The sequence below is a fragment of the Rhinopithecus roxellana genome, chromosome 19 (genome assembly GCF_007565055.1).
Source record: "Rhinopithecus roxellana isolate Shanxi Qingling chromosome 19, ASM756505v1, whole genome shotgun sequence".
Classification (NCBI taxonomy): domain Eukaryota; kingdom Metazoa; phylum Chordata; class Mammalia; order Primates; family Cercopithecidae; genus Rhinopithecus; species Rhinopithecus roxellana.
The window spans coordinates 52184187-52328365 of NC_044567.1; the positions used below are offsets into that span (position 1 = coordinate 52184187).

The following is a 144179-nucleotide window of genomic DNA, read 5'->3' on the forward strand; positions in this document are numbered from 1 at the left end:
CCATGCTGGGCCGAAGAGCATATTTCTTAACTATTTCTTACTGCAAACTTTGATACAAATCAAAAAGAGTCTATTTGATATGGCATTTTCCTGCATGTCATTACAAAATTCAAGATAATTTATGTGGGAAGAGACAGTAAAACAATAAGGATTATATCATGTCTAAGCAATGTGTGCTTTAGTAGAAATGAGGTCTGGGGGCCACCTCTCTCCTGTGTTTGAATGGCATGTGGCTTAGGGTTTGCCTCTCGGTACCCTGGACCACCAGGTTCTTGGCAACTGCAGAGAACATGCATCTCCTCACTTTTTTCTCCCTCCCTGGGGGCCTGGAGAGCCCCATCCTGACAGCATGACTCACAGCTCCTTCGGCTTCTGTCTGCAGCTCCCCTTGTGGGAGAACGAGAGCCAGAGGTATACAATTTTGAAACAAGACCTTGTTGCTGCATTGCAAGAAGGAAGAAAGAGAATGCCACAGGGCAGTCTGGGACTCTTTGACCCCCCAAGTTCTTTAACACATCAAAATGACAAACTGTCTTTTACATCTGAATATACCCAAGATATCTACCCGAAATCACTTTGGGATTTGCAGCGAGGAGAGGGCCCTGTGCACCCAAAGTAAAGACATTTCAGGCCAGGCACAATGGCTCATGCCTGTAATCCCAGCACTTTGGGAAGCCAAGGCAGGACGATCACTTGAGTTCTGGCGTTTGAATAGCATGGGCAACACAGCAAGATCTCATCTCTCGAAAAAAAAAAAAAAAAAGCCAGGTGTGGTGGCCGTGGTTTGTGGTTCAAGCTACTCAAGTGGCTGAGGTAAGAGGATCACTTGAGCCTGGGAGGTCAAGGCTGCAGTGAGCCATGATTGCACCACTGCACTCCAGCTTTGTTGAAAGAGTGAGATCTTGTCTTAAAAATAAATAAATAGATAATAAAGAAATTACACAAGGCTTATGAAATGCATTGTATATAAGGCAATGTGTATAGTGGAATGTATTGTACTAAAGTTAAGTTTCCAGTATATGATAATTGTACCGTGGTTTTGCAGAAGAAGCTAGTTCTTCTAGTTTGTCTGCAAGTAACTCAAAGTGTGTCTGTAAGTAACTCAAACACAAAATTTAAATTAAAAATGTGTGGAGAGATAAGGCAAAGTGGTAACAAAACTGGATTAAAAACGTATCGCTAGAGAATCTAGATGAAGTATCTTTGGGTGCTCACTGCATAATTCTTATGACTTTTCTTTAGGTTAGAAAATAGTCAAAAATAAGGTAGAATTGGGGAGTTTGGGTAGAAGCTTATATGTGTAGGGTCTCCCAGTTTCTCCCACTTTCTTTCTGAGAAACAGAGAGCACCTTGGCCACTCTGTGATCTGACTGGCTCCATGCTTCCCCTGTGGGCGGGAACCTGGGCTGGGGCCCTGAACATTCCCAGGCACTGATAAACTTGCTTACGTTTTTGTCCAAAACACTTCAAGGTCAAACATCTTGCTAAACATGTAGCAATTGACACCTTCCCCCCACCCCTCTCCATGGGCTCCTCTCCGGTGGGCACCTGTTTCCCTGAAGGCCACCTGAGGACTCTGGCAGCCCTATGTATGTAAACGCCCTAATGCATGCTTTGCACTGGTCACCCTGGCATTCAGTGTTTCTTCCTTTGGAATCCCATTCAGGGATGGTCTGGTCTGGGGCAGTCCCTTGAGGGGACATCCTTGCCGCAACCCTAGCTGTGGGTTTGGCTGAGAGGATGCAATTTCTGACAAGACTGACATCCTTTCAGTTTTTGGTCATCCTTTCAGTTGGGTTGCTGGCGCTTATCTGAGGCTTCAGTGTAATATTCATTCTAACATTCCATAGAAAAGTTTTTTAAAGGCTGCACATCTGAAAACAGATCTAAATGCGCATTTTGATAATAAGGGAGCTCTCCTGCATCAGTTCAAAAGTTCAAAGGGGAGGGTGTTACTGAAGGTCTGTACAGGAGTCACAAGTTATTCACGGGAATAACATTAGGGAACATTTTTGAGGTGTTTTTTTTTGTTTTTTTTTTTTGGAGACAGTGTCTCACTCTGTCACCCAGGCTGGAGTGCAGTGGCGCGATCTCGGCTCACTATAGCCTCCGCCTTCCGGGTTCAAGCAATTCTCCAGCCTCAGTCTCCCGAGTAGCTGGGATTACAAGCACATGCCTCCATGCCTGGCTAATTTTTTTGTATTTTTTCGTAGAGGTGGGGTTTCACCATGTTGCCCAGGCTGGTCTCGAACTAATGAGCTTAGGCAATCCGCCTGCCTTGGTCTCCCAAAGTGCTAGGATTACAGGCGTGAGCCACCACGCCTGGCCACATTTTTTAGTTTTAAACTTTTAGAATATATGATGTAAAGTTCTGTGACGACAGAGGGGCAGTTTCCCTCTTTGTTCTCTACTCTGTGGATGTAAAAATCCATTCCTGTATATTTGTTAGGCTATACATGTACCATTTCCAGGATGGTAATACAACCTAACAGGGACAAACCTGTAGTCCCCAAAAAATGGATTTCTTAGCCTCCTTGCAGCAAGAGAGATCACTTACCTGAGGAAACTGGTGTCCTCTTCAAACAAAGAAAGAGGCAGGGGCAGGATTCTTACAGGATCTGGAGGAGGGTGGAGGTTAGGTACAATATAAATGAAGCAGTGTTGTGGATAGGTGCGAAGCAAACAGGATTACTTGTGTAAAGCTGTGAAGGGGTTAACATTAGAAGCCGACCCAGGGTCCTGTTCCCTTAGAAACTAATGTAGTTTCTAAGGAACTACATTAAAACAAATGTAGGATGTTGTGCTAAAAAATCTCCTTTCTTTTTTTTTTTTTTTTTTTTTTTGAGACGGAGTCTCTGTCACCCAGGCTGGAGTACAGTGGCGCGATCTCAGCTCACTGCAAGCTCCACCTCCCAGGTTCACGCCATTCTCCTGCCTCAGACTCCTGAGTAGCTGGGACTACAGGCTCAAGCCACCACTCCCAGCTAATTTTTTGTATTTTTAGTAGAGACGGGGTTTCACTGTGTTAGCCAGTATGGTCTTGATCTCCTGACCTTGTGATCCGCCCACTTCAGCCTCCCAAAGTTAAAAAGCTCCTTTCTAAAAAAAGAAAAGAAAAGAGAAAAATTCTGTTTCTGATGCTCTGCATTTGGGCTGGAAACTGAGGCTGCTTCTTTGTGTCAAAGAATGTTCCCGTCTCACTAACATGGTTTCAAACAGCAAAGTTTCTGGCAGTCCGTGATTTTACAGAACAAGGTTCTCTAAAATCCATAGTTGACAGTTTCCATAGGTTGACAATCACAGAGGAGGACTGTGGCTAAGAGACACTCCTGCAGGTGGTCACGGTAAGATGGGGAAGGAGGACTCCCAGGTGGACAGGACAAGATAAAGATGGTTCTGAAGCTGTAAGTGGCACTGTGCCCAGGGCATTTTAGGATCCAGTTCAAGCTGTGGTCCTAGGGTCATCCTCACACCTTCCTTCACAGTGTGGCCCTCACTCCTTCAGTCTGGATGCCACCGGGTACCCTGTTTACCCTTCAAAGTTCTCAATCTTAAGTTGTGTCTGTGTTGGTAGACAAGCCAGGCTCTCCTGTGGCAGTGGCAGTCTTGGTGAGGTTGTGCAGGGTGTCCATGCGTGGGTGATTCTCATAATGAGCTGCATGAACCCACATACGTACGGTGAGGTTGCACTGCATGGTGAAGGGGGTCCAGGGAGTTTTGCAGCTGGCCTATGTAGTGGAAGGCAGTCAGTGTCTAGATTTTCAAGTGGAAAGGATCTGTTGCTACGGGACCCAGGGTTGGCCTGGCAGGCCCTCAGTAACGTGAAAAGAAATTGGACTAGAAGAGATATTTTGTTTCATTTTGAGCTAGAGTCTTGCTCTGTCGCCCAGGCTGGAGTGCAGTGGTGAGATCTTGGCTCACTGCAGCCTCTGCCTCCTGAGTTCAAGGGATTCTCCCACCTCAGCCTCCCTAGTAGTTGGGACTACAGGCGCCTGCCACCACACCCTGCTAATTTTTTGTGGAGACAGGGTTTCACCAGGTTGGCCAGGTTGGTCTCGAACTCTTGACCTCAAGTGATCCACCCTCCTCAGCTTCCCAAAGTGCTGGGATTACAGGCATGAGCCACCACACCCAGCCAGAAGAGAGGTTTTGAAGGAACACCCAGAACCTGCATGGAAAGCCCCACAGCCTCCCTGCCAAGAACTGCCTGGGATCCAAAGCCAAAATCGGTGACTTTGCTTTACATCTTCATCTGACAACTGGAAGGACCCAGGCCGTTTGCAGCCTGTGTGGCTATGGTTGATCCCAATTATGAACTGAGCCCTGCCTGGGTTCTGGTTTGAGAACCAGAGGGACTAAGCTGACCACTAGCTACGGTTATTATGTCAGTGATCCCATAACTTGAAGCAGGGAGTGGCCACATGGCCTGGGGCTCTGGATTAGTCATGCATATGACCTATCCCTTCTGTCCACCCACAGAGCCCTGTAGCTCCCAGCCAAGCTGACACGACATGCTCTTAAGATATGCAAATGTTTGGGGCAGTGACTCGCATGCCTGTAATCCCAGCACTTCGGGAGGCCAAGGCGGGTGGATCACCTGAGGTTGGGAGTTTGAGACCAGCCTGACCAACATGGATAAACCCCGTCTCTACTAAAAATACAAAATTAGCCGGGCGTGGTGACACATGCCTGTAATCCCAGCTACTCGGGAGGCTGAGGCAGGAGAATCGCTTGAACCTGGGAAGCGGAGGTTGCCGTGAACCGAGATCACACCACTGCACTCCAACCTGGGCAACAAGAGCGAAACTCCATCTCAAAAAAAAAAAAGATATGCACATCTGCCATGTGCAATACACTAGTTGCTAGCCATATGTGGCTACTGAGCACTTCAAATCTGACTAGCATGACTGAGGAACTGAATGTTTAATTTTATTTAATGTTAATTAATTGAAATTGAAATTGAGAAACTGATTCTTGATTAGGTTTTGGAAAACCTGTATCTTTGGAATGCCTTGGCTACTTGGCTCTACTGACTCTCCTACAGAGACCGTAATTCCATGTAATCAGGTTGCTTGAAGTTGTCCTTCAGCTCTGTTCATTTTTGTTTGCTTTTTTATATCTACCATGTTTCTACTGAACATGTTCAATCTCTCCTCTAGCTTTTTGAACAGACTGAATATATTTGCAGTAGCCATTTTAGTGCCCTTGCCTGCTAAATCTGTGTCCTGCATTTCATTTTGAGGTCTCTTTCTGTGGCCTGAATTTTCTCTTCTTTATAGGTTGCAGATTTCTGCTTCTTTGCATGCTTGGTAAGTTTTGATTGGATGCTAGACACTGACATTTTTACCTTGTTTGATGCTTCTCCTTCCCACCCCCTTCTTTCTCTTTAAAAAATATTTTGGTTTTGTATTCCTTGATCGTTTGAGAGGCCTTGTTCTGGATCACAGGTAAGTTACTGGAAGCAGTTTGTTCCTGTTAAGCTTTTATGCTTTATAAAGAATGACCAGGTAGATCAGCCTTATTCTAGGGCTACTTTGCCCCCACTACTAAGGCAGTACCCTCCTGAGCTCCCTTCCTGATGACCTATGTATTACCAGGTGTCTCCACTCTGGCTGTTGGGAATGTGAACTGTTTCCAGCCCTGTGAGCTCCAGGAATTGTTCCATCTGCTTTTTTTTCTGGCAGTTATTTCCCCTGCCTCATGTAATTTCAGTAAAATCTTAACTTGTAGCCTCCACGACAGGTTAACCTACAACGGCCTGTAAGCAAAAAGCCTTGAGGGGATCAGTGGCAGATTTCTGAAATGCTGTCTCTGTCCAGCTCTCTTTGGTCATCTGTCCCGTGAATCCCAGCCACTGTTAGCTCCCTACATTCTCAACTCATGGAACGTGTCGGTCTCTGTCTGGGAAAGTGGCCAACCTTCCCAGTTTAACCAGGACCGAGGAGTTCCCAGAACCAGGACTCTTGGCGTCAAAGCTGGGGAATCTCAGGTGTCCTGCACTGGGCTGCCTGGCCTCGTACTGTAGCCTGCAAGCTCTGTCCAGGCAGCAGCTGGAGAGCTGCAGGGCTGGAATCACCGTTCTGCACTTCCTGTTTTCCAGTGTTTGGAAACCAATGTTTCTTATAGTTTGTCTGGGTTTTCATTGTTGTTCTTTAAAGCAGGAAGCAAAATCTGTCCTGACACTCCATGGCAGCTGGAAGTGCAAGACATTTAGTCTAGTACATCTAGTGGAATTATTGATAATGTTTGTAGTTACATCTGCTATTTTATTATTTGATTTTTGCTTGTTCTCTGTGATTTTGTTCCTCTTTTTCTTCCTTTCCTGCCTTATTTTGGGTTATTTGAATATTGTTGTAATTCTATTTTCTGGTCGGGCATGGTGGCTCACGCCTTTAATCCCAGCACTTTGGGAGGCCAAAGTGGGTGGATCATCTAAGTTCAGGAGTTTGAGACCAGCCTGGGCAACATGGAGAGACTCTGTCTCTACAAAAAATACAAAAAAATTAGCTGGGGTGGTGACACGTGCCTGTAGTTCCAGCTACTCAGGAGGCTGAGGTGGGAGGATCACTTGAGCCTGGGAGGCAGAGGTTGTAGTGAGCCAAGATCCTGCCACTGCACTCCAGCCTAGGTGACAGAGTGAGACCCTGTCTCAAAACAAAACAAAACAAAACAATTTCAGTTATACCTCTTTGCATCATTTTTCAGTGGCTGTTCTAGGCATTATAATATCAACCTTTGTCTTTTCATAACCTATTTAAATTTAATATTGTGGCTCCTCACATAAAATATGGAAATCTTAGAACCTTATAAGTCCATTCATACTCCTTCCTGTCCCTTGTGTAATAGTTATCATATGCATTGTATCTTTGCATATATTATAAGTCCTTGGAAACAATATTATGATTTTTGCTTTAAATAATCATATGTATTCTGATGCTCTTCATTTCATGCCTTGACTATCCAAGTCTCCATCTGGTACTTTTTCCCTTTGGCCCATAGAACTTCCTTCTCTCTCTCTCTTTTTTTTTTTTTTTTTTTTTTTTTTGAGACAGAGTCTCACTCTGTCACCCAGGCTGGAATGCAGTGGCGCAATCTCGGCTCATTGCAACCTCCATCTCCCAGGTTCAAGTGATCCTTCCACCTCAGCCTCTTGAGTAGTTGGGACGACAGGTACAAGCCACCATGCCCAGCTAATTTTTGTATTTTTTGTTGGGTAGGGTTTTTGCTATGTTGCTTAGGCTGGTATCAAACTCCGGAGTTCAAGTGATCTGCCCACTTCGGCCTCCCAAGATGCTGGGATTACAGGCATGAGTCACTGCACCCAGCCCTCATTTCTTGTAGTACGGATTTGCTGGAGAAAAATTCTCTTAAATTTATTTTATATGAAATTTATTTATCTTTGTCACTGATGGATATTTTCATTACATGTAGAAATAGGTGTTGACAATTTTTGTCTTTCAACACTTTCAAAATACTGTTCCACTGCCATGTGGCACCCACTGTTCTTTTATTTCAATAGGTTTTTGGGGAGCAGGTGGTGTTTGGTTACATGAATAAGTTGAATAAGTTCTTTAGTGGTGATTTCTGAGATCTTGGTGCAACTCTTCCTCTTTTTGTTTTGAGATGGAGTCTTGCTCTGTCACCCAGGCTGGATGGAATGCAGTGGCGCAATGTCAGCTCACTACAACCTCCGCCTCCTGGGTTCAAGCTATCTCCTGCCTCAGCCTCCCAAGTAGCTGGGATTACAGGCACATGCCACCATGCCTGGCTAATTTTTTTTTTGTATTTTTTAGTAGAGACAGGGTTTCACCATGTTGACCAGGCTGGCCTTGAACTCCTGACCTCAGGCAATCCACCCACCTCAGCCTCCTAAAGTGCTGGGATTACAGGCTTGAATCACTGTGCCTGGCCCTCTTATTTTCTTGATAAGAAAAAAGCCATTGTTCCCTTTAAATAATGCCTTATTTTCCTGTGGCTTCTGTCAAAATTTGCTCTTTACTATTTGTTTTTAGCAGTTAAACTATAATGGGCTTATATGCATTTTCTTCTCATTGATTCTACTTGGAATTCAATGGCATTTTTGAATCTGTAAATTTGCATCTTTCAGCAAACTAGGGAAAATTTCTGCCAGTATCCCTTCAGATATTTTTTTCTCTCTCATTCTTCCACCTTTCCCTCCAGGACTTGAATTACACATATGCTCGGCCTTTGATATTGCCCTACAGTTTCTGAGACTTTGGTCTTTTTTTCTTACCAACTATTTTTAATTTGTTCTTATGTCATTTCCATTCTGCCTTTAAACGCATTTGGTGACCTTTTTATTGCAGATGTTGATATTTCAGTTCCAGGATTTCTATTTGGTTCTTTTGTATAGTTTTCAGTTTTCATTTCACTGCTATTTTCTTTCTTTCTTTTTTTTTTTTTTTTTTTTGAGACAGGGTCTGGCTCTGTTGCCCAGGCTGGAACGCAGTGGTTTAATCACGGCTCACTGCAGCCTCCAACTCCTGGGCTCAAGTGATCCTCCCACCTCAGCCACCCAAGTAGCTGGGATTACAGGTGTGTGCCACCACACGCAGCTCAATTTTTTTTTTTTTTTTTTTTTTTTTTTTGGGTAGAGACAGAGTTTCATCATGTTATCCAGGCTGGAATTTGTTTATTGTAGAGACAGGGTCTCATTATGTTGCCTAGGCTGGTCTTGAACTCCTGGCCTCAAGCTATCCTGCTGTCTCAGCCTCCCCAAGTGCTGGGATTACAGGTGTGAACCACTGCACCTGGCCTTCATTGCTATTTTCCATCTTTTCATTCATTTCAGACATACTTTCCTTTACCTCGTTGTGCAGTTACCATAGCTGCTTTGAATTCCTCATACACTAATTTCAATATCTGACATACCTTATGGTTGGTCATTTTTGCTGTTTTATTTCTTAGAAAAGGGCACATTTTCCTGTTTCTTCATATGTCAAATAATTTTGGGCTGGGCGCAGTGGCTCATGCCTGTAACCAGCACTTTGGGAGGCTGAGGTGGGTGGATCACCTGAGGTTGGGAGTTCGAGACCCAGCCTGACCAACATGGATAAACCCCATCTCTACTAAAAAATACAAAATTAGCCACATGTGGTGGAGCATGCCTGTAGTCCCAGCTACTCGGGAGTCTGGGGCAGGAGAATTGCTTGAACCTGGGAGGTGGTGGAGGTTGCAGTGAGCCAAGATTGTGCCACTATGCTTCAGCCTAGGCAACAAGAGTGAAACACCATCTCAAAATAATAATAATAATAATAATAATTTTGGATTATATCCTGGACATTACAACTGTTATGTTGTTGAAAATATGAATTTTGTTATATACCTCCAAAGACAGTTAATATTTTTGTTTTAGCAGGCAATTACTGGTATTTTAGTGATTTCTTGACTAGTAGCTTACATCTCTGCTCACTTCTTTTTGTTCTAGTTTGGCTGCTTGGAATTTACCCCATAGGAGTGGTTTGGTGGTCAAGCGGACCCCTGGATGTAGTTTATGCATAGATTCTGGGGCTTCCTGTCTCTGAATCTATTCTCACTTTTCAGTGGCTTTGGTTGCTCTGTACTCTGTCTTCTGCTTCTTCAGTCCAGAAATACTGTGGATTTTCTATCAGAGTTTCAGGCTTCCTGTTTAGATTCCAAGTATGGCCTGTCCTAACAAATTACTCCCATTGGGCAGGTCCCTCCCTCCATGTGTCTGCACCCTCCTAGGTCTGCCTGCTTTGGTTCACCCTCCAAAGCCTTTAGTTATTTGTGCTTGCATTATGTTCACAGTTCATAGTTGTTATATGAGGGAGGATTGGTCTAGGATTATTACTTGACCATCTAGGAACCATAATTCCATGGGTGTTTCAAATTCTTTTAAATTTGAAAACAAAAATTTAGAAAATAACATTTCAGGCTGTGTTGGTCCCATGGATGGTGGGAAATGCCTTTTCAGGCAAAAACCTGACCAGGTCACTGTTTTTAAAAAACTGGCTTCCATATCTAGGTAAGGCATTAAAAAACATTTCCAGATCCCCTCCACCATACCTGTCTGGGGAGGATTACGGTAAAGAGGTGTCTTGGAGTATTATGATATTACCTAGACTTTTCTTTATTGCTGCAGTTTTATATTCCTATAACATCCTGCTAATGTTGCTGGCAATATTGCTACTAAGCACACTACATTGTGGGATTCCTTTTTTTTTTTTTTTTTTTTTTGAGACACAGTCTCACTCTGTCACCAAGGCTGGAGTGCAGTGGCGTGATCTTGGCCCACTGCAACCTCCACCTCCCAGATTCAAGCGATCCTCCTGCCTCAGCCTCCCAAGTAGCTAGGATTACAGGCATGCACCATCACGCCTGGCTAATTTTTGTATTTTTAGTAGAGATGGGGTATCACCATGTTGGCCAGGCTGATCTTGAACTCCTGGCCTCAAGTGATCCACCCGCCTTGGCCTCCCAAAGTGCTGGGATTACAGGTGTGGGTCACTGTGCCTGGCTTTTGTTTGTTTGTTTGTTTAGTTTATTGTTTTGTTTATTTTTTTTGAGATGGAGTCTTGATCTGTCGCCCAGGCTGGAGTGCAGTGGCACAATCTCGGCTCACTGCAGCCTCCACCTCCCGGGTTCAAGCGATCTTCCTGTTTCAGCCTCCCAAGTAGCTGGGACTACAGGCGCGTGCCACCACATCCGGCTAATTTTGTGTATTTTTAGTAGAGATGGGGTTTCACGTGTTAGCCAGGATGGTCTTGGTCTCCTGACCTCGTGATCCTCCCGCCTTGGCCTCCCAAAGTGCTGGGATTACAGGCGTGAGCCATCACGTCTGGCCTTTAAAAATTTTTTTTTTTTAATGTTTTTTTTTGAGAGGGAGTCTTGCTCTGCCGCCCAGGCTGGAGTGCAGTGGCCGGATCTCAGCTCACTGCAAGCTCCGCCTCCCGGGTTTATGCCATTCTCCTGCCTCAGCCTCCCGAGTAGCTGGGACTACAGGCGCCCGCCACCTCTCCCGGCTAGTTTTTTGTATTTTTTAGTAGAGACGGGGTTTCACCGTATTAGCCAGGATGCTCTCGATCTCCTGACCTCGTGATCCGCCCGTCTCGGCCTCCCAAAGTGCTGGGATTACAGGCTTGAGCCACCGCGCCCGGCTTTTTTTTTTTTTTTTTTTTTTAATAAAAAAAAATAAAATTCTTCCCTCCCATCCACCTGGGATTCTTGAAGCAAGAAATTGTTATGATCATCTCAATTCCCAGCAACCATCAGATCAATAACTGCTAATGTTTCTTGAGCCCTTAATAAACAACAGGCACTTGCCAAGAGTTTTGCATGGATTATCTCATTTATTCCTTGCCATACACTTCAATGTAAGCACAGAGCTGATAGTCTCCCAATTTTAACAGATAAGTAAACAGGCTGAGAAATTTAGGCAATCTGCCCAAGGTTACACAGATAGTAGGTGGTAGAGCCAGACTGTAATTTAGCAATCTGACTTGATTTTTGGATACATGAATAAATGAATATATTGAACATGTGGACCACTGTTTTCTACATGTTGTAGAACACTGTGTTCCCTCGTACCATGACAGTTTGTCATTTCTTTTTAAGTTTCAGCAATTTTTAAATACAAAGGAATATATTAATTTTCATTGTAAGACAACATTCAAACATTATAGATTAAGTCACATCTACTTTTCCCTTTCCAGAAGCTACTGTTATTGATGGGTGTGTTTCTTTCTTCCAGGCCTTCCATTATTTTCCTTCAAATGTCAGCGTATTTTCTGTAATTTTCTGCAATTTGTTTTATTTATTTATGTTTTATGACTTTTCAAACTAGTACCTACAGATCTAGTTCAATTTTTTTTTTTAATTTTTTAAGATAATGTCTTACTCTGTTGCCCAGGCTGGAATCAGTGGCATGATCATTGCAGCTCATTGCAGCCTTGACCTCCTATGCTCAAGCAATCCTCCCGCCTAAGCCTTCTGGGCAGCTGGGACTATAGGCGTGCGCCACTACAACTGGCTTTTTTTTAAAAATTTCATTGTAGAGATAGGGTTTCATCACATCGCCCAAGCTGGACTTCATTCTTTTTAATAGCTGTGTAATATTCCCTAGAATGGCTAGTCCATCATTTATTCAATGATTCTCCTATTAATCGTCCTTAATGTTTCAATTTTTTTCCCATTAGAAAAAAAGCACTTAATCCATACATCTTTGGCGGGGGGCTGCTTCTCAAGCTTATATTCGGTAGTTTAAATTTTTTAAAATCAATAAGGTTGCTCTGATTATGGAGCATTTAAATCATTATAATTGATTCAAGTGGACAGCATAGATATTCTTCCGTGGTTAGATGACCATATTTTAAAAAAGATAAATATTAGGGCCTGAATGCTAAGTGCACATTTGTGAAGCCAATATTTGTATAAACCCAACAACATGAGAAAACTCTTTACATCAATATTTACAGAGATGGATCACATATTTTTGTAATTGCTGACTTACTAGTTATGATTTTACTTTTTAGTAAGCTGACATTCTTTCCTCTAACATAAATATAGTTTTCCTTAACAAGTGTTTTATTCTAGAAATGGTCTTGTTAGATTTTTCTGTAAACGTGTTTCGGGTTAATTAATTCGGCAGGGCTTTGTTTCGTTTAGAGATGGGGTCTTTCTTTGTTGCCCAGGCTGGAGTGTAGTGGCACAATCACAGCTCACTGCAGCCTTGACCTCCTGGGCTCTGCGATCCTCTTGCCGTAGTCTCTGGAGTAGCTGGGACTACTACAGGGCTTCACCAGGTAATTTTGAGTACCTGCACGTAGCCAATACAGTTCTGGGAACCTGCGGCTGTAGTGGTAAATAAAACATAAAAATATCATTACCCTCTTGGAGGCCGGGCGCCGTGGCTCACGCCTGTAATCTCAGCACTTTGGGAAGCCGAGGCAGGTGGACCACTTGCGGTCAGAAGTTCAAGACCAGCCTGGAAAAATCCCATCTCTAGTGAAAGTTCCAGACCAACATGGTGAAAGCCCCTCTCTACTAAAAATTCAAAAATTAGCCGGGTGTGGTGGCAGGCACCTGTAATGCCAGCTACTGGGGAGGCTGAGGCAGGAGAATCGTTTGAATATGGGAGGCAGAGGTTTCAGTGAGCTGAGATTGCACCACTGTACTCCAGCCTTGGGCAACAGAGCGAGACTCTGTCTCAAAAAAAAAAAAAAAAAAAAAAAAAAAAAAATTACCTTCTTGGAATTTTTCATGCTATTGAGGGAAGAAACAATTTTAAAAAAGTAAATATTCTTTACGCCAGATAGTGATAAATTCTTTGGAGAAAAACAAAGCAGGGTAAGGGAATGGATAATTTTGGGGGGCTTGCAATTTTCATTAGGGTGGCAGTGGAAGTCCTCACGGAAAAGGAGGTGTGTGATAAGGCTGGAACGAGGTGAGCGATCAGCCATGGAATATAAGGATGCCGGGGCGGGGGGATGAGGGGGTGGGGAAAATATTTTAGGCAGAGGGTACTGCAAGCACAAAGCCCATGAGGCAAAAAACCTGTGCTAGGCAATTTATCTTGGCCACAAAAACTTTATTCCAGTCGTCAGCCCATTAAACCCTGTAGATTGTGAGATCACGATCTTTATTTTTTAGCTTGTGATGGCTCTGGACGGCAATTGCTGTTTCTTGCAATCTGTGGATGAATGAGTAAAGCAGTTAGCAGTGGGAGGAATCCAGGGAGCAGCACCACGCCTCACACCTCATCCAAGTTCCCCCAGATCCTTGGGGCCCTGGCTCTCCCAGAACATTGTTTGCATTCGTCTTTAAAGGTCTTTTCAGTTTGCCTTGGGTCAGTTATTTGTATACCGATTAGACCTGTGCAGCCCACTGCGGTAGCAGCTAGTAGGAATTGGATGTGCTGTTGTGTAAATACCAGATTTCGAAGACTTGCAAAAACTGTAAAATATTCCACTAACGATTTTTGCAATACTGCGTACATGTTGAAATATTTTGACCCTATTGGGTTAAGATATATTACTATATTTAACTTTCTTTTCATTAGAAAAACGTAGCCACCAGCAAATGCGAAGTGTCAGGCGTGTAGCGCGCATCTTCTTTCAACTGGATGGCGCGGGGTTGGCCCTCGCTATCCCCGGGCTGCCGACATGAGGCGCCGCAGCTTGAGGCAGGGAGCGGCACCTAGCAGGCAGTTGGCAGTTCCAGCCCCGAGCCACAGCACTGCAGGGCCCGACCCAGGTTACGGCAACCGGGGGCCCTGCAGACAGAGCCTGAACAGGGGATGCTCTTGGGTGGGAAAGCGCAGACCCTGGATGGACGCCCGACCTGCAGTGCTCCAGCTCGCGCCCCGCCTCTTTGCGGCAGAGCTCAAGCCGGCGCAAACCGGTTCAGTGCTAGGACAGACGCCTCAAGCCGCCCAACCGCAGCACGCCCCCGCCTCCCCAGTCCGCTAGAAGAGACAGGGAACGTCTAGTCGCCAGACGGACTGTACTGAGAGCCTATGAAAATGGCCGAAGATGCTGGGGGGTGGCGGGCGACCAATAGAGGAAGGGAAGAGGCGGGCCCTCGTTGGCTTCCCCTCGCCCCACCAGGCTTCCTTGGGCTCCGGTCTACCCAGAGCCTACGGGCGCCCGAGAGGGGGGAAGGGCCTGGCGCGGGCCGGAGACTGCGCAGTGCGGTGCCGGCGGGGGAGGGAGGGGGGGTGACGTAATCTCCGTCCGCGGCCGCGGCGCCCCGCCCCGCGACGCCCTCCACCAACGGGGAGAGCGCAGCGCGGGCGGCCGGCAGCAGCCGCAGCTCGGGGGCGGTGCCTGCCCCGCAGCCTCCCCTCGGCGATCGCGCAGCCCCATCTTTGTCTGGCCTCAGCGCTTTGTTCTCGGCGCCCGTGCCTTGGCCGGCCAAGCCCGCCGCCGACCAGCCCCCACGCCGCGCTGGCGTCGTCCTCGCCCCCCTCGCCGCCGCCCCCCGCGCGCGGCCGGGCTTTGCCCTCCATGGTGTCCCGGCCAGAGCCCGAGGGCGAGGCCATGGATGCAGAGCTGGCGATAGCGCCGCCGGGCTGCTCGCACCTGGGCAGCTTCAAGGTGGACAACTGGAAGCAGAACCTGCGGGCCATCTACCAGTGCTTCGTGTGGAGCGGCACGGCTGAGGCCCGCAAGCGCAAGGTGCGCCCGGCAGCCCACCCCGGGGCGGGCTCGCGGCCTCCTGCCTCTCCTGAGGCCGGCCGGGGGAGGGACCCTTTTCCTTCCCCCTTCCCTTTCCCCCTTGCCTTTCCCTGTCCTTCCTCCTCTTCCCCTCTCTTTCTGCTCTCTCTTCTCTTTACCCCTTCCCCCTCTTTCCGTCCCCACCTTCTTCCCTCTTTCAACTCCCTCCCTTCCCCCACTTCATCTTCCTCCCATCCTTCGCCTCTCTCCCCTTCCTCCGTCCTTCCTTACCCTACCCCTCCTCCCCCTCCCCTCCCCCTCCCCTCCCCCTCCCCTCCCCCCTCCCCTCCCCCCCCCCTCCCCTCCCCCCCCCCTCTCTCTCCCCTCCCCCCTCTCCCCTCCCCTCCCCCCTCTCTCTCCCCTCCCCCCCTCTCTCCTCTCCCCACCTCCGCCCTCCCCCTCCCTTATCCTTCTTGGCCCGGGAGGGGCGAGTGCTTCCGGGCGGGGGGCGGTGTTCTCCGGCCCGGCTGCCTGGGGAGCCTGGGACATCAGTGGGCGGCCCCGGTCGTTCTTCCGAGAGGTCCCTGCGAGGAACTCTCCTGGTTCCGGAGGGTTCGGGGCTGGATGGGGGTGCAGAGAAAGAAATATTTCAAAAAAATGAGTAAAGGGTGGGGGGTGCCGTCGGGGTCTGGGCGTTGGTCTGCAGCGATCACCCGCCGCCGGGAGCGACCTTGGACGGGAGCTGGGGCAGGGGGCGGGTTGGGGGACGCGGGACGGCAGCTTCGCGGCTACATTGGGGCCCGCGGGGAACTGGAGGTGGAGGGCGGCAGGTGCTGGGGCTGGAGCGAGCCTGTGGGTTCGGAGCCGCTGCCCGGGTTTGCGTTGCGGCCGAGGCGTGGACTTGGAAGCGCGCCGTGTGTTGTGGGAAGCCTTAGCCAGGAACGAGTCCCCTTCGGGAGCACGGTCTTGGCGTCCAGCGGTTAGGCCTGCTAAGGATTTGGAAATCAGAACGTAACATGATTATTCTATGTGAATAAACTTTATTTTTACAGTTTGACGCGCTTTTGTAGATTACAGTCCGAGATTGGGAGTTGTGAGGGCAGTTTCTATCTTGAGTGGCATTTTTTTTGGGGGGGAATACCAACAGGCCTGCTGAGATTGTAGGGTATGTTAAGCAGCAACTCAAAAAAAATGTTTTTTTTTTATTTGAGACGAAGTCTCGCGCTTGTCCCCCAGACTGGAGTGCAGTGGTGCAATCTCGGCTCACTGCAACCTCCGCCTCCGGGGTTGAAGCGATTCTCCTGCCTCAGCCTCCAGAGTAGCTGGGATTACAGGCTGCTTGCCACCACGCCCGGCTAATTTTTGTATTTTTAGTAGAGACGGAGTTTCACCATGTTGGCCGGGCTGGTCTCGAACTCCTGACCTCAGGTGATCCACCCGCCTCAGCCTCCCAAAGTGTTGGGATAACAGGCGTGAGCCACCGCGCCCGGCCTCAAAATTTTTTTTATCTGTAATGATATCGGGAAGCACTCTGTTTAGATGAACTAAAATCAGACATAAAACGTTTCTGTTAGGATCGGAGTTAGAGTCTTCCTAGTAGAATTGTGTGTCTTGAAGAAAAGATGGCCTGACGTGGCGCGGTGGCTCACACCTGTAATCCCAGCACTTGGGGAGGCTGAGGCAGGCAGATCATGAGGTCAGGAGTTCGAAACCAGCATGGCCAACATGGTGAAACCTTGTCTCTACTAGAAATACAAAAATTAGCCGGGTGTGGTGGCGGGCGCCTGTAATCCCAGCTACTCGAGAGGCTGAGGCAGGAGAATCACTTGAACACGGGAGGGGGAGGTTAGAGTGAGTGGTGATCCGGCCGCTGCACTCCAGCTTGGGTGACAGAGCAAGACCCCGTCTGGAAAAAAAAAAGAAAGATGGCCTGGTTGAAGCCAGCCTTCTACAGGTGCATGTCCTGTTGCCACTCTGGGGTCGGTAGTGTCTGGATTGGGACGTGACGCGCCCAGGATTCGTTTGTACTTTGGATGAAGTGGGGAATGCCCCATTCTTCGTCTCCCTCCTCCTTTTCTTTTTCCCTTCCATCCCTCCCTCTCCCTTTCTTCCCCTCTTTGGTATTTTTTTAACAAAGTTGAAGGAGTCAAGTTTAAACCATCATTAACTAACTTTGCCTAATTTCCTAAAGGAAAGAATTATTATTTTTTTTTTTTTTGCGTTACGGCTCTGATTAATTTTTACTTACGGTTCTGATTAATTTTTTAATTTCAGATGTCAGTTGCTTAGTTTCAAAACTGTTGAGCCACATGTATGTTATTTACCAGTTAGAAGTTGAGCTGTAGATGGATAGTGAAAAAAGTTTTCAAAATTCTGGTGGGGGCTGCTGCAGTGCCAATTGGCAGTGTGCCCGCAAGGAGCCGTTAAGTCCTCCATGCTTTTACCTCTGACTTACCTGTATCACTTCATGTGCGGTGTACTGCATTTCTAGCACTTTCTAGTGGCCCAGTTAAGCAAGAATTGGTTTGAGAAATAGTTTAACAATTTGAGAAATAGTTTAACAAACCTGGTGGATAACAGTTGGACAACCTGCATAGGATTCCCATCAGATCTGTAAGCTTAGGACATTTTTGTTTTTTAAATTTTATTTTATTAAAAATTATTTTTTTGTAGAGGCAGAGCCTTGTTCTGTGACCCAGGCTGGAGTGCAATGGTCTGATCAGTGATCACTGCAGCCTCAGGCTCCTGGACTCCAGCCTCTCCTGAGTAGCTGGGACTACAGGCGTGTGTCACCATGCCCGGCTAATGTTTTTTTACTTTTTGTAGAGACAGTGTCTCACTATATTGCACAGGCTGGTCTTGAACTCCTGGACTCAAGCCATCCTCCTGTCTCCCAAAGTGTTGGGATTACAGGCCAGAGCCACTAAACCCAGCCATATTTTTGGTTTTAATGATGTGAATTTGACTGTAAAAGTACTTTAAGCTGATGATTGTGCCACTGTACTCCAGCCTAGGCAACAAAACCTATCTCAAAACAAACTTCAGGGCCGGGCGCGGTGGCTCAAGCCTGTAATCCCAGCACTTTGGGAGGCCGAGACGGGCGGATCACGAGGTCAGGAGATGGAGACCATCCTGGCTAACACGGTGAAACCCCGTCTCTACTAAAAATACAAAAACTAGCTGGGCGAGGTGGCGGGCGCCTGTAGTCCCAGCTACTCGGGAGGCTGAGGCAGGAGAATGGCGTAAATCCGGGAGGCGGAGCTTGCAGTGAGCTGAGATCTGGCCACTGCACTCCAGTCCAGGCGACAGAGCGAGACTCCGCCTCAAAAAAAAAAAAAAAAACAAACTTCAACTTGAATTAAAATCTTTGTAAACAAACAAAGGTACTTTTTGAGATTCACATCTTAGGTGCAGTTTAACTACAGGAATGAATCCCTGAATGAATAGGAATTACGAGTTTTGTTATCTAAGGACAGGTGGGTTATGGATTTTGTACCCAAACTTTGATTTTTCTTTTAATAGGCAGAACATGACAAACACATGACCAGGCTTGATAAGTTTCTGTCCAAAAGAAGCTTGAATTGGAGTAAAACTCTTTTTTTTTGAGACGGAATTTTGCTGTTTTTTCCCAGGCTGTAGTGCAATGGTGCGATCTTGGCTCCCCGCAGCCTCTGCCTCCTGGGTTCAAGTGATTCTCCTGCCTCAGCCTCCCAAGTAGCTGGGATTACAGGCATACGCCACCACGCCGAGCTAATTTTGTATTTTTAGTAGAGATGGGGTTTCTCCATGTTGGTCAGGCTGGTCTTAAACTCCCGACCTCAGGTGATCTGTCCATCTTGGCCTCCCAAAGTGCTGGGATTACAGGCATGAGCCACTGTGCCTGGCCAGAATTGCAGTAAAACTCTTGTATTGATGACTATAAAAATATTTCTGCTGGGCGTGGTGGCTCATGCCTGTAATCCCAGCACTTTGGGAGGCCGAGGCAGGCGGATCATGAGGTCAGGAGATCGAGACCATCCTGGCTAACAAGGTGAAAGCCTGTTTCTACTAAAAATACAAAAAATTAGCTGGGCGTGGTGGCACGTGCCTGTAATCTTAGCTACTCGCGAGGCTGAGGCAGGAGAATCGCTTGAACCCAGGAGGCAGAGGTTGCAGTGAGCTGATATCATGCCACTACACTCCAACCTGGGTGACAGAGCAAGACTCTGTCTCCAAAAAAAAAGAAGATATATATATATTTCCATGATTTAGGACTGGCACAACCACAGTGGCCTCTCCTTTGTGTTTTTGGTGTGTGTTAAATATAACAAAATTCTTACCATTTCAGGGTTTGTCTGTAAAGATAGGAACTGGCAGGAAGTGATTGTGATTTAACATTCTACATTATATTTTGAATGTAGACACTTTGGAGAACAGGTAAGTTTGTTGTTGTTGTTGTTGTTGTTGTTTGAGACGGTGTCTCGCTCTGTCGCCCAGGCTGGAGTGCAGTGGCGTTATCTCGGCTCACTGCAAGCTCCGCCTCCTGGGTTCACGCAATTCTCCTGCCTCAGCCTCCTGAATAGCTGGGACTACAGGCACCCGCCAATACGCCTGGCTAATTTTTTGTATTTTTAATAGAGACGGGGTTTCAACGTGTTAGCCAGGATGATCTCTATCTCCTGACCTCGTGATCCGCCTGTCTCGGCCTCCCAAAGTGCTGGGATTACAGGCATGAGCCACCATGCCTGGCGAGAGAACAGGTAATGTATTTGAAATCATTTCTCTCTTTGAATCTAAAATTTTATAGCACTGTTCTCAAAACACATTTTTTTATTTTTTATGTATTTATTTTTTTTTGAGATATGGTCTGTCTTTCAGGCTAGAGTGCAGTGGTATGATCATGGCTCAATGCAGCCTCGACTTCCTGGGCTCCAGTGATCCTCCTGCCTCAGCCTCCCAAGTAGCTGGGACTACAGGCATGCACCACCGCACCTAGCTAATTTTTGTATTTTTGGTAGCAATGAGTTTTGCCATGTTGCCCAGGCTGGTCTTGAGCTAAGCGATCCTCTCGCTTTGGCCTCCCAAAGTGCTGGGATTACAGGCATGAGCCATCCCTCCCAGCCATCCAACAATGCCTCAGTTAGTCTTTACTGGCTCAGCCAGGTGCTGGGATGGTGGTGAGCACATTGTAGACAGCTCTCATTACTTCTTTTTAATAGTTTAGCTCATTTTCCTGATATGTGCTATTGTATTTTATTATTTATTTATTAAAAAAAATAAAGACTGGGTCTCCCTATGTTGCCCAGGCTGGTCTTGAACTCCTGGTCTTAGGAGGTTCACCTTGGCCTTCCACAGTGCTGGGATGATATGTGCTATTTTAAAAGTAGACTTTTAAACTTCGTTTATTTGAGGTGTGTACTTTTTACTTTATAGTGAACTGGCTCTTTCAAATCATCACAACAAAGCATTACACCGTTCATACTAAGTGGGGTCTAAGTAAAAGATCTAAAATGTCAACATTTTTCTGTTTAAGGTTTTAATTTTGAGGTCATTATAGATTGACATACTGGTGTAAGAAAATAGAGTAATCGTGTGTATCTTTCCCCATTCTCCTAAGGGTGACTTCTTGCAGAAATGGAGTACAATTACCACCAGGATATTGACATTGGTACAGTCTGTCTTTGATAAAATCCACTGTCTTGTTCAGATTTCCCCGCTTTTACTTCTACTCATTTGTGTTTGTGTATTTAGTTCATTCACTACACTGCGTACTTTATTCGGAACTCATTGGTTTTTATTTGATGGCCTTATTCTGTCTCAGAATCGCACATTACTTTGAGTCTTAATGTCCCCTTGGGCTCTTTTAGGCAGTGACAGTTTCTCAGGCTGTCCTTTTTGGTGACCTTGAGAGTTTTGAGGAGTCCTGGTCATGTAGTTTGTAGAATGTCCCTCAGTTTTGGTTTTCTGATGTTTTTCTCAAGATTCAGCTGTGGTTATGGGTTTTGGGAAGGAAGACCACGGAGGTGAAGTGCTCTTCTCATTCCTGTACATTAAGGATGATGCTGTCAAGATGTGTTGGGTTGCTGGGCTTGACTGAATGTCCGAGGTCATGTTTGCCAGGTGCCAGGTTTCTCCACTGCGGAGTGACTCTTTCCCTTCTCTATGTACTGTTTACTTTGGAAGGGAGTTAACTCTGCATAGGTACTCTACTGGGATGGGGAGTTCTGTTCCTCCTCCTTGAGGGTGGAGTAGCTATTTAAATTATTTGTAACATTTCTGTATGGAAGATTTGCTCATCCTCACTCGTGTGTTTACTCACTTGTGTATATCAACATGGACTTGTGGATATTGAATGTATGCTTTGGGTTATCATCCAGTGCTGTGTGGTTTGTTTTGTTGCTCCCATCATCTGGCTGTATCCACTGAGAGCTCTTTCAGCTGGCTCTGGTGTCCCTTTCACGTAGCCACATTATTTTTTGTTTGTTGTTTTTGAGCACTTCTTTACTTTCTGGAAGGACACCATGTTCTGGGATCATCTTACGTGTTTTCTGCCCCAGCCTTAGACTCTAGCATTTTCCAAGGATCCCTAGTTCCTTTTTTGGGAGAATGGAATTAGAAACCAAGATCTGAGCACTGGTGTGCTCATTATTACTGGGATATCCTGGCTTCTTGGTCCCCTCAAGGGACAGAGCTGGGAAACAGGTGTGTATATACAAATGTGTGTATGTACAGGTCTGTAATTATTTTGATATATATCCATCAGCATCCACATGAGGCTCTACATGAGTTCATGTTGGTATCTCCAGCTCTAATCCATTATCTATAGGGATTATTCTAGCCTTCCCCTCCAGCTTATCTGTAACTTTTCTGTCCAACAGAGAAAATCCTGGCTCCCACTGTCCACAATCTGTTTACTTACCTCTTCTGCTTTGGTATACATGAACAGAGGTTTCAGAATTGTTGTCCTGTACTCCCTTGGGATACGACCCCTTGGAGTACTGTGCTCAGTTACAGTTCCTTTTGCTTTTAGTTGTACACTCTCACCTCATCTCCACGTTATGTAGGTGCTTCCCTCCCCACCCCTCTTGGCGGAGTTGTGTTCTATGTGTGTAATATAATCTGTTTCTTCTGCCTCAGCCTGCATTCTGTAGGGCCTCATCAATGATTTTAAAAATCATTTACATTAAGATTTGCTATTTGTGCTTTAAAGCTCAGTGGATTTTGACAGAGGCATCCACAACTACAGTACTGTACAGAATAGTTGCACTACCCCAAGAAATCCCTGTGCTTCACTTACTAACTCTCCACAACCACTGATCTCTTCTCCGTCTCAGAGGTGTTTTCCTTTCCAGAATGTTATATCATTGGGTTCGTACAGTCTGCAACCTTTTCATACTGGCATCTTTTGTCTAGCAGTATCCATTGAGTGGCTGAAAGTTCATTCCTTTTTTTTTTTTTTTGAGATGGAGTCTTGCTCTGTCACCCAGACTGGGGTGCAGTGGCGTGATCTTGGCTCACTGCAAGTTCCGCCTCCTGGGTTCACGCCATTCTCCTGCCTAGTAGAGACAGGGTTTCACTGTGTTAACCAGGATGGTCTCAATCTCCTGACCTCATGATCCACCCATCTCGGCCTCCCAAAGTGCTGGGATTACAGGCGTGAGCCACTGCGCCCCGGCTGAGGTGATCTCAATTTAAAGGAAGGCTAGCCTAAGCTGGTCAGTACCAGGAGGATTTTGCCCTGGCTTACTTCTGCCCATGTGTGCCCCTAGGCAGCTTCCAGCATCTCTTGGGCTTCCTCATTTCCCATTTATGACAATCGAGTACTCACCCCCATCCTTGAGGGATACATTCCAAGACCCCCGATAGATGCCTGAAACCACAGATAATGCTGAACCCCTTATGTATTATGTGCAAACTTTTTTGCTTCATAATTTCATGGATAGATTTGTTCTTACTGTAGATCTTGGCAAACTCATCCTTTAATATTGTTTTCTTTCCTTATTAAGAATTTTCACCTTTTCACGTAAAAGAAGCCCTTTATGACTTTTCTTGGCATATCCAAATTGCAGCATCAGTACTCTTGAGCTTTGGGGCCATATTAAGCTAAGTAAAAGTGGCTTGAACGCAAACGACTGCAACAGTTGATGTGATCAGCAAGACAGCTACCAAGTGACTAACGGGCAGGTGGCTTAGATGGCATAGAGAAGCTGGACAAAGGGATGGTCATGGGAGAGAGCGAGATGTCACTCAGTTTCATCCTGCTTCTCAGAACGGCGGGTTGTTTAAAGCTTCTGAATTGTTTATTTCTGGCATTTCCATGTTACTATTTTCAGACTGAGGTTGACTGTGGGTAACTGAAACCACAGCAAGTGAAACTGTAGGTAAGGGAGGACTGCTGCAATATTTTATATTTCATACATAATTTCATTCTGGTTTTGGTACTTGGGATACACTTTTTAGGTAGGCCTGGCAAGTAAGTCTCCTGACCTGTCCAAGGACATCACCAGTAACTGCTGGGTCCCAGCCTTGAAATGAGGTCAGTCAGAGGTCTTGCCCTTGCTGAATGAAATTACCCCTTTTATAGATTGAAAGGTCTGTAGTCACTGTACCCTTAGATTGATTTTGGCTCTGAGATTGAGGGGCCTGAGTCTGTATGCTGAGGTTTCTGAGGTTGGGGAACTTAATTTGAGAAGATTATCTAATTTTGGTGAAGTCTTTAGCTTTTTAGTGCCATATTTTTTTCATATAAAGGATAGAATATTTAGGCCAGGCGTGGTGGCTCACACCTGTAATCCCAACACTTTGGGAGGCCGAGGCGGGCAGATCACCTGAGGTCAGTAGTTCAAGATCATCCTGGCCAACATGGTGAAACCCTGTCTCTACTAAAATACAACAAAATTAGCCGGGTATGGTGGCACACGCCTGTAGTCCCAGATACTCGGGAGGCTGAGGACAGGGAAATCACTTGAACCCAGGAGGTGGAGCTTGCAGTGAGCCGAGATTGCGCCACTGCACTCCAGCCTGGTAACAGAGCAAGACCCCGTCTCAAAAAAAAAAAAATTTTTTTTTTTATACCTGTTCCTTCACTTATGTCAGTGTTTGAGTCCTTGAAAAAGTCGCTGAAGAGAAAGCACAAGAATAAACTTACCTTCCCAAGATGCTCAGGTTTTAGACCAGTAGGAAGTCATGGGTAATGTATGAAAAGTGTACTACTTCTTAAGGTGGTGTGTCATGTTTGCACACTTCTGAAAACTGGACTCAAAATTCAATGTACTGTTGAGTCATCCCATAGGGTAAGCCCACATCTGGTTAACTACAAGGGCTCTGACCCCTCTTGCTCCTCCCCATCCTTCTTGGTCGGGGTGGGAGGTAGTGTGAGTAGGAGATAAGAGAATAGGATATTCAGAGGAATATTCTTAATATTGGGACCAAATTAATGAATTTGGCAGGGTGTTTCTGCACTGCGTAAGATGAGCAACAATTAAATTGCTGATTCCTCTCCTAATTCCTGTCATATACAAATCCTAGTGATGTTTCGGGATTTACTTACAGTCTACTGAATCTAGTTGAATTAATTTATAGGAGAAAGGGATTTAATTCAGAAATCATTGCAAGGGCTATGGGAGTAGCAGATTCTAGGTTGAGTTTCTGGGAGAACCCGCCAGCCTGGGGAATCCTGCCTCTGCAGGAGCCACCACACCAGGAAGTGGTGTGCTGGGCTGCTTAAACAGTGCCACCCTCCAGGGTCCATTTTAGCATGTGGATGCCCCCACTGGGCCTCTCTCCTTGGCTTACTCACCAGCCCCACCATCTGCAAATGTGTCCCAAGATATGTTTGGAACATGAGCCGCAAGGTTGCCTGGGGAATGAATTTTTTTTTTTTTTTTTGAGATGGAGTCTGGGTCAGTCACCCAGGCTGGAGTGCAGTGGCGCGATCTAGGCTCACAGCAAGCTCCACCTCACTGGTTCATGCCATTCTCCTGCCTCAGCCTCCCGAGTAGCTGGGACCACAGGCACCTGCTACCATGCCCGGCTAATTTTTTTGTATATTTTTAGTAGATTACAGGGTTTCACCGTGTTAGCCAGGATGGTCTCGATCTCCTGACCTGGTGATCCGCCTGCCTTGGCCTCCCAAAGTGCTGGGATTACAGGCATGAACCACCATGCCTGGCTGGGGAATGCATTTTCAACGTTTTTTTTTTTTTGTTTTTTTTTTTTTTTTGAGACAGGATCTGGTTCTGTTGCTCAGGCTAAAGGGCAGTGGTGTGCTCTTAGCTTGCTGCAGCCTTGACCTCCCGGGCTCAAAGCATTCTGAGTAGGTGGGACTACAGGTATGCGCCACCACGCCCAGCTAATTTTTGCATTTTTTGTAGAGATGAGGTTTCACCATTTGGCCCAGGCTGGTTTTGAACTCCTGGCCTCAAGCTGTCCATCCACCTCAGCCTCCCAAAATGCTGTATTCCTGGCATGAGCCAACGCGCCTGACTGTGTTTTATAGTTTACCGTGCTGTGAAGGGAGGTAGAATAAAAATGAATGTGAATCCCATGTGAGTGACCCGGGCCTGCTGTAACAAACCACCACAAACCAAGTAACTAAGAACCACAGAAATTTCATCTCAAATTCTGAGACTGGAAGTCCAAAATAAAGTGTTTGCAGGGTAGCCGCTCCAGAGGCTATTCCTGGCCTCCTCCAGACACTGGAAGACGTGTGCTACCTCACTCATGCGTCTGCCTCTGTTACATTTAAATCTGATACAGTATTATCAATGGAAGTGCTGTTCCACAGTGTAGATTGGGGAAAAATAATAATACAGTTTTGGCATTGTTTAAATACATTCTGAGAAACGCATTGTTAGGCAATTTTGTCTTTGTATGAACGTCATAGAGTGACTTAACACAAAGCTAGATGGTACAGCCTGCTGCACACCCAGGCTGTGTGATGGAGCCTGTTGCTCCTAGGCTGCAAACCTGTACAGCATGTACTGTACTGAATATTGTAGGCAATTGAAACACAATTGTAAGCATTTGTGTATCTATAGCTAAACATAGATAAGGTTACAGTAAAAATATGATACTATAATCTTCCGGGACCACAACTGTACATGCAACCGGTCATTCACTGAAACATTGCTATGTGGTGCATGACTATACCAGACATTAAGGTTTTATCAGTATGTCAGAGACAGCTGTTTATTGTATTTAGCACCAATTGTCTTGTTGGTTGGCTGCTTGAATAATGTTAGAGAAGCTGTCTCTTAGCTGTGTTGGCTCCATAAGGCCTGTAAACTGTGTCTTCCCTGGTTATTGGTAAACCCGTGCAGAAGAGCATCCTAGGTTGTGTAGTAGAGATAGAATATAATGAAGTGTGTAGCACAGCAGGGGCTTATTGTATTTAGCTGTTTTGTTGAGTGTTATATTTCTGAGATTCATCCACGCTGTTGAGTATATCATAGGTTCCTTTTCATTGCTGTCTACTGAATTAACTGTACTGTAATTTATTCTTTTTACTAGTAATGAACATTTTTGTTTATTTTCAGTATTGGGGTGTTGCAAGTAATAATGCTACAGAAGTCCTTGTACGTGTCTTTGGTTGTATGTAAACCCATGAGTTGAATGGTTAGTCTGTAGGGTACATATGTTCAGTTAAATAGTTGTCTTCTGTCCATTTATTTTGAAAATAAGAAAGCTACAACCAATAGCAAGAATGCTAAAATGAATATTGTATACATTTATATGGATTCGTTGTTAGCTTCTTGCTAACTGGTTTTATTTCTGTATCTTTTTCTGAATCACCTCAGGGCTGATTGTAGACATCATGATAGTTTACCTCCTAAGAATTGGGATAGTCTCCTACATAAGCACAATACAGTTATCACACTCAGAGTTTAACTTTTCAAATAGTGTTATCTAACATATATTGTCCAACTTTAAATCCCTGAATTGTTCCAGTATCCTTTATGCCTTTAAAAGTTTGCATATCGGATTCAATCCAGGATCATGGATTGCATTTGTTTTCATGTGTCTTTAGATTTGGGTCATCTAGAAATTCCTAGCCTATTTTTCTTTCATTACATGAATATTTTTGAAGAGCTCAGGTCAGTCATTTTGCAGAAGTCTTTCAATTTGGAAACACCTCCCTACTTCTCAGGAGCAGATTCCAGATGGGTGATGTTGGTCTGAGCACCCCACAGGCGCTGCCACGTTGTCCTCTGCACCTGCCTGCTCTGCGGCAGGGATAAGTTTGGTTAGGGTGGCGTTGGCCAGAGTTCTCTGTTGTAGAGGTAATCTTTTCCTGTTTAATTGACTGAAGTAGTCTCTGGAGTGATACTCTGAAACTGTAGGTATCTATTGCCTCAATACACAAGTACACATGTGTACATGCATGCATGCATACATACATACATACATACATACACAAGCGGCCTGAGTTCCATCTCTGTGGGTTCAACCACAAATCAAAGATATTTGGGGGAAGAAAGGGATAGGTGCATCAGTAATGAACATGTACAGACTTTTTCTCATCTCATTATTCCTGAAACAATACACTGTAACCACTGCTAGCATAGCACCTACTTTGTATTAGGTATTATAAGTAATCTAGAGATGATTGAAAGTTTATGGGAGGATGTGCATAGGTTATTTGCAAGTACATTTTATATCAGGGACTTGAGTATCCATGGATTTTGGTACCTGAGGGGATCCTGGAATGAGTTCCTAGATACTGAGGGACAGTTGTATATGTACCTTAATGTATTTTTTTATCCAGGTGACAGTCACATAATACAATTAACCATTTTAAAGGAATTGTTCAGCAACATTTTGTGGTGCACACTACTGTGCAGTCACTGCCCTACCTCTTATCAAAATTGAAAACGTTTTAATTTGTTCCTTGTTCTACCTGTCCCCAGCCCCTGGCAACGTCCCATCTGAGTTGTATTGGTGGATTTACCTATCCTGAGTATTTCATATAAACAGACTCATAGGATATGTGATCCTTTGTTTCTGGCTTCCTTCACTTAGCATGATGTTTTCAAGGCTAGTCTGCACTGTAGTGTGTGTCAGTACTTTACTCCTTTCTGTGATGGAGTAATTAATATTCCATTGTATATATGCTACAGTTTGTTCATCCACTCATCTGTTGATGAATATATGGGCCATTTCTACTATTTTGACAGTGTGAATGACACAATTTTTTGTTTGTTTGTTTGTTTTTTTGAGATGGAGTCTCGCTCTGTCGCCCAGGCTGGAGTGCAGTGGCCAGATCTCAGCTCACTGCAAGCTCTGCCTCCCAGGTTTACGCCATTCTCCTGCCTCAGCCTCCCGAGTAGCTGGGACTACAGGCGCCCGCCACCATGCCTGGCTAGTTTTTTTTTTTTTTTTTTTTTTTTTTTGGTAGAGACGGGATTTCACCGTGTTAGCCAGGATGGTCTTGATCTGACCTCGTGATCTGCCCGTCTTGGCCCCGCAAAGTACTGGGATTACAGGCTTGAGCCACCGCGCCCGGCTGACACAATGTTTTTTACCCAATGGTTCTAGCATCCACTGATGATTCTTGCCTGAATCAGTTATTACTATGATAAATATAAAATGAAGATCTTGTATTTTTGTCTTTCTACGATATTTATTAGGTGGAATTCTGTGAAGAAGACTTTGTGTTTGTATAGTATTAATTTCTTTTTTAAAAAATCTGAGGGGTACGTAGTAGGTGTATATGTTTTATCAATCTGGACTTAGGGATTCTTTTAAAACTCAGTATAAATAAGTCCTTACTCATTTCTGTGCTCGAATCATGCAAGTATTGCCAGTGGTGGCTGTCCCCGTTCACACATCCCGTTAGTATTGTGAGTCAGTGGCGCTCCTGGGTGGTTGGGGGTGTAAGGGTTCACTGTGCTCATCATTGCCGTGATTAACATTTCAGGTTTCTGAGGTCTGTTTCTTGGTAGTGCCCTGTTCCTTTTTCTTTCTTCTGTACTTTGCTTTGATTCATGTCTCCCTCCCTTTTTCTTACTGCTTCTAAATTTGCTGTGGTCCTGGAACCTGGATTCGCAAACCTGAAATGCCGCCTGGGTTAAGGGTGACTAGGTGTGAGTTGCTGGCCTGCAGTGGGGATGGGAGCTGGGCTTGAGGAGCCCGTCAGGATCAGGAGGAGGAGGTGTGTGAACATCCCTGTAGCTTACAGGGTTTTGGCAGTTGTGGTTGTGGGCTGACTTTCCTTATGGGGAGCTAGTTTTCAACTCCCTGTTTTGGAGAATTGAAAGGATTAAACTGATCCTCTAGAGTGATAAGCCTTGGAGATGGAATTCCCTGTCCTTTCCTCCAGTAGCTGTCTTGGGGGAGTGCTTTGCTTGACTGTTTCCTCAGAGCACCCCGTCCTATCACACAGTGCTCACCCTTCCTCTTCTCTGAATTTCAGGCCAAGTCCTGCATCTGCCATGTCTGTGGCGTCCACCTCAACAGGCTGCATTCCTGCCTCTACTGCGTCTTCTTCGGCTGTTTCACAAAGAAGCATATTCACGAGCATGCGAAGTCAAAGCGGCACAACCTGGGTGAGGCGAGCTTCTGGGATGGGGAGATAGTTGTGGCCCCTAAATTGCTACTGTTCGATTTTTAATTTGCAGTTCCACTCTTCCAAAAGTCCACTTTGTCATTTATCTCAAATAACGCGTGCCCCTCACTGGTGACACTTGGCAAGAGAAGTGAAAGGGACAAGCCCAGCTCAGCTGAATTGCGCCCCCAGTTTGCCTTAGCATCAGAGGGTTCTGAGTGAATGGCCTGCTGTCTGTGTCCAGCTGACTTCCTGTGAAAAGTTACACTGCCCCTGCCAATGAAACATCAGACCCTTTGAAACACATAGTTAGGAATCACCTTAGGCAAACATTTATAAAGAAAGAGCTCCATGCAGTGTGAGGTCACTGAGGTCAGCGAGGGATTGGATGTGCATAGGTGATTTTATGGCCTTCAGCAATGGGTTTCATTGTTTCCAGTTACACAGTTCTTGAAAAGGCTCCCTTAGCACTGTGTGTGGCCTCAAGATTAATTTACCTTTCACAGCCTTACAAAATCAAACTCATTCTACATTCTAGAAGTTGCATAAACTCGGTTTTGCTCTTGATTTTTTCTTCCTTTTTTTTTTTTTGAGATGGAGTCTTGCTCTGTCACCCAGGGTGGAGTGCAGTGGTGTGATCTTGGCTCACTGCAGCTTCTGCCTCCTGGGCTCAAGCAGTTCTCCTGCCTCAGCCTCCCAAGTAATGGATTACAGGTGCCTGCTACCACGCCTGGCTAATTTTTGTAATTTTAGTAGAGACGGGGTTTCACTATGTTGGCCAGGTTGGTCTCAAAACTCCTGACCTCACATGATCCTCCTGCCTCGGTCTCCCAAAGTGCAAGGATTACAGGAATGAGTCACTGTACCTGGCTGGCTTTTTTTTCTGACTTTGTGCATTAAATGCTTTTTCTTCTACACAGTAGTGTTTTCCTTGGAGTGCTGATGGAGTTGCCAGGATATCCTTCAGCATAGCATTTTCAAGGGGTCCAAGCCAGAGACCTGTTTTAGCTAATACTTCATGTGAGCTTAGCAATTCCAGGTAAAGATGTTTTTAGGCCTTTCCACCCCGAAATTCTGTAATTTGATGCTCTCTTAAAAGCGTTAGCCTAGAAAGACCTATTGGAAACAACGTGGGAGTCCATAAAGTTACTGCACCCACGTCCTGTACAGCTCTCTACAAGGAGTACTTATAGTAAAGGATAAGACCCATGGATTTAACTGAGGCTGACACGGAAAGTGTGTCTGATTTCTTTTTTTCTTTTTCTTTTTCTTTTTTTTGAGACGGAGTCTCGCTCTGTCGCCCAGGCTGGAGTGCAGTGGCCGGATCTCAGCTCACTGCAAGCTCCGCCTCCCAGGTTCACGCCATTCTCTTGCCTCAGCCTCCCGAGTAGCTGGGACTATAGGCGCCCACCACCTCGCCCAGCTAATTTTTTGTATTTTTTAGTAGAGACGGGGGTTTCACCATGTTAGCCAGGATGGTCTCGATCTCCTGACCTTGTGATCCGCCCGTCTCGGCCTCCCAAAGTGCTGGGATTACAGGCTTGAGCCACCGCGCCCGGCCTCTTTTTCGTTTTTGAAGACAGAGTCTCGCTTTGGAGTCCAGGCTGGAGTGCAGTGGTGCAGTCCTGGCTCCCTGCAGCCTTGACCTCCTGGGCTCAAGAGATCCTTCTACCTCAGCCTCTCATTGGGACCACAGGCACACACCGCCACACCTGGAATCCCAGCACTTTGGGAGGCCGAGTGAATTCCTGTGTGTAAAAATTTTTTGTTGGTTGGGTGCAGTGGCTCACGCCTGTAATCCCAGCACTTTGGGAGGCCAAGGCAGGCAGATTATGAGGTCAGGAGATTGAGACCATCCCAGCCAACATGGTGAAACCCCGTCTCTACTAAAAATAACAAAAAAAAATTAGGTGGGTGCAGTGGCACGTGCGTATAGTGCCAGCTACTTGGGAGGCTGAGGCAGGAGACTTGCTTGAACCCAGGAGGCGGAGGTTGCAGTGAGCTGAGATCGCACCATTGTACTCCATCCTGGGCGACAGAGCAAGAATGTGTCTCAAAAAAAAAAATTGTAGAGGCAGGGTCTCACTGTGTTGCCTAGGCTAGTCTTGAACTCCTGGGCCCAAGCAATCCTTTGGCTGTAGCCTCCCAAAGTGCTGGGATTACAGGGCTGAGCCACCATGCCTGGCCACAGTGTGTCTGATTTTGTTCCTAGTAATTTTTTTTCTATTGTGTTTTAAAGAAGTGAAACGAGGGAGGAGCGGTGTGGCTTGCACCTGTAATCCCAGCACTTTGGGAGGCTGAGGTGGGCAAATTACCTGAACTCAGGAGCTCAAGACTAGTCTGAGCAACATGGTAAAATGCTGTCTGTACAAAAAAATTTAAAAATTAGCATGGCATGGTGGTATGTGCCTGTGGTCCCAGCTACTCACTCAGGAGGCTGAGGTGGGAGGATCACTTGAGCCTAGGAGGTCAAGGCTGTGGTGAGCTGTGATCAAGCCACTGCACTCGAACCTGGATGAGAGAGCAAGACTCAAAAAAAATAAAAAAGAAGTGAGATGATTTTAAGGCAAAATATACATACCTCTGTCTTCTGTGATGTGTTTATGATCCAGTTGTTTTCTTAGGGACATCTGGAAGCTGTCACCTCAGTATCACACTGTGCAATGGCGTGGTCTCAGCTCACTACAATCTCTGCCTCCCAGGTTCAGACAGTTCCCCTGCCTCAGCCACCCAAGTAGCTGGGATTACAGATGCACACCAACATGCCCAGCTAATTTTTGTATTTTTGTAGAGATGGGGTTTCACCATGTTGGCCAGGCTGGTCTTGAACTCCTGACCTCAGGTGATCCATCTGCCTCAGCCTCCCAAAGTGCTGGGATTACAGGCTTGAGCCACCACGCCTGGCCCAATTAACCATTTTTAAGTCTACAACTTGGTGACATTTAGCACATCTACAATGTTGTGTGTCCTCCACTTCTCTAGTTCAAAACTTTTTTGCGCCATTAACAGATCACCGCCTGTCGCTCTCTCCTGTCCCTTGGTGACTCGACTGCTTTCCGTCTCTGTGGATTTGCCTGTCCTGGATATTTCATATGTGTGGAATCATATAACATGTGGCCCTTTGTGTCTGGCTTCTTTCTGCTAGCATGCATTTGTGATTCATCTGAGTTGCGTTATGGATTAGTATTTCATTCCTTCCTATGGCTCAGTCACGCTCCATTGTGTATGGTAGACCACATTTTTCATCTGTTCATCCGCTGATGGACGTTTGGGTTGTTCCCACCTTCTTGGCCCTTAGGAATAGTGCCACTGTGGATAGCGTGTGTAATTCTAGGGGGACATGTTTTCATTTCTCTTGGATGTACACCTAGAAGTGAGCTGGCAGGGTCATCAAATCTCTCTGCTTAACTTACGTGAAACACCATCTTTTTTTTGTGGCTGCACCATTTTCATTCCCACCAGTGATGGACAAGCTTTCCAGTTTGTTCACATCCTTGCCAACATTTATTTTTTAATACCCATCATAGTGAGTGTGAAATGGTATCTCATTGTGGCTTTGGTTTTCATTTTCTTAATGACCAATAATGTTTAATATTTTTTTATGTGCCTTTTGGGCCGTTTGTATGTTTAGAGAAATACCAGTTCACATCCACTGCCTTTTTTTAATCGGATTGTTTGGTTGTTGTTGTTCTTTATATGTACACATGCACATTATACAGTGTATGCGTGTGTTGCGGTGTGTGGGTATATTCTGGATGTGGACTCCGCACAGATGTATGATTTGCAAATGTTTTCTCCTATTCTGTAGGTTCTTTTTAGTTTCTTGATAGTGTCCTTTGAAGCACAGGATCAGATATTTTTAATTCTGATGAAGTCCAGTTTCTTTTTTCTTTTCTTTCTTTTTTTGAGACAGTATCTCACTCTGTCACCCAGGCTGGACTGTAGTGGCACAGTCACAGCTCACTACAGCCTCAACCTCCCAAGCTGAAGTTGTCCTCCCACCTCATCCTCCTGAGTGGCTGGGACCACAGGTATGCACCACCATGCCTGGCTAATTTTTTGTATTTTGTGTAGAGACGGGGTCTCACCGTGTTTCCAAGGTGATCTTGAACTCTGGGCTCAAGTGATCCTCCCGCCTCCGCCTCCCAAAGTGCTGGGATTCCAGGTGTGAGCTGCCGCCGCCCAGCCCAGTTTATTTTTTTCGTTGCTGGTGGTTTTGGTGTCAGATCTAAGAATCGCTCACCAAATCCGAGGTCGTGAAGACTTGCCCCTATGTTTTATACTTTTGGTTCTCCTATTTAGGTCTGTGGTCCATTCGAGTTAATTTTTATATACGGTATGAGGTAAGGATTTGTATGTGAATATACAGTTGTCCCAGCAGCATTTGTTAAAGAGATATCCTCTCCCCTCAAATGGTCCTGACGCCTTGTGGATGTCGGTTGGTTTTAGGCAGTGGGAGTGTTGCAGTGTGAAGGCCTTAAAGAAGGCCTAAATCTAGAAGGATTTACATAGTAGGCACTGGAATGGTGATCTGTCTTCCCACGGTAGAGTTTTTGTTGTCAGCTATATGTGTGGGCTGTTTTTCACGGAATGTCTCGGCCTTACTGTAAGTTCTCATCACCCTTATTGTAAACTTGTCTCTGTCAGGATTTCTCTGTGACGTCCATGTGCTGGGGCTGTACTTCTGATGAACAGAAAGTGGCAAAGGGTTGATGGCCGAGCTCTGCGACAGCTCCCACCAGGACTTTAACATCGTTGTTGGCATTTTGTGAATTTTTTGAGTAGAGCAGAAGGTAGCCTTGGGAATCTTAAACTGCTATTTTGAGTTTCAACAGATCTGCTTTGGAAGACTTCAAAGAGCTACCACAGTCTAAGTCATAGTAGCTTAAGACATGAAATAGAATAAAACTGTGATGTTCCAAGACTTCCATGTTTATCTGGGGATACACTTAAATTATATACTAACCTAATCATCACACAGCCCTGGGAAGCACTAGTGCGGTTGCTATCAGCATCTTACCGCAGAGGAAGCTGAGGCTCAGAGGCATGGAGTAATTGATGAAAGGTACACAGTTGGCAGGTGGCAGAGTGAGGGTTTGGTTGGTGCCAGTTACTCTCAATCCATGCTCTTTCCTCTGTGCTTTGCTGCCTCCCAGGTGTCTGACATTGCGTGGATTTAAGTCCCACTCTTCCCTCTTTTTTTTGGGGGGGGGAGATAGAGTCTGCCACTCTCGCCCAGGCTGGAGTGCAGTGGTGCAATCTTGGCTCACTTCGGTCAAGTCATACTTCCACCTAAGCCTCCTGAGTAGCTGGGACCATAGACATGCACCACTACACCCGGCTAATTTTTGTAGAGATGGGGGTTCACCATGTTGCCTAGTCTGGTCTTGAACTCCTGAGCTCAAGTGATCCACTCACCTCAGCTTCCCAAAGCGCTGGGATTACAGGTGTGAGCCACCACGCCAGGTTTCTCTCCCAGAAGGAGAACTTCTCAGCCTCCCGAGTAGATGAGAGTACGGGCACGTGCCACCACGCCCGGCTAATTTTTTGTACTTTTAGTAGAGACAGGGTTTCACCGTGTTAGCCAGGATGGTCTCCATCTCCTGACCTCGTGATCCACCCGCCTTGGCCTCCCAAAGTGCTGGAATTACAGGCGTGAGCCACCGCACCCGGCCAACCCCGGTTGTTTTTAAATTGTTAAATGGAGAGAGTGCCTTTTTTCAGGCACTCAGAGGACTTTATCTTACTTACTTTTATAATAAAATATTTAAGAGCCCAAGCTATTAGTCCTATTTTATTTTATTTTTTGACTTTTTACAAATTATTGCTTTTAACAAAGAAAGCAAAAGTGGATATTTCCATAAAATAAAGGTTTATGTTGACAATTAAAAACTGGACATGCACACGATTAGAAAGTTCAAACGACACGAAAAGGTATACTTCTTGAAGGAAACGACTGTGAACAGTTTCTTGTGAGTGTTTTAGAAAATTGAAATTTATACATACATATTGTATCTCTTCTTGTTTGTAAAAAGAATATACTAGTATTACTATAATTTTTTTATTTTTATTTTTTGAGACAGAGTCTCACTCTGTTGCCCAGGCTGGAGTGCAGTGGCAAGATCTTGGCTCAATGCAACCTCCCCTTTCTGGCTTTCAGCTATTCTCATGCCTCAGCCTCCCGAGTAGCTGGGGTTACAGGTGTGTGCCACCATGCCTGGCTAATTTTTGTACTTTAGTAGAGATTGTGCTTCACCGTGTTGACCAGGCTGGTCTTGAACTCCTGGCCTCAAATGATCTGCCCCCATCGGCTTCCCAAAGTGCTGGGATAACAGGCATGAGCCACAGCTCCCAGCCTATTAGTCCCATTTTATAGAAGATGCAGTTGAGAAGCTGTGGTGGAAGACCCACCTTCAGGTAACTCTGGGTCAAGATGTCAGTGAAGGTCATCTGATAAGAAACTATTTCCCCCGTGTCCTTAAGGTAAGAGTAGCAAATGCCGCCAATCACAAAAGTCACAGCAAGTTGCTGTCACATTCTTTATGGTGATGGTGTCAGGAATTCTAGATGGAGGGAAGCATAGTCACTCCGTGTCAGGTGGCCAGGACTGAAAATATCCAATGCAGTTGTACCAGTTTTAATACCACGCAGAGAAGGTGGCAGAGGTCCTGATCCTGGAGTATTGGCTGCTTTGAAAAGTATGTGTGGGTCGCCTCTGTTTTTTAGACACCTCAGCCCTGGGCGTGAGCTGCCAAACACAGTGCATGCCCCTCACCTGCTCAGGATAGGAGACCGCACTGGACTCGCTTCCCCACTTGTGCATAGGAAGGTGCTATGAACAGTCATTGTCTACAGTACCTCACTGTGTTTAACTCTGCCTTGCAGCCTTACCCTGTGGTTTTTAATTTAATCGGTTTCTCCTCCCTCCTTTCTCTCCTCAGCCATTGATCTGATGTACGGAGGCATCTACTGCTTTCTGTGCCAGGACTACATCTACGACAAAGACATGGAAATAATCGCCAAGGAGGAGCAGAGGAAGGCTTGGAAAATGCAAGGTTTGGTTCCACCTCAATTTACCTGCTTGATCCTGCAGTTCCCTCATGTCCATCAAGGGCAGACCCAGTAGGAGAAAGAGAAGTAGCTAGGTGGGAAGTGGTGGGCTGGTGGGACGAGGCCCCCCACCTTCCCCTAAGGCCCACAGTGGAGTCAGCTGAAGCTGTGCACGGCAGGGGAGGGGGCTAGCGTCAAGGCATGCATAGCTGCCTGTTTGCCTGGGACCGCTTCCAAGGTGTTTCCTTGCAGGTCCCCCAGGGCCTGCAGCTGCGTCAGGGGGACAACCCCAGCAGTACTTAAGCTCTCCCAGGGCGCACCTGCAGATGTGGGGCTGAACCAGTGTGGCGAGGTCACACCTCTCGGGGACAGGCGACTCCATATCTGGACGTCCCTGAGTGGTTTGCCCTCAGCTCTGTTGAATTCTAGCAAGCGATCTCTTTGCAGTAATGTTATGTGTAAACATACCTCCTTCCTTCCAGGAGAGCAGACTATTTTCTGATCAAGTTGCGGTAGAATCTGGTTTGAAATTCTGGACTGTTTGGGTGATGTTAAATCCATGTTAACAGCGTAAACCCACCAGATGGAAACAGAGTCTCCCAGCAGCCCCACTGCACAGTCAGATCCTTGCAATCCTGTGAGCTGCCCTCGTGGCTCTTGCACCAGTGTGGGTTTCGCACGTGCTGTTGCCTCTCTGTGGCCACATGCTCTGGTTATTGGCTGCACAGAGGGAGAGGTGCAAACATGCAGTCATTTGCTTTATCATTTATTTCGTCTTGGCTTTCCTGAGTTTGTTTGTTTGTTTTTTTGGTTTTTAATTCTGGCAGATGCTCATAGTGGTTGACAGTGATAGCGACATAGTGGCAGGTGTGGTTTGCCCCAGTTGACAGGTGAGCATCTGATCTCTCTGGTAGCAAAGCCATCGCTGTTGGCAAAGGAAACATATGAACCTGACACCTGTTATACATTCTTGCCTTGATTACTCTCCATTGAACACACCCCAGTGTTTTGAGAAGGGAAGAATAGCAGCAGGGGCTCTTTCAGTGAGCAGAGTTATTTGTGTTTAACAAGTCTTTTCTGGAGAGCAGTCTTTGACTTGTGCTCCCTCTTCTCAGGGAACACTCTCAGAAATTTAACAACATTGTGACTAAGTGTGGGTGTATTGTTTTGTGCAGAGCATTTAAAGCACAGGCCTAAGAAATGTATGTCCAGGATTAAAATGGAATTCTTCGGCCGGGCGCGGTGGCTCAAGCCTGTAATCCCAGCACTTTGGGAGGCCGAGACGGGCGAATCACAAGGTCAGGAGATGGAGACCATCCTGGCTAACACGGTGAAACCCCGTCTCTACTAAAAATACAAAAACTAGCCGGGCGAGGTGGCGGGCGCCTGTAGTCCCAGCTACTCGGGAGGCTGAGGCAGGAGAAAGGCGTAAACCCGGGAGGCGGAGCTTGCAGTGAGCTGAGATCTGGCCACTGCACTCCAGTCCGGGCGACAGAGCAAGACTCCGCCTCAAAAAAAAAAAAAAAGAAAATGGAATTCTTCTAGAATCATTTTATAATTCCATCTATCCAACATGACGTGTCTTTTAAAGTATTTTGAAGTATTCATAAATGTTGGTTGGCATGGAACAAGTACCTCTGAGTGCATAGGGTGTGCGTTGAATGGAATACGATGCCAGTTAGCATTTACACCACTCTCTTTGAATATTTTGTGGCGCACACATTTTTAACTGTTGCATCTATTTTAGTTTGGTAACTCTACGCTGTGTTTATGCTATTTCAGTTTGCTGAACAGTGCATGCTCTCGCCTTCAATTTCACTTGTTTGCAGGAGAATCCTTCATGTAAGTTCCCGTTGGTGCTGATGCTGCCATCTGTGTGCTGAAGGATGGAAGACATTTGAAAAACAACTGTTTCGGCATTGGCTTTGGGGTAGTTTTGACTGGAGGTGCTGCTTTTCTTCTTGCAGGAAACGTAGCTCACATGCTTATGCCCTCTGTGAGAAGCTCCTTTAAGTGTTGTGTGTAGCCCCTGTCAGCACAGTGGAGTTTGAGAAAGCCATGGTGCTGTGGATGTCGCCCACTGAAATGCACCCTGACAGACAGCACAGCGCCACAGCTTTTATATGTAAGCACACTTGATGTGAAAACGTAGCTAATAGCACTTGGAACTGTCCTTTATCTGCTTGCTTTAGGCGCTGGAGAGAAGTTTTCAACTTGGGAACCAACCAAACGGGAGCTTGAACTGCTGAAGCACAACCCAAAAAGGAGAAAGATCACCTCGAACTGCACCATAGGTGGGTGGAGGGCATTGTCACTCTCAGCTAGATTTCTTTCCGGGCTTTAAAAGTAAATACAGAATTGTGAGTTTCGTAAATCCACATGATTCTGTTGAAGCCCTGCATAACTGTCAGTCATCGATGTGCTCAGCGACCAGCTCTTGAGCACCTGTTCTCTGCAGAGACCTGCAGTGGGCTTGGGGCACAGAGTGATGTGTGGCAATGGCCCTGCCCTCATAGCCTTCGGTGTCTGTGTGGGTAAAGGGACTCAAGTTGATTCTGGCCAGGGTGAGGCTGGGCACAGTAATCTTCAGGGAGAGAAATGTGTGTGAGTGTAAGTATTTGCTGAATTTTTTACAAATTGAGGGAATACCCTTTAGAACTTTTTTTTTTTTTTTTTTTTTTTTTTTTTTTTTTTGGAGACAGAGTCTTGCTCTGTCGCCCAGGCTGGAGCACAGTTCACTGCAACTTCCGAGCAGTGATCCTGGGCCCAAGCGATCCTTCCACCTCAGCCTCCTAAATAGCTGGGATTGCAGGTGCACACCACCATGCTTGGTTAATTTTTGTGTTTTGCGTAGAGACGTTTCACCATGTTTCCCAGACTGGTGTTGAACTCCTGGGCTCCAGTGATCCTCATGCTTTGGCTTCCCAGAGTGCTGGGATTACAAGTATGAGCCCCTGCACCTGGCCCTAGAACATTTTTTTAAAAAGTTATTATTATACTTTAAGTTCTAGGGTACATGTGCACAACGTGCAGGTTTGTTCCATATGTATACGTGTGCCATGTTGGTGTGTTGCACCCATTAACTTGTCATTTACATTAGGTATATCTCCTAATGCTATCCCTCCCCCCACCCCACGACAGGCCCCGGTGTGTGATGTTCCCCTTCCTGTGTCCAAGTGTCCTAGAACATTTTTAAAAAGCTGTTTTGTTTGTTAGGCTCCACTGTGACCTGGCCTGTTGCCATAGAAACTATATTTGTGTCATTCTGTCAAAGCATACAATGGCTGAAGTGGGAGGGGGCGATGGTGGTGGACATTCTTCAATACCGTTCATGTAAAAGTGGCGTAAAAATTAGCAAAATGCGATACCTCATCGTTTTCCGGCTTCTTGAATGAATGAATAAAAGAAAATACTCGTAGAGGTAGAGGAAGCTGCTGGGATCCAGCGGCACCTGTGGCTCAGCACACAGGTAACCCCGGCTCTCCGGCGACTTGTGTCCAGGTCTGCGCGGGCTCATCAACCTTGGGAACACGTGCTTCATGAACTGCATCGTGCAGGCGCTGACCCACACGCCACTTCTGCGGGACTTCTTCCTGTCTGACAGGCACCGCTGTGAGATGCAGAGCCCCAGTTCCTGTCTGGTCTGTGAGATGTCCTCACTGTTTCAGGAGGTGAGCACCATTGACTAATGCAGGGGAGCATTTCTGTTACTTTGTTTCCACTTAAAAAAAAAAAAAAATTCAAGGCCGGGCGCAGTGGCTCAAGCCTGTAATCCCAGCACTTTGGGAGGCCGAGACGGGCGGATCATGAGGTCAGGAGATGGAGACCATCCTGGCTAACACTGTGAAACCCCATCTCTACTAAAAAATACAAAAAAAACTAGCCGGGCGAGGTGGCGGGCGCCTGTAGTCCCAGCTACTCGGGAGGCTGAGGCAGGAGAATGGCGTAAACCCGGGAGGCGGAGCTTGCAGTGAGCTGAGATCCGGCCAGTGCACTCCAGCCCGGGCGACAGAGTGAGACTCCGTCTCAAAAAAAAAAAAAAAAAAAAAAAAATTCAATAGGGTGGACCGCGATAAAGGAAGATACATTTGGAACCTTTTGTAGTAAGTTACTGTTTAATATACATGTCTATTATGGAAAACACAGTTTTCCAAAAAGGGAAGACCTGGCATGATTTGGGGGGATGCACTGCTGACTCAGAACAAGGAGGAGCTCTCTCAGAGGCGTGTGGCAGAGAGATCCCTGGCGGGTGACATTTGTCTCTAAAGGCGGGTGATTCTCCCCATTCCTCTTCCTCCATGGTGTACCTTCCTGGCTCAGAAAGGCATGCATGTGCCACCCTCCTGCGTCCTGGTATGTGGGTCTCCTCCACTGCCAGGCCTCTCTAAGCATGCCCAGTCAGAGCCTCTGTCCTCATGAGCTACGTGCTACATGTTGGCAGTTCTTGTGGGCTACATGTGTAGCATTCCTTTCCATGTCTGTCCCTGGCGTCAGAGGATGGCAGTGCTCAGGGCAAGGCGTATCACGGCTGCTGCCTCAGCTGCCACCAGTTCCGTGACTCAGACATGCCTCTTAGAGCTGAAGCAGCTCAGTTACCTCAACTAATAACCAGGCTGGTGCCTGTTCCTCAGGTGCCTTGCACAGCAGCCAGCCAATAGCCCTGGCCTGTTTCTGTTGGTAACCTCTGAGAGACCCAGCCACGCCGGCTCACTCATGTATGTCTGGTCATTGGTCACTTTTGTGGAACAGCTGCAGAGTTGAGCGTTTGGACAGAGGCTATCCAACCTGAAAAGCTGAAATTATTTACTGCCTGGGCCTTTCAAAAACAGATTGCCAGCCTCTGGTCGCACCTAAGCCATTTCCTCAAAGTACCTGCAATGTGCCATAACTGCTGGGGGCACGGCCCAAATAGGAGAAAGGAGGGTGCAGCTGGGAAGTTGGTGGGCGGTTGTGTCACTGACTTTAGTGATAAGCTCACTTGTGTTAGATTGTTTTTAGACTCAGGTTTGTTAAGGTGTAAATTACAGTCACATCCACCTTTTAGTGTATAGATAGATGGGTTTTGATGAATGCATAGTTTTGTAACTGCTGCTACTCAAGATGAAGAACTGTCACCTCCCCAAACTCCCTCATGCCCCTCTGAAGTCAACCTCTAGTCCCCAGACCCTGGCAGCCGCCGATCTGTCTTCGGTCCCTTGAGTGTCCTTTACCAGCACGTCATACAGATGGATGCATGCAGGAAGTAGCCTTTCAGAATCTGGCTGTCCCTTCTTAACATAATACTGGGTGGATTCACCTGTGTCTTGTGCGCATCCATGACGTGTGCTTTCGATGGCTGCGTTGGGTTCCATTATGTATATGGGCTCTGGTTGTCTGTTTCCCAGTTCGGACACATTTGGGTGGTCTATGGTTTTGGGTTTTTTTGATGAGGAATAAAACTGCCATGAATTCTGTATTTGCACAGGCAAGACTCTTCTGTGGGTCTGACCTGGTGAGGAAGCCGTGGGGTAGAAGGTGTGCTGCTGGGTCTGGGTCCTGAATGGAGCTGGTGGAGAGGATCGATTGGTTGGCAAGCCCTGAGCTCATTGCCATTAGCCTCAGAGCCAGAGAGTCCTGTGGCTGATGCTGGTGAATTCTGCATCATCACAGTGATGTGCTTCCCTTTGTGGCGGTGCTGGTGTCCATGGGCCGGAGTGGTTTGGCTGGTGTTTTGAGGAAACTAGTATTGGGCAAATCAAGTCACTTTTATTTGCATGTGATCTCATAGTAGCAAGTCATAATTTATCTTCTAGGCTTATATGTGGAAAACTAGATGGTGGAAAGGTAAAAATTCATATGAGGACTCAAAAAGTCCAATGAGCCCAGATAAAAATAGACTGCAAAAAGTAGAAAAGTAAAATTGAACCATTTGTGTCAAATGAGCCACAGCCAGTGGTAGGCATCTGATTAAGGTTTTGATTGTGTGTACTCTGTGTTCAGAGTCTACATTTATTCCTGACAAGGTTTCCTTTCCCTGCCCTCTGGCAGTTTTACTCCGGACACCGGTCCCCTCACATCCCGTATAAGTTGCTGCACCTGGTGTGGACCCACGCGAGGCACCTGGCAGGCTACGAGCAGCAGGATGCCCACGAGTTCCTCATCGCGGCCCTGGACGTGCTCCACCGACACTGCAAAGGTGGGCGCTGGGCTCTGCACCCTCCACCAACGCAGGATGTTTTCCTCGAAGGGGAAGGAAGCAAAGCAAGTGTGTGCGCTCGTGCAAAAAGGGGCACAGGTGACACGTTCCATTGTTTTGTAGCGTTTGTTGTCATTTGTTTCTGAGGTCACCATAACTAATGACCTCAGAGGGGCTCCTCCTGGTTTATTTTTAAGAGGCGAGGAAGTAGTTCCAGCAGTATGGCAGGTCCTCAGTGACCCATCACAGTGAACAGCAAGTTCTCAGGGCCCTCTTGGGCCTGTGCTTTGAGGACCCTGCCTGCCTTGGCATTTCTGGGATCCTGTGGGTTAACAGGCCTGAGGCTTCTGGACATCCCCCAAACACAATCAGCCAACCATCTCCTTCCCCATGGGGACTCTCCAGAAGGACTGGTGGTTGCTCTGAAATAGCCAGAGAGCTGGGACACAGGACGAGCAAAGCTTCTCTTGGGGTCTCATTGGACCTGGGCCATCTCCCACAACATCGTTCCATAGCCTGGCCCCAGGGTGGTGCCCTCACTAGGTTCTCAGAGGTGTGTGCTGTTGATAGTTGGCGGAGGCAGCTCTTAGGGCTGGAGGTGGGAGGCTAGGACTGAATGACTTCAGCCAAGATCGGCTCCTCTGCATTCCTCACGGTGGAGATCCCAGTGTGAGAAACCTGCAGCTGAAGTCTGTCTCTACAGGCAGAGAGACTGAGGGGTGATTCTCACACAGTGGGCTGGTCACTTGCAGGTCTTCCTAAAGCCTGTGCTGGCGGTTCTGATTCAGTAGGTCTCTGGGAGGCAAGGGCTACTTCACTCCTACTCGGTTGCCAGCCGATGCTGATGCCGCTGGTTCAGATGCCATGCTCTGAGAAGCCGTGCGCTCAGCTAACAGGGTACCTGGCTGCTTGTGAGTTACCTGTGGCCTCTGGGCTGGCACAGCTAGTTGTAGGCAATATCCTACCAGTTAATTTTAACTTGGAGTCTTTTAGAGAACAGAGTCCTGTTCTGACAGTTCACTGAGTTGAACAGCCTGGTGGGCTGGCCTTCCCATCACTTCTCATCAGTCTCAGGGCTGTGCAGCCGGGGCTAGGCGCTTACGCACACCCTGTGGGTTCTGAGATCATAGCCCAGAAACAACCCACAGTTGAGCTAAAATGGCTGGTTTTGGTCAAATGTGACTGTTATGTTCTCTTTTGGTGCTTTTTTTTTGCCTCTGAAAAACTGCGTGATCCTTTTAATCCTTACCCTAGAAATCAAATGAAAGTTACTCAGTATGTAGTAGCTTAGGTAGAGTTTTGTTTCCTAGTATGATTCATGAGAGGAAAGAGCACTGTGGAAGTCGACTACGCTATTCTCTCAAGCACCTAGTCAGAATAACAAAGAGCCTTCTGCAAGCAGCAGAAAGATGTTCTAAAAATCACTTGTTCAAAAATGCATCACTGTTAAAATATTCATATGACCAAAAATGTGACAAAACCACTGACGTGCTTCTGACAGAATTCCCTTGGAAATGTCTGATGTCAGGTTCTTCTGTTTAGAAACGTGGTTGCCAGAGCCATTTAGCAAGGTGGCCTGGCCACGTGCCCTTGGTTACGTGCAGTTGTTTATCCTTGTGACCTCCACGGCATCTTTCTGTTTATTGACTTGTTTTATTTTGTTTTTGAGTCAGAGTCTCGCTGTCTTGCCGTCTTGCCAGGTTGGTCAGCTCACTGCAACCTCTGCCTCCTGGGTTCAAGTGATTCTTCTGCCTCAGCTTCCTGAGTAGCTGGGACTACAGGCATGTGCCACCACACCCAGCTAGTTTTTTGTATTTTTAGTAAAGATGGGGTTTCACTGTGTTAGCCAGGATGGTCTTGATCTCCTGACCTCCTGATCCGCCCGCCTTGGCCTCCCAAAGTGCTGGAATTACAGGCGTGAGCCACTGCACCTGGCCATTCTGTTCATTATTCTTTGTGTCTTCCTGTATGGATATTCTTGTCCCCTAACATTTTGTCCCATGAATTTGAGATCCCTCTCAGAAGACTCAATGGCCACTTTCTATTCCTCTGTCATGATTCAATGTCTTTGAACTGTGACATATATACAGGTGGCCTCGTGCCCTGTCCCCACTGTCTAGTGAAGTTATTTAGAAAATGTATTCCACATATGAATTAAGTTCTGCTACTTAAGTTTCTTCTTTGCAGATCCGCACACATGAATATGAATGAAGCGTGTATTGAATAGAGAGGATGGGAGTGGCACTTCCAGATGCAACTGACTGGAAGACACGCTGTCCCCCGGGGGCTCCAGCTGATGAGGACAGCCTGAGAGTGTCCTGCGGTGTCACTTTCTGAACTCGGGGCACCATGATACCTAGTCAGGGAGGGGGGTTGTATGGGGCTTCCCCAGGTGTACCTGGCCTGCCGTATGTTCAGCTGTCTCACCGGAACAATATTGATTCAATCATTCTTCATATGAAAATGGGAATGAATTACCGTGCTCAGTCATTGGGCATTAGGTGGATTTTCTTGGCGAGATTGAAGCTGTGGGGCTCTTAGGGAGTGAGAAAAAGGAGCATTGAAAATCCAAGTGCTGTAATTTCTCATCACATTAAAATAACGAGGAGACCCTCTGCTAAAATGAGGCGTGTCCTCACGTGGCCTTTTAAAGCACCGGCCCTGGCTTCCCCAGGCCTCTGCAGGGTGAACTGCTCTTTCCTTAGAGACTCCCCATCTTTGGGGCGCGCAGACGCTAATCCCTGAGCCGTGGTCTGTCCCCAGGTGATGACAACGGGAAGAAGGCCAACAACCCCAACCACTGCAACTGCATCATAGACCAGATCTTCACGGGTGGGCTGCAGTCAGACGTCACCTGCCAAGTTTGCCAGTAAGTGAGAGCCTGTGTGCTCGGCAGTGTCAAACCCTCTGGGGCCGTGCTGACATCCTCCCAGTCTCCAGAGTTGTGTGTGCTCTGAGAGGTCTTTAAGGAGGCTGCAAGAAAAATGATTAACAGCTGCCCCGAGAGTGAAGGCTGTGGGGTCGGGGTGCTTCCTCTTGCGGAGGTGTCCCCTTGGGATGCGAGCCCTTCCTGTTGAGGTCTTGGCTGTTGTCCACAGCCAGCAGTGTGTTCTTGGAAGCTTCCCCCATTTCTCATCTTACAGTCCTTGACCAGGGACCAAGTAAAATAGCCCTCTTCAAGAAGGCGTGGCTCATGCATGATGGATTGTTTGCATACATGCTTCAAAGTATGTTGGTTTTCATTATTTTATGGTTTCTGGTTCCATTTTCTCTGATCTAGTGGCCCTGATTCTTCTCAGGTGTGGTCTCTGCTTAGAGCCCCAAGTGTTGAGTGCAGGGAGAATCCACTGCTTTGTTAGCTCAGAGGGACCCTCTCACCCAACCTCAGTGCATGCTGCTGTTTTTTTTTTTTTTTTTAAGGCATGGGGTCTTTTTAATTTTGCCCAGGCTGGCCTTGAACCCATGGGCTCAAGCAATCCTTCCTCCTCAGCCTCCCAAGTAACTGGGACTACAGGCGTGGGCCTCTGTGCCTGGCTCTGTTCTTTACTCCAGTTGAAGTTTTAAAAACCGTGGACATGATGCACCGAAATTATTTCAGAACTCGGAATGGATCGTCACTTCTAAACTGTATAAGACCAGCAAATATCAGGAAAGGCCAGTGCTGCCTGTGTCACGGGGGCTGTTTTCTGTAAGGAGCGTAGACTGTTAGGGGCCTTGGCTCTGAGCATTAGAAACCGAGTTTGCTCTGAGCAATTTGGACCTTCTCGCTGTCCCTTAACTACTGAATTCCATTAGCAGGAGATTGTCTCAAGATTTAAATCCCGTGTAAATATCGAGAGTAAATTTCCCAGTCTGCGAGTTTTCATTTTTTGTATTGTTAAATAAATTTCTAGCAAGGAACTGGCCTTGTGAAATGCAGCATTGAATAGCCACACTCTGTGAAGTGTGCGGAGGTCTCCAGTGTCACCTAGGGTCACAGGCCCCAAGTTCTAGATGCAGTTGAGATAGACCTGTGGATTCAATCCAGAGCCTCTGATGGGGCCCATGAGTTTATCCTCCTCCCAAGTCCCTCAGTGACTGTGATGGTCTCCAGACTGGGAAGCGCTTGCTTGAGGAGCGCCGCTCGCCTTCCGAGTTCACACACGCCCCTCCCCAGGGCCACCTTGGGAACTAGGACACGTTGGGTGTGAGCACGGCTGCTCTCGCTCCTGCCCCATCCCACCTGAGTGTCACTGCGACAAAGGGCACAGCGAGGAAGAGATGTGGGAATGGCCCCCACCCCAGGCTGCCTCGAGCTGGGTTGGTGTCAGTCCTCACAGCCATTGTTTTCCCTCTGCTTCCAGTGGAGTCTCCACCACCATCGACCCCTTCTGGGACATCAGCTTGGATCTCCCCGGCTCTTCCACCCCGTTCTGGCCCCTGAGCCCAGGGAGTGAGGGCAACGTGGTAAATGGGGAAAGCCACGTGTCGGGAACCACCACGCTCACGGACTGCCTGCGACGGTGAGAGGCCTGCATCCACACGGCCAGGGCGAGTCTTCTGGCGGGAAGGCTGTGCTCCATCAGGACCAAAGTAGGGCTCTTTCACATGCCCAGGACAGAGTCTGGGCAGAGATGCAGCATTGCCTGGATTGGCTGCAGTCTCTGGTGCTAGTTTGTCCTTTGTTTTGACCAGATGACTCGATATTTCTGTCCCCCAGCTTTGCATAGCACCAGGTGTCGGTGTCAGCATCTGCTATTTCAACCTCTGCGTGTAAATGAACCCAGAGCCAAACTGGATGCTCCCTTAGCCCTTGTTCTAATCACCTACTCGGGAATGTGAGCTGAGACGTGCCTGGCCCTCTCCCCATGGTCCACAGCCTTCTCTGCACATGATTGAAACTTAGTTGTGATGTTCTGTACTCTTAGGGCCGTTTTTGAAATTGTGCATGTACTGCTTCATTTGGGATAAGTAGTAGTATTTACAAAGTGATTTTTTTTTTTTTTTTTTTTTTGGAGACAGAGTCATGCTCTGTCGCCCAGGCTGGAATGCAGGGGTGTGATTTCTGCTCACTGCAGCCTCTGCCTTCCAGGTTCAGGTGATTCTCCTGAGTAGCTGGGACTACAGGTGTGCACCACCATGCCTGGCTAATTTTTGTATTTTTAGTAGAGCCGGGGGTTTTACCCTGTTGGCCAGGCTAGTCTCGAACTCGTGATCTCAGGTGATCCACCCGTCTTGGCCTCCCAAAGTGCTCACAGACGTGAGCCACTACAACTGTGAGTGATTTTTTTAAAAAAGTGTATTTAAGTAGCTGTAGCATACAATTGTAAAGACAGCAGAAAACCTTCCTACCCTGTTTATTGTTTTATAGTCTTTATTTGCGTCAATTAAACGTAATGCAGAAGAGTCCTTGTTGAGTGGAAGTGTCCCTTAGAAGAGGTACTAGCCTTTGGTTTCTGTCTGGCTGCATAGTCAGCAGGACCAAAGTTGCATGTTTTATTTTTTGAGATAGGGTCTTGCTCTGTCATGCAGGCTGGAGTGCATTGGTGTCATCATAGCTCACTGCAACCTCGATCTCCTGGGCTCAGCCTTGGTCTCCTGCCTCGGCCTCCTGAGTAGTTGGGACTACAGATGTGTGCCACCATGCCTAGCTGATTTTGTGATTTATTTATTTATTTATTTATTTATTTATTTTTATTTATTTTGAGATGGAGTCTCGCTGTGTCTAGAGTGCAGGCTAGAGTGCAGTTTCAGCTCACTGCAAGCTCCACCTCCCAGGTTCAAGCAATTCTCCTGCCTCAGCCTCCCAAGTAGCTGAGACTACAGGTGCCCGCTACCATGTCTGGCTAACTTTTATATTTTTAGTAGAGACGGGGTTTCGCCACGTTGGCCAGGGTGGTCCCAAACTCCTGACCTTAGGTGATTCGCCTGCCTTGGCCTCCCGAAGTTCTGGGATTAGAGGTGTGAGCCACACCATGCCGGGCCTTTTTTCTTTTTTTGTAGAGACAGAGTCTTGCCACATTTCTCAGGCTGGCATGTCAGCCGAATCATGTAACAGGGAACCCTTTGAGATTGGCTTTTCTTGTGCATCCTAATTCTCTGGGAATGCATCCAGGGTGCAGCTTGGGATCAGTAGTTCTTTCCTTTTTTGCTGCTGACTCATATTTCATGGTACAGTGTTCCACAGTTTCTTTAATTATTTACCCATGGGAAGAAGCGAGGTGTTTCCAGTTTTGTGACTCTTACGAGTAACACTCTGGTAACACGTTTGTGGACAGTTTTTGTGTGAACATTAGTTTTCATTTTTCTGGCTTAAATTCAACTGCTGGGCCATGTGGTAGTTAGAAAATTATTACCATTTCCCCAGGCCTATCCTGGAAATAAAATATTTAAGATAAATGTTCTTTAAAGAGACAGGCAGCGAAGGTGGACAACATTTTCTCTTTTTTTCATTGTTTCATTTTTAGTTGTATGTGTATGTTTTTGGTAGGGAAATGAACCCATTGAAAAGAGATAAAATTCCTCTTTTCTCCCATTTTTCTGTCTCTCACATCTCCCTTACCGTTTCTGTCTTCTTTAAACGCCTGTAGATTCACCAGACCAGAGCACTTGGGCAGCAGCGCCAAGATCAAATGCAGCGGTTGCCATAGCTACCAGGAATCCACGAAGCAGCTCACTATGAAGAAACTGCCCATCGTAGCCTGTTTTCATCTCAAAGTAAGTTTTCCAGAAAGCCAACTCTAACGGCAGGCTTAGTTTTTAGTCCACAGTACAGCCCTCAGCCTTTTGGTTTGCTGTGCGGTTGCATTTTTCATAACTGCAGCAAGCAGGAAGAACACCGAGGAAGGGAGGATGTGAGTGAATGGTCCTCCTGTCTGTGCTGCGGTAAACAAAATCAGTGGCTTCACAGTGAAAGTAGGATGTGAGTTACTTTTCTTGGGAAGCAGAGTGGTTGTGAAGTTTTTTTTACTTCTGCCATTCCTCCAGCTGCCCCCTCCTCTGGTTTTCTGTTTTCTTTTAAGACAAAGGCCCTCAGCATTCAGATCTGGTCCAGGAGTTGTCAAGCGCTTTCTCTGAAGGCCCGGATAGTGAAGATGTCGGGCTCCACAGGCTGCGTGCGATCCTACGGTTCTCTGTTGCATGTTCTTTGTTTCGTTTTACCACCCTTTAAACATGGAAAGCACCCATTCCTAGCTTGCTGGCTGGAATGGGTGACTCCTGATCTAGGCAAAGGAATGCCTTCTGTCTGGTGAAAGGAACAATTCGCTCGTTTTTGCTGCCACGAGCCATGGATCTTTGTTTTGTTTTCTGTGCTTTGCTGGGTTTGCTGTGAGATTACTTCTTGTACCCTTGGTGTTACCACTGAACAGTCGCATCATTTGAAGACTTGAACTTGAACCCTGTACATGAGGACTTGGGTGGATTACCATTGTGTTTTTGAATCTGTAATTCTAGATGTAGCTACAAGGCAATTCAATAAAATACAATGAGATACACAGACACCTGTCATTGGAAGAAGCCCCTGAAGCTTCCAGTGACATTTCTGGTCTTCTTTCCTCTTCCCTCTGCCCCCTTCCTATTTCTGCAGCGATTTGAACACTCAGCCAAGCTGCGGCGGAAGATCACCACGTATGTGTCCTTCCCCCTGGAGCTGGATATGACCCCTTTCATGGCCTCCAGGTAGGTGGGGGTGTAGCACGTTCTGTGTCCGGAGGGGCTGTGATCTTATCAGGACAGAAATGCAGCTCGGATCTCCTATGATAAGATGACTGTTGGCCGGTGCGGTGGCTCCCGCCAGTAATCCCAGCACTTCAGGAGGCCGAGGAGGACAGATCACGAGGTCAAGAGATTGAGACCATCATGGCCAACATGGTGAAACCCCGTCTCCACTAAAAATACAAAAATTAGCTGGATGTGGTGGCAGGCGCCTGTAGTCCCAGCTACTTGGGAGGCCGAGGCAGAAGAAATGCTTAAACCCGGGAGGTGGAGGTTGCAGTGAGCCAAGATCGTGCCACTGCACTCCAGCCTGGTGACAGAATGAGACTCTTACCTCAAAAAAAAAAAAAATGACTTGATATTAATATAAACCCTACCTTCCCCAAATCTATTTATCCGGATCTTAAGATATGGCGCATGTTAATGAGTGGTTTTTCATCAGATATCCTGTTTTTGTTTTGAATGTTTCTCTTAACAATTCTCAATCCACTTTCGAACCGGCAAAGTCCTCGAGGTAGGATCACAGCGAGAAGGCAGCACTTCAATTCATGGAACAGATGTTGAAGTACAGACAGACATAGCCGGTTTTGCAGTTGTAGCTTTCATTTTCCTTTCCACATCTGCTTATTATGGGGCACTTGGCATTGAGCTGTTACCAATGCATGAGACAAATAGGATTTTCCTGTGGCTCTGTGACAAATGACCAAAAACTTGATGGCTTAAAATTAAATGTCCTCACAGTTCTAGAGGTCGGAAATCTGAAATCAAGGTGTTGTCTGGGCCCCCTGGTCCTACAAGGGTCTGGGGGATTCCATTCCTCAGCGCCTCCAGCTGCCAGTGGTTCCACATGTTCCTTCTGTGGCTGCACCACTCCCTTCATTTCTGGGTCACATGGCCGGCTCCCCTGAGTCTGTGTCCAGTTCCCTCTGCTTCTCTGTCATGACAGTGGTCACTGGCTTTAAGGCCCAGGCAGATCATCCAGGAGGATCTTAACATCTTTATTTCGAGTCTCTGCAAAGACTGGTTTTACAAATGAGGTCCCAGTCTCAGGTTCTGAGGGTTGAGACCTGGGTATTGTTATTTGCAGGGTGTTATTTTTTGGCGGCCACAGCCCCAGCCCCAGCACCGTGGAAAGCATGTTGCCTTTTGGTAGTTACTAGCCTGTCCCGCCGCTCTGGCACACAGCTGACCTCCTGAATAAAACAAGACCAGCAGAGTCAGAGCTCCATGCCATCAGCCTGACCACGATGGTCACGTACTGAGGGAGGTGACAGTACTGTTCTAAGGTCAGGGTCTCAAAGATCTTGGTGTTTCCTGCCAAACACAGTCATGGGAAAATGCAGTAAACAATGCGCATGGCTTCCTATTCCCAGCACCGCCTCTCCCCCATCTCACCAGGAGAGGTGCTGGTCATGAAACACTGAGCAGCAATCTTTGTCCCTTTTGAGGAGGCACCTGCCTAGGTTGTGCAATGGATTCAGCTTACCCGTTCAAGCTAACCCTTTACATGTGGAGGAAGAGCGCCTTCACCATCTACTTTATCACAAACCAAACTCGGATTCCTCCAGATCCAGCTCCCATCACCAGCCCTATTCAGGACCTACCTTGGAAGAACCAGGGGCCACACCAGGTGGCCCCAGGGCCCAGGTGTGCTCTGAGGCAGGGGCCTCCACAGCTCGAGCGTCAGTGTCCTCACGAAACCTGGGGAGATTTCTTCCTGAAGCATAAAGCGCACCCCGGTGCAGCGTCTGCATGGTCAAGCCTGGATAAGTGTCAGTTTCATGAGAGGCTTGTATCTCTGGGCCTGATGATTTTAACCATGCTGAATACTGCCGTTGTCTGTTACAGCAAAGAGAGCAGGATGAATGGACAGTACCAGCAGCCCACGGACAGTCTCAACAATGACAACAAGTAAGTGGTGCTCAGCGGTGTGGGTGTCCGAGGCCTTGAGCCAAGAGCTGGGGTGGGTTCCTGTCTGCCCTGTAGGGCATCCCGCAGGTCCCCCACCACTGACCTGCTTCCCGCTTGGCTGCCCGCAGCTTCACTAGGAAAGGCCGCTCCACGCGGTGCCACGAATGTTCCCTCCTGTTGGAGGAGCCCAGTCCCACTCCTGGTCTCTGGCAGGAGGGAGGTTCCATCTGAAAAGCTCGGTGTGCATTCTTCTTGCCTTGGGGTGGTAGAAAAAATGAAAGGCTGGGGTGTTCCAGGATCCCCACTGCTGACTGCAGTCACCACTCCCACCAGATGCGGTTTCAGGAAGCGCCTGGACCCGGGCTAGAGCCAGGGAATGTGACCAGGCTCCCTTAGTTCCTGCAGCCTCCTGTGCATCAGCCGGAGGCCCTGGGGGTTGACAGCCAGGCCCACAGGCCTCCCACTCCTTCTCTGGGCTGCCTGGTTTCTGATGGTGATGACCTTGAATGGCAGCGTTGAGCCACCTGCGCCCTCCCTCTCCTTTCCTCCCGCACTAGGTATTCCCTGTTTGCTGTTGTTAACCATCAAGGGACCTTGGAGAGCGGCCACTACACCAGCTTCATCCGGCAGCACAAAGACCAGTGGTTCAAGTGTGACGATGCCATCATCACCAAGGCCAGCATCAAGGATGTGCTGGACAGTGAAGGGTGCGTCCTGTCGGGTGGGAGGAAGGCCCTGCGGTGGCCACAGTGCTCTTCCCTTTGGTATAGCTGAGACCAGCCCACGTCTGAGCCTAGGACCACTCGAAGGTGTTGACCTTCATTTACCGAAGTAATGAAGCCTGTTCTGGATAGGATGCCAGCCTTGATGGTGGCAGAAGAGGTGCCTGAGCAAAGACCCTCTCTGGAGGCATTTCCTTAGCACAGAGAACATCAAAGCAGTTGTTTTTTAACCGCGTGAACTGAACACATCGGTTCTTCTCTTTTTTTTTTTTTGAGACGGAGTTTCGCTTTTGTGCCCCAGGCTGGAATGCAATGGTGCGATCTCAGCTCACTGCAATCTCTGCCTCCTGGGTTCAAGTCAGTCTCCTGCCTCAGCCTCCCAAGTAGCTGGGATTATAGGCGCCCGCCACCATGCCTGCCTAATTTTGTATTTTAGTAGAGACAGGGTTTCTCCATGTTGACCGAACTGGTTTCAAACCCCTGACCTCAGGCAATCCTCCTGCCTCGGCCTCCCAAAGTGTGGGGATTACAGGCATGAGCCACCGGGCCCACATCAATTCTTTATCAGCTCCTCTCTTCTTTCCAGTTCCGTTCCTTCATGGCATAGAAACCTGTTGACCCTCCAGGGGTCAGGGGGACCCCAGCTGCCATGAACTCCCTGAGGGCTTTGCACTTCACATTCTGAGCAACATGGAAGCCCTCTTGAGAGGTTTTATTTGGAAGAATCTGGGATTAAGGACAGCCTTCAGGGCGATGAGGTGGATCTGGACTGGACCCACCTGAAAACAGTGGGCTCTGCACAAGGGTGGGGCTGTCGCAAGTCGGGGAGAGGCTGTGGGAGGTCAGGTGAGGCAGTGGGTGACCTCATGGCGGGTGGGGGTGGTGGTCAGGCTGCGGAGATGGGCAGGGCCAGTGCCACTAGCCAGCAAAGTGCTCTTTCCTCTTTGTGAACTGAAAAGCCAAAACCATGACCTTGGGCCTGGCACACCTGTGCGGAGCGCCGAGCGTGCGGACCCTCGTGAAGGGTGGGTGGTTCCGGCTCCCTGTCTTAGGAGTTAGATGTGAGCTCCTCCCTGTCTCTGCCTCCACAGGTACTTGCTGTTCTATCACAAACAGTTCCTGGAATACGAGTAGCCTTATCTGTAGCTGGTCAGAAAAACAAAGGCAACGCAAGCCTCACAAAGTGATCCTCCCTGCCTCTCCCGCCTCCTGCCGCCTCCCCGGCCTGGTGACGCCACCTCCCATGCAGATGTGGCCCCTCTGCACCTGGGACCCATCGGGTCGGGATGGACCACACGGACGGGGAGGCTCCTGGAGCTGCATTGAAGATGGATGAGATGAGGGGTGTGCTCTGGGTGGGAGGAGCAGCGTACACCCGTCACTAGAACATCTCCTGTATCCTCATGATATGGGGGTGCAACCGGGGCCTCACAGCACGGAGTGGCCGCCGCCTGGCATTCCCCAGCACTCGGTGTGGAAAGGCCCCTGCCTGCCGTAAGATTATGGGTCCGTTAAAGCAGTAAGCTGAAGACACAGCGGTGTAGTATGTGGGACAGAGGGCCTTGCAGATGCCTTTCTGTTCGTGTTTTAGTGTTAAAATACGGAGAGTACGGAATTCTTCACCTCCATTTTCTCAGCGGCTGTGAGGCAGCCTCCAGAGCTTCGGAAGTAAGGACACTACGTCGCGTTTTCAAGCGTGTCTGTTTCGCAGGTAACTTAGCATCAAGCTGCACGTGGAAGCATCTTGCAGTTTTCTAGAGACAGGCATTTTCTTATCCCTCTCCCTCTCCTTTTTCCACAAAGGTGAATTTCATAAATGTAATACTAGTAACGTGAATGAATTACTGAGTTTATACTGAAATTTAGATAACTTCTCCTTTAGTCTTGAGAGCGAGTCTTGCTTTTTAATCGGTGCTGTTTATGTTGCTGCCCGCCCTGTGTGCCTGGCTCCTTTGGGTGCCTTGGTGTCTGCTGGTGGCTGGCAGTGGGCGCAGTGGAGGAGAGTTGTGCTGCAGCTCATACTGTGTCTCTGTCATCTCAGTCTGGAGTAAATGCAGCCTCTGCCGGTGTCTGATAGGTTCCCTCCCTCATATTTTCTTTGCCTTCTGTCCCATTGCCTGGCTACCACTGCCTGGCAGCCAAGTGTGTTGGTCGCAAAGCTGGAGTGGCCTCTGGTGGAGCCTGCATCTTGTCTCGTCTGCCTCTGCTTCACGTTTGGTGTACTTTCGGGCGTGGTGGCGGTACAATGACATCGTGATTGAGCTTGTCAGCAGAGCTGAAAGAGAAAGAAGGATGTGCATTGTTCCTTGTAAGATATTTTGCATGTATCTGTGTATTCAAATTCAAACAGAGATGGTTTGTCCATTTGTCCACTGAGAAATGATAAACTAGGGGCAAGGGGGAGGAAAAGTACTTAAAAATAGTTTATGAAGCAACTGTGTCTCAGGCTGGCTTGTCCCAGGAGCCCCAGCTGCATCTGAACTGAGGCTTCTTCAGTCCTGCAGGAACAGGATCATCTGTCTCAGGGGTGGGCGGGTGTTCTTATAGACAGCCAGGGAGTAAACACTGTCGGCTCTGTGGGCTAGATGGTCTCTGCTATAAATAGTACAGAAGTGTGGCTATGTCCACTACAACTTTTAGACACAGAAATCTGAATTGCATATAATGTTCCGTGTCAAGAAACTTAGATTTTTTTTTTTTTTTTTTAACTATGTAAGAACTGAAACGTATTCTTAGCTCACAGGCCATGGAGAAGCTGGTGGGGATCAGACCCAGCTCCTTAGCTGGCTGGGCTGGGGACGGGGCGGTGACAGTAACAGCTGAGTAGTTACTCACTGCTCAATGTAGAAAACACGAGAACACAGGACTTGAGATCACAGCCCGCAGAACCGTCATGGGCGGCAGAAGCCTTAGGGATGCGGTTTCTTGCCCACGTGCTCAGTTCATTTTCTGTTGTCTTTCTGCATTTAAGTAATTCATGTGGAAGCATGCTTTATAAAATGAATTAGAGAAACAGAGATGGGCTGAGATTTTCAGAAATGGCCCCTTGTGACCAAGTTTTGCTGTTTTGATGACAGTGCTTTGAAGATCTCTTGAGGATGAGCAGTCTTTTTTTTTTTGAGATGGAATTTTGCTCTTGTTGCTCAGGCTGGAGTGCAGTGGTGCAGTCTCGGCTCACTGCAACCTCCGCCTCCTGGGTTCAAGCAATTCTCTTGCTTCAGCCTCCCAAGTAGCTGGGACTACAGGCATACGCCGCCACGCCGGGCTAATTTTTGTATTTTTAGTAGAGATGGGGTTTCACCATGTTGGCCAGGCTAGTCCTGACCTCAGGCAGTCCACCCACCTCAGCCTCCCAAAGTGCTGGGATTACAAGCATGAGCCACTGCGCCTGGCCTGTGAGCAGTCTTTTAATCAGGAACAAATCTAACAGGAGAGTTGACTGAAGTTGGCCCACAGGATTCTGAGCTGGGCAGTGCCTCCCTGAAGGCTTGCCACCTTGGGACGCCCTAGTTTACTGGGGTGTCTTGCGGAAATGCAGAAGGCAGTGTGTGGGCCTTGGGCCTTTCTGACAGCTGCCCGGGTTTGGCCAGGCCCTGCCTCCCCTCCCCACTGCCAACCCCTGGTCCCCCTCCTCTTTCCACTTGCATTCAGGGGTGTCTGCTGTTTTGAGAACATTAGAACTGGGAAGAGAGGTGGAGTCACATGCATTCTTGGTGGACATTATTCTAAACTTTTGTATCCAAGTTAATCCCCCTTATTCCACTGTGGCATTGCCGTTCTAAGCAATTACCCCATGCCTGCTGCTGAAGAGCTGCTCACTGGAGGCAGGCAGCGGCCCCGGCACTGCCCCTTGCATTAGGTCTTGTGTTTGATGTGCTCTTGTGAATTTACTTTGTCGGAACAAAATATTTACATGTTGGGTTCAGGAATCTCTCTCCTTTTAGCTCCCCATCTGGCCATGAAATTCAGGAAACCTGTTCTCCCGTTGCCTGGTAATCGCCCCATGTAGGTGTAAATTCTGACAAAGTGCATCTGACCACTAAGGGGCCCCCTCGGTGACCCCAACACATTCATAGCAGTGTTAAAAATGGCCTGCGTTTCGGAGATGCTGGCTGGCCTTTCAGTGCTTCTCAGGAAGCCACATGGCCTTTCCCTGTTCAGATGCCTGAAGGGAGTGCTTTGAGACAGGGGATGTGCTGGGAATGTGGGCGGCCTCCCTCCGGCCCCGGGGCCCTCCGTGGACCTGGGCTCCCTGGTGAGCACTGCAACCTCCCTGGGCGTTCCCTCCGGCGCCAGCGCCACTGCAACATATAGACCCGAGTGCTATTGTATTTTGGCTTGGTGTGTATGCTTTTCATTGTGTAAAATTGCTGTTCTTTTGACCATTTAAGTGATTGTTTTGTTTACTGTAAGTTTGAAAATAAAAATTAAAAAAAATCCAATTGACTGTGCTGTGGTTGGAGACTTTATTTACCAAGATGTTTACTCTTTCCTTTCCCCTCCCATTTTGAGGAGCTGTGTGACTCCTCCTCCTCCCCTAATGCTTTGTAGTCTCTTTTCTGTCATAATAAAGCTACATTTTCTCTGAAAACTGGCCGGTTTTCCTTTTATTGACACAAGCAGCCGAGGAGAGGGTGGCAGGAGGGAGAAGAGCAGCCAGGGCAGACCGGCCTGCGTGGGGGCGTCCCTGGTCTGAGTCAGTGGCCAGAGCTGCAGCCTGGCTTTGTGCCTCAAGACTTGTCTGGGTGTCAGGGAGGCCGCGCACTCAACGTTTCGTCCCTTTCTGTGAGTGGCCTGCTGCTGCTTGAGCCTCATCCCTCCTTTTTTGGGCGGGAATGTGACATCCAGGATTTCGGACAGCCATGGACCTTCAGACCTGAAGCCCTTGACAGGCGGAATCCTTGCCAGGTGTGGATTGCAAGACCCAGGCTGTGGTTATGTGCATTTTGTAGCAAGCTCCCTGCATGGAGAGTAGCAAATGGATAGAAATACTGTCATCAGTGGAGAGAAGATGTGCACAGCTGTTCAGGTGCATGGTTCTGTGACAGGTCACGAGGCCATGGTGGACCTCTATGACGTCCTCTTCTAGCAGCCCCCACATACTTCCCCTGCCCTCAGCGGGTCAGGAGTCTCCTGCTCAGCCTCATCTTCAATTCTGAAGCCTCTTGAGTTCTGAATAGTTCTGCCCCCTCTTTTTTCAGATGCTTCTGTGGCCAACCTTTATGGCAAGTTAATTTGACTTCCTTTACATGGAAACACCAAGAACACCAGTGAACACTCCGGGTTTCAGACTTAGTTCTGTCTCCTCATGTTAAATAGAGCCATTGTTAGGTCCCCTGGGGGAAGCTTCACTCTGCCTGGGTCCTCAGACCTTCCAACCAGCAAAGCTCCATTTCTTCCAGACAGGCCTAGGAAAACTTGGAGACATTTGGGTGCAATACTCAACATCGTCCACTTTGACACCTTCACTCTCACAACTACACCTGGTTATGGGAGAGTCAGCACCATACACTGGTTTCCAGTAGAAAGCATAAAATTCATCTCGTAAGACAACCTCACTACTACAGCATAACCCGCGATCGTAAGCCCAGTTGCTTCCAGGTGGTGGCTGACATAGTGAGAAGTTAGTTCCCTGGTCAGGGGCCACGGCTGCGTGTCCCTCACTGAATGGGGTACCCTGGTCGCAAGCAATGCCCTGTGGGCTGCTGTGATGGCAACAGGCAGGGCCGGCGAGTCTGTGTCCAATTAGGGGCTCCCTGCAGTGAAGGCTGATCTCAGCCCTCTCCACAGTGTGGGCAGCCTGCCCACAGGTGGCCAACCGGTCCTCCTGGGAAACAGTGCCAGCCCAGGGCTCGACACCAAGTCTCTTATCAGCAGATGGGGCACTCGGCAGTGGTGTCGGCCTGGTCAGGGCACGAGCAGGATGCTGAACCTCTTCCCTCCCATGCCTGTCTGATGGCTACTTTGTCCGTGGGCCCATCCAGCAATCGTGGTGGCTGGGGAAAGGAGCTGACTCCATCCACCTGGCGTGCTGTTTGTTTTCCCCACCTCAGGATCAAAAGCATCCTCTACAGGGATTCTCTTTGGTGGGAACGTGGGAATGTGGATGAAACTATCTTCACAGTCTGAGCTGCTGAGGCGATGATTGCAGGGCGCCCCTGCCCTCTGGGAAGCCCGGCTGGAAGGCGCTTGGCAGTGGTGCCTGCTGTGGCTGCGGCAGGGGCTAGACTGCAGGACAAGGCTTCCAGGAGGGAGATGGTGTGGCAGGCAGGGCCTTGAAGCCTCCAGGTGCCATGTTGGCATAGCAGGCTGGGACACTCGGGGCGCTGGTGGGCCAGTCTCCGAGGTGCAGCCTGCCTGCACTGCAGCGATGAGGCCAGGAAGCGGCTGCAGTGTTCACAACTGTTGACCCCCTTGAGCCAGCCCCCCACATCCTCATCACTGCACAGACTCAGCGTCTCTGGCCTGGCTTGCCTAGGTTCCCTGATGTGAATCCTTACAGCATCAGGGCTTACAGTGCCCTGGTCCCCTACGTGGTCACCTGGGGGCCCGTGGTGCCGCTGTCTTCCTAGGACTCGAGTTGAAGCCAGGCCCCTTGGCCTGGGACTCAGGACCTGGGGGAATGGGCTCTGACTCACAGGTGGAGTCAGAGGCCCCAAGGCCTCTCCAGGGCTGAGCTCCACAGGCCTGGGCCTCTGGAGTCCTAGGGTTCCCGTGTGGCCCCCTGGCCTGAGGCTGGCTGGCTGGAGCTGCAGGACCCCCATGCTCAGCCTTCCCTCCAGAGGCCTTGATGGGACCAAGTTCCCCACTACATTGGATTTCCCAAGGCCCAAAGGCCAAACAATAAAATAGCAATAAAAACCAAGGTCCAGGAGCCATCTGGGGCTGTAAGGCAGCTGGGCGGGTACCGTCTGGGCTCCTTCCATTCCAAGTTCTTCTTCTACCGAGGGGGGTTGCAGGCAGGTGCCACCTTGCTGCTGGGAGGGGTCTCTCGACCTGCGTCCTCTCTGTCATAAGCCCAGGCAGGGCCTGGTGTCAGGGCCCAGTGGGCTTGCTGGACCAGGCCTGGCTTGTGGTTCCAGAGCTGCCCAGGTTAAGATGTTGGAAGTGACGGGCACAGTAGCCCTGTTCAAAATTGTAGTTGGGGAACCATGGGCTCCCAACATCCAGGTCTGTCGGGCACTGTGGCATAGACTTCCAGCACAGGCATTTTCATATACAAGGCCTGACCTCACTGGGTGACAGGCTGGCCTCATCTTGAGCCTCTGGGCCCCTCACAGAGTGGCTTGCTGCCCTGGGTTCTGGTGAAGCCTCCTTGTGCTGCTGGGCCTCGGCCTCAGCCTTGAGGACAGCCTAATCAGGCCAAGCTGGGGGAGGACAAGGCTTTTTGTTTTTGTTTTTTTTTTTTTTTTTTTGAGACGGAGTCTCGCTCTGTCGCCCAGGCTGGAGTGCAGTGGCCGGATCTCAGCTCACTGCAAGCTCCGCCTCCCGGGTTTACGCCATTCTCCTGCCTCAGCCTCCCGAGTAGCTGGGACTACAGGCGCCCGCCACGTCGCCCGGCTAGTTTTTTGTATTTTTTTAGTAGAGACGGGGTTTCACCGTGTTCGCCAGGATGGTCTCCATCTCCTGACCTCGTGATCCGCCCGTCTCGGCTTCCCAAGGACAAGGCTTTTGTCCGGAGGGACTGATGGCATGAGTCCCTGGAGCTGAGCTGGTGGGGTGGGGAGAGCCAGTCTGTCCCCCTCAGATAGGGGCCCAATGCCAGGGGACGCCCTCGAGGACGCTCACTTCAGTTCTGCTGGAAAAAACAAGACATGGTCGGCATCTTCACCGAGCCCATCGGGCCTCTCCAGGGCTGGGCCCCACAGGCCTGGGCCTCTGGAGTCCTCCGGGTCCCCGTGTGACCCCCTGGCCGGACACTGAGGACGCCCCTGCAGGCTGCTGATCCCAGGGTGAGGGCTGTGTGCAGCCTGGGGTGGGGGAGCTTTCAGGGAACTTCAGGTCGCTCCTGAAATGGTCCCCAGGGTACAGGCTGGCTCGGGGCTTCCTGCCTCACGCCCTCATCTCAGGGCTGTTCAGCAGCCCCGAGTCAGAACTCAGGTGAAAGGGACCTTCACTATCACCCACCCCCTTGCCACCTCGCATGGGGTCTGTCTCCACAGTGGGTGAGAAGTGAATGGGTACGGGTTTCCCTCTCTCCTCCAGGCCATCCACCCCATGCCAGGGCTGGACCGATCCCACACCCAGCTGAACTCTTGGTTGTGTCTCTGGGTCAGGGCTTCCCCCCGTGCCCTCTTCCCAAATCCTCTCTGGGTCAGGACACTGATTCTCTTGTCCACCTGGTTTGTTGTCTTGACACCCTTGTTGTCTTGACACCCTTGGAGGGGCACTCAAGAATGAGGGGTTCCTGCTGCTTGGAGGTGGGGGCAGGGACTCCCACACCTGGATCTGACTGCCCCAGTGCCCTTCAGGGCCCTTTGAGAGGGCGATGGGGACAATGTGGAAAGTTGGGGAGGGAAGTTGGGGAGTCCTGCCCACAGCCCCTGCCTATCTGCACCTCATGGCCAGGACACATGCACTCAGTGCCTGCCCTGTGGGCTGGCAGACCCATTTTACTTCCTTAGAGTACAGGAAGAAGGCTGGTGCGGTGCCTCACGCCTGTAATCCCAGCACTTTGGGAGGCCGAGGCGGGCGGATCACAAAGTCAAGTGATCGAGACCAGCCTGGCCAACATGGTGAAACCCCATCTCCACTAAAAATACAAAAATTAGCTGGGTGTGGTGGCGTGTACCTGATGTCTCAGCTACTCGGGAGGCTGAGGCAGGAGAATTGCTTGAACCTAGGAGGCAGAGGTTCCAGTGAGCCAAGATCGACTCACTGCACTCCAGCCTGGTGACAGAGCAAGACTCTGTCTCAGAAAAACAAAGAGTAGAGGAGGAAGAGATGCAGGAGGAAGACCAGGTAGGAGGGCTGGTGGGGCCAGAGCACTCCCCACCACTGACTGTCCCAGAGGGTGACTCGGGAGGGGACCTGGTACTGGAGCCCACCTGGGGGTGGCAGGTCTCAGTGTTTCCTTGTGAGTTCCTTCATGGAGGTTTGAAGGTTCCTGAGGACCACGTTGTCCTCCAGGGCCCAGCTCTGAGAGAGTCGCTCCTGAAACTCCCAGACGGTGCACCAGGAAAGCTTCATGAGGCGCTCTAGGGACAGGGCGGGCATCAGGCTGGGAGGGTTCCCTGCAGGGGATCGGTGTTCGCTCCCTGTTTCCACCAGGCCCACCTTCCACTGGGTGGTGCCAGGTCCTTTTTGGCCACCCCAGGGTCCGGCTGTGCCCAGGAGGCCACAGCTAGGGGAGGCCGGGCAGGGAAGTGCTCACCACACTCCTGACTTTCATCTGGGTCATGTGCAGGGTGGACTCAGTGTCATCATGCCTTGCCCAGCCCACCAGGCCAGACCCCTCCTTGAGACAGAGCAGAGAGTCACAGGAATAGTGTAAGGACACGTCCCTCAGGCCAGCCGGGGTCTGTGCCTCATGGTCCCCAAGGCACCCTCAGGCACACGGGACTTACCCCTGTGTATTTTGAATGATGCATGCGCCATGGCCCTCAGTACCCGCTTGCCCTTCAAGACAAGCACATCCCACAGTTGCAGGGTGAGCCTGAAGGATTTTGTAAGGACAGCAAGTGTGGGGGGACCTGTCTTTCTGGGCTGGGATCAGAGGCCTGAGCAGGGCCCCCTGGGGTTTCAGTCCCCTGGAGTGCTGAGGACCCCTCTCCATGGGATGAGACCCCCTCATAAAACTGGGTCAGACCAGGTCCTGCAGCTCCTCATGGGGGACACACCTCAGCAGTGATGTGGCTTCTGGAAGGAGGGGCTTCCTGAGGACTTTGGGCTTCCGTGGGTCCTCCCAAGTCGGGTCCTGGTCCAGTCTGCCCATAAGGCTGGGCCTAAGCCCTGGCCTCTGCCATGGGATGCACCCTCTCAAGCAGGGCCTGGTTTGTGTGTCATCAGGGACCTGCCTGTGCCTCCTACGGGCTGGGGGTGAGCCGAGTCCTCCTGGTGGAGCTGGACCCCTGGGCGGCGGCAGCTGGGCACCGTGTTCATGGGCTGGGGTCTCCCTGTGCCTCCTTACCCCATCAGTGAAACACCAGAGGAGCCACTGCAGCATGAAACCATCACCGCACAGCCCTTCCTCGCCCTGAAGGGAGGGGCAGAGGTGCTCAGGGCCCCTTGAGTTGCCCTGCAATCCTCCCTTCCAGGCCCCTCTGCAGACCCTTCCTCAAGGGGCAAAACCCAAGGGTCTCCCAACACATCCATGCACGATGCCCGGTGGACGCATTTCCTTCAGCCCTGCTTAGCCAGAGCTCAGCCCTGCCTGCTCCCAGCGCCTCTGGATCCTCTGGGGGCAGGAAAAGGACACCCAACTTCAAATTCATGGAGAATCCCCATCCCAGGTCAGGCCGTGGCTGGGACTCGGCCTCTTGCCAGCCCCATGAGGGGCTCGAGTCTCCCCTGGCCCATGGGACCCAGGGTGTGATTCACTCACCAGGCGTCTCATGATCTCCGGGAAGGACTTTGCAGCACCTGCTCCTGGTGCGATAGGCGCCTCCGGAGCCAGGCAATATTTGGGCTGTAGAATACTGAGAAGCCCTCGACCCCTCACCCCATCAGAGCCCACGCCCAAGATGTGGAGGCGTCAGCTGGAATTGCTGGGTAGTGGCAGGGGACCCCGGGTCCCAAGGCCTCCCTTTCTACCATCCAGTGACCCCACCACACAGCCTCAGCCCTGAGGAGGAGGGCCCTGGCTGGAAGCGCAGCCCAGTGGCTTCCTGGGTCAAGGTGCCAGGAGGACAGGCCTGCCTCTGACACCGTGAGGCAGGGCTGAGGCAGGTGGGTGCCAGCAGGGAGAAGGGGGTGGGTGCTGGGGTGCTGGATGCGGGGTCAGGCTAGGGGACATGGGATGGGCAGACATTGCCATCTGGGCTTCGTCGGCCCATTCATGTGCAGGGAGGGTGGCTGGGAGCGCAGCCAGCTGGGAGGCAGGAGGACCCTCAGGGAGGTGAATGGTGCCTGCACAAAGTCGGGGCTGGCTTTGGGCGACAGAGGGTGGCCAGGGGGAGGTATCGGTCCCTCTGCTGTTGGGGATGAAAGGCGTCTGACTTGTGGTGAGAGGGTCCCTGTCCAGACCCAGGCTCCTGTGGGACCCTCAGTAGGGATGTCCTGGAGGCTCCAAACAAGCTGGGATGCAAGGAAAGCACCTTGCCTGGAAGTTGGGATCACCGGCCAGGGTGACCGTCCCCTGGCCTTGCTGTGAGAGGCCTGGGGGCAGCTGTCCACCTACCCTGCAGGGAGTGCCTCTGACTGTCCAGCAGCTGTCCAACACCCAGACACCATCTTCCTCCAGCAGATACAGGAGGAGGATGGCAGTGACGTGGCTCAGGTGCCTGTGGTAGCCCACCTCCTGCAAAAGCCAGAGTCACCATGGAAGGATGTCACCTGGGAGGGCTGAGGCCACCTGGGAGGACTCACGTCACCAGAGATGGCTGAGGTCCTCGGGGACACCTGCCACAGGCCCCCGGGATTTGGGGTGCAGAGACTGCACCTCTCCCCTGGCACTCAGAATGAGGACTGAACAGGTCACACATGACTCAGTTGACAAGGAGCCTGGAGGGATTCCTGCAGCGAGCGCCCAAGCTCACATGGCCCGAAAGGGCACAGACAAGGATTGCTCATGCCCCCTATCCTGGGCCAGGCCGAGGAGGTCACTGTCGTAGGCCTGGAGTAGCACCTGTGGACTGCACCCACCATGAGGGCAGGTGGCAGGGTGCTGACCACCACACAAAGGGTCCTGTGATGGCCCAGGGGCTGCCTGTTGGTGCACAACAAATGTGGGCAGCCCATGGAGTCGGCTTAGTGGCTCTTCCTGCCTGGAATGGTCTGGAAAGTGGGAGCTGAGCAGGAGCAACCACCTGGGTGATCCCCTCTCTGTCTGCTGGGCTCCTATGGGGTTCAGGCAAAGGGGAAATTGGATCCTTTCCAGGTTTCTGGTGAAGAAGAGGCTTCCTCAGTATGCAGACTCATTTCATGACAAGAGCCTGGCCCATCAGGCACCTCAGCCACTTGTCAAACCTGTCTCCTGTGAGGACCATCTGCATGCGACCCTGCCAAGCTCTTGGCTTTGGGCAACACCAGGAGGGGAAGGTCATTTCTTCGTCTGAGATGTGGTGGTCGGGTGCAGGTGACACCAGGATTCTGGGCCTCAACCCCTTTCCATCTCAGTTTGACCCCTTGCGCCGCCCCCTTGCTTGGGTGTCCACGCCAGCAGTGAGCTTGAGTCCTGCCTACTACGTGCTGGTGGGTCATGAACACTGAATTTTCAAGAAGTGCCGACACCCCCGAGAGACACCCATGCCTGTGAATATGGGCACAGGGCCCAGGAATATCGCTGCCCGGGAATACTCACAGGGTTGTATGCAGAATAGGCCACAAGGATGTCACATAATTCCTGCTGCCTAGAAAAGAGGGAAAAGGGGGTTTTGTTTTGTGTGGATGCTGTCAGTTTCAGTTTGTCTACAAACCCTGACAACGAACACAATTCTGGGTTCAGATGATCTGTGAGTTCCTCAGGACACCTGAGTTTTTAGGAGTTTTTTCAGTAAAACCCACATTCCTTGCAATGCAAATATCACAGGGGTGCAGTGGGATCAGTGATCATTTTCACTCTGGTTGATTTTTTTCTTCCCCTTTTTCTCACTTTGCACACATTGAAGTCCAGTCTTCAGGACATGCAGTTCCACGGTTCTTAACTAATGTGCAGATCCTCCCATCCACCACTGCAGCCCCTCCTGGAGCGGCTCCTTCATCCTCATCCCCAGCATGTCCCCTTTGCAGTCTCCCGGCTCTGTCAGCCCCTGGCCATCCTGACCTGTTTTGTCTCTATGGTTTGCCCTTTTCCAGAATGGCTGATGAATTGGAATCCTGTGGTGGTAGCCTGTTGGGTCTGGCTTCGTTCCCTCAGCAATACACATCTAAGATCCACCCATGTTCCTGCGGGCATCAGGGGTTCGCTCCTTTTCCTCACTGAGTTGTCTCTGTCTGAAGAGTGGAACCCCCTTCGTCCCCAGTTCCCATGTTGAAGATCATCTGGGCAGCCTCCGGGGGTGAGCGACAATCAATCAAGCAGTGAATGTGGCATGCGGGTTTTATTTGCACGTCAATTTTCAAATCAGTGTGGTCAATATCTGTGACACTTTGGGGACATGTGGTACAAGGCCACTGAGCTTTGTGAGCCACAGCCCATCTGACTTACAAAGTGGCTGTGCCCTGTCACATTCCCACCAGCCATGGATGAGAGTTTCCGGGGCCCCGCATCCTGCCTGGTATTTTGGGCTGTCAGTGCTGCTCAGGAAGGCTCCTGAGCCCCGCCATCCTGCCACCTTCCCGTGGGTCCCTACCCTGGGTTGTGGCTCTCATTTCTGTAAAGCACCAAGCCTGCCACACCCCCGAAAGGGACACCTCCTTCTGGGCTTAGCCCTGAAGGCCCCGCATCCTGAGAACCCTGGGCCCAGGCAAACCTGAGGGCTGGCACTCCACACCCACCCTTCCCGGGTGCCACTCTCCTGGGTATCTGACTGCCAGGATGTCTTAAACTGATTTTATCAAGCTACAGCGAATAACAGGGATGAGCCCCGGGCCTCTACGTTTAGAAGCAGCGGCAGTGACAGGACTGAGGGATGGCCTGAAGCTTGTCACTCAAGCATCGAGAAGGGTGAGGACCCCAGTTTCACGCACTCACCCTGGGACAACTTGGCTGTACTTTGACAGGGCCTTGTGGGGGGCTGGCAGGAGCAGGGATCCCCCCTTTTCTTGAGGAAGCAGGCTACTGCCGCCAGGAAGCAGCAGAGGACGGCACACAGGCAGAGCCCCAGCGTGCTGTAGACCAGGGCCAGCTGATCCGCACTCAGCTTCAGCACGGGAGAGCTGCAAGACAGCGTGAGACCCCTCTCTGCAGTGCCTTCTCCTCTTCCCCTCATTAGGCTCAAGCAATCCACATGGCCCCAACCCACCCTGCTGCAGGCTTCTCCGGCTCCTTTCCTGACCCTGAGGCTGCTGGGATGCTCTCTGGGTCCTGGAGGAGGTTGATCCCTCCCCCGATCCTGGCGGCAACTTCCCAAGGCCTTGGAGCTGGAAACAGGAGCTGGAAACAGGAGCTGGAAATGTGAGCTGGGCCTTCTTCTTGTCTCCACTTGCTAGGGCTGTAATTGGGAGAGCGCTGGAGATGGGCTGATGGGTGAATGGACAGATAAACAGACAGCGCCCCAGGGAGCATGTCCCTGGGCATACTGAACTGGGCCCTTTCTCCATGGAGAAGCCTTTCTGGGTGAGCGTTTACAGTCGTCCCTTGGTATCCGTGGGGGACTGGTTCCAGGATCCCCCACAGATACCAAAATCCACGGATGTCCGAGTGTCTGACATAAGATGGCCCCGCATTTGCATATAACCTATGCACATCCTCCTGTACAATTAGAGTCATCTCTAGATTACTTATAATACCAAATACAATATAGATGCCATGTAGATGGGTGTTATACTGTATTGTTTAGGGAATAATGACAAGATAAAGTGGCTGCTGAGGTTCAGTATAGATGCAACTATCCACTTTCTTTTCTGAGTATTTTACAGCCGCTGTTGGTTGAATCCACAGGTATAGGGCACATGACACAGAGGGCCCACTGTGGTTTGAGAGTAGGACAGGCGACGTCACACTGGGACCCAGGACTGCAGGTGCCACCAGGTGGGCCCTGGGCATCAGGGCACCTGGCCGCCCTGTGACTCAGGACTTGTGCCTCCAGGTTTGGATGCCAGAGACAGGCCTAGCCCAGGAAAAAGCCCTCCCCTTGGAAGTTCTCCTTATCCCAAAAGCTCTTCCCTGTCCCTGGAGCTGGGCATCCTCTAGGCACTGCGTGGAAGGACAGATGAGCCAGATTTAAGATGACATGTTGAGAAGAGTGAGTCCCACTTTGTGCCGGGCACTTTCCCTACAGCACCCTCCTCATCCTCCCGCTCTGATGGTGGACAACTACCCCTATTAAAAAAATTGAGGCTGGACGCGGTGGCTCATACCTGTAATCCCAGCACTTTGGGAGGCTGAGGCGGGTGGATCACGAGGTCAAGAGATCGAGACCATTCCGGCCAACATGGTGAAACCCCGTCGCTACTAAAAATACAAAAATTAGTTGGGCATGGTGGCAGGCACCTGTAGTCCCAGCTACTCAGGAGGCTGAGGCAGGAGAATCTCTTGAACCCGGGAGGCAAAGGTTGCAGTGAGCCGAGATCGCGCCACTACACTCCAGCCTGGTGACAGAGTGAGACTCCGTCTCAAAAAAAAAAAAAAAAAAAGGCTGGGCGCGGTGGCTCAAGCCTGTAATCCCAGCACTTTGGGATGCTGAGATGAGCGGATCATGAGGTCAGGAGATCGAGACCATCCTGGCTAACACGGTGAAATCCCGTCTCTACTAAAAAAATACAAAAACCTAGCCAGGTGAGGTGACGGGCACCTGTAGTCCCAGCTACTCGGGAGGCTGAGGCAGGAGAATGATGTAAACCCGGGAGGCGGAGCTTGCAGTGAGCTGAGATCCGGCCACTGCACTCCAGCCTGGGCGACAGAGCAAGACTCCATCTCAAAAAAAAAGAAAAGAAAAAAGAAAAAAAGAATTGAGACAGAATTTGTATAGCATCAAATTTGCCATTTTAAAGTATACAACACATCACAGGGTTGTGCAGCCATGGCCACTAATCTGAGACCATTTTTATCCCAAACAGAAACCCTGTCTCATCAGCAGTAGCTCCCCATCCCCTCTCCTCAGCCCTTGGCAACCGCTCATCTCCTTTCTGTCTCGATGGATTTGCCTATTGTGGACATTTCATATTATTGAAATGGTCTTTTGTGCCTGGCTCCTTGCACTTGGCTTCGTGTTTTCAGGGTTCACCACGTCCTGCCATGCAGTGTATTAGACCTTCGTTCCTCTTTAGGCGGAATGGACAGACCACATCTGTTACGCATTCATCAGGGAAAGGGAATTTGGGTTGCTTCCACTTCCTGGCTATTGTGAATGAAGCTGCTGTGAACATTCACATCCACATGTTTGTGTGGACGGATGTTTTCTGTTTTCTCGGGTGTATACCTAGGAGAAGAATGGCTGGGTCACATGATAACTCTGTTTCATTTTTGGAGGACCTGCTGGACTGTGTTGTACAGCATCCGTCGTTCACACTCCATTTTACAGATGACAAAACTGAGTCTTTAAGATATTGTTCCCAGTCTCAGAGTTGCACCTGGGGGCCGGTCTGACCAACTCTGAGGTGGGTGTTTCAAGCCACACAGCGGCCCCAAGGCTGGTGCTGCCTCTCTTCCTCACACACGCTCTTAGATTCAGGAATCTCATAGTGACAGAGCTGCCAGGACTCTTAGGGGTCATCAGTGTCACTCTGACATTTACGGGGGGGGGGAGATGGGAACTTGGGGTGAGTTAGTGTCACTCCACCAGCCGGTGGCTTCCTTCATGTCCGGTGCGAGAGCTCAGAGAGGCCTAAAGGAGGAAAGCAAAGCTCCCAGGACCAGCAAACTTGGTGCCACACATCCAAGGCTTACTTGCTCCTACTTACCTCTGGAATCAAACACAAACTATGCCCTGGAAGCATGAGCAGGGGAGATGCTGCCAGCCCTCAGAGCACAGACAGAACACCAGGCTACAAGATGTTACTAAGTGAAAATGAACTGGATTGATTTAGGAAGACTAAACATGTGCACACATTTCAAATGTTTCAATGTGAGATTCTGAAACCCAGACCACACTAGAGGCTGCGGTAGCGAGTGTTGAGAGACCACGCCCAGAGCACGGTCACACAACGTCACGCCCTTGTGGACTACCTGGGACTCATTCCAGGAGAGTGCCGTGGGAGTGAGGCTGTGCCACCCTGGGCCTCCACCTCAAGAAGGCCTGACACCCTTGGTTTTTGCTCCCTTAGGAGCTTTGAGCACCACTCAGGTCGTCCAGGTGGAGAGGCCCCATGAAGAGGGACAGGTTCTGAGATCACCTGGAGGACAAGCGAGTCCTGACCATAGCAGCATCAGAGCCAAGCCTCCAATGGCTCCATCCCCAGGACCATCTGCTCAAGAGACCCCAAGCAAGAGCAGCAGAAGATGCACCCAGCTGAGCCCCGCTGCCCCACAGAGCCATGCAAGGCCACATGATGGTCATTTTTAGGGCACTGAGTTTGAATGACCAGAACAGAAGCTCACTGCTCTTGAGGACATGAAGAAGGTGCCCCAGCTTCTCATTCCTCTCTGCCCAGGCCAATGATCCGAGGCTTTCTGTGGAAAATGAAACATAGCTTCTGCCTGGACCCTAGGATACACATGTGATTCAAAATCCCTAGCCTAAGAAAATCAATGCAAATTAGAACTAAGAAAAATACCACTTTCTACCTGTCACGCCAGGAGCACAGGCACCTTGCATATTGGTGGTGGGGTGGACTCTCGAGGGCCATTTGGAACCACCCCCCACCATTTACAACATGCCTCCCTGGCTCCCCTTGCTGCATCAGCTTCACTTCTAGGGCTGCATCTCCCCTAGCACACAAATCGTATTCCTCCAACATTGTTCAGGTTGCAAAAGACTGGATCCAGCCTAGCCTTCCATCTACAGGAGATGAAGGGTTAAATGCAGCATGGCACACTCCCGAGAGGGAATACCACACAGTCACTCCAGCCAATGAGACAGGGCCATGTGTCCTAAGAGGGAACATCCCCAAGAGATGTGGGGTGAGAATAGCCAGGCAGGCACTCTGATGCCACCCCAGTGGAAGGCAGACAAGGAGCTGTAAATAAGCCTCATTTGAGATTATGTAAGAAAGGACAGGCGGGAACCCACGGCATGGAGAGGCCCTGCCCTGTGGCTCACTGTCTACTGTTCCCCAGGCCCAAAGTGTCCTAGTCGCAAGCTTTTGCCAAAAAATAAAAATTAAAAAAAATTGCTCATTCTCTAGACTTGTCTGAAAATCAAGTCCAGGGGAAAGCGTCCCAGAGGCGCAGCTTGCAGGTCTTACCACCAGGAGGCAGCACACACAGTTTCCGAGGCCTTGGGACCAGGCGGGCTGGCACAAAGTTTATTTCTACGCTTTTTCTTTTGTTTTTCAAACTGGTTTCAAAGCCGTTTCTCACCCATAAATACTTTCCCTAGCCTGCTGCGGCTCCCAGTGCAGGCTCGGGTCAGCCCGCTAGGCAGCACTGGGACTTGTCATTTAGGGGTGGGCCTGGTGGGGGACAGGGAGTGGGCAGGAGGGCAGGGGGCTATAGTTCTGGATGTTTGATTCAGCCGCCTTCGCCTTCAGTGTCTGCATCTGCAGAGTGGGGCCCGATACCCCTCTCTCTCCACAGAGGGGCTTGGCTTTAGCAAAGGTCCCTGCAAACATGCAGGAGGCGGGGGACCTGGGTAGAAAGTTGTAGCCCGTGGCCATGCACTCACACCTTGGGGGCCCAGCCAGCAAGGGGAGCCTGGAGGCAAGGTGGGCAGGGGCTGCTGGCCCTCTTGCCCGGCCAAGGTTTCTGCCACCGTCCTCGGGGGTCCTGGGCTGCAGGTCCCCATGATGGTCCCCATTTCCTGGTCCCTCTGCTCTGCAAGCCTCTCTCCTTCCCTCCCTGTGGTCTTGGTGCCCTGAACGTTCCAGGTGTGTCCCTGACACATGGTGGGCTGCCAGTGCTTAAGAGGGGTTTTTCTATGTGAGGTACAGCCTCCCTGTGAGGTCATCACAACCTCCAAATGTGCACACCTTCAGGCCTTCCCTGCAGAGGACCCTACGTCCTCCGGGTGTCTGTGTATGTGCATACACGTGTGTGTGTGTGTACACGTGCGTGTGCGTGCATATCCGCATGTGTGTGCATGCATGCGCAGGTGTATAAGTTCAGGAAAATGCAGGCGGACAGGCTGGGTTTAAGTCTCCCGTTTGGTGTGTGACCTTTGACTGAAGTGGTTTCCAGAGTGTCACCTCCTTCTCTCCTTTGGGCCTGGGGTCCCTGGGTCTTTCTGGGGCCACCTCTCTTTAAGGCGAACCTCCATCCTGCTGGTGGTAGGGACACAGACTTCAGCCCCTGTTCCCAGCACCCAGATCATGCCCATCAAAACAAAGCCTCCCTGGCCCCCACATCTGACTCCAGCTCCTACCTTTCCCCAGCTTCTTGTGCAGCATCTCCTTAGGGGTGTTCCTTCGCCCCTGCGACACTGGCCCACCCTCTCCCCTGTGGTTCTGTCCCTGCCTTTGCAGGTCCCTGGACCTTGGCTTCAACCCCAGGAAGCAAAACCGGAGCGTCTGCTGCCCCCTTGTGAGGGCACATGGTACAGTCAGGACAAAAGCAAAAGCACCCTTCCAACCCAAGATACACAAATGCAATGCAAACCAGGAGACCTGCAGCCAGGGCCACCCCATCTAGTTCTAGCACCTGAAATAAGTGACATCTTGAGCAGTTCCTGGAGCAAAAGCAGTGTGACTCCAACACCCGACTCCCACCCTGGCAGAGCTGAGCTAAGGTCTCAGTGGAGCATTGACTTGAAGCTGCCATCCAGGCAGACTCCTGGGGCCCCTGCTCCTACCAGCCACGGCGCTGCCTCTGCTTTCAAGGCTACCATGATTCTGTCATGTTGGGGCTCCCTGGCACGTCCTTCCTCCCCGTGAGCGTGGGGCTCTCACTCACCCCATGTCTGGCCTGACCGTAGTGTGCACTGGCTTCCAACCCCCTGGCATCAATTCTACCACTTCTGATTTCTTCCAGATGGGGCCAGGCCCCCTAGACACCAAGGAGGCCCTCAAAGGAGGTTCTGTGCTGCTCTTGTCCACCCACACCCCACCCCTGCCACATTTGTATCTGATTAGGTTCTCATGAGCCAGAGTGAAGGGACGGAAAAATGATGCATCTAAGCAGGAAAAAAGCAGGGCAGAGGAAGGGTCCAGTTTGTTAGCCTTTGTCAGCCTCCCAGGCAGTGAAACAGGGCTCCAAGGCCACAGCCCCACCATGCCCCTGGCTGGAGCCACCAAGGGCAACCTCAACTTGGGGGCACCTGAAAATGGCCCTTTATAGCATCCCCTGACCTCCTTGTGGCAGAGCTGGGGACATATGTAGGCATCTTATGATGTCCCTTCTATGTGTGGTTAAGTGCGACCTTCTAGAACTTTCTTTGTGGACAGCCCTGCTGGAGCTGCTCTGACCTCCCCATCTGCTCTTTATCCATGTCTCTGTGGGACCCTCTTCCTCTTCTGACCCCTCAAATGCAGATTATCCCACCTAGGACCTTCCTTTTCTGTCCCTTTCTCTCCTTACACCTCCCAGTCCCTACACAACCTTTTCCATTTTTGTGACTTCAACTGCCACCTTCTAGGCCAACACAATCTAAACTCTCCAGGTAAAAGGCTCCCCAGAACTCTGAACCCACATGACTGACCCCAAGGCTGGCATCACCCTCACATGGGGGGAGGGGGCGCGGTTCCTAGCTCAGAGCTCCTGGTCTGTACAGAGTCCCTGCCCTGGTAGGTGACCCTGTCCCTCACCCTATGCAGTGAGCTGAATGGTGCCCCCTTGCTCAATGATATGCCCCCTACAAATGTGACCTTATTTGGATAAAAGATTCTTTGCAGACATATGAATACAAGGATCTGGAAATGAGAACATCCTGGATTAGGGTGGGCCCCAGATCCAGTGACAAGTGTCCTATACGAGAAGAGAAGGCAGAAGACACAGGCACGGGAGAGAAGCCATGTGAAGACAGAGGCAGAGATGGGAGTGAAGGGGCCACCAGCCCAGGAAGCCTGGGGCAGCCACCGGAAGCTGGAGGAGGAAGGGAAGGATCTGCCCCTGGGCTTTCAGAGGGAGTGGGGTGCTGCTGACCGTGGAATCTGCCTGGAATGGGGCGCTGCTGACCATGGAATCTGACTGGAGTGAGCCCTGCTGATGTGGAATCTGACTGGAGTGGGGTCTTGCTGATGTGGAATCTGACGTCTGGCCTCCAGTCTGGAGAGAATCGGTCAGTGTTATTTTAAGCACCCAGCATGTGAACACTGTCACAGCCGCAGGAAGCGAATACAGCCTGTTCCAGGGCGGCACCCACCCAACCAGGGTAGTGGACCCTTGAGTCCCGGGTGTGGTTCTGTACTTCGCAAACCCCAAGTCACTGAGGCTCCACAAGAGCCCTGTGAGAGCCATTATGATCACTACAGGGCCTCTCCCTCCAGTTCTAATCTCATGCCAATGCACTGTTCCTCCATCCCCCTTCCAGGTCCTTGTCATCTCTGGTTCCCATTATTGCCAGAAACAGCCTTTCACCAGGCCCCTGCTGCCATCACCACCATCCAGGAGCAACAGGGTGCTCTCCCAACAGCCCTGCTCTGACCTCTCTTCCCGTGGCCGCCCCTACCGCCAGCAGGACATCGGCCTCCCAGCCTGGCACGTGGAGTCGTCACCTGGTCCCTCCTGATGCCATCTCTAGCCGCCCCTGAATGCTTACTCTTCCCAACTCAGTCCTCTGCAGCCCCCACATGGAGAGACAAGGTTGTGCCCTTGGTGCTCCTCCTACCCCTCTGCCGGGCAAATGAGTAGCCCCACTCACTGGGGCAGGCTCCGTCCCCTCAGGGAGAGGCAGACGCTCCCTGCACCTGCCTGCAAGCCTGGACAGGGAGCTCCTGTGTCAGCCTGGAGTCGTCGTCGCAACAGAACCCCAGGCCAGTCAACTCTCCTGATCAACATCTCAAGCCATTTTCAGTCCAGCTTGGGAGCCTGCCCTTGCTCTCCCCACGAAGCCCCATGTGTGAGCAACAGGTGGATTTTATTAAATGTTCATAATACATGTGAATCCCTAGTAAATATTTGGAAATTACTGAAAAAACATATTGATTCTACCCATCCATGAACATGGGATGTCTCCCTTTGTTGGTGTCATCTGTGATTTCTTTCAGCAGTGTTTGTAGTTTTCCTTGTAGAGGTCTTTCACAGCCCTCTTGCCGTGTGTGTGGAAGGTCTTTCTGTGCCCTCTTGGTGAGCGTGTGGAAGTGTCTCCACCTTCAAAGCAGATCTGGGGTGGGGTCCGTCCTGCTTCTGGATGTAGAGTGACCCCCACACTCCCACAGGCTGGGAGTCCCAGAGGAAGGGATTTAGCTCAGCCTCCAGCACAGAGAGCCACTCACAGCCTTCCCTGCCCCTAGCAGCACCTGTGAATGCTGTTGCCTCTGCCTGGAACCCCCTGTCCCCACCATGTAGTTTCAACATGGTTGCTTTTCTTTATTTTTTGACACAGAGTTTTGTTCGTCAGCCAGGCTGGAATATAATGGCCTGATCTCGGCTCACTGCAACCTCCGCCTCCTGGGTTCAAGTGATTCTCTTGCCTCAGCCTCCCGAGTAGCTGGGATTACAAGTACCTACCACCACTCCTGGCTAATTTTTGTATTTTTAGTAGAGATGGGGTTTCGCCATGTTGGCTAGGCTGGTCTCGAACTCCTGACCTCAGGTGATCCACCTGGCTCGACCTCCCAAAGTGCTGGGATTACAGGTGTGAGCCACCACGCCCTGCCCATGGTTGCTTTTTGAATGAGCAGTTCCAGCGCACAGAGCTCATGATCCCCTCAAAATGCATTCTCCCAAATCATCCTCACAGCAACTCCATGAGATGAACAACCTCAGACTCACAGAACCGACAGGCAGTAGCTTGCTCCAGGCCACACACCTAGTAAGGGACATAACTTGGGGTCTGGCTCCACACTCCACACCCCTGCCACAGCCTGCCCTGTCCTCCTTGGGGAAGCCTTCCCCTTCCCCATCTCACCTGCAGCTGGGTTACATGGCCTCCGTGCACTGAGAGGAATGTGTCACTTGCATGGCTTGTCCACTGTCTGGCCTTCCACAAGATGGTGAACTCCACCGGTCTGGGACAGGACCTGCCTTGCTCTCTTCCCTCCCCACACACAACAAGCCCACCACAGTTCCAGGTCTCACTAACGAGTGGCAGTCTCAGTGGGATGTGAGAGAAACCTGGAGTCGGGGTGAGGTGGGGCCTGGCAGGGTTGGAGAGAAAGGACAGCAGAATTCAGGGAGCCCGCGAAGCAGGCAGAGAACAGGTCAGCCCTTCCACCGTGTACAGCTACACAACTTGGTTACATGGTGTTCTCTGCTCCCTGTCCTCAAATAGGTCTACCTCTGGGTCCCTCCCCTGGCCATGTGGCTCTGTACTTCCTGTTTTGCAATCCACAGCAAGCTCCCCTCCTGCCCCACCAGCCCATGCAGGCATCAGAGGTCAGAACAGAACAGACCTTAGCCCTGGGCCCCTGGAGAAACACTGGGCAGGGCAGTGCACAGCAACAGTCACACAGCCACCAAAAGCTGAGCCATGGCACAAGTGTGGCAGCTGATGCGGGGTGTGGCGTGGTAATGCCGACCCCACTGGCACCAACATGTCCTCACACAGCCCCCTCGCTCACAGCCTGGGGCTCCATTACCCGGAGCCAAGATGAAGATCTGAGGTTCTGCCCAGTGACCTCGGGGAAGGGGGCTTAGCTGATGGTCACGCACGGGAAGTGGCTAACCTTGTCCCAGGGGTGATAGCTCACATTCAAGGAACAATAGCTCTGTGGATGCCACTGGGTCATTTTGCGGTTGCAGAGGGGACAGACTTTGGAATCCATAGACTGTGCTCAAATCTCAACTCAGCTGTGCATTCTCTGTGTGACTGTCAGCGAGTCACTCCAAATTTGAGACTCAAGTCTCTTGATCTGTGAGGTGGGTAGGGATGACCCAAAGTGGAATCCATTGCATTGGAGGTGGGCAGGTGGCCAGACACCAGGGCGGCAGGCATGGCCACTTGCATCTGTGGCTGGGCTCTTCAGACCCTCTGTATCCACACTCCCTGCATGTGAATCTGCGCTTCCCCTCAGGAGAGGCTGTGCTAGAGTAAAATCCAGGTAGTGAACATAATACCTGATTGGTAGTTTTTCAGCCCTTGGCCCCTCCCTGCCTCCACCCCAGTAGGCCCCAGTGTCTGTTGCTCCTGTCTTTATGTCCATCTGTACACAATGCTTACGGTTCCGTTTGTAAGTGAGAACATGCGGTATTTGGTTTTCTGTTCCTGCGTTAATTCACTTGGGACAATGGCCTCCAGCTGCATCCATGTTGCTGCAAGAAACATAATTTTTTTTTCTTTTCATGGCTATGTAGTATTCCATGGTGTATATGTACCATATTTTCTTTATCCAATCCACTATTGATGGGCCCCTCGGTTGATTCCATGTCTTTGCTATTGTGAATAGTGCTGTGACGAACACACATGTTATGTGTCCTTTTGGTAGAAGGTTTAATTTTCCTTTGGGTCATACATACCCAGTAATGGGATTGCTGTGCTAAACGGTAACTGTTTTAAGTTCTTTGAGGAATCTCCAAACTGCTTGCTACAGCAGTTGAACCAACAGTGTATAAAGTGTTCCCTTTTCTCTGTAGCCTCACCAGCATCTGTTGTTTTTTGACTAACAACAGCCATTCTTAATGGTGTGAGATGGTCCCTCATTGTGCTTTTGATTTGCATTTCTCTGATAAGTGATGCTGAAATTTTTTCATGTTTATTGGCTGCTTCTGTGTCTTTTGACAAGTTGTCTGTTCATGTCTTTTGCCCACTTCTTAATGGGGTTGTTGCTTTTTGAATTGTTTGACTTCCTTATAGATTACGGATATTAGACCTTTGTTGGATGCACAGTTCGCAAACATTTTCTTCCATCCTGTAGGTTGTCTGTTTACACTATTGACTGTGTGTGGGGGGGACGGGGGCGGGTACAGAAGCTCTTTAGTTTAATTAGGTCTCACCTGGCAATTTTTGTTTTTGTTGCAGTCGCCTTTCATAAATTCTTTCCCAGGGCAGATGTCCAGAATGGTATTTTCCAGGATTTCTCAAGGATTTGTATAGTTTAGGGTCTTACACTTAAACCTTTTAATCTATCTTGCATCTATGTTCCTCAGGGATATTGGCCTGTAGTTTTCTTTTTCCGTTGTGTCTTTGCCAGGTTTTCGTATCAGGGTGAAGCTGGCCTTGCAGAATGAGTCAAGCAGGAGTCCCTCCTTGCTATTTTGGAATTAGTTTCAGTAGAACTGGTACCAGCTCTTCTTTGTGCATCTGGTAGAATCTGGTTGTGAATCCATCAGATTCCATTTAAAGGCAAAAGAGCCTTCCTAGGAACGAGAAGGGAAAAGTTTTACTAAAAAAGTTTGTGTGGTTCATTAGGCATTGCCAGAGGGAAAAAAATTGTAAAAAGAAAAGGCCGGGCGCGGTGACTCACATTTGTGATCCTAGCACTTTGGGAGGCAGAGGCAGGCGGATCACTTGAGGTCAGGAGTTCAAAACCAGCCTGTACAACAAGGCGAAACCCTGTCTCTACCAAAAATACAAAAATTAGCCAGATGTGGTAGCACGTGCCACTACAACTACTCAGGAGGCTGAGGCAGAATAATTACTTGAGCCCGGGAGGCAGAGGTTGCAGTGAGCTGAGATCACACCACTGCACTCCAGCCTGGTTGACAGAGTGAGACTCTGTCTTGAAAAAAATAAATAAATAATGGCCGGGCGCGGTGGCTCACGCCTGTAATCCCAGCACTTTGGGGGCTGAGACGGGTGGATCACAAGGTCAGAAGATCGAGACCATCATGGCTAACACGGTGAAACCCCGTCTCTAATAAAAATACAAAAAATTAGCCGGGCGTGGTGGCGGGCGCCTGTGGTTCCAGCTACTCGGGAGGCTGAGGCAGGAGAATGGCATGAACCCGGGAGGCAGAGGTTGCAGTGAGCCCAGACTGTGCCACTGCACTCCAGCCTGGGCGACAGAGCAAGACTCCATCTCAAAATAAATAAATAAATAAATAAATAAAATAAAATAAAATAAAGAATTAAAAACAAAGAAAACAAAGGCCTTATGGCTGGAGATGACCACTTTGAACATGGTAAGAAAGTTCCTGTTGAGTTGGGCATCTGCTAAATGCCAGGCATCGGAAATGATGTAATTAATCCTCCCAGCAAACACCTCTTGGTGCACCTGCCCTGCTCTGTGGCATTAGAAAGGACGGGAGGGGGATGCCATGTGGATCCATAAACACTAGAGATGGCATTTGCCCTGCTCTTGGCCTGTCCTGGAGAGACAGCAGGCCTGCCCTTCTCCGGGGGCTGACTACTTCCTTTCCTTGCAGTGACTTTCCTGTGATAACATTATTTCCATGAGGCCAGGCCCCAGGCCCAAGGTCCCAAGGGCGGGGCCTGTGTGCCTGATGATGGGGGTTGCCCAGCACCCTGCTGTCTCTGCTTAGCCTGGTATCTCCTGCTCTCATCTGCTGTCCTGCCAGTTAGCTGCTGCTATGTAACAAGGCATCCCCAAATGCAGGGACGTGTGCTTCCTCCCGAGTCAAGGGTTTGGCTGGGCTCAGCTGTGCCGGGCTGGCTCTGCTCCATGTGCCTCTCATCCTCCTCCTGGGACCAATGGACTGGCCAGAAGCGTCCATCTCATGATGATGCTGGAGTGCAGCAGACTGGAGCACGCAGGCCTCTGGCCACCTAGGCTGGGAACTTGCTTTTCATCACTGCCGCTGCATTTCATTCAAGTCACAGTGCCAGTGGATTCCAGGGAGGGGAACCAGACGCCACCTCTTGGTGGAAGGAGCACGCGGGTAGGTTTGTTACACGGGTATATCAGCATCAAGCAATATACCCGTGTAACCTACACGTGTACCTCCAGACCTAAAATAAAAGTTGAAATTATAAATAAAATAATACTAGAAATAAATGGAGCCTGCGGCACTGGTGGAGGGCAGGTGGTGGCTCTGCTCAGGTGCTTACACAGGTGGGTCTGCTGCTTACTTGTGCCTGTGCTTTGAGAACTGGTGCAGGCTCGGCAGCCTCCAGTACCAGCCTCTTCCTCACAGGGCAGGTCCTTTCTCCTGCTTTCTTCTTGTCCACAGACTTCTGGAAATGTTGCCTACATTTTTTTTTTTTTTAATCCTAGGATGATCTCCCTGGCTTCTGGCCATTTGCCTGGACTCTGGGCTTCGTGCATTGTGGACTCTCCTGTTCTAGGCCTGGCATCAGGCCTCCCACCCTTTCTGAACCTGTGTGACACCATGCAGGTTTCCTCACGTGGCTTACCAGGACTTGCTTCTGAGCCTCTGTGCTCCCATCCTTGGTACCTTCCTGAGTTGTCTGAATTGTTTTCAACTTCCCCACTCCACTGTCTCCTGAGCTCTGGTGGGAGGTTCACTGGGCTCCTGAGCTTGCTTGTTCTCACAGAATTATGCACATTGCTTAGGGTGCTGTCTGCAGATGGAGGCACAGCTGATGCAGTCCCTCAGGAGATGGTCATAGAACCTGCCTTGCTCCTTGCAGCAGCTGAGTGACAATGGGAGACAGAAGTGTGTGACACTACCAGGTAACACAGACTGGCGGGAGCTCTGGGTTTGGCCATATCAAAGTAAGAAAGAAATTATGGTTAAATTCCCAAAAAGCAATCCCTTAAGCCAAGTACTTTTACAATATACACATTGAAGACTATGCATTGTCCTCTAAGTACTATTTTAGCTGCAATGCATTTTGATGTATTTTTCCTATATCTAGTTCAAAATGTACTTATTTTTCATTATTATTTCTTCTTTGACCTATGGGTTATTTACAAGTGCATTTCTTAGTTTCCAAACATACGAAGATTTTTCAGTTATCATTTAAAATTGAGATCTAGATTACATTGTTACATAAGACCTTTACTTGCATTTTTCAAGCCTCATCAAGGAGAAATATATTTCAAATCAGCATAAGGAATGAAGGGGAAAAGCCGGAATCCTCTTTGGCAAGTTGGGGGAGGGGGCTGGAAGGAAAGTGGAAAGGTTCACATGAATAGTGTTTCTTCTCTCTTAATACTAAATGAGAACTACAGCAGCTTACACAAGTATCAGTGCCAAGGCGCAGAAGCCAAGGAAACTAAAGCCCAATCACACTTGCCTTAAGAGAGCACAGCGGACCCAACTTTGAACAGAAATCTATTTAGGACAATCAATTACCTTATCCAACGCCTCAGAATATTTCTACATGAAAGTTTTTACATAAAACAGGCAAGTTTCCTTTGTCTTTAGAATAAGGTATTTATGTGAAAATATGGCTCACAGAGATATTTTAAGGACACATTTCAGAGGCAGTGCAAGATAGTGGATAAGAACCCAAATTTCAGAGCCTTCCTAGGCTGTACCACTTGTAGGCAGTGTGGTCACAGCCTCTCCGTGCCTCGGTTTCCTCATTTCCAATATAGGGAAAATAACAGTACTGACTTCTTAGGGTTGTTGGCAGAGCTGAAGTGCCCAGCACAATGCCTGGCACATACTAAATAAATGCTCACTTAATGCAAGACTTGAGAAGAATATTCATTTGAGCCTCTTCACAAAGTAAATACACACCTGTCCTTGGGTCTTTGGCAGAGTAAGGGAAGGACCTAAAAGATGACGGAGTAGGAACCTCGAAGAAAACACAGATGGCCCACATGGGGCCCTCCCCTGCTCTGGCCCTGCCGTGTTCCCAGGGCTCCAGTGAACTGCACAGGAACTGATACCTCCACTCCTGGCACAGAGTCAGCCCAGCAGTGCTGTCCTTGGGGCTTTCTGTGACCTGCTCCCCTCCTCAGTGGTCCCAGCATGGCTGTTGCAAGTGGTGCCTGAGCGCCCCAGACCACTGACCCTCCCTGCCTGACCTCACACCCCACCACGCCCCCACCCCCCATCTCCACTTTTAAGCTGTGTGATCCTGGGTAAGTCACTCAGCCTCTCTGAGCTCCCCTCAACAAGTATTCATGAAGGACTGAACTATGTGTCAGGCACTGTGCTAGGCTCAAGTCAGACACGGTTCCTGCCCCCAGGGAGCTCCCAGCTAGCGGTTGAGTCAGACGCGAAGCACGAAGGAACAAAACAGCGAGCTGCGGCAAGTTCTACCAAGGGAAAGAACAGGTTATGAAAAATAACTGCAAGCAATGGATAGTTTTCAAGACAACCAGGGAAAACTGGATATGGCCTGAGTATTAGATGATGTTAATAAATTATTGCTGGCAGTAGCAGGATATTTGGGTTGTTTTACAGATCTTTACGGTAAAGTATCTGCAGGTAAAATGATATGCGGTCTTGGGCTTTGCTTTAAAATACACAAGCCAAAACAACTGGTTGGGAAAATATGAGGCAAATTTAAATGATTTTTGAATCATTTAATGGGTGCAGAGGGCATCACTGTGTTGTCCTCTCTATGTATATGTGTGGTAAGTTCCGTAATTAAAAGTTTCAAAAGAAAGTAACACTAGCAGTACAAAGGAGGGCCCAGTACTACTGTGTGGTCAGAGGAGACCCCGGATGTTTGGGCTGAGACCTGAAAGTTGGGTACGAGGGAGCTGAGGGAAGATGATAGAGGGAATGCATGCCAGGCAGCAGGAACAGCACGTGCAAAGGACCTGAGGCAGGAAAGAACATGGCATATTTGACACTGAAAGGAGGCAGTGTGGCCAGAGCAGGAAGGTGGAGGGGTAAGAGGTGCCACACTGTACATCTCCTCCTGCCACCCTCTCCTCAGCCACCTGACTGTGGGGCCAGAGGGTGCTCTGGGGGCAGGCATGGGGGGTGATCATACTGTCCCCTGGGCTCAGGTCCCAGAACTCACTGCAGGAGGCTGCACAGGTGCGCTGGCTCTGATGGTTGCAGATGGCTTTGCAGGACATGCAGTTGCCCAGTAGGGGATCCCAGTACTGCTCTTCAGGGCAGGATCCCATAGCCAGCCCTGTTCACAGGCCCTGTGGAGCTGAGAGACCAGGAGCGTGAGGGCAGCTGGCAGGTGGTCCCAGCCCAGCCTCTTGCTGTCCACATTCCCGTAGACATAAGCGCTGTCTCAGGAGCAGAGAGGGCAGAGAAAGCTGGCTTCCAACTCCCACTGTGCTGGCTGGAGGCCTAGGGCAGCCACTTCCCCTATCCAGCCTCAGTTTCCCCATCTGCACATGGTTGTTTTCAGGCCCCCTGCTCTCTCACATCAGCAGGGCCCTGCTCCTTGCCCTCCTTAATGTCCCATGCCTCTCCCTGCCACAGGGTCTTTGCACATGCTGTTCCCTCGCATGACGTGCCCTTCTCCCCCACCCCTGCCCCTTAGCTGCTTATTCCTCCTCAGCCTGAGACCTCTGTCTAAACCCGATCTCCCAGGGAAGCCTTTCTGACTCCCCCTAGAGTAGGACGCAGTCCTTCTTCCACACACTCGCACTGCCCTTTACTTGCTGCTGTGGTCACTTTCCTCTTCTATGCATGTGGTTATTTGATGCTGGCTCCTGTATTAACTGTGAGCACCATCTGGCAAGGACTGTGCCTAATTTTTTTTGTTCATTGCGGAGTCCTCAGAACCTAGATAGTGCTTAGGACATAGTAGGTGCTCATACATGAATGGTTTTTTTTTTTTTTTTTTTTTTTTTTTTTTGAGACGGAGTCTTGCTCTGTCGCCGAGGCTGGAGTGCAGTGGCCGGATCTCATCTCACTGCAAGCTCCGCCTCCCGCGTTTACGCCATTCTCCTGCCTCAGCCTCCTGAGTAGCTGGGACTACAGGCGCCCGCCACCAAGCCCGGCTAGTTTTTTTTGTATTTTTTAGTAGAGACGGGGTTTCACTGTGTTAGCCAGGATGGTCTCGATCTCCTGACCTCGTGATCCGCCCATCTCGGCCTCCCAAAGTGCTGGGATTACAGGCTTGAGCCACCGCGCCCGGCCAACATGAATGGTTTTTTAAAAGCAGACCAAGTCAGTGCCTAGCACACAGCAAGAACCAAGAAATGTCAATTTCCTTCTTTACTGAAGTATGAAACCACCACAATGATGTGTGTAAAGTGCACAAAAAGTGGAAGAATACAGCTTGGTGACATTTAATGTATGTATGCATCTGTGTCATTACAGCCCACATTGAGATGAAGAACATTTCCTGCACCCGTGAAGACTCCCTGGGCTCCCCTCCCACCCAATGCCCACTCCTAGAGGTGGCTCCTGTTCTGTTGTTACCCCCATAGGTTAATATTGCCCCTTCTGGAACTTCCATGTCTGGTTTTGTCCCTCCACGTGGTGCCTGAGACTCATCCATGTGGGCGCTCTCCGCCTGTCTGGTTTTGTGTTACTGTGAGTCTTCCACTGTGTGCAAGCATCACCTTCTCTATCCTTTTCTGATTTCATGACATTTGCTTCCCCCAACAACTTCTTAAAAATGTTTAAAAGCATTTTGCAAGACATGTGTTTGTCCTTTAATGAAAGCAAGCCGAGGGAAGACCAAAGGTGGCTGGGCACCATGGCTCACGCCTGTAATCTTAGCACTTTGGGAGGTTGAGGTGGGAGAATTCCTTGAGGCCAGGAGTTATAGACCAGCCTGGGCAACACAGTGAGATCCTGTCTCTACAGAAAGATTTTAGAAATTGGCCAGGTGCTACAGTCCCAGCTATTCAGGAGGCTGAGGCAGGAGGATCGCTTGAGCCTCTTTAATGGTCAAAAATTTGTACAAGGATCTTCCCTGTATTGTTTTTGTAATAAGTTAAATCCAAAACAACCTAAATGTCTATCAGTAGAATATTGGCTGAATAAATCACCACGTATTACGTAACCTTTAAACAATGAATCGTTTCTCCAAATATTGAAATCTGAAAATGTCTTGGATGTATTTTTTCATTCATTCAACAAATATTGAGCTTCTACTGTGATGTGACCATGTGCCAGCCACTGTTACAGACAAAAGCTATAACAGCAAGTACAATAAACAGAAATCTCTGCCCTCACAGAGCTTACTTTCCAACGATAAAGTGAAATGGATGTCAGAAGAAATGCACAGTGTAATCAAATTTACAAAACACACACACTCTCTCTCCACACTTACTAATATGTGTAAAGAAAAACATCTAGAGGAATACACAGTAAACCACAAGCAGTGGTTATTTCTGAGGCTCATCTATCTGACTGCAGAGACAGCAGCTGCTGGTGAGTTCCTCACGGGTTAGTATCCCACTCTGGGAGATTCTAACAGTCTTATGGACAGAAATATTCAGTCCAGCTCCACTTGCCAAGAAAAGAGATGGGAACATTTGTATGTTGATCCTGTTCAAAATAGCAAATAATACTTCTTGATTTGTTGTTACGTTTTTGGTGACTTAAGAAGCATCCCATGATGTTTAGTGTAACATTTACTCTATTATTCTTTTCTCCCGTGGACTAAAGCTGAATTGGAGAAACAAGAGGGCAGGAGGAGTTAGCTGAGTGGAGGTCAGTCTTAGATGCAGGATAACGGACTAAAATGAAAATGTTTAAATAATGACGTGCCTAGGGGAGGAAGGAACAGGAAAGTTCTTGCACAAACTTAGTTAATTAATTTCCCATCTTCAAAGACTCACTCACTGGGCTTTCGGCTTTCATGTCTTTCTTTCTTTTTGAGATGGAGTCTCACTCTTGTTGCCCAGGCTGGAGTGCAATGGCACAATCTCAGCTCATTGCAACCTCCACCTCTGGGGTTCCAGCCATTCTCCTGTCTCAGCCTCCTGAGTAGCTGGGATTATAGGTGTGTACCACCATGCCCACCTAATTTTTTTTGTATTTTTAGTAGAGACAGGGTTTTACCATGTTGATCAGGCTGGTCTTGACCTCCTGACCTCAGATGATCCACCCGCCTCGGCCTCCCAAAGTGCTGGGATTTATAGGCATAAGCCACCGCACCCAGCCCTTCCATGTTTTTCAATATGCATAGTCTAATCATCTAATTTAGCTTGAGCTCAGGAGCTGAAAACCAGACTGGGCAATAGAGTGATGCCCCATCTCTACACAAATTAGAAAGAATTAGCCACGCATGCTTGTGCATGCCTGTAGTCCCAATTACTTGGGAGGCTGAGCTGGGAGGACTGCTTGAGGCTGAGAGGTTGAGGCTGCAGAAAACCGTGATCGCAACATTGCACTCCAGCCTGGACTACATACAAGAACCTGGCCAGTGTCTCAGAATATATGTAAGAAACACGGCATCTCATACAAGATTTACCCTCCCCAGTCTTATGCAAATATGCTATCAAATGTGTTCATCTATTTTATGTACATACATGCAGGTGTTTGATCCACCTCTCTTTATTTAATCTGATGTGAGGTGTGGGTCTTTCTCTCCCAGGCAGACAGCCCATCATGCCAGCACTATTTATTACCAGAACCATTCTTTGCCCACTGAATTGAAATCCTACCTTGACATGGTTTATTTCATCTACATTCGGAGACCTGCCCTAGATATGCCCCTATTTCTTTTTCTTTTGAGTTCTGCTTTAAAATATGTTTCATAGGTTATTAGATCACTGGGTGGCAGGGTGAGACCCTGTTTCAGAAAAAAAACAAAAACCTTCCTCCAAATAACAAAAGAACTCACATCCCTAATAAAATGCTGACTTATAAAATGATGAGAAAAAATCAAAAGAGCCCACATCCCTTAATAAAATACTGACTTGTAAACTGGTAAGAAAAAAACAATCAGCTCAGTGAAAAAATAGGCAAAAGTGCTAAACTACCAATTCTGGAAGAGAAAATTCCAGTGTTAGGGCTGATACTGGAGTTTCTGACTCTCCCACCACGGAAAGGTCAGCTGACTAGTCCAGAGAACGGCAGAGCTTAAGGAATCTTGAAAACTACCAACTCTTCCCATTTATTTTAACAGAGGCAGGAGGCAGGGCTGGGAATGAGATATTGCCGGTTGGCTACAAAGATGAGACTACTACCACCTTCCTTCCCCACATACCTTAACATCAGTTATTCTGACTCTGAAATAAAGTATCTGTGAAAGTGTCACAGGACTGAAGATCATCGATGAGTTAGACACATTCCACCTGTGTAGTTACAGAGTTCCTGTAGTAAATGCTAACTTGCATTCCAGCTTGGGCACTTCACCTCCTGCCCATCAGCCTGGCTGCAATCAACCCCGTGAGTGCCCACGGACGCAAACAGAGCTTAAGAACCAGGCAATTCCATGTTAGGATCCAGGTGCTTTTTGGGTGACCTCACCTTCTCTCAGTTGTCCTTGAGGACCACGTCAGAGAATGCTCTGCAAGTTCTTTGGCTGTGGCTGAACCAGGAACGACTTTTGAGTTCTCGTTAGATGACTGTCAAAGTCAAATTGAGTTTCAATCAAGAACTCACTCAGCCAAGATGGAAAAACTGAATGGCTTCTGGAGCTTGGAGGGTGTGAGTTGGTTTCAAGTCTTGCTCTTGGGGTAGGTTCTGGAAGTGGCTGAGCCATCAGTGAGTAACTCCCCAGTAGTCAACTCTTCAGAGGGTCCAGCTTGCCAGAGAAGTGCAAAATCAGACAAGAAACCAGCATTGCCGGCTCTTGTCTGAGTTACTGCCAAATGCAACGACAGGCAAAAATGTTCTGATGTCTGATTGCAGCACCATGACATATTCTCATTGGTGTTAGTTCTAAAATTTTGAAATGTTTTGTGGTGAGGGATTAAACTGCTAGATTGAGAAGGTAGGTTTGTGAATCACTGTAATATCAAAAAAGAAACATTCTGTGTTAAAAAAAAAAAAAGTGACATTAAGATTGAAGATGCAGGATGCAGCATAGGGAGTCCTAAACTGCCAGGACGCATGCAGAGATTTCCTAGAATATCAGGATTCACGTTGCATACTCTGGCCTGTGTCTCAGAATATACGTAAGAAACATGGCATCTCATACAAGAATCTATTTGGGGCCACCACAGAAACTCAGGACTTGTCTTTTACCATTTATCATTAAAATAACGTCCATGTGGGCCAGGTGTGGTGGCTCATGCCTGTAATCCCAGCACTGTGGGAGGCCGAGGCGGGCAGATCACGAGGTCAAGAGATAGAGACCATCCTGGTTAACACCGTGAAACCCGTCTCTACTAAAAAACAAAAAAAACTAGCAGGGCGTGGTGGTGGGTGCCTGTAGTCCCAGCTACTCAGGAGGCTGAGGCAGGAGAACGGCGTGAACCCGGGAGGTGGAGCTTGCAGTGAGCCGGGATCCGGCCACTACACTCCAGCCTGAGCGACAGAGTAAGACTCCGTCTCCAAAAAAAAAAAAAAAAAACCAAAAATGTCTATGTGAAGCAACACAAGTTCTGACTTGGATTTTCTTCCAATGACAGACAATAAGGAAATAAACAAAAGCAGATGCAGAGGCCACCCAAAACGGCCTCACTACTGTTTCAGTAGGGAACACTGTGAAATCTAGTTTTCCTACTCGCCCTCTACTTCCAGTTAAAATTCACATCCTTTGGTGGCCAGAGGGTACAGGTGTGATTATAATGATCTTGCTGGGTACAGGTGTAATCCTAGCTACCCAAGAGGCTGAGGCAGGAGGATCACTTGGGTTCAGTAGTTCAAGTCCAGCCTGGGGCAACATAGCAAGACCCCCCATCTCTAAAAATAATAGCTTAATAAAATAATGATCTTGATTTTGATTTTTTTGTTTTTAAACATTCTTATTTTATTTTATAAGTTCCAGGGTATATGTGCTGAATGTGCAGGTTACACAGGTAAACGTGTGTTACGGTGGTTTGCTGCACCTATCAACCCATCACCTAGGTATTAAGCTTGGCTTGCATTAACTATTTCTCCTGAGGCTCTCCCTGCACTCCCCACCCTGTGCTAAGAGGCCCCAGTGTGTGTTGTTCCCCTCCCTGTGTCCATTCATTCTCACTGTTCAGCTCCCACTTATAAGTGAGAACATGTAGTATTTGGTTTTCTGTTCCTGTGTTAGTTTGCTGAGGATAATGGCTTCCAGCTTCATCCATGTTCCTGCAAAGGACACGATCTTGTTCCTTTGCATGGCTGCATAGTATTTCATGGCATACATGTACCAGTTTTTCTTTATCCAGTCTATCGCTGAGGCAACTGGGTTGATTCCATGCCTTTGCTATGTGAATAGTGCTGCAATGAACACACATGTGCATCTATCTTTATAACGGAATGGTTCATATTCCTTTGGGTATGTACCCAGTAATGGGATTGCTGGGTCAAATAATATTTCCAGTTCTAAATCTTTGAGAAATTTCCACACTGTTTTCCACAGTCGTTGAACTAATTTACATTCCCACCAACAGTGTAAAAGCGTTCCTCTTTCTCCACAACTTTGCCAGCAACTGTTTCTTGAATTTTTAATAATCACCATTCTAGGTAGGGTGTGGTGGCTCACGCCTATAATCCCAGCACTTTGGGAAGCTGAGGCGGGAGTTCGAGACTAGCCTGACCAACATGGAGAAACCCTGTCTCTACTAAAAAATACAAAATTAGCCGGGCATGGTGGTGCATGCCTGTAATCCCAGCTACCTGGGAGGCTGAGGCAGGAGAATTGCTTGAACCCAGGAGGTGGAGGTTGCAGTGAGCTGAGATCACGCCATTGCACTCCAGCCTAGGCAACAAGAGTGAAACCTCATCTTAAAAAAAAAGAAAAAAAAAATCACCATTCTGACTGGCATGAGATGGTATGTCATTGTGATTTTGATTTGCATTTCTCTGTCGAGGTTTCTTTCATATGTTTGTTGGCCACATGGATGTCTTATTTTAAGAAGTGTCTGTTCATGAACTTTGCCCACTTTTTAATGTTTTTTTTCTTGTAAATTTGCTTAAGTTCCTTGTAGATTATGGATATTAGACCTTTGTCAGATAGATTGCAAAAGTGTTCTCCCATTCTGTAGGTTGTCTGTTCGCTCTGATGACAGTTTCTTTTGCTGTGCAGAAGCTCTTTAATTAGATCCCATTTGTCAATTTTTGCTTTCGTTGCAATTTCTTTTGGTGATTTCATCATACAATCTTTGCCCATGTCTATGTCCTGAATGGTACTGCCTAGATTTTCTTCTAGGGTTTTTATAGTTTTGAGTTTTACATTTAAGCCTTCACTCTATCTTAATTTTTGTATAAGGTGTCAGGAAGGGGCCCAGTTTCAATTTTCTACATATGGCTAGCCAGTTCTCCCAGCACCACTTACTACACAGAGAATCCTTTCCCCTTTGCTTGTTTTTGTCAGGTTTGTCGAAGATCAGATAGTTGCAGATGTGCAGACTTCTCAGTTCTCTACTCTGATCCATTGGTCTATGTGCCTGTTTTTTTTAATGAGTATTCATGGTTTGGTTACTGTAGCCTTGTAGTATAGTTTGTCCTCTACAATCCTGTGCTTAATATACCCTGGTAGCTTGTTTTTAGCTTTGTTTTTGCAATGTATCCATACTGATACACATCCTGCTAGGTAGTTACTTTAGTTGCTGCGTAGTATTCCACTGTCTGCAAAAGAAACTATCACCAGAGCCAACAGACAAACTACAGAACGGGAGGAAATATTTGCAAACTATGCATCCAATACAGGTGTAATATCCAGAAATCCATAAGGAACTTAAATAAATTCATTACCAACAACAAAACCATGCCATTAAAAAGTGGCCAAAGGATGTGAAAAGACACTTTTCAAAAGAGGAGGTACACCTGGCCAACAGGCATATGAAAAAATGCTGAGCATCAGTAAATATTAGAGAAATGCAAATAAATCAAAATCACCGTGAGATACCATTTCACACCAGTCAGAAAGGCTCTTACAGGCCGGGCGCGGTGGCTCAAGCCTGTAATCCCAGCACTTTGGGAGGCCGAGGCGGGTGGATCACGAGGTCAGGAGATCGAGACCCTCCTGGCTAACACGGTGAAACCCCGTCTCTACTAAAAATACAAAAAACTAGCCGGGCGCGGTGGCGGGCGCCTGTAGTCCCAGCTACTCGGAGGCTGAGGCGGGAGAATGGCGGGAACCCGGGAGGCGGAGCTTGCAGTGAGTCGAGATCGTGCCACTACACTCCAGCCTTCCAGCCTGGGCGACAGAGCGAGACTCCGTCTCAAAAAAAAAAAAAAAAAAAGAAAGGCTCTTACTAAAAAGTCAAAAAATAACAAGATGCTTGTGAGGCTGCAGAGAAAAGGGAACACTTGCATACTGCTGGTGGGAATGTAGATGAGCTCAGCCACTGTGGAAAGCAGGTTGGCGACTTCTGAAAGAACTTAAAACTACCACTGGCCCCAGGAATTACATTATTGGGTATATACAAAAGGAATACAAAACATTCTACCATAAAGACATGCATTCATATGTTTATCACGGCACTATTCACGGTGGGAAAGACATGGACTTGACCTAAAGGTCCACCAAAGGTAGACTGAAAAAAGGAATTGTGGTATATATACACCATGGAACACTATGTAATCAGCCACGTAAAAGAAAGAGATCACGTCCTTTGAAGAAACTTGGATGGAGCTGTAAGGCCATTATTCTTAGCAAACTAACACAGAAACAGAAAACCAAATACCACAGTCTCACTTACAAGTGGGAGCTAAACATCAAGTACACACGGACGCAATCAAGGCAACAACAGTCACCGGGGCCTACTTGAGGGTGGAAAGTGGGAGGAGGGTGAGGATCAAAAAGTTGCCTAGTGGGTACCATGCTTATTACCTGGGTGATGAAATTATCTGCACACCAAACCCCCATGCCTTGCAATTGATCGATGTCATGAACTTGCACATGTACCCTTGAACCTAAAATAAAAGTTAAACAAATAAAAGAAAAAAGAAAACACTGTAATAAATATTCTTGTCTTTTCTTTAGTCCATTAATTAACATTACTAAATAGCTGTATATTTATCAGGTAACCTAAGCTTGATGCCTAATAGATTTCTTTCTAGATTGGGGTGAAGGCTGTCTTCATATGAGAAAATATTTTCCAGTTACATTTCAACTGCAAAACCTAACTGTAAGCTCTAAGGGGACAGGGACCTTGTCTGCTTTATTTACCACTGCATTCCCCATGTCTACACAGCATCAGACATACGGGAGGCACTTAATGAATATTTGATGAATGAATGAATGAATGAATGAATGAACACTGGAAGGCAGCACTGCAGGGTCATTCATTGGGAAGTTGTGATAAAGAATAAGGAAGGGAGGGGATACCTGGAGACAGAGCAAGATGGCCAAATAGAATCCTCCAGCGAATCTATTCCTCCCTGAAGTAACACCAAATGGAACAACTACCCACACAAAAAAGCATCTTCCTTAGAACCAAAAATCGGGTGAGTGTTCACAGCGCCTGGTTTCAACATCATATCAAGGAAAGAGGCACTGGAGAAAAGGGGGAAAGACAGTCTCGAATCTCCTACACCACCTCTCCCTCATCCCCTGGCAGCAGCCACATAGTGCAGAGACAGAACCTGGGCACCCAGGGCAGGGAGAGCTCAGTGATTATGGGACTTTACCTTGAAACTCAGTGCTGCCCTGTCACAGTGGAGAGCAACACAAGGCAGAATTCAGCCAGCACCCACAGAGGCAGCATTTAGACCAGCCCTAGCCAGAGGGGAACCCTCCCTCCCGGTAATCAAAACCCGAGTTCCGGTAACCCCACCATCACCACTGCAGGCTAGAGTGCTTTGGGGTCCTAGAGAAATGTGAAAGCCCGTCTAGGCCATAAGGACTGCCACTGCTGGGTGAGGGCTGGTGCTGCACTGGGCTCAGAGCCAGTGAACTTGGGATGCAGGTGACCCAGTGAAACACCAGGCGTAGCCAAGGGAGTGTTAGCATCACAACTCCTCCTGGAGCTGAAGGCAGCCCAGCTCACAGCTCCAGGAGAGGGAAGAGTAAAAAGCACTTTGCCTTGCAACTTGGATACCAGCTCAGCCACAGTAAAACAAAGCACCAAGTAGATTCCTGAAGTGGCCATTCCAGGGCCTAGCTCTCAGATGACATTTCAAGACATACCTTGGACCAGCAGGGAGCCCACTTCCCTCAAGGGAGGAAGGACCCAGTCCTGGCAGGGTTCATTACCTGCTGATGAAAGAGCCCTTGCTTGGGTCTTGAATAAACATCCGTGGTAGCCATGAGTCCTAGCCACCAGCCTCTAGCAAGATTCAGTATCGCACTGGCTTCACGTCCGACCCAGGACGGTCCCAGTGGTGGGAGCCACAGGGGTGCTTGCATCATCCCTCCCCCAACTCCAGGCAGCTCACCATGAAGAGAGAGACAAGAGAAGTCAACACAAACCACCAATACCAGGAATCAACGCACACACTCTTTACAGAGCCTGTAGACCTTAATAAGAACTAAGAAGATCTGAGGAAATAGGTAGGTCTAAAAATACAACAGAGAACACAATGCACCACATTTTAAAAAGCAACGTACCCAAACTAACCCAAACATAACATGAAATAGAAAAACTCCTATATCTACTAAACAAATTGAATAAACTCTTGAAAAAACCCAACAAACAAAAATGTTTCACAAGTAAAACTCCCAGCTCATTTATGGACTACTCCATACATTTAAGGAGGAAAAACACCAAAATTTTCCAGACTGCTGGCAAATAAAGTATTTTTAAAGTTTTGTGTGGAGCCAGTATTAGCTTGAGGACACAATTGGACCAGGACACATTATGGAACAAAAAAGAAGAAAATTATGTCACCTCTTTCATTTTTTAATTTTTTATTATTATACTTTAAGTTCTAGGGTACATGTGCACAACGTGCACGTTTGTTACATATGTATACATGTGCCATGTTGGTGTGCTGCACCCATTAACTTGTCATTTACATTAGGTATATCTCCTAATGCAATCCCTCCCCGCTTCCCCCACCCCACGACAGGCCCTGGTGTGTGATGTTCCCATTCCTGTGTCCATGTGTTCTCATTGTTCAATTCCCACCTATGAGTGAGAATACGCGATATTTGGTTTTCTGTCCTTGTGATAGTTTGCTCAGAATGATGGTTTCAAGCTTCATCCATGTCCCTACAAAGGATATAAACTCATCCTTTTTTATGGCTGCATAGTATTCCACGGTGTTTATGTGCCACATTTTCTTAATCCAGTCTATCATTGATGGACATTTGGGTTGGTTCCGAGTCTTTGTGAGTAGCGCCGCAATAAACATACGTGTGTCACCTCTTTCATAACAGTATCTCCTCTTTCATAAACAGAGCTACAAATATTTTAAGCAAAATATTATATGAATGAAGCCACCTATGAAAACACAGATTAATACCAAGTGGAATATACCCCAAAATGCAAGGGTCCTTAACATTCAAAATAAGTCATGTAACTCAACCATTAGCAGAAAAATACAGGCAAAAATAATAAGATCATTTAGGTTAAGTTTTAAAAAAAAATTTAATAACATTTAAAACTGAACCATAAAAACAACTTTGAGTAAAATATAAAAGAAGGCAACTTCCTTAATTTGATGGTTTGTCTAATATGAGCCTATAACAAACAACATAATTAATAGAGAATTACGGGAAGCTTTTCCCCCAGTGCAGGACCAGACGAGATGCCTGCTATCACTCTCTATTCAGCACTGTACTGGAGAAACAATACAGCAAGAACAAACAAATAAAAGGCATTAGGATTAATTTTTAACCCCCCCAAAATTGTCAATATGTGTGTGTGACACTATTACATGCTTAGACAACCCATAACCCCAAAACTGTTACAGTAATATACTGGATACATGATTGTTATCAACCAGATTACTGTATACTAGTACGAAATCAACAGAAAGTAACTAAATAATGATCGAACTAGAGAACAAGTATCTATGACAAAAATGAGGCAATAAAGGATTAATTTACAGATTTAAGATAAATCCTTCAAATCAATATAGAAACCAAAAAAGGATCCTACAGAAACTTGCACAACATGAGCAAGGCATATGAAGTAAGGCACAGAAGCCAATCAACATTTGCTAAACTCTACCTCACATGAAACCCGCCACAGCAAGTTCCAGATGAGAAGATCCCTGCAGAAACACTGCAGGGCAGGATCCCAGGAGGCAGGACCACTGCGGAGGTGATGGAGCCCCTGCAGTGGGAAGGGTGTCAGGCCCAAGAGGGCCGGGTGGCTCCAGACCTCCTGCTCCAGCTTCCCGTCACTCCCCGCACCAGGCACAGCCCCATGTGAGCGCCCCAATGCAGGGAGGATTCTGACTGCCTGTGTCTTCTCCGCCACTGTGCGTCCCCCCCGGTGGCAGCTCCTCGCCCACCATATCATTCCAGCCTTCCCTTTTATGAGTCACGTCTCTCCCCCCAGTCACAATGCCAGAATCCACCCAGGAGGGTAGAGATGGGAAATCAAACTGTGGCACCGTGAGTGGAGACCCTGGAGGCAGACATGGGTGCAGGCACTGAGAGTGGAAACACGCGAGGCCTGGCTGACAGGTGACAAGCACAGAGGATGGGGACATTCAAGGGCAGACACGGGCTGCAGGCACAGGAGAGAAGACCTGGACTAGAGTCATAAGGGATCCAGATACAAAGGGAGCTCACTGGCTATAGATGCATGGCAGAGAGGCACAGCAGGGACAGACATGGGTACAGGTGCAGGACAGAGGAGTAGGTGAAGGCCGGTGTGGGCAGGAAGCACAGAGATAAAAACACCCAAAGGTAGATGTGGCTGTAGGCTGAAGGATGGAGTCACAAGAATCCTGCTGTGGGCTGCACAGACAAGGGCTGGAGACACAGGAAGACAGGGCTGGGAAGCAGGCACACTCAATGACAGTCCTCTGCTGCAGTAACAACAGACGGAGACACCCAACGAAAGAGACTGGCTGCAGGTACAAACACTGGGGATAGGAGTTTGGGGCATAGTCTCCTGGGAGAAATGATTCAGAAAAAGGACAGAAACGGGCTGAAGGCACAGGGGAAGGAGACACGAGTGCAGACATGACTGAAAAGCATGGATGAAAACACTGACTGTGGACATGGATTAGAGGGACAGAGAATGCAGCAAACACAGCTGGCATGGGCAGAAGGTCAGGGGACAGACAGACAAACATCGGAACGGGCTGCAAGCACAGGGATTGAGGCACTGGAGGACTGCTACTGCCTGAAGGCTAAGGAGATGGCAACACTCGAGGCAAGCAATGTGCTGCAAGCACACAGGATGGAGACTCACACGGCTGGCACAGGCTGCAGGCGCAAGAAATGGAGACTTTTGACAGCTGGCATAAACTGCAGGCAGAGGACAGACCAGGACAGAGGACAGACACACAAGGGCAGACGTGGGCTTCAGTCATTAAGGGATGGTGATACTGGAGAGAAAATACAGGCTTCAGGCACAAGGATGGAGACGCACAAAGCCTGATATGACTGCAGACATACAGGGTGGAGACACTGAGAGGCCAACGCGCCTGCAGACACTAAGGGAAGATGTGGGCTGCCAGATAAATCCCCGCTTAGAGAGAAATGGGACACACATTAAGGGAACGTGTTAGAATAGAAAAAAGATAGAAAATCAATCACATAAACCTCTCAAGAATTAAAAAAGATTAGAATGAAAGAATACAGAATGAAAGTAATAATAAAGAGCAGACATCAATGAAATAGGAAAAAAAATGCAATGGAAACAAATCAAGGATAAAAGTTGGTTTATATAGCCAGGCACGGTGGCGGGTGCCTGTAGTCCCAGTTACTCGGGAGGCTGAGGCAGGAGAATGGCATGAACCCAGGAGGCGGAGCTTGCAGTGAGCCGAGATTGCACCACTACACTCCAGCCTGGGTGACAGAGGAAGGCTCCATCTCAAAAAACAAAAAAAAGTTGGTTAATAAATATTAATATACTAAATAAACCCCTAGCAAAACTGATTAAGGCAAAGAGAAAAGACACAAAAGACCAATATCAGGAATGAAAACAGAGGCCTGCTCTACAGAGCAGTGTATCAAGATACTATGAAATTTTGAGTAATACTTAGGACTACAAGCTTGACAACAGAGATGAAATTACACCACACTGCAGCACATATACACCATGGAATACTGTGCAGCCATAAAAAAAGATGAGTTCATGTCCTTTGTAGGGACATGGATGAAGCTGGAAACCATCATTCTCCACAAACTATTGCAAGGACAGAAAACCAAACACCGCATGTTCTCTCATAGGTGGGAATTGAACAATGAGATCACTTGGACACAGGAAGGGGAACATCACATACCCGGGCCTGTCATGGGGTGGGGGGAGGGGGGAGGGATAGCATTAGGAGATATACCTAATGTAAATGACGAGTTAATGGGTGCAGCACACCAACATGGCACATGTATACATATGTAACAAACCTGCACGTTGTGCACATGTACCCTAGAACTTAAAGTAGAATAATAATAAAAAATAATAAAAAAGAAATTACATCACATTGAAAAATAAGCTTACAAAACTGGACACAGAAATAACATAAAACAAGAAAACCACCAAATACACTAAAGGATTTGAATTGTTAAAAAGAAAAAAAAAAAAACAGCTAACAAATTACATTCCATAAGTCAAATTCCATGCCCAGACTAAAGAAATATTCCAAATATTTAAGGAAGTAAACACCTAAATTTCTCAGACCCTTCCAAAGACAAGAAATACAGGGACTATTTTTCAATTTTGTTTTGTGAAACCAGCATCACGTTGACACCACAATCTGAACAGGACATTAGACAAAAAGAAAATTACAGACCCACTCTTTCATCAACAGAAACACAAATATTCGTTTTTAGAGATGCAGTCTCGCTCTGTCTCCCAGGCTGGAGTGCAGTGGCACAATCTCAGCGCACTGCAACCTCTGCCTCCCAGGTTCACGCAAGTCTCCTACTTCACCCTCCCGAGTACGTGGGATTACAGACGCCCGCCACCACATCCAGCTGATTTTTGTATTGTAAGTAGAAACAGGGTTTTGCTATGTTGGTCAGGCTGGTCTCGAGCTTCTGACCTCAGTCGACCGCCCGCCTTGGCCTTCCAAAGTGCTGGGATTACAGGCGTGAGCCACCGCGTCCGGCCAGAGATACAAATATTCTAAGAAAAATCGTATCATATGAATTAAACCACATGTGAAAACGTAACACATGGATACCAAGTGGGATATACTAAAAAAATGCAGGATTGGTTAACATTAAAAATAGATCATGTAAAATATCCTATTTGCAGAAAAATAGGAGAAAAACATTCTTACAATATTTGTAAAAAAAGCATTTATTCAAATTCAACAGTTAGTCATAACTCTTAGCAAATGTAGAGGAAGGCAGCTTCCTTAATATGATTAAGCTTGTCTAAAATGAAATTACAGTACAGGACCACCGAAGCTTTTCCCCTGCAATCAGAACCAAGCAAGACTTCCTGGACACATCCCCTCTATTTCACACAGTGCTGGAGGTGTAATCGGGACAATACAACAAAAATAAAGGTACAAGAACCAACATTTAAGCAATACAGCTGTTATTGTATGTGGCTGACACTATTATGTACATAAAAAATAAACCACAATCCAAAAATGATGGCTATGAATATGTCAATTAAGCCAGGCTGCAGGATGCAAGATGAGTACATAAAATCAATTAGGTTCCTATGTACCAGCAAGAAAGAAATGCAAAATTAAGGAACGATGACCAGACTAGGAAACAACTATCTACACTAGAAATGAGCCCATGAAGAATTAATTTATAAAATACCTTTTAAAATTATTCAAATCAATGTAAAAACACAAATGACCCAACAGAAAAACCAGCATTGAAAATGAAGAAAAAGATGCAAAGGCCAATATTCACGAAATCTGGCTTCGCTAGCTTATTTCCAGTGCCAGATGACAAAAGGCCCGCAGAGACCCAGAAGGCAGGACCCCAGGGTGGTGACAGTGCCAGCAGCAGGAGGGCTGGACTCTGCCTTGGTCCAAGAGGGGCCACAGCTCCCGGCGGCCGTGGGGCGAAGCCTGGGCAGCCTGGTGCTCCGGGCCCCTGCACACGCTTCCCTCCCTCTACCCCGTTCCTCTCTCTCTGCCTCGTCGGGCCCCATGGGATGCGCTCACATCCAGACTCTCCAGGCTCGAGAGGTTGGGAGAATGGACAGGGGCTTGGGACGGTCCTCCAGGAACACATGAAGGAAGCTCCTCCCGCACCTGGGACACCTTTCTCTGGGGCTGGTCTCAAGGCAGGCTCGCACCGCACACGCTCCCGGTCGTCGCTTCCGGTCCATGACGATCACTGCGCAAGGAAACTTTTGGACAACTCTTATTGGATGATAATCTCCATCTTTGATTGCATAATCTTAACCAATCAGAGTTGGAGACTATTATCCAATCCGTGTTGTAGTACAGAGTCTGCTCTCATCCTATCAGAACGAGGCTTCCAGGATACCGTATTTGAATAAGCTATTATAAAAGGGAGGCAAATGTCCCTGCCTGCATTGCGGGTGCGGCTCACGTGCATCTTGTCTGCGTTGGGGTCAGCCAAGGAGCGTGTGTAGAGCGCCTGCTTTGTAGACCAGCCGTAGAGAAGGATGTCCCAGGTGCAGGCCAGGTTTCATTCTTGTGTTCCTGGAGGATTTTTCCCGTGGCAAGCGCTTCTCCATCTTCCAACATCTCAGGCCTGGTGAGTCCGAATGTGACCGCTTCCTGTGGGGGCCCAGGGCGCACCTGGGTCAGGAAGTGGGACCCGCACTGGACAGAGACCACGAGCATCTTATCCTGACCTGGCTCACCGAGCACTGTGTGCCCTGTGTCGTAGACAAGGACTCTTACTGTGTCTGTGGTTGGCTGTGGAGGCTGCCCTGGGGCTCCCAGGCCCTGCCTCTGACCCTCAGCCTTGGGAGCTCAGGGTCCCCTCGCACCTCGGGGTCTGTGCTCAACCACGTGATGCCCCCTGCAGCCTGCTTTCAGAGGTTATTCCCCGCCCCAACACACACTCTGCAATATCTTAAATGATGTATATGTGTATATATAGATACACACATACATATATATGTATACATATATATATTTTTTTCTATTTTTATTTTTTTTTGAGACAGAATCTTGCTCTTGTTACCCAGGCTGGAGTGCAATGGCACTATCTCGGCTCACTGCAACCTCTGCCTCCCAGGTTCAAGTGATTCTCCTGCCACAGCCTCCCGAGTAGCTGGGGTTACAGGCGCCCACCATCGCGCCTGGCTAATTTTTTTTGTATTTTTAGTAGAGACAGGGTTTCTCCATGTTGGCCAGGCTGGTCTCAAACTCCTGACCTCATGATCACCCACTTCGGCCTCCCAAAGTGCTGGAATTGCAAGCATGAGCCACTGCGCCTGGCCAAATGATACTCTGGTGGGCAGTCTGACTTATGGTGACAATTTAACTGAATTGTAATGCATTATTAGACATAGTGTTCTCTTCCATCCTTCTCTCTGTCACACAGGTAATACACACACTCACAAACACGTATATAGTTTTGTTTTGCTGGTAGAAATATAATTAACAATTGCCTACATAGCTGTAAAAAGGAATACATTAAAATAACTTCATTTCACCGTATCAACAGACACATTTTCGTGTGCATACAGAGCTCTTCCACTTTCAAAAGGGAGCCTTATTAAAATTTATTACATCACATATTGAAACCAAAATATCTAGAGTGTGACTCACAAAGTAAGCCAAAAGATTATGTCTTCAATAGCAGATAAACAAAACCCATATTTTATCCAGTTGACCCTGTGGTTACCTAGATTTTACAACATATAATGTCTTATACTGAAAACATGAAGCTCATATGATATGGCAATTAATACATATTTGTCCACAAATAAAACAATATATAATGCTTGGTTGCTTGCTTGGCTCTTGTGTTATGGCTCTGGTAGGTTTCTGTGCTTTTAATTTTGGTATGGTAGTTTTAAGTTACATTTGAAATACAAGTCTTTTTTTTTTTTTTGAAACAGAGTTTTGCTCTTGTTGCCCAGGCTGGAGTGCAATGGCACAATCTCGGCTCACCGCAACCTCCACCTCCCAAGTTCAAGCGATTCTCCTGCCTCAGCCTCCCGAGTGCCTGGGATTACAGGCATGCACCACCACGCCCAGCTAATTTTGTATTTTTAGTAGAGATGGGGTTTCTCCATGTTGGTCAGGCTGGTCTCAAACTCCTGACCTCAAGTGATCCACCCGCCTCCACCTCCCAAAGTGCTGGGATTACAGGCGTGAGCCACCACACCCAGCCGAAATACAAGTCTTAAAGGGAAATGCTATACATATTGGATTCCTACAACAATGTTCACAGACTTTTGTAATTAATGGGTTGAATCCTCTTTAATAGAGTGTACCATTTTACCCATATTATTTGAATTTTGTAACTACGTAGGTGTTAATCCCTTTTGTACTAATTGTCTTTCTTTTAGGAAAAACTAAGAGTTCCAAATAAAACATATATCTTAATGTTATTTCAAGCAATATAGTAAATTAGGACTTTAAAAATGAAGACACATATTGCCTTATGGTATTTTCAACTAAGCAGCAAACTTTAACTGATACAAGCATTGGAGTTACTAGGTCTTATTCATTTCGTAATAAATACAAATTTTTAAAGACTCTCATTATTTGTAGCCATTCTAAACGAATTTAAAAGTTTAATGCATTTTACTGTCTTTAAAATTTTATAATAGGCTTTTGTAAATAATTTAAAACTATAGGAAAGCCCAAAAGTTATGAAATCTTAGCTTCTGAGATTAATATACTGCATTTCCTTTAGTTTTTTCCCCCTTATGTATCATTTTAATTATCATCTATGTGTGTAATTGAATGGCAATATAAAAAATCTGTAACGAAGCATTTTCAGCAGAATAGTATAAAGTCTCTTAAACTTAATTGCTCTTTAATATTGCCGATATGTGTTAGAAAAATATCTACTTCCTTTCACCCAGTTTGTAAATGTTAAACCACCAGCATTTCAAAGATGAAGGCAGCCAACATGATGCCCCTGACTGTGAACTTGTGAAGAGATGGGGACTATCAGCTCCCCTAACCAGTCTCAGCTGGCTTTACCATATCACTGCAGTGAGACCTTTGAGTTACTTTCAGGTGTTTGCTCTGAAAAGTACATTTTACAGTGAACATGTTTATGCAAGCATTATACTCTCTGGGAATTTTTGGTAGTGAAGATGCAAAACAACATAATTCTTCTTGAAAATCTATTTGCTTTCCACAGGGTTGTGCCAAAAATATGTCATGAATCATCTCCTTCTTTTTCTTTTGGTCTGGAAATACTACACTGCTTGGTAAAATTTGTAAACGTCTGTTTACTGGAGGAATTATTTTATTATTCCTGCTTTACTCTGTACATTGATGAATTATTCCTCAACTACTATGTGTATCAAATTTCATGTTCCTTTCTTCTTAGTCATCGTTCAGTTTCCTGTATCAATTGATTATTAATTTTTTTTTTTTTTGAGACGGAGTCTTGCTCTGTTGTCCAGGCTGGAGTGCAGTGGCGCGATCTCGGCTCACTGCAATCCGCCTCCCGTGTTTACGCCATTCTCCTGCCTCAGCCTCCCGAGTAGCTGGGACTACAGGCGCCCACCACCATGCCCAGTTAAGTTTTTCTTTTTGTATTTTTAGTAGAGACAGAGTTTAACCGTGTTAGCCAGGGTGGTCTCGATCTCCTGACCTCGTGATCCGCCCCCCTCCGCCTCCCAAAGTTCTGGGATTACAGACGCGAGCCACCGCGCCCCGCCCTTAACAACATTTTTATTCAGATAATATATTCAAGACTCTAAGTGTCCATATCTTAAAGGCAAATATGTTGATGGATTTCTCCAAATTAAGCCTGCCTGGTTAGCAGGCAGAACATTATCTGTACCACAAAAGTCTCCCTAGTACTCCTCTCCAGGAGGAGAGGAACCTGCCGTTCCTTTCCTGAAGATAACCATATCCCAAATTCTAACAGCATTGACTTGTTTTGCCAGTTTTTAAATATAGCAGTATGTACTATTTGGTGACTGGATGCTTTGATTTAGCAGTATGTTTGTATGGTATGTTTGTAAAGTATGGACGTACAGGAAAAATCATACGATACATAGGGTTTGTTATTATCTGTGGTTTCAGGCATCCTCTGGGGGTCTTGGGATGTATCCTCCATGGATATGGGGAAACTACTGTGTATAAAAAGTCGGTAAAATGGCAAATAAGAAAAGCAGACATCATTTTACATATGGTGAAGAAGGCTAGTCACGGGCTCAATCCACCCTTCATTGCTCAGGTCCTTCACTCACAGGATTTGAGTCTACAGGTGATGCCAATGTTTTTATTATTTTAGGTCTTCCTTCACTGTGTAGCCAAATGTTGGCACTTTCTATGCCTCCTTTTATGTCTGTCCACTTCTAAAGCCAATCACCAGTTCCAGGTTTCTGCAAGTCTGGCCATCCTTTTTCTCCAACGCGTGTGGTCTGTTTCCTCTTGGCCACGTACTGCCTCTTCCGTCTGGAATACTTCACCCCCCTCCATTTCATTTATTCAACTTCATTGTATTTATTGTATTCCTAATCTGAATGCACGTCTGTTGCTTTTGCTGAAATTATGGAGAGGAGACAAATTAGTAAAACTGTTTTATTCAAACTGTATTTGGTGGAAGAGATACAATAAGAAATGTACCAAAAAAGCGATAAAAAGAGACAAAGAGAAAAAGTAAAATAAGTTGTACAATTTATTAGAAGGCGATAAGTGCTTTGGAGGGGCCAGCATAACTTCAGTGGAGAAAGAAAAGTGGAAAAGCAGCAGGAGAAATAGTTGGAAAGGTACTGAGGACTGAATCATAATGGACTTTGCAGGCCAATTTAAGGATTACAGTTTTCAGCTGAAGTATGATTAAGAGCTATTGGAAGGTTGTGAGCAGAGGAGTAATATGATTTGACGTGTATCTTTAAAGGAACATTCTGGCTGCTGGACTGAGTGCAAGTGTTAATGGGCGGCAAAAGCAAACACAGTAGGGTCATTTGGAGGTAACTACTATAATCCAGTCAAAGATTGTGCTAGCTCCAACCAGGTAAGTATCAGGGATGGGAGATAAGTTTAGATTCAAATTAATAGTCAAAATTATAATTAAAACCAAATTAATAGTGCAGGTGTACATGCACAGTTGAAATATAGAAAGCAAAGTAGAATTGAACCTGATTCAATTAGTGTATTTATTTGAAATAACTTACCTTCACTTATGATGACCATATTAAATGTCTCCAGTACAAGAATACAGGGAAAAAGCTAGGCCAATAACTACATCAGATGAGAACACGCCAATTTAATTGGCAATTCCGGTTAACTATGCAACGTGAAGATGGTCATTATGTGCTTTCACCGAATTGTCAGCTTGTTTGAACAAGGTAACACGTCTCTTTGTCAAGTCTATTTATTGCTGCTTAGAGGCATTGAGGTTTCTGGGATAAGTTATGGAGTCTAAGTGAGAGTGAAGTTTATTGCAAAAGCAATTGCAAAGTGGAAAAAAAGTTTCTAAAAGTTAAGGTGAAAGGAAAATGGTGTCATTGTGGATCAATGAGGTGGCAGCTCATAGCCCTTCTTTCTCACATCCATCTGCATTCTGGTCACCACAGTTCCTTTCATGTTTATTAAATTGTGTGTGTGTGTATTTTCATCTTGACAACAGATAACACACTCGTACTACAAAGATGAGTCTAGAGGTAATATTCAACAAAAAATGAAGGCATAATTTTAAGAAAAGGAAGGCAAATATTAGTGCAACCCAATCATGTCTGGCAAAAATAAACGCTTGATATAAAGTGACCTTTAAGGGCATATGTTAGGGTTCTCTGGGGAACTGAGTGATGCAGATGATATATAGATTGCATATAGGTATAGATGCACACAATCATGCGAGCCAGTCCCTTAAAAGTCCAAGACGGCAGGGTAGGCCGGCAGGCTGAAGACCCTGGAAAGAGTTGCTGTTTGCATCCAAAGCAGTCTGCTGGCCCGATCCCTTCCTGCTTGGAAGAAGTCAGTCTTCATTCTGTCAAAACTTTCAGCTGATTGGATGAGGCATGCCCACAGAATGAAGGCCATCTGCTTTACACAGAGTCTTCCAATTTAAATGTTAATTTCATCCAAAAAACACATTCACAGAAAAATCTAGAATAATGTTTGACCAAGTATCTGGGCGCTGGACCCACCCAAGTTAATACATTAAAATTAACTCCCACAGGCATAAGGCTTGTGAAATCTTCATGTGCAGCTAGGAAAGAAAATCCTGTGCTTTATATACGGCATGTTCTTTGTGGCAAAGGGAAAGAGGAACCATTATTCGTGAGTGGGAAAGTCATGCATTTCATCTACTAATCTGCTCTAACTACATTAACATTATTTCTTTTTATTAAATGTCTTGGGGAAAAAAAGATCTTTTGTATTTATATTCAAGCTCCAAATACAATATCATTATCCAGAAAATACTAAATGTATGTAAAGCTTATATAAAATTTAAAGAATAATTGTGAAACTAAAGTAATCCAGAGGCACATACAAAGGTATTTTCGAAGCCTAAGAAACAAGAATCAGAAAATAGAATGCATGAAGAATTAAAAGAAAAATGAGAAAAGGCGCTGAGAAGAATTTTAAAAATAGGACATTTATAGCAATGAGTTATCTTAATGATGCATGACAGAAATTATCAACTAATTATAAAGATGTCACAGATAGTAAAATATAAATGAAAAAGAAGCAATTACATGTATACCAGTAAATAACAGAGGAAGCTTGCCAGATAGGAATGCCAAATGTATAGGCAATGAAACAAAAACGTGGTCTTGTAGAAATGAATATAATCTAGAAATTAAAAAGGTAAAAAGTAAAATGCTAAATATTATAGAAGAAGGTGAAACATTTGAGAAAGATAACAAATAAGCATTTACCTAATTAAAAGACAAATGAATAGTATATCATGTTTTGGTCAAGTTTTCATAATTTATTTTGAATGAAATATTATGAGCTTCTCCTAGAAGGGACCAGAGTTACGTTTTGACCGTTTGCATAGTGTGGATGACATCAGGAATGTAGCAGAGTATTGGGGAAAAAAACATGTTTACTTGAGTTGAAAAAATGAACCACAGATATTTCAGGGAAGTGGCATGGAAAGTGAATGAATGCTCTGCATAAAGCCAGAGCCATTTCAATGAAGAAACAAAACTATCTTGCTGCCAACTGGGTTAGATATAGAAATCACAAGTAGAGAAGCTTAACATGGCAATATTAAAGCCTACTTTGAACATTGTGGAGTGATTGGCACATAGTGAGTTACTGAAACAATTTTATGTATAGCCATTCACAAAGGAGTCAAAGCAAAATGTATCATTTATATATCTTCAGTGGCCTTCACTATAAAACATTGAAATAAAAACAGTAACAATAAATTATCTTTGATGAGATATTTATATGAAATATTTATAACAGGATAATAGTAGAAAAATGGAATTTATATTCTTGTAAAACTCAAACACTGAAGAAGATAATCTGGTGAATAAAATAAATAATAACCATGGCTAATAGTAGCCATGGTTACTATATTTTCAAAAAGAAAATAACAAATGTTGTCTAGACGGTGGAGAAATTGAAACCCCTGTACACTGTTGGAAGAGATTTAAGGTGGTGCACATGCTATGCAAAACAGTATGTCAGTTCCTCAACACTTAAAAGCAGAATTACTGTATAATCCAGCGATTCCACTTCTGGATACATACTGAGTAAACCTGAAAATAGGGTCTAAAAGAGATAGTTCTACACTCATGTTCAAAGCAGCATTGTTCACAATAGCCAGACAGTAGAAGCAGCCTAAGTGTCCATCAATGAATGACTGCATAAGCAAAATGTGATGCACGTTTTGGCACACAGTAAAATATTATTCATCCCAAAATGGAAGGAATTCTCATGTATGCTACAGCATGGATGAACCCTGACTACATTATGCTAAGTGAAATAAGCCATTTACAAATGGCAAACACTGTATAATTTTATTTATATGTAATATCTTGAGTGTGCAAACTCCTAGAAACAGGAAGTGGAATGATACTAGAGGGTTCCTAGGGGGTGGGGCAGGGGGAATTGGGAGTTGTTTAATGGGTACACAGTTTCATTTTTGCAAGAAATGAAAAGTTGTGGAGATCGGATTTATAACAACATGAATATACTAAAATACTGAACTGTATACTTAAAAATGGCTAAGAGGGTAAAAATGGTATGTTCATTTGTGGTAAAATTAAATCAATTTAACAATAAAATAGAAACAAATGAATCAATACATCTGTCTACATATTAATTCATTGTGGAGCTCCTGAAATATAAATTATTTGTTATTCTTGTGAGACCCAAAACCAGGTAAAATGGGTCATATACACATATAATTATAAGTGTTGTATATACATATCACTGTAAGTTTTGTATATACAGATAATTGTAAGTTTTGCACTAACGTCACAACAGTCAATGGGTGAGTCAGGCTTAGAGTCTGTGTGTGATTCTAGATCTTCTATGCCACATATCAGTGCTTTTGTCGTGGACTTTTTCTTTCGTGGTTTCGTCACTGTTGTTGGTTCTGTGTTTAGATTTTTTTTTTTGAAAAAGTGAAAATAACTCTTTTTATTAAGGTAATGTTTATTCATGGTTAATATATTTGATAATGTCAAAGAACTGGAAAACTTCTCTTTTTAAAACTCAGAAAAATATCCATTTCCATGTACAAGTATTTCCTATTCACTCCGTGACAGCAACTTAGTGAAACTTTAATCAGAGGATGATAGTTTTGCCTAGCACACATCTTCTGAAAACTATTTAAACTAAGCATAAATGTTTTGATTGGCAACACTTTGTAATTTGGATCACATCTCTGATATAGCAGAAATTTTTAATACCTTCCCCAAACTCATTGCCTATTTACTTGAAAATTTGCTTTTTTTCTGTGTAAGCCTTTGTACTCTTCCTATGGTGACGTAAATCATAACTCCATGCTGGATCACAGAGTGTGGGGTTGCTCAGTCCTATAAATGCCATCGTAATCAATCCCTGTGCTTAGAGATGGGAACATGAACTCATCCGGACCAGGAGGTGCATGAAGATTATGGGAAAGAAGATTCTGCTAATGTTTTGGTTTTTCTTCCTTGGGTCTTTGAAATGATTTATTGTTCACTTTTGCACACAGCATTTTGAGGACAGGACAGGTGCAGCCTGGGGCCTGCTCCCTGCTGCAGCATTTCCAGGCCCCCAGAGTGGCCCGAAGGGAGGACATGGGCACTTCTTTCCATTGTTGATGTTTTGAGAGAGCTTCAGGAACTGATGTTTTTTCCTTTTCATTGTGTGTAGACTAGAAAGCAAATACCTAATGCCTTTTGGGAAGCACTTTGATAACTTTGCAAGGGAAATGATCTGAAAACAAGAAAATGTGTGACTTAATAGAAACAAACCAGGTATTAATGATTTGATTAACACACTGAAATACGCTAGTCCTGATACCTATACTTTGACTTTTGTTAGTAAGTCATATCCCTGTATTGGTTGGCAAATTTAAGCTGGATTTTCTTTTACTTACGACTTAAATTAGTGCAATTATTATATTGATAAATCACACACCTATGTGATGTGTGTAGAACATCTTCAAAATTAAGGAAGCCCATTCTTATGACGGGACAAGGTCAAAGTGACCCAACCTATGACCAAAAGAAATTGATCTTCCTTAACTCCTGTGTGCAGAGTCCATCAAAAATGTGTTAGCAAAGTATTCTTCAATATCTAATGCAAAATACCTTAGTACAAATACATTTCTATACAGATGTTATTCAAGCTTTACTTATATATCTATAAAGATTACTTTTCAAACCATAAAGTTATATAATTATTGACACTGAATAAAATATTTTAAATTCTTAACAGTTCTGAATATCTATTATTTTTATATGTCAACTCTAAACAATAATAGCATTAGCATAAAAGTATCAAAATTTAAGGATGAGTTTATTATTAAAATATTAAGTGAAAGTCCTATATTTTATGAGAACTGGTATTTTCTCTTTCACATATAATGTGGTTACATAATTTATTCTTCTCATAGCTCAAAAAGCAAACTCAGAATCACATTTTCAGGGACCCAAGTCACTTTTATTTGTGTGATTCAAAGGCCCAGGAATATAGTTACCAGATTCAATTTCCAGATATAAATAAAGATACATATAAAGATAAAAAGACACACAAGACTTGAGACTATAAGGAAAAATCAAGAGAAATAATTCACGACAGAAATATTCTCAAAAAGGGTTCACATTTTAGATCTTGAGGCTTACATGATTAAGCAAATATGATTTTGTTCTAAGAAATAAAAGCCACGTGGACACAGGGAGGGGAACATCACACACCGGGCTTGTCAGGGTGATAGAGGGCAAGGAGAGGGAGAGCTTTAGGACAAATGCCTCATGCACACAGGGCTTAAAACCTAGATGACGAGTTGACAGGTGCAGCAAACCACTATGGCACATGTATACCTATGTAACAAACCTGCACGTTCAGCACAGGCATCCCAGGACTTAAATTTAAAAAAAGAAAAAAGAAATAAAAGCCAAGACAGTAAAATTTGATCAGGAAACTGTTTACTTAAAAAATAGAAGAAAATAACATAAAAACTTGAAAATGAATAGAGTATGATTTTTACAAATGAAAACTTTAAAACTGAAATTGCTCCTTTGTCAATTATTGAATGGGAGTGATTTCAGATCTTATTTAAATGAAGGAAAAAATTAACAGACCCCAAGAAAGGTCATAAGAAAATATACAGAAAGCAGCCTAAAAATGAAAACACAGAAGAGAAGGTAGAAACTTTGGGAACACACTGAGATAGCCTAACATGCATTTAATTGGTGTCACTGGGGAGTTGAGAAAGTGACACAAAAGTAACAATTGAAGAAAAATAGTTCAGAAATGCTTGATTTTTCAGAATCAATAAAATATCAACCCAAAGATTTGATAAAACCAATGCATCTCAAGCAGGATAAATAAAATACCCACTTTGAAAAATCATAGTCTTACTAGAGAAAACCAGGATGCTCTGCAGCAGCAGCCTGGCCTAGGAAACCAAAGCTGTGGTCCTTCCTTTGCAAGTTGGGGAGGGAGAGTCCTGGTGTCCTCCCGGGGCCTCCGGGGAGGGTGCAGCCCTGATGACCACTGAGTCACCTTCATGGTCATTCTCTTTTCTTGAATGGTAACAGCATTCAAGAAAATGTTTGCAGCCTGACAGCTTTACCGTCCTGTCCTGTAGAATCCAGTAAGTTTGACAGTCTGCCTTTTTGCCATCCCACTTTTCAATTCTTCTTTAGTTCAAACTAGCTCTATCTCTGTCAATATAATCCATCTCCATTCTTGGCTTTCCTGAGATGGTTGATTAATCCACGAGTCACACCCATCATCTCCCCATCAAATGGCTGTTCTGCCTTACCTTTTGTTTTCTGTTCAGAACATGTTTTCTTTTTTTCTTTTCCATTCTTTTCTTTTCATTGCCTTCCTCTCTCTTTCTTTTCTTTCCTTTTCTTTTTTTTTCTTTTCTTTCTTTTTTGAGATGGAGTTTCACTCTTGTTGTCCAGGCTGGAGTGCAATGGCTCAGTCTCTGCTCACTGCAACCTCCGCCTCCCAGGTTCAAGTGATTATCCTGCCACAGCCTCCCGAGTAGCTGGGATTACAGCCATGCGCCACCACGCCCGGCTAATTTTGTATTTTTAGTAGAGAGACGGGGTTTCTTCATGTTGGTCAGGCTGGTCTTAAACTCCCAACCTCAGGTGATCCACCCGCCTCGGCTTCCCAAAGTGCTGGGATGACAGGCATGAGCCACTGCGCCCGGCCGAACATGTGTCTTATGTTTTGCAATATAGACAGGCTGAGGATTTTCCAGATACTCAAGCTGTGATTCTGCTTTTTTGAGACAGAGTCTTGCTCCCTCACTCAGGCTGGAGTGTAGTGGTGCCATCTCGGCTCACTGCAGCCTCCTCCTCCCAGGTTCAAGTGATTCTCCTGCCTCAGCCTCCCGAGTAGCTGGGACTACAGGTGCATGACACCACGCCTAGCTATTTTTTGTATTTTTACAAAACTAGTAGAGATGGGGTTTCACTAAGCTGGTTTCGAACTTCTGACCTCAAGTGATCTGCCCTCCTTGGCCTCCCAAAGTGCTGGCATTACAGGAGTGAAGCACCACACCTGGCCTGTGATTCCTTTTTGTTTAAGTATTATTTTAATTTATCTCTTTTCTCTTGCATTTTACTATAAGTGGTAAAGAGAAACCATGCCACTAATTCATCGCTTTGCTTAGAAATCTCCTCAGCAAGATATATAATTACATCACTTGCAAGTTCTACCTTTCACAAAACATTAGAACATGACACATCCAAGTTCTTTGCCACTTTATAACAAGGGTGACTTTTCCTCCCGTTTCTAATAAGCTGCATCTCATTTCCACATGAGACCTCACCAAAATGGTCTTCAGCTTTCATAATTTTACCAGCATTCTATTCATGATGATATAGGCATTTTCAAAGCCAATAGATATATGCTTTTAAAAAATAGCTCACCTCTTTTCTTTCTGAAGCAGCACCGTAACTGAATTGGAGGGGGATACAACCCAGTCCATAACAGTTGGTCACTATGGTTCCATGATTCCCAGACTCCTTAACAAAAACCCTTTTTTAAAGAAGTCTTTCTCTCTCAATCAACAATAACTAATCCAGTGCCCGCTGTGTATGAGACATTACATTAGGTCTTAGGAATGCAAAGAGACAACATACCTATCCACAACAACTCCAAGTATAGTGAAATCACAGTCTACCCTGAAATAATGCAAATGAACGCTGTGGTATTCTATGTTCCTAATTATGAGTGAACTTCAAATATTTAAAAGGCAATAAAGCTGTCAAAGTGAGTAACTTCAAACTAGAGGACATAACCAATCATCTATTGGTGAGCCAGCAAATATTGCATTGCATTTGTTTAGTGCTCAATAAAGTTTTTCTAATACATTATATATTAGAGCAATTTTAGATTCATAGCAAAATTGGGCAGAAAGTACAGAGTCCCCATAGACCTTCTGCCCCAACATGGACACAACACTTCCCACTATCAACATTTCACACCAGAGTGGTCCACTGCTTACAGTCTATGAGCCTACAAGGACACGTCGTCACCAACCAAAGCCCACAGGTTACATTAGGATTCACTCTTGGTGTTGTACATTGTCTGTGTTTGGAGAAATGTAAAATGACATGTATTCACCATTATAGTATCTTAAAGAATAGGTCCATTGTCCTAAAAATCCTCTGTGTTCTGCCTATTCATCCCCTCAACCCCACCCCTAGCTCCTGGCAACCACTGTATCGTCTCCATAATTTTGCCTTTTCTAGAATGTCACATAGTTGAAATCATACACTATGTAGCTCCTGAGATTGGCTTTTTTTCACTTAGTAATATGCATGTAAGTCTCCTCCATATCTTTTCATGGCTTGATAGCTCTTTCATTTTTAGCACTGGATAATATTCCATTGTCTGCATGTATGTAACATAGTTTATTTCTCTGAGGACTTACTGAAGGACATCTTGGCAGTTTCCACATTTTGACAGTTATGAATAAGGCTGCTCTAAAGATCTAAGTTTCTGTGTGCATAAATTTTCAACTCATTGGGGTAGATAGATATCAAGGAGTGCGAATGCTGCATTTTATGATGATTAGTTTTGACCCACCAGCAATGAATGTGATTTTCTGTCATTCAACATCATAGCCAGAATTTGGTATTATCAGCATCGGCTGTAGGCCTGATGCTTTTGCATACTTCTTATGGCACGACCTGGGAATAACAAGAAACCAGCTTGGGGGCAGCAGCCTCTAAAACTTTTCCCAACACCACTTGAGCCTGAAAAAAAAATTGCCCCTAGCTTGCATATCCAAACATGATTTATTATGTCAGGACACACAGCCTTATGTCCTTGAAAGGAAAGTTGATTACATTTACTTTCAAGGAGAAGGAAAGAGTTGGGAAAACAGAGGCAGGTTATCATTGGTTGTCTTTCACATTTGACGATCTGTTTCAGGGAGAACTCGGTTCACTGAACGTGCATCTCACATGGTATTAGACACAACTATGTCAAGAGCAGGATGTATAAAGAAGAGCTCTGTCAAATCCTGTCCAGCCTATGTATTGCAAGTAATAGTATTTGTTTAAACAATGTAGTATCTGTAACAAAGACTCTACTAGATGTGATACATGGGTAGCAGAAATAAACCAGGTCTGTTCCATGTAAACCAGGCCTTTTTTTTTTTTTTTTTTTTTCTTTTTTTTTGAGACGGAGTCTCGCTCTTTTGCCAGGCTGGAGGGCAGTGGAGCAGTCTCGGCTCACTGCAACCTCTGACTCTCGGGTTCACGCCATTCTCCTGCCTCAGCCTCTTGAGTAGCTGGGATCTTACAGGCGCCCGCCACCACGCCCAGCTAATTTCTGTATTTTTAGTAGAGACAGGGTTTCACCATGTTGGCCAGGTTGGTCTCAATTTCCTAACCTCATGATCTGCCCGCCTCGGCCTCCCAAAGTGCTGGGACTACAGGCATGAGCCACCGCACCCGGCCAAACCAGGGCTTTTCTTTTCTTTTCTTTTCTTTTCTTTTCTTTTGAGACAGAGTCTCGCTCTGTCGCCCAGGCTGGAGTGCAGTGGCTCGATCTCGGCTTACTGCAAGCTCCGCCTCCCGGGTTCACGCCATTCTCCTGCCTCAGCCTCCCGAGTAGCTGGGACTACAGGCGCCCGCCACCACGCCCGGCTGAGTTTTTCTATTTTTAGTAGAGACGGGGTTTCACCGTGTTAGCCAGGATGGTCTCGATCTCTTGACCTCGTGATCCTCCCGTCTCAGCCTCCCAAAGTACTGGGATTACAGGAGTGAGCCACCGCGCCCGGCCAAACCAGGGCTTTTCATTGTAAATTAGGACATACCATTCTCTAATTAATACACACAGTGTGTGGTGTGTATGCAGCTACAAGAGAAAGCTGGTTGGAAAAGTCCTCTAAAACAGGTGACATTTGAACACACGAATAGATATTTACAGTCAGAGGGCAAAGAAAGCACAGCAGATCTAATCTAGGAATTAAAGTATGCCCAAGCAAAAGAAAAGTCATTTAAGACAGAAACGTTAAGGGGTTGAGTGATAGTCAGTGAGGCAAGCAGAGATGAGATTATACGCAAATCGGGCTGACCCTCCTGTTATAGTAAGAAACAAAAAATTGGGACACCGCCACATCAATTTCTGGGGTATTCTCTGTGACTGCTTTCCTGACACAACTTGGTTAAGTAGTTAAGGCAGGCATCCTATAACCTGCAACACATACAATATTTACTCTGCAGCTCTTTACACAGAAAGTTGGCCAACCCATGGCAAAGAGCATAAGACAAACCTGCAAACCAGTGAGCACTTGTAATCAGAATAAAATGAAAGTGAAAGCGGATACCTTGATAAAATGGCATACTGTACTTCTAAAATGTATTTTCCTAAATGATGCAACAGGACTTGAATACCTTAAGGAAGATAGCATAATGGGGATGTATAGCAATAGAACTATGGTGTTTGTCAAGCTAGATGATAAATACAGATAAAACATTCCAGTGTATGCATTTGGTGAGAATTCAGATACTTACCTGTGGAAATTTTAGTTACGATGGTTGTCAAGTGAATGAATGAAAACTATTTAATATGCTTCCTACCTGATAGTCAAGAAACAGGCAACACTGCGCATGGTGATGCACACCTGTAATACCAGCTTAAGCCCAGAAGTTTGAGACAAGTCTGGGCAGCATAGAAAGACCTCATCTTTTAAAGAAAAACCAAAAACTTAAAAGACATTAGTAAGATAAACAATGTATTGAGGGGATTTTTTAAAGCATAGTATTTCCTACATGTTTTTCTTGCTGTATTTCTATTTATTTAAGATGCATACATATGAAATAATAATAGGCAGTAGGTATACTTTTAATACATATACTTTAAATCTTGCCACTATTAACATAAAAATACTTGTTAAATGGCCGGGCACGGTGACTCACGCCTGTAATCCCAGCACTCTGGGAGTCCGAGGCAGGTGGATCACCTGAGGTCAGGAGTTTGAGACTAGCCTGGCCAACATGGTGAAATCCTGTCTCTACTAAAAATACAAAAATTAGCCGTAAGTGGTGGCGCATGCCTGTAATCCCAGCTGCTCAGGAGGCTGAGGTAGGAGAATTCCTTGAACCCAGGAGGCGGAGGTTGAAGTGAGTCGAGATCAGGTCATTGCACTTCAGCCTGGGAGACAGAGCAAGACTCCATCTCAAAAACAAAACAAAACAAAACTTGTGAAATAAAATTAAAATATATATTGAATCAATTTATTTTTGAATTTTATTATTTCAGCATAAACATTTTTCAGAGAGGATAATTAATGAGTACACTTGAAGCTACTGAAATTTAACATTGTGGCGGGGCATGCATGGTGGCTCCAGCCTGGGTAACAAGAGTGAAACCGTGTCTCAAAAAAAAATAAGAAAGTTAACATTGTTGTCTGGGTGAGGTGGCTCACGCCTGTAATCCCAGCACTTTGGGAGGCTGAGGAGGGTGGGTCACGAGGTCAGGAGTTCGAGACCAGCCTGACCAACATGGTGAAACCCTGTCTCTACTAAAAATACGAAAATTAGCCAGGCATGGTGGCATGTGCCTATAATCCTAGCTACTCTGGAGGCTGAGGCAGGAGAATTGTTTGAACCCGGGAGGCGGAGGTTGCAGTGAGCCAAGATCGTGCCATTGCACTCCAGTTCTGGGCCACAGAGCAAGACTCTGTCTCAGGAAAAAAAAAAAAAAAGAAGAAGAAATTTGACATTGTTTTGCTTAACTGTCTCAATCAGATAATGTAACGCAGAAATTCTGTATAAATTACTTTATACTTCCAAACATTCTTCCTGTAATAATTTTAACCAATTTAGTAACAACATTTTTCCATTCAATTGAAAATAATGCAAAACAAAGGAGAACAGCAACCTCGCCAAGTTTCAATTGATGCAGATAGGCTTGTCTATTCAAAATGAAATAAGCCTGATTATTCTCATCGTACCAGAGATTCTAAAACTGCTCGTAACAAGTTTAAGGATCACCATTGGTGAAAACAATTATCTGCTTTTTTTTTTCCTAAGAGTCACATTTTCATCATGATGTCGGAACGTCACTGACTGGGTTCATTGCTGGGCTGCAAGGGTCACTCATTGTATGAGCTTGGGCAAGTTCTAATCTCTCTGAGCCTCATCTTTACAATGGGAGAAATATTAATATCTCATGAGATTCTTGTTTTAAATAAACTAGTACATTTAACATACTGAGAATGTGGCCAGCATGTAATAAAACGCCCATAACTGATTATTTTGTTAATAAAGACTTTTGCTGTCTGTCTTTCCACTCACAAATTGCCTGATTTAAATTCTTTTCAATGCTATTTTTACGTACTTTACAAAAATATATATATTTATTAGTTGTACATGTGATCTTGGTTCTCTACAGATTCTAGTGTTTAAAATTTATCCTAAGGATAAATGTACTTTATAGCTCAATTATAGAAGTGTATATTATCTGTGTCTCTCAGGTTAGGCTTGGAATGGATACATTTTTCATGTTAAATAATTGTAACTAAATGTGTATCTTCAACTGTCTTTAGAGAATAAGCTGTGGTTCCCAAGGGATGGCATTGTAAAGCAGAATTGGACTGATAAATTTGTCAATGAAATGTAAACCAGTACATTTTATTCAAGAACTTTTAAAAAAGCACAAGATGATTCATGTTACTTTTACTTATTCAAGAATAATTTTAAAAATTTAGAGTGAGGTTGGGCCGGTGGCTCATGACCGTAATCCTAGCACTTTGGGAGGCTGAGTTGGTTGGATCACTTGAGGTCAGGAGCTTGAGACCAGTCTGGCTGACATGGGTGAAACCCCATCTCTACTAAAAATACAAAAATTAGTCGGGCATGGTAGCGCACGCCTGTAGTCACAGATACTCGGGAGGCTGAGGCACGAGAATTGCTTGAGCCTGGGAGGCAGAGGTTGCAGTGAGCCGAGATTGCGACACTGCACTCCAGCCTCAGCGACACAGAGTGAGACTCCGTCTCAATAAATAAATAAATAAAAATAAAAATTTAGATTGGGGTACAGAGGGCTGCAGAGGTGTACCGAGAGATTCAGCTGCAGGAGATACATGGATGACCTTGAGGAAATAACCAGAAAGAAGTAAAAATTTTAAAGATAATTTAAAAAATTCTATGTGTACATATATGTGTATTTTCAAATGAAATCATGTTTATTGCAGCAACATGGATGGAACTGGAGGCCATTACCTTAAATGAAACAACTGAGACACAGAAAGACAAACACCCCACATTCTCATAAGTGGGAGCTAAATAATGTGTACACTTGGACGTAGCGTGTGAAAAGATGGAGACTTGGAAGGGTTGGGGATGCAAGATGCAAAATTACTAATGGGTGCAATGCATATTATTCCAGTGATGGATATTCAAAAAGCCCTGACTTCACTCCATGCAGCAAACTATCCATGTAACAAAATTACAATTGTGCCCCATAACTTTATACAAAATTTAACAAAACCAAATGTGCATAATATATATTTTCTCAGACTAAACTAAAAGTGTAAGTAGGCTGGGTGCGGTGGCTCACGCCTGTAATCCCAGCACTTCGGGAGGCCGAGGCAGGTGGATCACCTGAGGTCAGGAGTTCAAGACCAGCCTGGCCAACATGGTGAAACCCCATCTCTACTAAAATATAAAAATTAGCCAGGTATGGTGGCGGGCACCTGTAATCCCAGTTACTTGGGAGGCTGAGGCAGGAGAATCACTTGAACCTGGGAGGCAGAGGTTACAGTGAACTGAGTTCGCGCCAGTGCACTCCAGCCTGAGCGACAGAGAAAGACTCCGTCTCAAAAAAAAAAAAAGGGGAACTAATGATTGTGTGGAAACAAATGGTTTATTACTTTTGTAAATAACACTAGAAAAATTATCAGTATAAAGACATTTGTTGAAATCAGGTTAACGAAATAATGGTTTTATAACTCTTTATGTGGTATTCATTGTTATTAAAATATTATTTTTTTCTTTTGCACATTCCTTTTCTCCAGTACTTTCCCCCTAATTTAACATTTTTCTGTTTTCCTGAATTCTCATTGCTGGCTTCCAAATGCTACCAGACTCGTAGGCCATGTTAGGGTTGCCATTCTCTGCTTCATGGTCTGGAAACAGCTTCCAGGGAGTAAACTGGTAATATTGTCACACTTAACTTTCTTATTTCCTTTATCTCATAGATCACAATTCTGCACAGTCCTATTTTACAACGTTTATGAAAACTGTTTTCATATACTTTTCTAGTTTTCTAGATTATAAGGTGTGAAGCAAATCCGGTTACTATCACTCCAGTTTATTCTGAAGTGAAAGAATGTATGTAATTCACTTTTCGTGTCATAATAATTGTAGCTAGATATTAATTTTTCAAGTAATTTCAGAATTTTTTTTTTAGTAATTGGTTTGTATAGCCTGTTTACAATTCTTCTGGTTACTGAAATGTTATGTTGCTATTTTGTGACTTTTAGTTTTATTTACTATGATCTCTATTAACTTATTTTTCCCCAATTCTGTTCTTTATTATTTCCATTAAATATTCTATTTGCTTATTTCTTGAATTCTATTTCTGTCATTTTTTTATACTTACATATTTCCTTTCTGCATTTTTACAATGTTTGTAAATTTTTGGCGTGCATAAATACTTTAACAAAACCTAAAGTTAATAAATATCTTTTCCCCAATATGTGGTAAAACCAAATATTTCTTTGAATCGGCCTTACTGTTTTTGTTTAAAATATTAGGTCCAATTTGTACTGAATTATTTTAAGAGCCAATATTCTCTTAAATATATTAGTATATTTACTAGTATTAACTAATTACTTGTTTTGCTTTCCAAATCTTTCCCGAGATGAATTTCCTTCCTACCGTAATTTCTCCTTTGATGTTTCTGTTAGTAGTGTTTTATTATTGATAAATTTCATCAGACATTTATTAGATCTTTTTGTTTCTTTATTTTTATTTTTAGACAGGGTCTTGCTGTGTCACCCAGGCTGCGGTGCAGTGGTGAGAGCACAACTCACTGCAGCCTCAAACTTCTGAGTTCCAGCGATCCTCCCACCTTAGCGTCCTGAGTAGCTGGAACCACAGGTGCCACCATGCCTGGCTAATTTTTTGTATTTTTTTGTATGGATGGGGTCCAGCCTTGTTGCCTAGGTTTGTCTCCAACTCCTGAGCTCAAGTCATCCACCTGCCTCAGCCTCCCAAAATGCTGGGATTATAGGGTGAGTCACCATGCCTGGCCTGGATCTTTTTTTTTTTTTTATCATGTATTTACTTTAATATAATTTCTTGTTTTCCACCTATTTCTCTGTGCTCATTATGAAGTAATTTGTGTATTTTTTCCATTTTAAGTGTATCTTCAGATTTATATCATTTGCTTTTCTGTTACATCACTTATTACTCTTTCTCATAATCCTAATAATTATTTGACAACTTTTTTCTAGTCTATTTTTATATTATACTGCTCATTTACCATTATTTTTTATCTGTCCATTTGCTCTTTAATTACTTGAAAATGATTTTTTTTTAATGTCTTTTGGATTGTTCTACTGCTTTAACTAGAGTTGCTAATGTGAACAATAGGTTTCTGAAAAGGAATTTGGAGAAAAGGAACTTTATTTCAGTGAACAGTTTGCACACCAGGGAGACTATGTTTTGATGTGGTTGGTGATATATATCTGTGCTATTTTCATATGATTAGAGTAGAAAGGGGTCTCATTTTATATTATTCTCTCATCATCGTTGCAGTGTAGTGTTCTCTCTCTCTAGCCTTATGCTTTTCCTACTACATTCTCTGATATATTTAATTTAAAATTTATTTAATTTAAAACATCTTTATTCTGAATACTGTGCATTTTAATATTTTTGAAAGTTTATGTAAAAATAAAATGTGGAAATACTAACAAAAAGGCAGTATTTCTATGCTGTTGCTATATATTAGGTTGAAATGCCCTACTGAAATGATCTACTGAAATGATGGTGGTTATCTATTGACTAAAGTTTATCTGACATTCCCTAACCTGTATGATACTAGGTTAAAATTTCGGCTAATATAATGCAAAGCAAACACAAATCCAAAATTTGAATGCAAGGGCTGTCATCCTTGACAAATTGGAATATATGGTAAAGTGTACTTTGGTAATTAGATAACCAAGAGTTGAAGAGTAATACTTAAACATGGAGAAAGTGTCCTCCTCATGTGTGTAATTGTTTGAGTTAGGGTCATCGGGAGACAAAAGATAAAAGCATAAGGAAGAGATATGGAGTGCATTTATACACACACTAGTTTTTACTTTTTTTGGCATTAGAAGTTGCTGATATAATTTTACAATTTATACAGAAAAAAATACTAGTAGAAAAGAAAATAACCAGAAAAACAACAGTCATTAAAAAATGTTTATATTACTTTAATAATTTTAAATATATTTAAATTTCATATATTTAAATATTTTACGTTTCTTGTAGTACTGAAGTTTCATAGGCAAACCTGTCATCTATATATTTTTGTAATCTAGAGAAGATTATCCACTTCATGCCCTCTGAGAGTCAGAGGTTATGAAAATTCTGTGAATTCTGAAAATGGAGCTATTTCGAACTGGTAAAATTTCCTTTTCTGCTTTAGTTTCTCAGCTTGCCCCCACTTTTTAGTTAAGAACTAGTACTTGGGCCGGGCGCGGTGGCTCCAGCCTGTAATCCCAGCACCTTGGGAGGCCGAGACGGGTGGATCACGAGGTCAGGAGATCGAGACCATCCTGGCTAACACGGTGGAACCCCGTCTCTACTAAAAAATACAAAAAACTAGCCGGGCGAGGTGGCGGGCGCCTGTAGTCCCAGCTACTCAGGAGTCTGAGGCAGAAGAATGGTGTGAACCCGGGCGGCGGAGCCACAGAGCGAGACTCCGTCTCAAAAAAAAAAAAAAAAAAAAAAAAAAAAAGAACTAGTACTTGTTGGTTGCCTTTAAAAAAAAATGTATTTCCTCACAAGCCAACTTCCATCCATATTTAAAATACAGTCACCTGTATTAGATGAGTAGTCTCTAAAAGATTAATAAGGTTGGCGTATTGAGACGATGGATGAAAACTGCGAGCAAGGAGGTCAAGTAGCCTGCGAGATTTAAACACAGGACTGATTTTGACCCGGAAGGCAGAGGACAAGTGTACCTACTGCACCCTGTATCTGCAAAAATGCAACCCAAACTCCTGCCAAGTAGGAGGCATTAGGAAAACTGGTAACCCTTAAAATAATTGTGCAATCAATCACTGCAAGAACTAGTTGGGACATGCACATTAATACCGAGCGAGGTCATCATGATTAACATTGTGACAATAAATACCTGAGGAAATCAATAATGATCAGCGATGATTTTAAAGGGCTGCAACATAATTCAAACATTTTACCCTGAAATGCGAGTGCTTTTAGGGGACATGCCACATACAATTTTCCTGGCGAGCGACGCCGCGAGCAGAAGCAGAAGCGCCTGGCAGGGCCACTTCCCTAGCAGTGGCCTGGGCTCTAGCGCTGAGGGAGGCGCCTGCATTGAGGCGGGTCTGCGCCGGTCATCAATGACGTCACAGCGCGGGGGAGCGCAGCGCGCCTGCGCGTGGGGGCTGTGCTCCCTGAGCTCTTCCGGCCACCCGGGCTTACCCGTGCGTTTCCCCGCGCGTCGCTGGGGCTCAGGGGCCAGTGATTTCCAGAGCCCCTGTTCGGCAGCCGCTGTCCCCACCGCATTCTGCGAGAAGCTCCGTTTCCAGGTCGTTTCTCTGGACTCAGGTTCTGTGCTGCCTCGTGGCTCCCTGGCCTGTTCAAGCGCAGCCTCCGGCTCCAAGCAGCTGCGGGCCGGGGGCTCCTTTTATGTTTTTATTTTTAAAAACCAACATAGGCCGGGCGCGGTGGCTCAAGCCTGTAATCCCAGCACTTTGGGAGGCCGAGACGGGCGGATCACAAGGTCAGGAGATCGAGACCATCCTGGCTAACACGGTGAAACCCCGTCTCTACTAAAAAAATACAAAAAACTAGCCGGGCGAGGTGGCGGGCGCCTGTAGTCCCAGCTACTCAGGAGGCTGAGGCAGGAGAATGGCGTGAACCCGGGAGGCGGAGCTTGCAGTGAGCTGAGATCCGGCCACTGCACTCCAGCCCGGGCGACAGAGCGAGACTCCGTCTCAAAAAAAAAAAAAAAAAAAAAACATATTTTTGTTACACAGATACAAAAAATACATAGTTATATGCCCTGATCAAGCCAGAGACAAGTCTGGAAAACAAGTAAAACAGGTATCCGTATTTTTTTTTTTTTTAAGGCAAGGTCTCGCTTTGTTGCCCAGGCTGGAATGCAGTGGCATGATCTCCATTCACTGCAGCCTCCGTCTCTCGGGTTCAAGCGATTCTTGTGCCTCAGCCTCCCGAGTAGGTGGGACTATAGGCGCGCACCAGGGCGCCCGGCTAATTTTTGTATTTTTAGTAGAGACGGGGTTTCACCATGTTGGCCAGACTGGTCACTAATTCCTGACCTTGTGATCCGCCGGCCGCGGCCTCCCAAAGTGCTGGGGATTACAGGTGTGAGTCGCCACGCAGGCCATCCCTAATTTTTAAGATCACACTAGAGATAAGCAGACTTCTTTCCTGCACCGGGAGAGCTGGCGGCTCCCCTGCAAAGAGGGCGTGCAGCGTTCCCTAGGAATGTGCAACCCTAGTTCAGAGGCAGCGCTCTGCGCACCAAGGCAGTCAGCGGGCTTAAACTGATAACGCTCCTAGAACTTTGGGAGGCTGAGGCGGGAGGATTACCTGAGGTCAGGAGTTGGACAGCAGCCTGGCCAACATGGAGAAACCCCGTCTCCACTAAAAATACAAAAATTAGCCAGGCGTGGTGGCAGGTGCCTGTAATCCCAGCTACTCGGGAGGCTGAGGCAGGAGTACTGCTTGAACCAGGGAGGTGGAGGTTGCAGCGAGCTGAGATCGCACCACTGCACTCCAGCCTGGGCAACTGAGCAAGACAACGTCTCAAAAAACAAAAACAAAACGCCCATACACACCAAATACTCAAACTTAAAATGTTCACGTCAAATATATGTGAGTGTTTCATATGAACTGATGTTAGCACATTGTAATTATCTGTTTTGGAAATTTAAATTGCTGCATGTGGGTAGCTCGCATTGGCTGTCTTAATTGGTCAATTCATTATCACATCACGATGCAAGGTACCCCACGGTTGTCTTCTCTTTCACCTTGGTTATATGAGTGACCGACAATTTCCCACAGGTTCTATGTATCATCCTAACATTACGGGACCATAACATTAACCTATGTTTAATGAACACATCTAAACTCAAAACCAATAATTTGTCATTGTAGTAAAAATACAACAGAAATGATGAGACAGCTTCCCCAGGGAAAAGCGCTGCGTGCACAGTCATTCTCTGCGCGATTTCATATTTCTCTAGTCCAATTCTCTGGGAACAATGACAGTGCTCTCTCTTCGCTCTTCCTCTAGTACCTACTTTTCACATGCAAAGGTGTAGACCCTAGTGGGAAATAATGCCTAAGACCACCAACCCCTTGATGGTTTGCTCATAACACTATGAATGAAACTTTCCAAATAATATTAACATCCATCTTTGTCTATCACCATTGCATCAATGTTTGTGTTATCCTATAAAGTTTAGAAGGCCTAGAAGGATGTTTTTGCTTTTTGCAATATAAAAAATGGCCTAACGCAGACATAGATGATATAGATATGGATAGATAGGGGGTGGTATTTTGAAATTTGTTTCTCTAAGGGACTTATTTCACTTCAAATTTGAAATTATTCTGGTTTTAATTGTAACAAATGATAAACCTTATAGAATGACAACACAATTGAACATGTTATAAAGGCACAGGGTATATCAAATGATGAACCAATCATTTCATGTTGAGGTTAATACTGTTTTTTTTTTTTTTCCCTGAGACTTCAATTCTCAGTAATGAGAACAGTTTTTATACAGAGGGGCCCTAACACCACCATAGTGGGCTTGTTCTCAGACTGAGGTTCTGCCCACACCAAGCTAGGATGAGAATTTTATTCCTCACACTGTTCTCAGTACTTGTTTATATCCTCCCAAAGTTCATTTTTTTATGCTGTTTGTTCTCTTACATTTAATACATGTATCAAAAAATTATCTTCATTTTTAAAATAAAATTATATGCTATCTTTTAATCTATGTCCCTGTAGAATTATCTTGATCCATATACTTTTGTTGTTACAGGCAGATCAGGATAAACTTCCTTTCTCTGGAATAAATGCCATGACCATGCTCTTTGAGCATTATTTTCCTTAAATTATTTTTTAAACAAAAATTAACTTACAATAAGCAAATTTCTTTTCAAAGTAATCACATTTCTTTTAAGTGAAAAATGTTTACCTTCTGTTATCAAGAATTCTCTGAATACAAAATATTTATTTTTTTAAACTGTAGAAGAAATTGAAAATATCTACTTGTTACTAATCTAAAAATACAGGCTGGTGGTAACTCAATCACACAAACAACCACAACAAGAAGACACAACTATCAGAGATATTCAGGATCACCTCAAAAACACCATCTAACATTAGAGAGTTTAAAAAGGTGTGAACTTTCAAAAAGTTGAGCTTTAATGAAACATCATTTGCATAAACTGGTAATTTAACACTATGAATAAATCCCAGGGCAGGTGGCAGCATGGAGAGACCGAAGCACAAGTGCTGAGTTTGGAAGCGTTGGTTGCTGTACCCTTTGAAGCCGCCCCCTGGTCCTCGTATCCCCTGCCCACCCATTAAGCCCATCCTGGGGAGCACATCAGGAGCAAACAGCCCAGAAGCCCAGTTGCAGAGAGACCTCCATGCCTGGAGCAGGAGGCCGCCTCTGGGAGCAGGAGGAGCTGCTGGAACCCTTTCCTGCAGGCTTCTTTTCCTGCTCTCAAGCACCTCCTGTGCGCAGATAGATACTCCCAGCACTGGCAGAATGCAAAGGTCCTGCTGCACCTGGGATGTGCCTCTGGTGAATAAAATAAGCCTCTTTCCAGTGAGGTAGATGAGCCGAGGCTGCATACCCTGGTCTCTGACTCCATGGCTCCCACCATGCCCAGGACTAGGGGGCAGTGTAGGAGCTGCTGTCTAGGGTGGTGCTGGCCACCCACTCTCTATCTCCAGCCACGCTGTCAGCTCCAGGGCTGAGGTCAGTGGCTACGGCAGGTGGCCTGAGGTCGGGCAGCTCCTCACTGGGCTGGTCCTTGGCTGTACCGGTGCACAGCCCAGAGGGCTCTGGAGCTGCCTCTAGCTGCAGCGTGGTCTCTAGAGGGGGCCCTCCCTGTGCTGTGGGCTCTGGCTCCACAGCGGGCGCTGGAAGTTCCTCTCTCTCTGCACATGGCGCAGGAGCTGAAAAAGGGGAAACGGTCACCCATGTCAGTCACTTTCCATTGGAATTTGCAAACATGGAAACCACCTCACTGAATTTAAAGGAATTCCAGCCCTCAAACACCTCTATCTCCAGCCATGTTCTCAGCTCCAGGGCTGAGGCCAGTGACTACGGCAGGTGGCATGAGGTCGGGCAGCTCCTCACTGGGCTGGTCCTTGGCTGCACTGGTGCAGGGCCCGGAGGGCTCTGGAGCTGCTGCCTCTAGCTGCAGCATGGCCTCTGGAGGGGCCCCCTCCCATGCTGTGGGTTCTGGCTCCACAGAGGAGCGCTGGAAGTTCTCCTCTCTCTGCACGTGCGGCAGGAGCTGAAAAAGGAGAAAGATCACCAACGTCAATCACTTTCCTCTGGAATTTCCAAACACGGAAACAACCTCACTGAATTTAAGGAATTCCAGCTGAAAAGCACCACCCCCACAAAGCCTTCCAGGCTGCAGGCCACCTCACCATGTGCCTGTAACTGTATAGGCTCCCGAATCTCCTCCCGGACAAGGACAATGTGCAGATGCAGGCCCGATGGGATCTCTGGTGAGGCCTGGATTGCCAGGGCCTGCCCTGGGCTGCCCTGTGGTACCTGGGTGCACATTTTTACAAAGGGCCACAGGCATCTGGGGTGAAGGATAAGCCTTCGTCAGCATCGTCGGAAAAGGCTCTTCTGTCATTCCTGAAGGAGCAGCCTTGGGAAGTGGGGAAGCAACACGAGAACATCTCCTCTCTCTTGAGCGTCTCCCACCAAGTGAGCTGGCCATGGGGCTGACTCTAGGATCTGGACGCCTGGTTACCAGAGTTCTAAGTTCTGTTCGGGTCTGTCATCAAGTAAGTGAGGTCACTTCTTTAAGTTTCCGTCCCCACGGCCCCTTCCTTCCGTAAGACCTACTCAGGACTCCACTGGGCTACTGACTGCTCACCCTGCTCCAAGGTCAACTCCTTACCTAGATACCGTTATGTCCACTCAGGGCCTGCTTGGACACCTGCACCTAATGTTCACCAGGGGCTGGATGTCCTCCTCAGGCCTGATGTCCACCTAGGGCCTGATGTCCGCCTTGGGCTTGTGTCCCACCTTGGGGCCTGGTGTCCACCGGGGCCTGATGTCTGTCTGGAGGACTGATGTGCTCCTGAGGTGGGAGGATCTCTGGAGCCCAGGAGGTCGAGGCTACAGTGAGCCCTGATTGCGCTGCTGCCCTCTAGTCTGAGTGACAGATTGAGACCCTGTCTCAAACAAATAAACAAAAAACCACACAAATTATATAGCTATACAAAAATATTTTCTTTCTTTTAACCTTATTCTATGAGTTTTTTTCTATTATATATTTATTTTATTTTTAAAACCTCTTTTTAAAAACCAAGACACAAACACACACATTTGCCTAAGCCTAAGCAGGTCAGGAGCATCAATATCACTGTCTTCTACCTCCACATCTTGTCCCACTGGAAGGTCTTCAGGGGCAGTAACAGGCATGGAGCTGTCATCGCCTTGATAATAATGCCTTCTTCTGGAAACCTCCTGAAGGACCTGCCCAAGGCTGCTTCACAGTTAACTTAAAAAAAGACTAGTAAACATATACTCTAAAATAACAATTAAAAAGTATACGATATTAAACACATAAAACATTAACATCATTTATTATTTTCATCAAGCATTGTGCACTGTACATGATTGTATGTTCACACCCACATCACCACAAACACATAAGCTCTGTAGTGTCCAATAAATCTGCCTTTCTTTACCTACAACTGTCTTGGTTTACCACCCATGCCACCACCTCAGAGAGTCGCTGCTCCCCTATGACATGGAGTAAGGAGGAGATACAGCTGACACCACCCAGGAATATTCCCTGAGGCCAAGCTCAGACCACAGATTATGTTGAAGCCTCCAACTTCCACTGTAAGCCACCAGGGCACCCAGTTACCAGGCCCCAGGGAGCATGTATGGGTCGGGCACTTGCAGAGGCCCCAGGGTACACCCCAGCACACCGGAGGCCCCTTTCCACACCCAAAACCCCAGGCATGTATAGAGGATCCACACTCCTGCACACAAACACCAGGTAATGCATGAGGGTAAGGGAGGCTACCTTGAGACTAAGCACTGCCTCACTACCTAAAAGCATTCTGTCATCATGAGGGTGAACCAGAGATTGACTCGACTGGCCGTTGAATCCATCACTTCGGCCCTTGAGTTACTAACATTGATGGAACTGTTCAAAGTTACTAACTTTGGGTTTTCTGCCCACCTAACTGCCGGAAGCTAAGATGGCAAAATCAGTATCAGTCAAATAAAGCAACATGCGTTAACTTAGGGACCGCTACACAAGCTCACCAGTACATCCTTCTGGTGCCACTAGGATGCCACTTACTCCTCTACATAAGAGAAAATATTTTTAAAGTAGAATATGAATTATTGCTTTTTATGAAGATATCATTATTAAATTTTATAATTGCCCTGCTTTTTCAAAGTATGACATATAAACAGTTAAATCAATTCAAGATCATTAAATCTTATGAAATAATTTTTATATACATTATCTGCTGAGTTGAATATTACATAAGTCTTCTCCAACCCAGGTAGTCTTACAAAGACAGAGGCATATTTTTTAAATTACTGAGTTTGATATCAGACACTATAAAGGCTGTTAAGAATGCTGAGATGGATTTGCTTAATAGATGTCAAACCGGCCTGCCTTCACAGGAAGGGCATATAGCCGCTGCACTTGCACTGGACAATTTATTTGTGTGTCTGTGGATAGGATGTAAAGAAAAACAATGAATAACTTCCAAAGCAGTGGAAACCTTGCAGCTGAGCTCTGGAATTCTTAGTAGAAACCATGAAAAGGGAATGAAAACACTTAGAGCAATTGCAGGTTAGAAACTGGGATTCACAAGAGGTTAATGGAGCACATTGTGTTAAGTGAAATGAGCCAGGCACAAAAAGACAACTACCACGTGATCTGACTTATGTGGAATGTAAAACAATTGAACTCACAGAAGCAGAGTGTAGAATGGAGGTTACCAGGGGCTGGGAGGCAGGCGCTTGGGGAGACAGTGAAAGCATTCAAAATTGTAGTTAGGCAGGAGGAATAAGTTTAAGAGATACATTGCACAACATGGTGACTGCAGTTAATGTACTGTATTCTTGAAAATCAAGAAGTGTTCTCACCACAAAAAATAAGTATGCATATGTTCCTGAGCGCAATGTAATCATTCCACAATCTACTTATTTCTAAACAGGTTTTACACAACATACATACAATTTTATTTGCCATTTAAAAAACTAATTGTAAAAAGAATTAAGTACTGGAAAACTTATCACAGTTGAGGACAACTCTCTTTGTAAAATTAATGGTTCCTTTCTTCACCAATCTGTTGGTCTATATTAGTTAATGAAATGAGACTTGGTTTATACTCTAAATCTCAACACAAATTGTAGTCGTCTTCTGCGTATTAACTGATCTGAAAGTAACGGCAGAATCAGAATGAAAGCCATCTTAAAAGAAAGTTATCCCAAATGAAATGTTTTATTAGCCTTTGATTTATCTCTTTTACTTAGAAATAAAATGAATACTTATTATTTTAATAGACTTAATTGCTTCAGGCTATACACTTTATTACTCAATTTCAACTTCAATTTTTATAGCCTGAGAGACATGCTTTTGAAAATATTCTTGGCTGGGTGTGGTGACTTGGCACCTGTAATCCTAGTTACTCAAGAGGCTGAGGCATGAGGATTTTTGAACCCAGGAGGCAGAGGTTGCGGTGAGCCAAATCATGCCACTGCACTCCAGCCTGGGCTACAGAGGGAGACTGTTTAAAAAAAAAAAAAAAATAAGTAATTTTTGAATAAAAACACAACACCTTTAATTCCATGCTATTGTCCTTTATATATTAACTTGTAGAAAAAGAAAAAATGTATATAATGAAATTCATTATGTTCCCCTTTTATTATTATTACTAATATGTTCATTATGTTCCCCTTTATATCACGCAGTTCACTTCTTCATCAACTCCATAATCAGCTGCATATTTCTTTACAGATATTAAATTTGAAGCAATTGTCTTTTAAGATACCCTTTTGTCAGTTTCACTTACTGATGGCAACTTTCTACTTTGAGTAGCATGATTCATCTCTGCTGTCAGGCACTGGGGTTGCTGAGGGAGGAAGGTGTGTGTGTGTGTCTATGTTTGTTTTGTTTACTGACTGCATCTGTCCTACTGGCTGGGAGAAGAACACACACCGACATCTGTCCTGGCAGTGAAGGAGGGAGCAGCCCTCTGGGCACAGAGAGAAACCATCACTGCACCCAGACTGCACCTAGTCTAGTAAAGAACAAGTCTGAGAGCTTGCACACTAGTGAGATGATCAGTTCCTCACTCCGCTCACACTAGGACAAGGCTGTGACTATCGGCTGGGGCAGAGACTACACAGCTCAACAGCAGGTTTTTAAATAGGGAGCAGAGTCTTCTTTCTTCCATGTTAAAAACAATCATAATATGGTTCAGCTGACCACCAAGGACTGGGTTATATCCTGCTATTCTCTGAAACTCAATACTGTCTTTGAATTTTTTGGAATCTCATAGCCTTTTCTATCTAAATGTGTACTGTTACTCTCATGGCTAAAAGTTGCAGGGAGCAGTCTCTTTCTTTCATTTGTGTTTCCAATTCCTTCTGGTTTCCTATACTATGACACTGTTTTAACCAGAATTTAAAAATCTTTCAGTCAGGCTGCACTCTGTGTTACACATTGGTTTTCGGTGCACTAAAATTCATAGCATTTCCTGTTTGAAAAATAAGAAGTCACAATTTTATTAATCATTATCTGTTTGAAAGCCATGCTAGTTTTAATAGTTACTGCGCTTCTCAACATATTTTAAATGCCCATTCATGTGTCTTCTCTAACATTCCCAGGTTTGTGCTATTATACACAGGGGTAAAAGAAATGACCAGGAGAATCAATGTACACATCGCTGAAAAAACAAGACAGATCCCAGCAGTTGTTTAGAACAAAACAGACCTGGCTGAGTCTCAAGTACCAAAGCAGCAATCACAAATGTGCCACAAGGGGATTTGCTCCAAACGATATTTAAATATTAAAAAAAACCGTACGATTTATATATGTGCAAAAAGAAAAGAATTAACTGTGTTTCTGAGACAGGGTCTCACTCTGTCACCCAGGCTGGAGTGCAGTGATGCAATCATGGCTCACTGCAGCCTTGAACTCCCAGGCTCAAGAGATCCTCGCACCTCAGCCTCCTGAATGACTGGGACTGTCCGAATGCACACCTGGAAAGAAGGTGAAAACTTATTTATATTTCAATGTAATTCTTTGTGAAGAAGAAAAAATAATAAAGGCATTAGGAATGTGATGCCTAAATAGTAAAGTGTGTTTTTATGGAAAATGACCGGCAGCCAGAAAGAATGTCTCTCTGCAGAATATTTAGGTCCTGTTTGCAAGAGTAGCGGGGAGCACTGGACACATCTCACCTCAACCCACAGGCAAGGCAGGACCCGAGCCACAGCCTTAAATGTATTCATTTGCTAAAAGAAAATGAATACTTCTTTCTCTTCTTCCCATAAACTGAAATCTAGTTTTATCATTAAATAATTTCTGGCCGGGCACAGTGACTCAAGCCTGTAATCCCAGCACTTTGGGAGGCTGAGGCAGGTGGATCGCAAGGTCAGGAGTTTGAGACCAGCCTGACCAACATGGTGAAACCCCGTCTCTATTAAAAATACAAAAATTAGCCGGGCATGGTGGCAGGCGTCTGTAATCCCAGTTACTCCAGAGGCTGAGGCAGGAGAATCGCTGAACCTAGGAGGGGGAGGTTGCAGTGAGCCAAGATCACATAATTGCACTCCAGCCTGCGCAACAGAGTGAGACTCTAACAATAATAATAATAATTTTCATATTTGAGCCCTGATTAATATATCATTTGTGAAGTTGATGTCTGCTTTGATTTCCCCTTTCCTGAATTTTTAGAAAAATGCCAAGTTTCTACATTATGCCTGATGGCCAAGTGAGGGAGTCAGGGTGGAAGCATTTTTTGTGGAAGGTCCTGGTGGTCTCACAGGTAGCATTTAGGATGACATATGAGCTCAGGCGAGAGCAGTTTCTACCTTGTCTCTCACTGGGAAATTATGAATATGACAGGGAGCTTCTTTCAGAATAGCCAATGCTTCCTGCATTTGTAATACAGGGTGTCGGATCCATGTCATGGGGGAAACACTCTTTCTTCTGCTTTCCTAAAATTGTCTCCAACATGAGGGATTTGATAACATTGAATCATTGAATTCTGTCTGTGATGAAAGAGAATTCTGTCTCCTTGTATTCTGGTTAACCTATTAAGTGTTCCTACAAGAAGCAAACGTTGAAATGGTAAAATGATGAGCGGGATTTTTTTTTTTTCTCCCAGGGGGACAGGGTCTTCCTCTGTCACCTGGGCTGGAATGTGGTGGCATGATCATAGCTCATTGCAACCTCAGCCTCCTGAGTAGGTGGGACTACAGGCATGTGCCACCATAACAGCTAATTTTTCAAAAATTTTTTGAAGACGGGGACTTACTATGTTGCTTAGGCTGGTCTTGAACTCTTGGCCTCAAGCAATCCTCTCACTTTGGCCTCTCAAAGTGCTGGGATTATAGGCATGAGCCACCGTGCCAGGCCGGTAAGCAATTTTGATAATAGAAGGGGAATCAAATTTGACAATAGAAAGGGAAATCCAAGAAAAATGATAAAAATAAGCCATATAGCATTAGTGCTATCACAAAGGTTAAAGAAACTAACTTCAAACAATAGATGATTTAGACAGGGGAAAACTGTTTCATAAAGAATTTATCTAATACCTCAAATTCCACCCCACCCTACTGTCTGTCCCTTTTACCTCTATGTTTATTCATGTTCTAAGTATCTATAATTGGTATAATCCACAAAGATACATATTTTAAACCTCAAAGCTTTTCTTATATCAATAGGAAATTTGTAATGCAAGCAGAAAAATGTATGATATAAACAGAGTCAACATATAACAGTTATTCTTCAAAACCAAGTGACAATGCGTAATTTAAATACTCTGGTGCTATTTATTTATTTTTGAGAGGAAGTTTCACTCCTGTGGCCCAGGCTGGAGTGCAATGGTGCAGTCTTGGCTCACTGCAAACTTGGCCTCTCAGGTCCAAGTGATTCTTCTGCCTCAGCCTCCCAAGTAGCCAGGATTACAGACGCCCACCACCACGCCCGGGCAATTTTTGTATTTTTAGTAGAGACAAGGTTTCACCTTCTTGGCCAGGCTGGTCTTGAAGTCTTGACCTCAAGTGATCCACCTGCCTCAGCCTCCCAAAGTGCAGGAATTACAGGCATGAGCTATTGTACCCGACCTCTGGTGCTTTTTAAACATGTATTCCTATTTAAGCCAAATGTTGATTTTTCCTTCAGGTTAATTTGCTGTAGCATTTGTTCTTTTGTACCTAGTGGGATTGGGTTCCCACTGGCACGTCTCCAGTAGTCACTATGATAAATCAGACATTTCCCTGCCAGGTAAAGGAAAACCAGTGAGGATAGTTTGGTATTTTAAATTGTCAAATATCAGTGATAACTTGGCAATCTCATTGCTAAATATGGTAACACAAAACAAAAAACCTTGACTATGGGTTACGTCCTAGCAAGATCTATGGAGGAACAGTGCTGAATGTGTATCTTTTCTCTTTAGGATTTATTATAAATTTTTGCTCTAAGTCTTACATTCTTGGAGTAACAATTTTAATTGGCCAAAACAGAATTTTATAATAATTCTCATCGGCATATCCCCGTCATCACTATGATAAACATTTGGCTGCCAAGTAAAGTAAAACCAATGAAGTATTAAACTGTGAATGCAGGTTCTAAAGCACATTTTAATTTATTTAATAAAATTTGAATCTATTAAGCATTTACTTGGGTGTACCAATATTTACTTTTCCTGGAATAATGATCATTTATGGCTATTCCAGGATCAAATTTTAAATCCGATTCTAATTATTTCAAAAGTCAAGACCAAATAGGTTATAATAAACAGTATTTTTTCCAAGTTCCCCCATTTTCAGCTGTGTATGCTGGTGCATCCCTGTAGTCCCAGCTACTCAGGAGGCTGAGACAAGAGCATTCCCTGAGCCCAGGAGCTGGAGGTGGCAGTGAGCTGTGACTGCACCACTGTACTCCAGCCTGGGTGACAGACTGAGAACCCAACTCTTAAAAAACACCAAAAATCAAGTCCCTCCATTTTCATTCAATAAAGGAAAAAGCTGAAGTTAAGCATATGAAAACTGAGTGAGGCTCTAAGTTATCATTAATGTGATATATTATTAAATGGCAAAGCCTTAGGCAATACTGCATTACCATTCAGTTTTTATAAGCATTTAACTTCTGTTTTTAAAACAATGTTGGCCGGGTGCAGTGGCTCACACCTGTAATCCCAGCACTTTGGGAGGCCAAGGTGAGTGGATCACGAGGTCAGGAGATTGAGACCATCCTGGCTAACACAATGAAACCCCGTTTCTACTAAAAATACAAAAAATTAGCTGGTCATGGTGGCGGGTGCCTGTAGTCCCAGCTACTCGGGAAGCTGAAGCGGGAGAATGGCGTGAACCCAGAAGGCGGAGCTTGCAGTGAGCCAAGATCGCGCCACTGCACTCCAGCCTGGCAACAGAGCGAGACTCCATCTCAAAACAAACAAACAAAAAATGTTAATAGTAGCTTTAATCACAATTGTAAAAAGGTGGAAACAATCCAGCAGATGACTGGATTTAAAAACTGTAGTAGTCATCCCTATTAAGCTGCCAAAGACTTTCTTCACGGAATTGGAAAAAACTACTTTAAAGTTCATATGGAACCAAAAAAAAAAGAGCCCGCATTGCCAAGACAATCTTAAGTCAAAAGAACAAAGCTGGAGGCATCATGCTACCTGACTTCAAACTATACTACAAGGCTACAGTAACCAAAACAGCATGATACTGCTAGCAAAACAGAGATATAGACCAATGGAACAGAACAGAGCCCTCAGAAATAACACCACACATCTACAACCATCTGATCTTTGACAAACCTGACAAAAACAAGAAATGGGGAAAGGATTCCCTATTTAATAAATGGTGCTGGGAAAACTGGCTAGCTATAAGTGGAAAGCTGAAACTGAATCCCTTCCTTACTCCTTATACAAAAATTAATTCAAGATGGATTAGAGACTTAAATGTGAGACCTAAAACCATAAAAACCCTAGAAGAAAACCTAGGTAATACCATTCAGGACATAGGTATGGGCAAGGACTTCATGTCTAAAACACCAAAAGTAATGGCAACGAAAGCCAAAGTTGACAAATGGGATCTAATTAAACTAAAGAGCTTCTGCACAGCAAAAGAAACTACTGTCAGAGTGAACAGGCAACCTACAGAATGGGAGAAAATCTCTGCAATCTACCCATCTGACAAAGGGCTAATATCCAGAACCTACAAAGAACTCAAACAAATTTACAAGAAAAAAACAACCCCATCAAAAAGTGGGCAAAGGAAATGAACAGACACTTCTCAAAAGAAGACATTTATACAGCCAACAGACACATGAAAAAATGCTCATCATCACTAGCCATCAGAGAAATGCAAATCAAAACCACAATGAGATACCATCTCACACCAGTTGGAATCATTAAAAAGTCAGGAAACAACAGGTGCTGGAGAGGATGTGGAGAAATAGGAACACTTTTATACTGTTGGTGGGACTGTAAACTAGTTCGACCATTGTGGAAGACAATGTGGCAATTCCTCAAGGATCTAGAACTAGAAATACCATTTGACCCAGCCATCCCATTACTGGGTATATACCCAAAGGATTATAAATCAGGCTGCTATAAAGACACATGCACATGTATGTTTACTGCAGCACTACCCACAATAGCAAAGACTTGGAACCAACCCAAATGTCCATCAATGACAGAGTGGATTAAGAAAATGTGGCACATATACACCATGGAATACTATGCAGCCATAAAAAAGGATGAGTTCATGTCCTTTGTAGGGACATGGATGCAGCTGGAAACCATCTGCATTCTATTGCATTCTATCGCATATTGCATTCTCCGCAAACTATCACAAGGACAGAAAACCAAACACCGCATGTTCTCACTCATAAGTGGATATTGAACAATGAAATCACTTGGACACAGGAAGGGGAACATCACACTCTGGAGCCTGTTGTGGGGTGGGGGGAGTGGGGAGGGATAGCATTAGGAGATATACCTAATGTAAATGACGAGTTAATGGGTGCAGCACACCAACATGGCACATGTATACATATGTAAGAAACCTGCACGTTGTGCACATGTACCCTAGAACATAAAGTATAATAAAAAAATAAATAAATAAACAAAATAAAAACTGTAGTATAGGCCGGGCGTGGTGGCTCATGCCTGTAATCCCAGCACTTTGGGAGGCCAAGATGGCCAGATCACTAGGTCAGGAGATCAAGACCATCCTGGCTAACACAGTGAAACCCTGTCTCTACTAAAAATACAAAAAAATTAGCCGGGCGTGGTGATGGGCGCCTATAGTCCCAGCTACTTAGGAGGCTGAGGCAGGAGAATAGTGTGAACCCGGGAGGCGAAGCTTGCAGTGAGCCGAGATTGCGCCATTGCACTCCAGCCTAAGCAACAGAGCAAGACTCGGTCTCAAAAAAAAAAAAAAAAAAAATGTAGTATATACATACAATAAAATATAATTTAGGCATGAAAAGGAGTGAAGTTATGATACCCCTTACAACACAGATGAACCTTGAAAACATTTTTTATAACTTCTTTCACTGTGACTTATTTTAAGGCATTTTAATGTATTACTGATATTTGCATAATTTGTTTTTCGTTGCACAACCAGGATTTCTTTCCTAATGTTTCTACCATAATCAAGGAACATGGAAAAGAGAGAAGTAAGTGGTTTACTACAACATCTAAACCCTTTACCCACACAATGGTCTCCTTCACAGATAGACTCTTGACTTTACAACTCTCTTGTTGCCTGTGCCAGATCCTATCAGAGAGTGTGGAAGTGCTTCCAGAAGTTTCTCCTCTCATGGGCCATGAGGCAAGGTTGAAGGCTGGTTTTGCTCTCCAATGTGCACACCTGTAAAAGCCCTGGTGGGGCACAGGCTGGGTAACTCCCGCTCCACTTCTCTGCTTCATGCAGGGATGACAGGAGCAGCTTCCCAGCTACCGATGGATGAAGAGCAGCTGCGGGTATCTATGCACATGGATATCAGCTGCTATATGGGTTAAGTGCTACTTTGTTTAGGAGGAGGAAATGATTTCCATAGATAAGATAACTGCTCTTATTTTAAACTAAATTGATTAACAATTTAGATTATTCATATAGAGAAGGAAAGGCCTTCTGGCAACAGGAAGCACAGTTTCATATCAAATACATAAAAATGATCAAAATCTTATGGAAGAAAGGTGTCTTAATTTTAATCACCAAAATTTAACTTTTTGGATAAATATTTAGGGCTAGAATGAAAAATAAACCAATGCTAATAAAATGACAGTTGCAGGGAATGTTGCTGAGTTTCTTGTTTGTGGTTTGAACACTGAAAGGCCCCACCTTGGTATGGTAATAATATTTGGCCTCACTCTTGTTGTTACGCTGAGGACACTTACCATTTAGGGTGAGAACAACTGGAAGGTATTCCTCGTGGAAGGAACTCTTGTAGAGCTGTAAGCTGCGGGGACGGTGGTTCGGCAGCTCAGTGTGGCCGCCTCTCTGGTCAGCATGACCTCTTCAGGAAATAAAGCTGCAGGGAAGCTGGAGTTCTTACTGAAGGTCTAAGTGTACTGTTCTTGAAGATGGTAGATCACCACGGTGCCCGTTCCAACATGCCAAAATCTCTGGAATGACACAGTTTTGCTATATTAGGAATATGTATATGCCAGATGCTTGCTTTGTGTATATTTTTCAAGTATCTCTAATCCTTAAATATCTCAAGATAAAATAATCTGGCATTTTTGACTTTTTAAAATATCTTTTAAATTTTAAAGATTTTAAAAGAGGAATATAAAATATAGATAAACTCCCTCATATTCCCAGGACCCAGAATTGATTAACAATTAACATCCTATTATTGCTCCCAAAATGCTTCATCTTCGATTTGCATAAAGGTGAATCTCCAGTAGAACTGTGTAATTTTTATGTTACTGCTTTCCTCAGGGTGTTGCACTGATGATCCTCTGAGAAATGCAGAAAGGACTGCCACCAGATCCAACAGAAGCAGTCAAAGACATCTCAAGAATGGAATCCTATCTCCTAAAGTAAATGGGTTTGGGACAGAAACGATTCTATTTTAAATAATCAGACAGAATTGCCTTATACTTTCCTTAGAGTGCCAAATGCCAGAATGATCTCTGTAGTCTGTGATCTCCCACAGCTTCTCTGGGACCTGCTCCATGGGCACACTCACCTTGTGTGTAGACAGCCCATCATATGTGGCTGCCGCTGCCATGTCCTGCACACCCTGGCTCCACTCCTGGCATGGCTGTGGCTCTTTCTTCCAGCTTCCAGGGAGTGATGACAGAGAAGTCCTGGATAGAGCATATTCATGAGAGATGAGATCAAAGCTAGAATACATGTGTTTCATTTTGCCTGTTTTGGGGGAGCTGAGGTCATGGAGGTTTCCCTGTGAACATGCAGAGTTGCCAGAGGTGCTAATGAGCCAACAGGCCTGATGGCTCTGTCCTTGCGTTTTCTCATTTGCTACCAATTTTAGCGATCTTAGCTTTCAGTAAAGTAGGTATGGATAAAACACTTGCCAACAAGTGATATAATATTTCAGATGATTCCATTAGTCTTTACAGCTGTGGTCTTATTTAAACACTGTATCGAAGAGACATAACTCCAGAGGTAATATAATTTTTATCACTTTTTTCCCAATTATAAGATACATTGCTTTTTCAAGTTAATTATTCCTAATGAAATATAGATTACCAGGGCAGACAATGTTGTTTTTAACCCATGCAGCTAACTTTCCCATAAAACATGGACACATATTATTAGCCAAGACAGTTCCTCTTGCCACTACTTACTGTCCCTTTGGTAGAGTAGAGACCCCAGCATGTAAGCCACTTCAGAACATGGCTGGTGTGCGTCCATCCTCACAACCTGAGTAACTGGCAGGAGCTCCTTATGGGAAAGAACTTCTGTGTCACTGCCTTACGAAGCAAATACAACTACCTTAATGTTATTCTGAACAACATATGGTAAATAATAGCCTTTCATTGCAGTTCAAGAGGTATTAAGTTACATTTGTAAACACATAATGTAAATCAAAAATGTAATTCCAAGCCCACCGGCCATCTGAATGGACCCCTCCTCTGGGCAAGGGCATTCCAAGGCTAACCTGAGGGACTGGTTCAGGCTATGACGGGGGGCAGGGAGTGCCTCATTACACCCTCCTCCCTTTCGGAATTACCGACGGAACAAACTAAGTCTGCTGAGAAACATTTTTAATCTCTTCTCTCTGAAGCCTGCTACCTGGAGGCTTCATCTGCATGATAAACTTCGGTCTCCACAACCCCTTATCATCATAACCCAGACATTCCTTTCTACCAACTCCAAGTCATCCAGTTAATAACTTCACTCTTTCAGCCAACTGGCAATCAGAAAATTGTTCCATCTACCCATAATCTGGAAGCCTCCCCTTCCCTGCCTCATGCTGCCTTTCCAGACTGAACCAATGTACATCTTACATGTATCTGACCAAGTCTCATGTCTCCCTAAATGTATAAACTAGGATGTGTCCCAACGACCTTGGGCACATGCTTTCAGGATTTCCTGAGGGTTGTGTCACAGACCATTGGTCACTCATATTTGGCTCAGAATAAGTCTCTTCAGATATTTTACAGAATTTGACTCTTTTCATCATCCATAATAGCAGAGAAATAAAACTGCTCATGTGAACACTTACTAACATAGTAATGTATTTAGTGAGGCCATCTGAGGACCAGTGTTCACTATTCATAAACCTGACCACAGAAAAGCAAGTGGTCATGGGTGCAGGCGTGAGGTTACATTCTCCATGCAATTAAGCAGGTCACTGCTCTTTCCAATGTAGCCACTGCATAAAACTTAAATGCAGTTACCATGCGAGGAATAGCAATCTGCCTTCACCAAAAAAACACCTGACAGAGAAGATTTAGGATTTCAGTTATCAGAACTTTATTGCTAAAGTCTTAAGAGATTCCTATTCTGATTATTAGGCATTTCCTTACTCACTGATGTTATGAATTTAAAAACAAAAAAAAATACTGATTTGAGAGCAAGATGAAGGTATGATATGATGCACTCTTTTTTTTTTTTTTTTTTTTTGAGATGGAGTCTTGCTCTGTTGCCCAGGCTGGAGTGCAGTGGTGCGATCTCAGCTCACTGCAAGTTCCACCTCCCGGGTTCATGCCATTCTTCTGCCTCAGCCTCCTGAGTAGCTGGGACTACAGGCACCCATCACCACACCCGGTTAATTTTTTGTATTTTTAGTAGAGATGAGGTTTCACTGTGTTAGCCAGGATGGTCTTGATCTCCTGACCTCGTGATCCATCTGCCTTGGCCTCACAAAGTGCTGGGATTACAGGTGTGAGCCACCATGCCCAGCCACAGTGCACTCTTAAAGTTATTTTATGTAGCATAATGCATGGGAAAGTGCTTGGCCTATGACTCTCACCACCCGTGCTTCGACACTTACTGCACATCTTGTATTTGCTGGGTCCTGTGTGTTGGGCATGTGGACATAAGTACCATTCATGCCCCCAGGAAATCTGCTGGATATTACAAACAATAATAATGACAACAATAATATCATCATGTAAGTAAATATTTGGGGGAACACTAGTATCTGTGGTTCCAACACAAAAAGGACTAGCACAGGAACCAGAGACCTGGCAGGTGAGCTGGCTGGACCAACAACCTCCCCTCTGGACACAGTAAGGTGATTTTTCTACAGCTTTTAAGCTGTTCATATATTGTGTTGTAATACTTCGATTACATGTGTATTCCTGATTTATGGACAAATAGTTGCTCATCTGGTTTATCTTTCTGATATCCTTTATCTGTGTAGAGCTTAGTAAGTTTTAATTCCTAACAATCACAAAGCCACCACTCGCTCCAGGATATACAGGCTGAAGCATCTGAAACCACCACTTTTGCAGGTCAAAAAGTCAGCAATTTAATATGACCCAAACTAGTAGCTTTGCACGAAAAAATATGAATGACTTAGTAGTCATTCTTGCTCTATTTAGGTGTCAGAACACTCATTTAAGATAGAAAAGTTAACATTGTTAAGTTTTTATCCTGTCTAAAATTTTTAATAAAATCAGCAGTATATTTGGCAAGACAGGAATAAATATAAAATGACTATCCTAAAAGAAATTGTTTTATTGAATCAGGTTGCTACCAAAATCAGACAAAATAAAATGGCATGGCTTTATTTAGGTAAGCCCCTGTGATTCCCCCTAAGGAAAGCCCATAGATTATTGCCAACATAGTACTATCCAGCTGTGTTGCGGAACCAGTGGCCAACAAGGTAGAAGGAACCACCAGATTATAAGGGGAGTGAACCTAGACGTTTGTTTTATTATAAATGTGAGGATAATACACCGAATTAATTTCTGGTGTTAAATATCAACCTATTTGTAACATCACATATAAATGTTTTAATTCCTGTGATTGCTGTTTTGAAAAAACATCCTATAGTAAAAATATAAGTGTATTAGTTATTTCTTGTGGATCTTTGAATCTTAAGGAACCAATTTAAAATGACATTTTTTAAATGTAGGAAAAACTAAATGTTAATTCTATTTTTTTGTGTTTTGATTTTTTTGTTAGTTTGTTTTCTGAGATGGAGTGTCGCTCTGCCTCCGACTCCCTGGTTCAAGCGATTCTCCTGCCTCAGCCTCCCGAGTAGCTGGGATTATAGGCACACGCCACCATGCCCAGCTAATTTTTGTTATTTTTAGTAGAGATGGGGTTTCACCATGTTGGCCAGCATGGTCTTGATCTCCTGACCTTGTGATCTGCCCACCTCAGCCTCCCAAAGTGCTGGGATTACAGGCGTGAGCCACCGCGCCTGGCCAACTAAATGTTAATTCTGTTTTTAACATTGACAATGTATGCAGAGTCCTGAAAATACATAAATAAAATCATGATGCATGTTGTTTGTATTAAGGCAGATATTATAATAGTCTTTTTCATTTTATTATTTGCAATGTACCTTGCTGAATGTATAGGAATTTCTAACAATTCTTATTTAAAGTTTTATTATTAGTACAGGTCATGCCCAACTTTGCCCATGCTTTATGCAGGATATTACTAATTGTGCGGTCACCAGACTTGTTCAAAACTGCCTACTTTAGAGTTATATCTCAGTTTTTTCTTGCTTCTCTATTTTCCAAAATTTGCAAACATAGTATATACAGGCATGGTAATTTTTCCCAGCAGTTTTAAACATTAAGAGAGTTTTCAAATCCATCTTTTATAGTTCCTAATGCTCTAGAAATTATTTTTACTGTTGTGTTCCAGTGGATTTTTTTTTAGGTAAAACAGAGCTTTGACTACTTTGGGTTGTTGGGAAAACTGGGGGGAAAATACTGGGCCAAGCACGTTTAATAATTGGGTAAAAGGGACTGGAAACAACATCATCCTCATCATCCAGAATTATGTACTTTGGCAGCTCCTAGGCTCTGAGCATTTTTGTTCCATGTGCTCGACCATTTCGCAACCCCAAACAGCAGCAACGAGGATGCCGCATGATACATCTCCAAGTCTGTAGGGCTGGTCTCCCCACACTGTTTCCATTTTCAGAATTCTCTTAGCTACATGTGCTCCATTGTCTCTCCATACAAATTTTAGAACCAGTTTGTCAAAAATAAATACATAAACAAACAAATATTCAGCATATTCTTGGAATTAGATTAAATCAAAGAAAGCATTTTTCGGAGAGATACTTAGTTTGCCTATGCATGGCAGTGGTGTGTCCTATCTCCATGCATTTAGGTCTTAAATTCTAATAAAGTTTTATGATGTCTTTTCCACAGAAGTCATGCATGTTTTTATTATCTTGATTCCAAGCCATTATACCCTTTATTGCCTTTGCAAGTGGTTTTTATAGCATTTTCTTATGGTAACATGTTCTTCACAGGAATCCAGTTATTCTAAGATTCAGCAGCCTTACAAAATTCCTATCAATTTCAACAATTTCTGTATATTCTCTTGGGCTTTCTTCATAGACGACTGTATTGTTTTCTGTTTATGAATAGTGTGATTTGTATTTTCTTGTTTTCAATCTTTTGTGTTTTGGAATTGAATCACATATATTTTTATCTCTTTATTATTAATTTGTACTCTAATTGCACTGTAATTATAGAAACTGTCCCTATGATAACAACTCGTGTAAAACTTTTTTTTTTTTTTTTTTTTTTGAGGCGGAGTCTCGCTCTGTCGCCCGGACTGGAGTGCAGTGGCCAGATCTCAGCTCACTGCAAGCTCCGCCTCCCGGGTTTACACCATTCTCCTGCCTCAGCCTCCCGAGTAGCTGGGACTACAGGCGTCCGCCACCTCGCCCGGCTAGGTTTGTATTGTTAGTAGAGACGGGGTTTCACCGTGTTAGCCAGGATGGTCTCGATCTCCTGACCTCGTGATCCGCCCGTCTCGGCCTCCCAAAGTGCTGGGATTACAGGCTTGAGCCACCGCGCCCGGCCGTCGTGTAAAACTTTTTGACTTTTGTTTTATGGAATATTGGGTAAGCAGTTTTTAAAACCATGCCATGTATGCTTGAGAAAATTATGTATTCTTTAGTTTTGTTATAACAAATCAAGCTCTTCATTTTGTTTTTAAAATACCCTATTTCCTTACTAATTTTTGTCCAACTGACTTACCAATTACTAACAGATATATATTCAAGCCTCTTCCTATCATGGTTAATTTATAAATTTCTTCTTATAGTTTAGTCAACTTTTGTCTTTATACATCTTGACTCATTTTTACCAGAAGCATATGAGTTCAGATCTGTTCTTTCTGTTAAAATTAAAAAGTATCAGCTGGGAGGAGTGCGGTGGCTCACGCCTGTAATCCCAGCACTTTGGGAGGCTGAGGTGGGCAGATCACGAGGTCAAGAGATCGAGACCATCCCAGCCAACATGGTGAAACTCCGTCTCTACTAAAAATACAAAAAATTAGCTGGGCGTGGTGGCAGGCACCTGTAATCCCAACTACTCAGGAGGCTGAGGCAGGAGAATCATTTGATCCTCGGAGGCAGAGGTTGCAGTGAGCCAAGATGGTGCCACTGCACTCCAGCCTGGCGACAGAGTGAGACTCTGTCTCAAAAAAGAAAAGAAAAGAAAAAAAATGTAGCAGCTGGGTGTGGTGGATCATGTCTGTAATCCTAGCCCTTTGGGAGGCTGAGGTGGGCATATCGCTTAAGCTCAGGAGTTCAAGACCAGCTTG

General features: G+C 46.0%; 1 protein-coding gene, 1 long non-coding RNA gene and 1 pseudogene across 2 annotated transcripts; 1 reads left to right on the top strand and 2 right to left on the bottom strand.

Moving 5' to 3' along the window:
- The first annotated feature begins 14763 nt into the window (after nucleotides 1–14763).
- USP22 (ubiquitin specific peptidase 22) lies at nucleotides 14764–57805 on the top strand. Its single transcript, XM_010382905.2, has 13 exons — nucleotides 14764–15158; nucleotides 29530–29662; nucleotides 36603–36716; nucleotides 38904–39005; nucleotides 40213–40382; nucleotides 42739–42886; nucleotides 45650–45755; nucleotides 47230–47388; nucleotides 49456–49582; nucleotides 50454–50545; nucleotides 52430–52492; nucleotides 53050–53199; nucleotides 54306–57805. Exons 1-13 carry the CDS (start codon nucleotides 14988–14990, stop codon nucleotides 54346–54348), a joined length of 1578 nt encoding a protein of 525 aa, XP_010381207.1. The 5' UTR covers nucleotides 14764–14987; the 3' UTR covers nucleotides 54349–57805.
- Nucleotides 57806–65587: 7782 nt separating this feature from the next.
- On the bottom strand, nucleotides 65588–87131 carry LOC104677764 (annotated as a pseudogene).
- A 15939-nt stretch (nucleotides 87132–103070) lies between these two features.
- Nucleotides 103071–111941, bottom strand: LOC115894873. The gene is made up of 3 exons (XR_004055093.1): nucleotides 111667–111941; nucleotides 108003–108487; nucleotides 103071–103634 (listed from the first exon to the last, which is right to left on the bottom strand). It is a non-coding gene; the product is annotated as an uncharacterized LOC115894873 (long non-coding RNA).
- Between the last annotated feature and the right edge of the window lie 32238 nt (nucleotides 111942–144179).

Excerpts from the sequence above, each read along its gene's own strand:
- USP22 (XM_010382905.2), top strand. The coding sequence starts at position 14,988 with ATGGTGTCCCGGCCAGAGCCCGAGGGCGAGGCCATGGATGCAGAGCTG. Across the intron at positions 40,383-42,738 it reads TGTCCTCACTGTTTCAGGAG|TTTTACTCCGGACACCGGTC; the intron begins GTGAGCACCATT and ends GCCCTCTGGCAG. Across the intron at positions 45,756-47,229 it reads GTCACCTGCCAAGTTTGCCA|TGGAGTCTCCACCACCATCG; the intron begins GTAAGTGAGAGC and ends CTCTGCTTCCAG.